The sequence below is a fragment of the Agelaius tricolor genome, unplaced genomic scaffold, assembly GCF_023055355.1.
Source record: "Agelaius tricolor isolate 1412-34295 unplaced genomic scaffold, bAgeTri1.0.p SCAF_66, whole genome shotgun sequence".
Taxonomy (NCBI): domain Eukaryota; kingdom Metazoa; phylum Chordata; class Aves; order Passeriformes; family Icteridae; genus Agelaius; species Agelaius tricolor.
The window spans coordinates 478,912-613,489 of NW_027269326.1; the positions used below are offsets into that span (position 1 = coordinate 478,912).

Genomic DNA, 134,578 nt, shown 5'->3' on the forward strand with positions numbered 1-134,578 from the left:
GGTCCCCACACCACCCTCCACCCCTGTCACCGTGGGTGCCTCTCCAGTCGTGTCGCCGCGGGTCCCCTGGAGCCCCCTCACCGTGTCCCGGCCGGTCCCACACATCCCACATCCACTCGTGTCCCCGTGGGTCCCCGCATCCCCCTCGCAGTGTCACAGCGGGTCCCCCATATCCCACATCCCCATATCCCATATCCCACATCCACTCGTGTCCCAGTGGGTCCCCGCATCCCCCTCGCAGTGTCACAGCGGGTCCCCCATATCCCACATCCCACATCCCACATCCACTCGTGTCCCCGCGGGTCCCCGCATCCCCCTCGCAGTGTCACAGCGGGTCCCCCATATCCCACATCCCCCATATCCCACATCCACTCGTGTCCCGGCGGGTCCCCGCATCCCCCTCGCAGTGTCACAGCGGGTCCCCCATATCCCACATCCCACATCCCACATCCACTCGTGTCCCCGCGGGTCCCCGCATCCCCCTCGCAGTGCCACAGCGGGTCCCCCACATCCCCATATCCCGTATCCCACATCCACTCGTGTCCCCGCGGGTCCCCGCATCCCCCTCGCAGTGTCACAGCGGGTCTCCCTCCCCACGCCGCCGGTCCCCGCCGCCCCGGTGGCCGCCGCCGCGGGCGGGGGTGTGCCGCCACCGGACTACATCCCCCATCAGCCCGCGGGCCGGGCCGCTCCCGCAGCGCCCAGCCGCCTTCAAACAAAAGAGTTTCCCCCCGCGGGGCCGCGCTCCGCTCCGCGCCCCCCGCACCCCCCGCACCCCCCGGCGGCGGCGGCCGGGGGCGGGGGCGTCGGCGGGGGGACCGCGGTGGAGGCGGCGGGCGCGGGGCTCGGGTTACACGGGAAAGGGGCTTGGCCAGGCGGGGGGCGGGGGGCGGAGGGTCCTTTTCTCTCTCTCGTTCTCTCTCTCTGCCTTTTTTTTTCCCTTCTCCCTCCCGAGCTCTTTGTGTCCCCCCCCTCCCCTCCTCTCGCCCCCCCCCCCCCCCCCCCAGCCCCCAGCCCCCTCCCAAGCCTTTGTTAGCCATGCCTAGCCTGGTAGTCCCAGGGATAATGGAAAGGAACGGGGGTTTCGGCGATTTAGGCTGTTTCGGTGGGAGCGGCAAAGACAGAGCGCTGCTTGAGGATGACCGGGCGCTGCAGCTCGCCCTGGACCAGCTCTGCCTGCTGGGGCTAGGCGAGCCTTCCTCCTCCTCCTCCTCCTCGGCCGTGGTGCTGGTGGAGGACAGCAACAACAACAACAATAACCCGCCGCCGCCGCCGCCGCAGCAGCCCCCGCCGCCGCCGCCGCCGCCGCAGCAGCCGCCGCCGCCGCCGCCGCCGCCGCCCCCGGCGGCCCCGAAGGGCTCGGCGGCGCCCAGCGCCGGGGCGGCGGAGCCCAAGTTGTGCGCGCTCTACAAGGAGGCCGAGCTGCGGCTCAAGAGCAGCTCCAACACCACCGAGTGCGTCCCGGTGCCCAGCTCCGAGCACGTGGCCGAGATCGTGGGACGGCAAGGTGAGCGCCGGGCCCCCGGTACCCCCCGATGTGCCCCGGTGTCGCCGCTCGCCGGTGCCGGGACACTCCCCCCGCGGCCGGGGGGCCCCGCCGCCGCCCCCGCCGCTCCCTCCCGCCCCATTGTTCGGGGCCGGGGCCGCTCGGCCCCGCCGGGGACAAAGCCCGGGGCTCCCGGGCCGTGGGCGGGCGGCCGCGCTCCCGGCACGGCGGTTCTGGGGAAGGCTGGGATGGGGGCTCTGCGGGAATGCAGCGGGGGCTTGTCCGGCACCGGAGCCCCGCGCGCCGCTCCCCGGTTCTGCCAAAGAGCCCATCTCGACCGCGCTCTCCTTAAGGAAAAAAAAAAAACACCAAAAACCCACAAAAACCTGGGAATAAGGCGGGGGAAGGGCGGGGGGTGCAGGCTGAGCCCGGCCCCGCGCCTCCGAGCCCCCCTTTGTTGGCCGGGCGGAGGGGGTGTGGTGGTGCCGCCGGGCTCGGTCCGAGCGGCCGGTGAGCGGGTGGGAGCCGAGCTCCTCCCGCCGGCCCCCGGGAACGGAACGGGGGGGACACCTCGGAGCGAGGGGACCCCGGAGCGGGAGCCGCCGTCCCGCGTGGGCCCCCCGCAGCCGCTGCCCGCGCGCCGCCACAGTGATGCTTTTGTTCTCACGGCTCCGTTCGGAGCGAGGTGGAATGGAGGAGGGCTTTAAAAAAAATTACATATATATATCTCTGTGTGTGTATATATATATATATATTTATATATATATATATATCCCCATACCACACCCACTCTTAAGTCACCCCTCGCCCACCCCCACCACTCCCGGGTGTGCGGTGCGGGGCCCCGCGCCTCCCGTGGGCACTGCGGGAGTCGGGGCACGGCGCTGCCGAGAGAAGTTTTGTGTCGCTACAGAGAAAAAAAAAATAATAATAGTGAGGCTAAGTGTTGGGCTTTTTTTTTTTTTTTCTTTCTTTCTTTTTCTTTCTTTCTCTGAACAAGTAACTTGACGCTCTGGAAGTGCGATGGGCAGAGCCTGCGCGGCTCCGTGGGCAGATGCTCCCCTGTGGGTTGGGATGGAAGGGCCCTGAGCAGGGGTTTTGTGGTGGGAGCCGGGGGGTGCTGACCCCCAGTGCCCCGAGAAGGGCTGAGGTGGGCAAGGGGAAGCCACGGGAGAGGGACACAAATGGCTCCTTGCTGGACATCTCTGACGCTAGGGCGTGCGGTTGGAACAATGGGGCCTGCGGAGGCTCTGCTTGCTCCCAGCCCTGCAGCCAGGGTCCGGGTCCACGGAGCGGCCCCGGCTCTCCGGGATGGAGAGCGGGCAGCGATCCGGGGGTGCTGAGCTCCCCAAAACTCGGGGCGTCTGCAGCCGAGGGAGCAGCTCTTGCTGTGCTGCTCACACCGGGATGGGGGCCCCTCACTGGGCAGGAAGGGGTGAAGGTCTGGCCCGGGAGATCCCACTGGCCCCGATCCTGATCCTGATCCTGATCCTCCCTTCACATTGCAGGCACGGTGGGGCTCAGCACCAGCTCTGCGCTGCTGTGTGTGTGTGAGGCCATGGAGAATCAGGCCCCCTTTGTTTAATAAAGTTGGGAAAGAGGATTCGGCAGGCGGAACCAAGGGGAAATGTGCCAGGGCTGTTTTGTTGCAGGATCTCGGCGCTGCCCCAGACTCCTGAGAAGGGGGTGTGTGCTCAGAACGCAGCACGTGCCTCTTGTGTCCAGAGCCATGGAGAGGAACGTGGAGACCTGGATTTTTTCCACCATTTTTTTTTGTGTGTGTGTGTGTGTGTGAGTGAGTGAGGGCTTTCCCACATCTGGGAAGCTGAAATGTCAGTGTGCTGGAGCTGTGGGGATGCAGCTGTGGCTGTGCTCCTGTGGCTGGTGGGGCAGATGGTGCAGCCTGTGCCCCACCATGGAGGTGGGTGGGATGGATGCTGTGCTGGGCATTCCTTCAGCACCGTCCCTGGAGCTCTGGCTCTTCACTCCAGCACAGATCATGGCCCACACTTGTTTCTAAAGGCCTGCAGGAATGTCTCCACTGTCTCCTGTGCCTTGTTTTTGTGTAGAAGGCTGGATTAAGAGGGTCTGGAGCTGGGTGTGGGGCTCCCAGGGGAATTGATTCCTGGACTCCCATGGATGCTTGACCAGAATCCCAGAATGCCAGATTGTCATCCCTCAGTAGTACTGCGCCTGCTGCAGATGGTTTTCTAGGAAAACAATTGTTTTTATGGGTACCTTTGAACAGGGTGACAAACATCTTGAAAAAGGGGGAGGGGAAAAAAAGTAATAATGAAATAAAAAATTATTTCACAGCTTTACTTGGTAACAGGGTTTAGCTTTTTCTTCACCTTATTATTTTCTGAAGAAACACACTATCCCTTCAGATTATTTTATAATAATACCAACCATCTATTAAAGTGTTCCTCACAGGCAGGTGAGGCATGAGAGGCCTGCATCTGGGCACAGGGGCCCTGGCCACAGGAATTCCACCTGCTATCAGGCCACCTCTCACTTTGCCAAAGCACTGCAAAGGCACTTAAGTGTAAATAATGCTCAAGCCCGATGTGTTTTTATTGGAATGCCTGTTGGGGTGGTTTGTGGAGAGGTGTAATCGTGGCAGAGGGGGTGGCTTCACTCCAAGCAAGGATGTTGCAGGAACTCAACCTGAGCTTGGCAGCTCCTGCTTTCCCCAGGAGCTGTGAACGTGCCCTGGAGGAGCCAATGGCCTGCTGGAAGCCCTGCTCCAGTTTGTGCTGGGGCTGCTTTGTGCTCTGAATCTGAGCCACCAGCTGGCTGGGGTGAGGTGGTGGTGGCTGTGGAAAGGGGCATTGGTGGGAGCTGCCCAGGCTGGCTCCTCCACTGTGCCCCAGGGTCCGTGGTAAAGAGCTGGGTGGCTGGTGGGATGTGCCAAGGGCTGCTTTGCAAGCTGGGAAAGGAAGAATGAGGGGATGAAGTCACAGGAATCCCTTTGACTGGGCATAGTTGGTGGTGACACCCCTTCCCTGGCTGGAGGAGGAGCCGTGACCTCCACTCCTGTCCTTCTGTGGGGTGAGTCTGCCTGAGTCAGGGCTCCTGCAGGTCATCCCTCCTTCCCCTGGCATGTGTGTGAGCTCCAGCTGTGCTGAGTTTGGGTGACCAAACCTCCTGGTGTGTGCCACGGCACGGCCAGTGCTCCCTGGGGCCTGCCAGGCCCATCAGGGTGCTTGGTGGCTCTTGTATTCCTCCTGCCACCTCTCGTTGTGGGTGTCCTGCCTTCAACAGCCTGTCCCTGGATGTGCTGGCTCTCACAGCCACGCCGGTGAAATTGTAAAGACAAAGCACTGGAGGGGTTTGCAGCAGGGTTTTTAGGAGACAGGTGGGACATCAAGGGATGTGGGTTGACATGGGGTTGTGGGTGCTGGGAGGAATGCAGAGTGTCTGAAGGGCACCGTGTTTTGGTTGTGCAGCCTGTGAAATGAGGAAGGGGCAGAAATCGTCAGGCGCTGCAGTTCTTCCCTAGAAGCGGCCCGAGGTGGGTGTGGATTAGCCAGATCAAGATTTGTATCCAACTTTTCTGCCTGCTCCCGCAGCCAAGCTGGGCTGCTGTCGCTGGAGCCTGGGGACAGGCTGAAGGGCACGTTTAAGGCCAGATGTTGTGGTTGGGGAGACACGGTGCTGGTTCTTTGTGTGCCTGCTGTGTGCAGGTGTCGGCAGAAGCTGTGGGGTTGCTTTGGCTTCGTGCTGCGCCCACTCCCAGATACGACTTTCCCTGTAAGGATTTTTGGACTCTCTGAGGATTTTTTGGTTCCTTCTAAGGGTTCTTGGTCTCATCACAGTAATAGCATCCATTGTCACCTGTACTCACAGACACCCTTTGATGCAGCATCTCCCAGCCTGCTCCAACCAGCCTGTTGTCACCAGGAATGAGATTATGCGAGAGAGGATCTTAACATGAATCGCTCTTTCTTGGCAAGGTGAAGTCAAATAACAAGAGGCTCCACTAAACCCAGGTGATTGGGTTCTTTGTGTAGCTCCAAACATGCTCCAATGCTTTCAGCATTTAAAAATAGTCCGAGGAAGCCTTTTCCATTGAGGAAGTCTGATGATGGCAGCTCCCCCACCCACCCTGTGGAGGTGGATGTATGTACAGCATCCGAGGAGCAGCGAGGGGGGCAGCTCTTCTTGTCTCCTTGTTTCACGGAAATCTTGGCTCGAAACCCACCCGATCTGCTGGGCTCCAGCAGCTCGGGATGGGCCCGGAAAGGGAGAAAGACATTGCAGTGGGTATCGGCTTGTTACAAAGTGTTAACGAGAATTACTCCGAATTTACACCGGGGGAAAAAGTGCGGAGCGGCATCGACTTTGCGCCGTTTGAACCGGAGGTGGGAGGAGAGAACGGCTCTGGGAGAGAGAGAGAGAAAGAGAGAGAGAGAGAGAGAGAGACAAAGGGAATTTTCTCCGAGGGAGCCACGCGCGCTCCCCGCGCAGCGCTCGGGCGGCCGGTGCGGCGCTGACCGAGTGAACCGCAGCGCAGCCGCCCGGAATCTAGGGCAGTGGGAAAGAAAGCAGTGCTGGCGTTGGGTGGGGGCCCCCGCCTTTGTCTGGCAGCCCCCTCCCTCCCTCCCCGCGTCCCCCTGCGCTCGCCATGCCCCGCTTCCCCCGCTCTGCCCGGCCCTGGCTCGGCTGGAGCCGTGCGGGACCGAGCCGTGCCACGGGCACACCCACTCCGCACCGGGGGCTTCGCTTCCCAACTTTCCTCCGTCGCACAAGGATTGTCCGTGCCTCTAGGCTTGATGCTGTTTGGTGGGTTTGTTGTTTTTTTTTTTTTTCCTTTTTCTTTGTGGGTTTTTTTTTTTTGTTTGTTTGTTTCATAAACAACTTTCATCACAATGTGAAAAAGCGTAAAATCGCCGCGCTGGAATGAAGCAGTCGCTGGTTTTCCTGGCGTGGTGCGTTGGGTGGTGTTTTTTTTCCCCTTCTTGTAAACACAACTTGCATCATCAGGACAATAAACCGTCCGTGCAAAGAGATTTAGTTGGTTGGTTGTGGTCCTTTTGTGTGCGTTCGTGTTTTTTGACACCGCTTTCATCAGGTTTTTTCAATGCAGCAAAACCTTACCCCACAGGCCGTCAGGAGGGTTTATTTGTGAAGTTCTTTGTGTGCTTGTCTTTTAACAAGGCTTTCATGTTAACGGGGAAAAGAATGCCCCACCTTACCCGAGGTAGCTGGGGGTTGTTTATTTTATGATCCTCTTCAATTTTATGACTACAATAGAAAAAAAGACCAAGTTCTAATTTGCCCTTAGACCCACTTGCACCCCACTAGCAGTGCCAGAAGGGCCTGCATGGGGCATTTGCAGGTGTAATTTGTATCTGTGCAGTGTAACGGCACCTTGCCAGAAATGAGAAGAGGGCTTAAAAAAGCTTTTGTCTGTAGAGATTACTTTGTATCTGGTGAAACCAAGAAATATCAGGACCCGGAGTGATTTGTGGGGTGTGTTTTCCAAAATAAAACCACAACGCAGTCAATCGAACAAAAAGATCCAGCTTGGGGTTGGCTCTGGAGCTGTTTGCTGTGGCTGGTACAGCTCCTCTGGTGCTCCCAGGGTCAGGGTCGTGCTCCTGGGCTGGAGGTGCCAGTTGGTGCCAGGTGGGAGCCTCCAGTAGCAGAATATACCTGTGCAGGACCTGGCCTTGTCCCAGCACCGAGGAGAAGGTCACCAGCAGGTGTAACTCTGAATTTACACCAAAGCGAAATTATTTGAGGGGTCTGCTCCACAGGCAGGCACAGCTGCTTGTGCCACTGCACTGCCCTGGTGGCATTGTCACCGTGGTGCTGTGCTGGGCACTTCCCTTCCATGCACTGATCATCCTCTGCCCAAGGATGGGGCAGCACCTTGGGGCCTTGGGGTAAACCCTGCTGAGGTCCTGTGAAAACACCACTGATTTGGGGCTGCTCAGAGTGAGAACATTTGGGATGGGTTCATGCCAAGGAAACGACAGCTAGATCAGATGCATCCAGCACCCTGGTGTCCCTTGTGAGCAGCTGTCTTTGCTGGAGAGGTGGACCAAGCTCCTGGAGCCTTTTCTGTTAATTTTGATGGATTCGTTGCCCTGATGCAGGGGAAGGAGAGAGAGAAGGTGGCTGTGCATCCAGATCTCCCCCTGACCCCCACCACCCATCTTGGCAATGTCTAGACTCAATTTATTTCTGTGTTTTCAGCCAGAGATGGCTGCTCTGCGGATTAATTCCAGTTAGCTGACTGGTCTGGGCACCAGAGGCTCTCCACTCCTCCAGGGTTTGGTCCTGTGTGGGAATGTTTGTGATGTACTCAGGTAATTTGCAAACACGTTTACTTTGAGTCAATTGGCAATCAGTGAAATTAAAGAGAAAAAAGGGTGAGGGGAGGAACTGAGCTTATAGCCTCCTTCATGGAATGCTTTGGGATCTGCATTATTGACAAAACCCAGGATAATAGAAGGTGGGCTGTGGAAACACAATGAGAAAGGGCTTAATTTTCTGTTTAATATAAAAATCCAAGTGGCAGAGGTCTGCCAGGGATCGACATGCTGATGTCTGTGTGCTGCCACAACGAGGAGAACATAGACCAAGTTATGTTCCATGGGTCCCTTTCTTCCCTTAGCTTCATTTTGACACCTCCTGCAAGGCAATCCCCTCCCTTCCACCTCCCTCCCCTTTGAATAATCCCCTGAGTAAAATGCTTTGTTGCACGGTGTTTTCAAATTTCAGTTATGCACGAAGGGAAAGTGTCAAAAACCACCCCATGCACGACAAATTTTGTTTGGAATAAGCACATCGGGGTGTGCTGCCCATCTGGCTGGGATGTCACGGGCCACATCCTGATCCAGCTGTGCTCCATCAGAGCAGGGGGACCTCAAAGGAGGCTCAGCCCCTTTTTAGTGTGCAAAGCAATCAGGGATGGGGCTGAGATGGGCCTGTAGCCTTGGCACTCAGTGAGTAAATCACGTTTAAGCCCAGCCTGGTTTTAGCTGATGTGAAAAAGCAGTGCAGCACCCCTGGAAGTTGAGGAGTTCTCTGCATTTGGGCTGCTGATGGTTTGGCCATTGTCTGTGCCAGTTCAGAGCTGCTGGAGGTCAGGGCTGCTGAGCCCTCTGGACTTGCTGGAGTTGGTCTCATTTCCTAGGAGGTGATTTTCTCCTGTTTTTAAGCACAGGATCCCCATCTGTCTGTCTCCACAAAGCTGGCTTTCCCGTCTGCAGGCCTGCACAGAGACCCTCCCTCCTCCCCCCCTTCTCACACCACCGACTGCACCACGCGTCCTTTTGTCCGTTCCACATCCTCCTTCCCCTCCCTCTCGCCGTGCTCTCTCCTTGCCCACCTTCCTTTTGCCCTTTTGGGGCGTCCTGGCTTTGCTCCCACACACCTCATTCTCCTCCTCCCCTTGGAGGCATCAGGGTGTGCCTCTCCCTCAATTTCCACCACCTTTGCTCCATCCCCAACTCCCTCCCACTCCTCCAGCTCGCGTAACGTGCTTACATTTGCCCTCATTCATGTGGATTCCTTGCCACTGCTCCCTTCCATCTGTCCCCAGCATGGAGCCCTGGTCCTTTGTCACAGCTCTGCCTGCCTGACCCTCCCTGTCGGCTCCGTGATTGTTTCCTGTCCTGCCGGGCTCAGATCCCTGTCCCCCACACACCAGCATTGTCCCACAGCTGAGAACAGCACGGAGCCCACTCTCAGCCCCACTCTCAGCCCCACTCTCAGCCCCAATGCCAGCCCCAATCCCAGCTGTGCCACACGCCTGCCCGAGGTCTTTTCTGCACAGGAGAGCGAGCCTGGCTCTAGAGGCAGAGCTCGGGTCACTGCGGAATTCCACGGAGCTCCTGCAGCCCGGGGTGATGCACAGGGAGGCATTTTCAGCTTGATGCTTGCTGTGAACACCCCCTGTCTTTTCCATGTGATGCTCTGGTGATATCCCTGGGGAAATGGTGGCATCTCGGTTAATCTTCCTAAGATGGAATCTCCCTCTTTGGAGAGGGAGGGAGCAGCACAGGAGAGGGGCAGGGAAATGTCTGCCAGCAGTGGGTCAGGGACAGCCCACCCTGCCAGGGCTGCCAGAGGGCATGGGTGACCTCTCAGGGATTTATCCAGCTCTCCTTGGGATGAATCTTTATTATTTATTATTATTTATGCTATAGTTGAGTTGTGCCTGGCTCCATGAGGTCCTGTCCTTTGAGTTTCCTGGAGCTGGTAGCACACCACAGGGTGACCACTGGTCCACACAGGCTGTTTGGAAACTTTACTCAACAAAGCATCACAAATGCATCACCTCACGGTGCAAATTCCGGGGAGTAACCCACGGGCTACAATGGACTTGGCAGAGGATGGATTTGGTTTGAATTTGGGGATTTTCCCAGATCCTTCTTTGTGGCATTTCCATTCCCCAGGAACACGGAATTCCTGTTTCAGGGATGGTTTGAGTGCGACAGCGCTGTGATGTGGAGCGCTGAGAGGAGATTTTGCGGGAGCACAAGGCAGCGATTCCTGCTCCTGAAATGGGAAACGAGGCTCTGGGAGCTGAGGTGGCTCTGAGGGGTTAAAAATCACAGCAGGAGTTGACAGTGAAGTTCTGATTTACCAGCGTGTGTCGCGTGCTGCTGCCAAGACCCTGCGAGGGGCAGTGGGCTCATGGCTGTGCCAGGGGCTGTGTGGGGCTGTGGTTGGCCAGGGCTGTGCCCAGTGCTTGTGTGGAGCCATGCCCATGCTGTGCTGTGCCATGCCTGGTGTCCATGCAGTGCCATGCCTGTGCCATGCTGTGCCCAGTGCCTGTGTGGAGCCATGCCCATGCTGTGCTGTGCCATGCCTGGTGTCCATGCAGTGCCATGCCTGTGCCATGCTGTGCCTGGTGCCTGTGTGGTGCCATGCCCATGCTGTGCTGTGCCATGCCTGGTGTCCATGCAGTGCCATGCCTGTGCCATGCTGTGCCCGGTGCCTGTGTGGTGCCATTCTTGGTGCCCCTGTGGTGCTGTGCCTGTGCCATGCCCTGTGCCCATGCAGTGCCGTGCCCCATGCCCCTGCAGTGCTGTGCCTGTGCCGTGCCATGCTTGGTGCCCATGTGGTGTCGTGCTTATGCCATGCCATGCCTGGTGCCCACACAGTGCCGTGCCCCATGCCCCTGCAGTGCTGTGCCCCTGCTGTGCCATGCCTGGTGCCCATGTGGTGCCATGCTCACGCCGTGCTGTGCCCAGTGCCCCTGCAATGCTGTGCCCCTGCTGTGCCATGCCTGGTGCCCATGTGGTGCCATGCTCACGCTGTGCTGTGCCCAGTGCCCCTGCAGTGCTGTGCCCCTGCTGTGCCATGCCTGGTGCCCATGTGGTGCCATGCTCACGCTGTGCTGTGCCCAGTGCCCCTGTGGTGCTGTGCCCATGCTGTGCCATGCCTGGTGCCCATGTGGTGCCATGCTCATGCCATGCCCGGTACCCACGTGGTGCCATTCCCGGTGCCCATGTGGTGCCATGCCCGGTGCCCCTGTGGTGCCATTCCCGGTGCCCATGTGGTGCCATGCCCGGTGCCCCTGTGGTGCCATTCCCGGTGCCCCTGTGGTGCCCTGCCCAGTGCCCACATGGTGCCAGCACTGTGAGCGCAGCTGGCCAGGCTGAGCGCCCTCCCTGCCAGGCACTGCTGGATGCAGCGGCTGCCCTGGCACCTGGGAGCCCAGGGAGCTGTTTGTGCCAGCTCTCGTGGCACCAGGCTGTTCCAGTGCCACAGGTGTGGGTTCATTTCTTGCCAACGATACGGGGTGCTGGCATTCTGGGGGGCACCCCGATGTCACCAGGCTGTGTCTCACCAGAGGGGCTGTGCATGAGTGGCAGCCCTCAGCTGCCAGCCTGAGAGGTGCTGTTATTTATCAGGATCTGTATAAATAATAAAATCCCAGCCCAGGAGCTGAGGAATCTGCGTTCGGTGGTTGCAGGGGCATCGTTTGCAGGTCTTTGTGTGTTGAAGTGTGGTGTCAGTGGAGTGTGAGGAGGAAAAGCTGCTGGTGTAGGGTAGTCAGAGGAAAATGATCTTTTCTGGGGCGGGAAGGTGGGGTGGGAGGTGCTGGGGGATCTCACAGAAGTCCCAGTGCTGTGTCCTCATCCTCTGGTTCTGTCAGACACCCAAATCCTTGGGAAACCTCAGCAAAGTGCTCACCTCACTTCATCTGCACTGGAGAATCACAGGTTTTAACTTTCCTTTGAGATCTGAGCTCAGAGCACACCTCCTGCAGAGGAACCCCCAGCCTGCACTGGAGCTTGGTGCCAGAAATGCCTTGGGGCACCAAGTGAGGCTTTTTGAGGGGCAGGACGGCAGCAAGGAGGGCTCCAGGAGTAGTTTAGAGAATTGTGCCACATCTGTAAAAACTCTTAGTTGCTTGATGTCATCCTGGTGTCATCTGGGAATCTGAAGCCAATCAGCTGGATCAAGACCCTCCAAAAGATCATTTGGAAGCCAAAACACACTGGAAAGTCTTTTGTCCTTTTTGGGAAAGCAGAAGGCTGTTTTCTGAGCCGTGAGGAGCTGGGGGAATGGGCTTGGTCAGTTCTGGGATTTGGGGAATGGGCTCAGTGTGCTCTGGGATGTGGATACTGGTACACAAAAGCACCACTTGGCCAGTGATCTCAGGAGAGGGTCTGAGCACCTGGAGCAGGAGTCTTTGCACAGCCCTGCCCCATTTCTTGCTGTTTCAGCCCCAAAGCAAATCCTGGCCTCCTGCTACCCCTGGCCATCTAGCTCTGCTGGCATTTGCAGTCCTGCCCTATCTGCAGTGGGGAGGCCCAAACTGCTGCATCTCTGCAACTCCCCTCCAAACTTGCCCCCCTGAAATTCATGGTATTCACCCCAAAACCTCCTCAGTAGTACCAAAATCCTCTGGAGTCATGGCAGGTGACTCCCCTTGGGAGGTGGCACAGGGTGGCCAAGGGGCTGCACATTGGCAATCCAGGCTGTGGGACCAGCATCCCTCTGTTCTCCTGTGGCCTCCAGGCTGCCCCATCTGTCCCCAGAGCCCAGGGATGACCATTGTCTCTGGGGAGCCACTCTGGGGCTCTGGGGACAGGCCTTGTCACAGAGACCTCTGACACCTGGGGTGGATTCCCCGTTGCCCCGTGGTGTTGGGGTGGGTGGAAGGGAGATCTTGGGGATGACTGCTGAGGGAACGCAGTTGGGGGGGATGGTGTGGTGGGCTGCAGCACACAAAATGGTGACCCCCGTTTTGGGGGCTGGGGTAGCATGGCAATGCTGAGGGAGGGAGTCTCTGGGAATGGTGAGGGTTGAACCTCCCTGTGGTGTTTCCCATCAGGGTTAGGGAATGGGGCCTTTCCCTTGTTCCATGTCCTGCACAGCGGCTGCCAGGTGGCGCAGGAGATGGTGGCCCGGTGTCCTGCAGAGCAGGGCGAGCAGTGGGGCAGCCTCATTAACTGCTGCGCCTTCTTCTTTCTCTCTCTTCCCAAGGCTGCAAGATCAAAGCCCTGCGGGCCAAGACCAACACCTACATCAAGACCCCGGTGCGGGGGGAGGAGCCAGTCTTCATGGTGACAGGGCGGCGGGAGGACGTGGCCATGGCCCGGCGGGAGATCATCTCGGCGGCCGAGCACTTCTCCATGATCAGGGCCTCGCGCAACAAGGCGGGCACCACCTTCGGCAGCGCGCCCACCCTGCCGGGGCAGGTCACCATCCGCGTGCGCGTGCCCTACCGCGTGGTGGGGCTGGTGGTGGGCCCCAAGGGAGCCACCATCAAGAGGATCCAGCAGCAGACCAACACCTACATCATCACGCCCAGCCGGGACCGGGACCCCGTCTTCGAGATCACTGGCGCGCCGGGCAACGTGGAGCGAGCCCGCGAGGAGATCGAGACGCACATCGCGGTGAGGACGGGCAAGATTCTGGAGTACAACAACGAGAACGACTTCCTGTCCAGCAGCCCCGACTCCGGCATGGAAAACCGCTACTCGGAGGCTTGGCGGGTGCACACGCCGGCGCCGGGCTGCAAGCCCCTCTCCACCTTCCGCCAGAACAGCCTGGGCTGCATCGGCGACTGCTCCGTTGACCCCGTCTATGAGACCCCGCGGCTGAACGACCAAAACGACTTCAATTACGGTTACCTCTTCCCCAACTACGGTGTGAACAAGCAGGATTTGTACTACGGGGTACCGGAGTCGGGGGCCCCGATGTGGGCCGGGCAGGAGAACACCAACCCCGTCTCGGTGCTCTTCTCGAAGCAGCAGCGCTCCAGCAGCACCGGCGCCATCCATCCCAACTCGCACCGCTCGCCCTCCTCCTCCATCCCCGAGCCCGGCCTGTCGGGGCTGCCGCGGCGGTCGCAGGGGGAGCCGCTGCAGGGCTTCTCCAAGCTGGGCACGCCCGCCGCTGCCCGGACGTCGGTGGGCAGCAGCCGCGAGTGCATGGTGTGCTTCGAGAGCGAGGTGACGGCCGCGCTGGTGCCCTGCGGCCACAACCTCTTCTGCATGGAGTGTGCCGTGAGGATCTGCGAGAGGACTGATCCCGAGTGCCCCGTCTGCCACGCGGCAGCCACTCAGGCCATTAGAATATTTTCCTAAAGAGACAGAGCAGGGTGTTGTTGGGGAGGTGGGGGTAGGAAGGGAGAGAGTGGGGAAAGGGGGGCGGGTGGGTGTCCGTGAGAGAAAAATGATGGTGATAATAATAATAATAATGATAATAATAATAATAATAATAATGATGACATCTGAAGAACAAAAAAAAAAAAAGAATGAAAGAATAAATTAATTTAAAGAAGAAGAAGAAGAAGAAAAAAAAGAAGAAAAGAAAAGAAATTATTTTACAAGCAATGTATGTTATTTTTTAAAAAAATAATAAGTGAATAATAAAATTAAAATGAATAGCAAAGCCAGAAATTTTGAAGGGCGAACAATGCTCCAGCCTGCAATGTCTTTTGTAAACCAAGTACTCAGAACGCACACTCGGATCTCGCAAGCAAAGCAGTTCAGTTCAGTTTTTTTTGGTGGTGAGATTGGGACTTCTTGGCGATGACCAAGCCAGGCCACCTGGATCGACCGGGGAGGGAGCAGGGATGCAGGGAGGGCCCTGCCAGCCTTTCTCCAGCCACCTTCAACCTTTGTCTTGGCTTGAAGCCCCCACTCTCCTCCCCGCAGGGTTGTCGGCCCAACTGGGAGCTCAGAAAGAAACAACAGAAAGAAAGGAAAACGGATGACAGGGATTTGGAAGAACAAGAAAGAAACCATCAACCTCTGGGAACCTGTTAGAACGAGGGCACAACTGTATTACCTCAAAGATTTAAACAAAAAAAAAAAAAAATCACAGCTAAAGAACTTTTATTGTTTTCCTTTTTTTCTAAAAAAAACCCAAACAAAAAACACAAAAAAAAGAAAATCAAAAAAAGAAGGTGAAGAAATAAAAACGACGCCAGTGAAACTGAAGAAGGTTTGGAAGAACCTACTGGGATCACACCAGGCGACGAGCATTTATTTTGTTATTCTGAGCCACCGTGGAGTCTGGAACTTTGTTCTTTTTTCCTTATCCAAGCAGGGATTTGTTCATCAGTCCAATCAGGAGTCACTAACAGGGTATTTCTAAAGCACTCCCGAGTTCCCGTCCATGGGGGGAGTGCATCGACTTCCACGTTTCCGTAGGTCACTCTTCATTCTTTCCTCCAAGTGATGCCAGCTGCAGCTACACACACCACACACACACACACACACACAGAGAACATTGTGCTTTTCTTTTCTTAAAAAAAACATACCTATTGCACCAAAACCTAAGAGAGACGATCATGCAATACAGGCAAATGAGCCCATATGAAACCAACATGCATCCCAACAGAGAGCAAAAAAAAAAACCCTGAGTTTATAGAGATAATTTTGTTGTCGTCGTTTTTAAACTGGACCAAAACTTTTGTTACCCAAACCAAGTAGGGGAAAAAAAAAAAAAAAAAAAAAACAAAAAAGAAGAAAAAGTATTTCTTTATGGACCAAAACCTCTTCAGCTGTCCTTTTCCTGGATCTTCCTGAGGTTGGCCACTTTTATATATTATATTTTTTTCAGAACGAAACAAAACAGAAAAAAAATTGCCTTGTTGAACATCCTTTAATCATTTCAAGACTCCTGGTTTTGTTAAATGAGATACTTTAAAACCATTGGGAAGTGGGAGAGGATGGGCTTCAGATCTGGCTCCCGTGCCAACGCATGCAAGGTGCAGGCCAGCACCTTCACTCCATCAGGTTTGTTCAGCTGGTCTGTGGATGCCAAAATGCTGTGATGTTAAAAATGTGTTGGATTGACCTACTGAGTACCAGTACACCCAGCTATAAATATATGTGTGTATATATATATATAGGCACTTAATTAATCAAGCACCTATATATATATATATGTGTGTATATAAACCCATATATATAATTTTTCTCCCACTACCACCACTTCCCCATTTCCTACCCCTCAACTTCTGCTCACAGATCCTGGACTCTGATTTAGAACTGAACCAACAAGTTTCACAACTTGGCACAGACAGTTCTAACATCAAAAAAAAAAAAAAAAACAAAAAAACCCAAACCCAAACAAACAAGCAAAAAAAAATCACCTGAGATTTTTTTTTTATTCCCTTCAGTTACAGGAGACTTTCTTTTCATCGTGGTAATGTTCCTGGGAACATCCTCCCTTCTGCTTGGTTTGCTGCCTGTGCCCTGGCACAGCGGGCTCAGGGGCACAGTCACTGAAGGGCTGAGCTCGCTGTGCTGGGGCAGGTGCTGCTGGTGCTCTGTGCTGATAAAAATCCACTTTTGATCTTCAGATACCAGTTAGAGGGTTGGAAATGATGGTGGGATGATGGGATGCCTCCACTGGTTTTTTGCATCGACAGTAACGTATTCCGTAGGGGCAGATTGGAGGGGTGGGCAATGTTCCCAGGCTGTAGTAGATGCTGATGTTTTGGAAACAGTAAAGACAAAAGTTAAAATGCTGTGGTAATGGGACACTGTCAGGCAGGATTGGTACTCCCCTCCTCCCCAAAGCTTTAGGAAATCCCTGGCCAGGCAGTTGTCCCAGCCCTGCAGCCCAGCCTTTCACACCAGGAGCGGGTTGGGATGCGAGCCCTTCCTGGGGGAAGGCGCCGCGTTTTGCACCCTCTGCTGTGGGGCCTGTGGGGTGATGGGGGGCTGGGGTGCTCTGGATGAACCCCCAGAGCCCCCACATCCCGAATTTTCCTGGGGCACAGCCCATCCTCAGCAAAGGAGCCCTGGCCAGCAGTGGCCACATCCTTCTTAAAACTGCCCCGTTCTCATTCAAAATCTGGCCTCAGTTCGGTCCCACTTAAGGGAAGGGAAGGGAAGGGCAGGGAGAGGGGGGCATTGCCGTTCTCGGGGAACCTCTCCCCTCCCCAGTGCCACCTCCTCCATCCCGTCCTGCCCTCCCCACCCCAGGGCTGTATTTTATCCGTTCATGGCGCAGAATTCTCCCGCTGGCGTAGAGAGAGTGGTGGAAGCACGAGCTGGGGGGCGGGGGGTGGGCAGGGGGGTGGGCAGGGGGACCAGCCACCCCTCAGAGGGGCGTTCAGAAACGTTGGTGTTGGTGCTGGAGGGGCTGAGCTGGGGGCTCGGCCGCTGTGTTAGTGAGTGAGTAGTCGTTCTTGGCTGAGTGGAGTCTGTTCGTGGTAATGTGAGCAAGTTCTTGATCAATGTCTTTATTTGATGCCAGGTTGTGAAGAGGTGGGGTGGGAGTGGGGAGGGGGGAAGGAGACCCCTGAGTTGGGGACCTGGGGTGGGGGGAACCTGTTCTAGCACTGACTGTAGGGGGTGGGGAATGGGGAAGGTACAGGGGGCTCACCTCTGCTCCTTGCACCTCCTCCCTCACCTTAACAAGCGAAAACGATGTAAAAGCCTCCTGCATGCTGAAAAAAAATGTTAGAGAAAAAGACAAAACCCCTTTCTTTAAAAAAATTAAAAAAAAAAAAAGAAAAAAGAAGGGAAAAAAAAAAAAGAAGAATCATGACCCAAACAAACGTCCAATGCTTGCTGTTGGGAACCAGAGTGGGGCTGTCCTGGGGGGGCTGCCCCTCTCTGCAGATGAGGTTCCTACTCAAGTCTCCAAGTTGGCCTTTAATAAAATCTTCAGTTCCAATAACCTTTATATATATATATATATATACACATATATATATACATATACATATATATTAAAAAAAAAAAAGCTTGATGTAGCAGTTCTAGTTTAAAAATAAATAGAAGTATTTCGGCCCCTGTTTTATTTTGATTTTTTTTCCCTGTCCCCCTGCTTCCCGCTGTACCCCCCACCGACTCCATATTTTGATGTAGCAACTTTGGAAGAAAGAAAAAACAGGCGCTGTAAATGCACCGAGAGCTACCTCTGCCTCGAGTGGGGGCTGCAGGGAACTCGGGGGGCTCGGGCCTCTCCCTGGCCCCCCTGGGGCACCCAGAGAGGGGCAGCCCGGGCCCTGCCTGTTGGCATCCATGGGGAGCCCGGTTGCGGGGCTTAAACAACAAAAAAATTTGCGTAATTTTTTTTTTTCCTCTTTTTAAATATATGTATATATATAAAAATCTTTAAAAAAAAAATAATAAAAACAAAAAACAAGAAAAATGCCCATGACCTTAACTATTTGCTCTGACTTGTATCTTCCTTGATAGGTGACTAAAAATGGCTTGTTGGTCTAATTCACCAGCAATAATGATAACTAAATACAGCCCCCTCCTCCTGCACCCATCCCTTTTCTGCAGCACCCACCGAGCCAGGTCCTTGCACTTCTCCCCTTCCCTCCTACCACGAGGATGCCCTTGGTGACCCCTTCTTGCAGTGTGAACCAACTGGCCTGAACCTCGCTGGCTTCAGCTGCCCCACGGTCCCTCCCAGGCTTTTGGGATACCCCCCTTGGGGTATTGAAGCCATGGGGGCTGGAGGGAGGCAGGTGGAACTGGGACCCCCATACACCAAACTGGGTCTTCCTCCCTCTGGAGTAGGAGCAGCAAGACCCTTGTGGGAAGCCTGGTCCCTGAGACCATCCTGCAAAATCACATCCCAGCAAAGCAGGGTGGGCTCCTGGGAGTGATGATGGGGAGATCCCTGGGGTTTGCATTTGGAGCTGGGGTGGGGACCAAGGTGACTCGTGCCATGCTGTGCTGTGAGTGTGGTGGTGGTGGTGGTGGTGATCTTTGAGAGGCAGTGACACGAGGGCACAAGCAGTGGCACCGAGGGCAGGTGCCCAAAACCCAGGGCTGGGAGCAGAGAGGGCAGAGCTGCGCTGGAAGGCGCTGAGCTGCTGGCAGGACGTGGCCAGGTGTGGGCAGGAGGTGTCCAGGTTTGTACAGGACATGTCCAGGTGTGGGCAGGACGTGTCCAGGTGTGGGCAGGAGGTGTCCAGGTTTGTACAGGACATGTCCAGGTTTGTACAGGACATGTCCAGGTGTGGACAGATGTCCAGGTCCAGGCAGGAAGTGTCCAGCTTTGTTCAGGACGTGTCCAGGTGTGAGCAGAACATGTCCAGGTTTGTTCAGGACATTTCCAGGTGTGGGCAGGATGTGTCCAGCTTTGTTCAGGACGTGTCCAGCTTTGTTCAGAATGTGTCCAGCTTTGTTCAGGACGTGTCCAGCTTTGTTCAGAACATGTCCAACTTTGTTCAGAACGTGTCCAGGTTTGTTCAGAACGTGTCCAGCTTTGTTCAGGACATGCCCAGCTTTGTTCAGGACGTGTCCAGCTTTGTTCAGGACGTGTCCAGCTTTGTTCAGGACGTGTCCAGGTCCAGGCAGGCTCAGCCCCAAGGGAGGGCAGAGGGGCTGTAGTGAGGTGCCCACCCAGTTCAGCACTGGGATTTCCATTCATGCTTTGCCAAACTGCCGCCGAGTTCAGCACTGGCTGCAAATAAAGAGTGGGGGCTTGGGGCTGTGCTGGGTTTGGGACTCATCCTGTGACTTTTCCTCCTGGGTGGAAGTGAGCTGTGACAGGGCTGTGGGAGCTCCCCACTCCTGTGTCAGGGTCCTGCCATGTCCCCAAACTCTGTTTTGGGGCGGTGTTTGAGAGCTGCCATGGCGGGGACAGCACCTGCTGGACAAGGGACGGTGCAGGGGAGCAGGTGACACAACATAACAAAGGGAAATGGAGGGATAAAGTAATATCATGCTGTGATGTCATCCTCATCGACATAAATTATATAGAGAATAGTGTGTATTATAATGCATAACAAAAGAAAGAAAAAAAGAACCAAAATTGGATTTATAGTTAATGAGGAGATACTATAAAAATATCTTGTCCTAGCTCCCATTTGCAAAAGTATTTTTCAGCTGGAGGGATATCTATTATTTTTTTCTCTTTTCTTTCTTTCTTAAAAAAAATAATAATCTTCATACATACAAAGGCTCAGACTGTTAATATTGTTAACCTCTGAAATCAAAATACTCCAACCTGTTTTGTTTGGTGTTTGAAGGGTTTATTTTGATGCATTTCCTGGTGTTTTTTAAAGAGAGAGAGAGGAGGGAAAAAAAGATTAAGATTTTAAAATTAGAACATTTCTTTATAATTTAATATTCTATTTTAATAAATGCATTTATTACATGTAAATGTAGCAAGGAACTGGGCTAATAAAAATACTTTTTATTAGGTAATTTATTATAAGAAAAAAGGATATTTTATTTTATGATAAAGTGATCCTTAAAAGTTTAGAAGGTTTAGAATATATGTAGGTTAAAAAATACATTTGTATCCAGAGTATTGCTTAAAAAGTGTTTTTAATATATGTTTCATTTTTCGTGTGTGCGTGTGTGTATGTAAAGGTGATAGTTATGGTGCAGATAGCCCTTTCCACAAATAAGAAATTAACACAGTTGGATGTATTTAAGCAAAAAAAAAAAGATTAAAAAAAAAAGGTGATTAAAAACAGAGAAGTAGAAGAGAAAAAAAACCACTATAAACCCAAGCCTGTGCCCCCATCCTGTGGCTGCTCCATCTGGGAACCCCCTTGGAAAGGGCTGAGGTGTGGGTGGACCTCAGGGCTGGCTCTGGGGCAGTCCTTGGGTGGCATCACCCCACACTGGCCCTGCTGTGGCACAGAGGAGGCTGTGGCACAGCCCTTGCTGGGCACCCTGAGCATCCATGCCAGGCTCCCACCCCACCCCGTCCACCTGCCAGGCCTGGGAGCAGCCTTGGCTCCTGCTCTGCTTCCCTGGGGCTTGTGGAGAGCCAGGGAAGGGATCCTGCCCCCTGTGCTGCTCGCAGGGCAAAGCTGGCACTGCCAGCTCCCACCCTCCTCCTCCTCCTCCTCCTCCTCCTTGTTGCCAGCACTGCCAGCCTGGTCCCATCCCGGGGAGCCAGAGGAGTTTTGGAACTCTGGGCTCTCTCGCTCTGGTTGCAGAGAGCCCAGGGTAATGCCAGGATTCGTGGTCCTTTCCACAGCCTTGCAGCCAGGACTGATGGACACTGCTGGCACAGACACCCCCTGGACGCGCTCCTGGGGGCTCTGGGTGCTCTCTGGTGCCCCCCTTTAGGCTTTGGCTCTGTCTCTTCCTGTGCTGGGTGGGCTGCAGGGACAGGAGGGTTCGGTGCCGGCGTTCAGGCCGGGCAGGATCTGAGAAGATCCGCGGTCATTCCCTTGGAGCTTGTGCCACACCAGAGCCCTGCACTCGTCCTGGTGCTCTGACCAGCCAGGGCTGGGCTCACACAGAGCTCCTGGCCAGCTCCAGCCCATCCTAGGTGGGAACAGGTCCCATCTGCTCCCCAAGGCAGTGTGGGCACAGCTGGACACCCATGGCAGGGGCACCCTGGCTGGGTTCTGAGCTTCCATGAGTCCAGGAGAGCACCTCAGCGTGGCCCCAGCACATCCTGAAGTGTCTCACAGGATCTTGTCTGCTTTAGGGATGTGCTGAGCAGCCACCACCTCCCTGTGGGCTGGAGAAGGGGGGAATTCTGTCCCACTCACACCCCAAATCCAGCCCCTGCCCTGCAGCAGGATGATGGGGTGATGTTTCTGCTCTGTTGCCTTTCAAAGAAGCATTTTAAAATAAGATTTTTTTTTTCTGTTTGTTTGTTTTTAACCAAAAATGAGAAGAAAAAAAAAAAAGGTTTGCTTTGATGGGTATTAAAAAAAATGTTAATAATAATAAACACTCAAATTTATTTCATATAATCCTAGAGTAAAGATTAAAAAAAAAAATTAACTAGTTCAAATAGTAGATGCTATCCATATTGTTTAATCTATAGTAGATCCAAGTGATCCCAGACAGAGCAGAATGTAAAATAAACTTGTGAACACGATAATTGTTAACTTCCCCAGGAATTCCATCTTTTTTTGGTACTATTTTTCTGAAGCAAACAAATAAATGACCGAAAGCCTAACAAAATAACAACCACCAACTGGTACCTTCTGTCAATCAAAGTCCTGAAGTTATTTTTATAGAGGGGAAAAAAAAGACAAAAAGAGGGATCTAATAATATGTATTTTTTTAAAAAGATACGTTTGGGGGTTTATGTTGCTTTTTTAATAAAAAATAGACAGATTTGGCTAGTCATGGAACAAAATAAGGAAGTTTTAGGCCATTAATTTTTGCCTTATTCTGACTTCCAGCCTTGGGCTTGGAGCAGGAAATTGCAGAAAAATGTTCAAAGTTGCTGTTACTTTCCTTGGGCTGTTCTTGGTTTTTGAACTTCTCCAAGCACCAAAGGTGTGGGAAGCTCCTGGGCTGGGCAGGTGGGGCCATCCCAGGTGGGAAGGAGAAGGAAAGGAAGATTGGGTGATCTCCCCTCTGTAAGGTGACAGACAGAGCTCGAAGGCAGCGAGGTGCCAGGAGGAGGCTCTGCCCTTGCACTGGGCGGTGCCAGGGCATTAGGGTTGGTTTGTTCCCTCTTTGTTTTCTTTCTTTTTCTTGGTTCTCTCTCACCCCGGTGCTGTGCACCTCGAGATGAGCTCATTGCTTCACACGTGGCATCTTCCAGGAGATTTGGTTTGTTGGGTGTTTCTTTGCCTCCAAACATCAGCTTTGAGCATCGGAGCTGCTGTGAGATGTGTGGAAAAGCTCCTGCTGGCCTTCTCACAGCCCTGAGGGGCCACCACAGCCCTGATCCCACAGCTTTGCTTCCTGGCAGCTGCCCTGGCACTGTCCTGCTCAGGGCACAGTGGCACTCGTGGCACCTGCCTGGTTTTGGCTGCAGGAGCACAGAGGAGGCTGAAGGCTGTTCTTAGCCAGCACAGCACGTTGGCTGTGGATGGATCTGAGTCCCTGCAGTGCTGAGGGCAGGAGCAAGGGCTCCTGCAGCTGGCAGCAGGCAGGGGGTGACGCGATGGCAGATGGGTTCAGATGCTGAACCCCTGGCACCAGCACTGGGGCAGGACGTGGCCCATACCCCTGCCAGCTGCTCCATTCACTCCACAGAGAGGCCAGCACTTCTCTCTGGAGCACTGGTGATGCTTTTCACTGCACCAAAATCTCTGCTTGAAGGAGAGAACTCAGAAAGGAAACATCCACGAGGCAACGTTGTCATGAGCAAAGAAAACCCCCTTGGAAGTTGCTTCCCTCTGGGTTTAGCCTTTGCCTCCTCTCCTCTGAGCTGTGGCTCAGCTGTAGCAAACCCACGGATCTCCTGCAGCTTGGGAGCATCCACACAGATGCCTTGAGAAGCACGGTGGCCTCCCCTTGCCCCCTGCCTGCCTCGGGGGGCTGGGGGGGCCTTTACCAGCATTCATCACTCAGCAAAGCCATGCAATAGGTCAGGACAGGAATGAAGACAGTTCTCATTCGGTTTCTGAGTATAAATAGCACTGTGAATCTGAGATATCCCTCCCCTGGGACCCTCCTTGGTGCTGGGGTGTTTTGGGAGGCAGGGCAGGATGGCTCCTGCACTTCTGGGGGGTTCACGCTCGGTGAATCAAGCGCCTGGTCCTTCCCTGCCCGGGTGGCGAGGCAGCCTGTTTGCTCTTTCAGTTTGGTTTTACCTCATTTTTTGTTGGTTTTTTTTTTAATTTGATACTTGAAGAAGCGTCAGTGATGGACATTGTGCAGTGGTGCCCTGGGCTGGAGAGTGGATGCACTTTATTGTCACTTGTGTGCCACAGTGGCTCCATCCCACCCGTGCGAGCCCCAGCCAGGTGCCCTTGGTGGCAGCAGAGCCAGCACAGGCTGGTTCTTCCAAAACCCTTTCTAGGATGTTAGGGAGCAATCTCTGTGTTTTAGTGTGGGTTTTTCACATCCTGTAGAAACTTGAAGTCATGTTCTGCTGTCAGTTGACCCAGTGGAAAATTCAGCTGGGCAGATTTTGGTTTGCCCGTGCCAGAGGTTGGGCAGCTCCTGCCTCCCTCCCCCTGTGACTCCCCTGTTCCAGTGGGTTACTCTGCTGGAATCTGGAGTCTCTGCAGCCCTGGCAGGCTGCAGCATCCCTGCTGGATCTGCTCCAGCATCGCTTCAGGGCTGCTAATGGAGCAAATTGAAAGTCACCCCCAGTAAAGTGACACTAATGTAAAATCTGGAGTAGTTCCACTACTCTGTGTGAAAATGAAGTCCCCCTCCAATGGTGGCACCGGGTTGCTGACAGCAGGATGTGCTTTCTGGGCTTATGATGATGCTTTTGGAACAACTTGCAGAGAAAAGGAGCAGTGAGAGGTAGCAGTGTGGTGTGGCCACTGAGATCTGCTCCAGGCTCCCAGGAGCTGGGGCTCAAGATGTGGTCACAAGCTGTTCTTGCTTATCTGTGAAACCATCAGCATTCCTTTTTTCCTTTTTCTTTATGAATCTTGTTCAAGATAATCATAAAAAAAAAAGGTGAAAACAAAAGACCAGGGGCTGGATCCTGTTTTGCAGTATGGGATTTGCTCCTGAGTTAGAAAGCAGTGTTTAAGCAAACATGAAAGGCAATGGGCACGAGGGCTGGCAGCTCTGGCAGAGCCAGCTCTGATCCCAGCCCCAGGCAAGCCAAGGAAATCCCCAGGGATGCCCAGAGCATCCCTGTGCTGCTGCAGAGGGCTTCCCCTGGCTCTGCCCTGGTATCAAAGACCCCCAGGCTGCAGCTGCTGCCCTGGGACTGTGGCAGAGCAGCTCCTGTGGGATTCCCCACTCAAATGAGCCCCAGGCCACGGGGTCCCTGCAGAGCTGATCTCCCCCACGCCCTGCCCAGCCCTTCATGGCTTTGCTTGCACAGCACCACGTTGGCTTCCTCTCCCCAGGCTGATGATGCACAAGTGGGTGTGTGCCCGCTCTCCCTGGGCTCTGGGGCTGGCACAGCTCCTGCCCCACGCTTCTCCCACCTCATGCTGAGCCAGCTGGGCACGGAGCCCCCTGGCACTGCCAGCTCCGTGCCCCTTCCATTCAAAGTCCATTCCCTAGTATTTTTATTTTGTGTTTGCTTTTTTTTTTGTTTTGGTTTGGTTTTTTTTTTTTTTGGTTTTTTTTTTTTTTTTTTTTTTTTGGTTTTTTTTCCTCTTTTCTTTTAACATCATAGGAAACCTGTAGTCGGGATTGTTACTATTGGAAACCGATCACATGTTCCATCCAGGTATTTTCATCTCTCTGGCAAAAATAAAGGCCTGAGAGAGAGAGATATAACCGAACATAGAAGTAGAGTTAGGCTTGTTGTCTGAGTTTTGAGGCATATAGTATAATGGGAGAAGGAAAAAAAAAAAATTAAAATAAAATAAAATTAAAATAATGATGTTGCACAACTTGTAGAAAACAAAGAAGGGAAAGGGTTAATGTATTAAATGTGCTAAATTACATTAAGAACTTAATTTTATTAAAGTATTATTACTTAAGAAACTTGGTGTCTGCCCTTGATTTGTGTCTGTTCACGCTTTAGGAAGGGCCAGGAGCAGTGGTTGGGAACAAGGCCCTGCTGGGCTGAGCTCCAGGGCGGTGGGGCTGGACCTCCCTCTGCCACCCCTCCTGCATCTCCCACCAGTCCCCTGCTTTTGGCAGCACTTCTTGGGGTTCATTAGAGCACCTGTGAGATGATGAGGCAGCTGCTTCTCCCAGAGCTGGGGCTAGCAGGCCCCACATCTGTGAGCCACCCCTGTGCCACATTTCACCCTTCCCACTTCTTCATCCCAGCAGAAAACACCCCAAAACTGCAAAGCCTGGAACAAAACTGAGTTGCTGAACCCAAAAGTGCCTCTATGAGTCCATAAATGAACTCAGCAGCCCTGTGTCCCTGCCAGTGCCTGGCTGATGGCACATCTCATGACAGTGGGGCCCGAGGGACACTTGGCACAGCCCTGTCCCTTTGTGGAGCAGCATCCCTGCCCCCTGTGCCCACCTCTCCAGGCCCTGGGGCTGACATCACCTCTTGGCACTGTGCTTTGCTGTGGGCAGATGGTGTGGGAGGAGGTGGTGCTTGGCACTTTTTTTCCACTTTTCCTGCACGTTTCCAAGGCTTTTTCCAGCTGAGGTGGGCATGGGGTTAAAGCACAGGCACCATCCAAGCTGGGGCCAGGGTTTTACAGCAGAGCCAGCCCAGGGATGAGGCTGCCTCTGGAGGGGCAGTGTGCCATGGTGCAGGGACAGTGCCAGGGCTGGAGCCAAGGTGAAGGTGCTGCCAGGGCTGGGGTGGCTGCACTGGGTGGATAAAAAGGGGCACCCCTATGGTGGGGCTGCTTCTGCACCCCATTTTGTGCATCCCTGTGCTGGCAGCAGGATCCAACCTGTTTTAATCCTGAATTTCAAGCTCTTCCCCCTCTGGCCTCCCAGCAGGACACAGCCATATCTTCCTCCCAGCCCTCCTCATCCTCCATTGCCTGGGGATGTTTCCCAGCTGCCCCATGTGGGGCTGGCACTGCTCTTGCCTCAAGGAGACGCCTGGCAGAGAGAGAAAAGGTTTCAACAGCAGCTTTATTTGGGGATTTTGCCTCAATTTCTGTTTCATTGACAATTCATGCCCCAAGGGGAATCCTGTGGCCTGGATCCAAGTGAGGTGCAGAGACTGGGGGCAGCTGTGGAGGGAAAGATGCCCCAAAACGCCCCTGACAGGGGCCACACTCCCAGTACTGGCTCAATGGGCAGCCTTCCTACATGCACCCCTTTGACTGACACCTGCCAATCACCCTGACAGCAGCACGGGGCTCAGCAGGGCCTGTCCCAGTGCCCTGGGGGATGCCCACGCTGGGGGATTGCTGCTGTCCCCCAGGCAGGGGACAATGCCACTGCCACCTGCTGCTGCAGCAGGCACCCCATGCGGTGGTGGCACGTCCCCAGGCTGGGCCATGCAGCCACCAGCCACACCCTGGAGCAGGGAAGGGCCCAGCCATGCCAGGGGGACCTCAAGGGGGTCCCCAGTGCTGGCCCTGGCTCCCCCACAGGGAGTGGTGCAGAGGGACCATGTGCCTGCCCTCACCCCCAAATCCCTGGTGTTCCCTCCCTGGGACTTCCCAAAGGCCAGATCCCCCCCCAGCCCCTGCTCCCATCTCTTTCCATGGAAGAGTCACAGCTTTTCCCTTTGCTGGGGGTTTATCCTTCTCTGCAAGAGCAGCATGAGCTGGAGTTGCTGGCACAGGGAAGGGCACAGGAGCAGGGAAGGGCCCAGGGACACCTTGAGGGGGTCCCCAGTGCAGACCCTGGCTCCCAGCCCACAGGGAGCTGTGCAGAGGGACCATGTGCCTGCCCTCAGCACCTCATCCCTGCCCTCACCCCCAAATCCCTGCTGTCCCCTCCCTGGGACTTCCCAAAGGCCAGATCCCCCCCCAGCCCCTGCTCCCATCCCTTTCCATGGAGGAGCCACAGCTTTTCCCTTTGCCCACAGCCCTCCCTGGCTGGCCCCAGCAGCAGCACCCAGAGGCACTCCCAGCTCTCAGGGATGCAGGGCTGGGCACTGCAGGACTCATCACTGCTGGCTTCAGCAGGCAGGAGAAGGGTGCAGCCAGTGTCCGCTCCATACCCATCCCTGCCCACACCCCCAAATCCCTGCTGTCCCCTCCTTGGGGCTTCCCAAAGGCCAGAGCCCCCCCAGCCCCTGCTCCCATCTCTTTCTGTGGAGAGGCCACAGCTTTTCCCTCTGCTGGGGGGGAAAATCACTCTCAGGGATGCAGGGACAGGGCACTAGAGGACACATCACTGCTGGCTTCAGCAGGCAGGAGAAGGATGGACCCAGTGTCCCCTCCACACCCAGGGTGTCACCAAACAGGGACTCACCAAGTTTGGGCTCGTTCAGTGCCACCCAGTGAGTGTGCCTGCAGGGCTAACAGGAGCAGGGACACAGGGGCTGGCATGGAGAGAGGGGAAACACCCTGCTGCTTTGCCTCCCTCTGTTTTGGTGGGTCCTACACAAACACAGGCAGAGCAGCACAAGGGCAGGGGGACAGTGCCCACAGCAGCAGGCAGAGCTCAGTGCCCTGCCCAGGGCTGCAGGCTGGCTGGGACACGATGCCCCCTTGTGCTGGGGGGGCACGCTGGGGGCAGCCCAGGGGCTCAGATGTTCTGGCAGCACGGGGCCTGCCTGCCCTCCTGCTGCGTGGGCAGCACCTGGATGGGCTCGATGGAGGTGGAGGGGCCAAACTCAGACTCGGGCTGTCCTGTGATCTGCCTCTGCGACACGATGTGGTAGATCTCTGCCAGAGAGAGAGAGGGGAAGGGGAAAAAGCTCTTTAAATAAGTATTTCAGTAGGGGATCTGCTCCCTCCCGTCACAGGCATCTTTTATGGAAAATCCTTTCCTTAGGATTTTTCCTCCTGAGAAGCTGAGAGGCCTCAGGGACAAAATGTAAACATTGATTATCTGCAGCTGTGGAATGCAACAGGTGATTGGGCTCATGTGGTTGTTGCTAATTAATGGCCAATCACAGCCCAGCTGGCTCAGACAGAGAGTCCAAGCCACAAGCTTTTGTTATCATTCTTCTTTCTTTTTCTATTCTTAGCCAGCCTTCTGGTGAAATCCTTTCTTCTATTCTTTTAGTATAGTTTTAATGTAATATATATCATAAAATAATAAATCAAGCCTTCTGAAACATGGAGTCAGATCCTCATCTCTTCCCTCATCCTAGGACCCCTGTGAACACCATCACACCCTCCACAAACACACAGCTCCCACCTCTCCCCAAGAAGGGGAGCAGGATTCCAACCCAGACCCCACCCAGGCCCCCAGGGGCTGTCCTGAGAGGACACAAGGACCAAAGCCATCCCTGCTCCTGTCCCTCCCTTTCCTGGCTGCCCCTTACCCGAGAGGATGTTGTGGAAAGCTGTCTCCACGTTGGTGGAATCCAGAGCGGACGTCTCAAGGAAGGACAGCCCGTGCTTCTCTGCAAGAACAGCGTGAGCTCAGCTGGGTGCCAGGCTCTCCAGCCAGATGGGAATGGAGCGAGGAAGGGCCAAGGGGAAGGGCCAGTCTGTCCCAGTGCCCTGGGGGATGCCCACCCTGGGGGATTGCTGCTGTCCCCCAGGCAGGGGACAATGCCACTGTCACCTGCTGCTGCAGCAGGCACCCCATGCAGTGGTGGCACGTCCCCAGGCTGGGCCATGCAGCCACCAGCCACACACTGGAGCAGGGAAGGGCCCAGCCATGCCAGGGGCACCTCGAGGGGGTCCCCAGTGCTGGCCCTGGCTCCCACCTACCCTCAGCACCTCATCCCTGCCCTCACCCCCAAATCTCTGGTGTCCCCTGTCCCCTCCTTGAGGCTTCCCAAAGGCCAGAGCTCCCCCAGCCCCTGCTCCCATCTCTTTCCATGGAGGAGGCACAGCTTTTCCCTTTGCTGGCGGGTTACAAGGAGGGGCTGCACAGGATGGGGAAAGATGTAGGGGGATAGAACATAAGGAAATAAAGGGAGTATAGAAAGCAAATAAAGGTAGTTAGAAAGCACATAAAGGTAGGATAGAAAGCAATCTTACCCCCTAAAGAGTTGCAGCTGGGTTAATTATTAAAGATTAGAGCAGGCCTGATTTTAACAGGCTACACCTGTAGCCAATAAGAAGAGTGTTATAAAAGAGTGGAGTGGTTGGTTGAGAGGACTGGAGTCAGTTGGCTAGTGAGAATGAGGGAAAGTCAGTGCCTAGAGGAGCTGCCTACAAGAAACATGAAGGAGGTACAAAACTCTATCAATATGGAACCCTTGGAATATAATGACAACAGGAAAATACCCGCAAAGCTCCTGGCCTCATCGGTGGGCACGGCCCTCAGGTGCCTCAGGTCACTCTTGTTGCCCACCAGCATGATGACAATGTTGGCATCAGCGTGGTCCTGCAGCTCCTTCAGCCAGCGCTCTGCGTTCTCGTACGTCAGGTACTTGGCAATGTCATAGACCAGCAGAGCTCCCACCGCCCCTCGGTAGTACCTGGGTGTCACAAACATCTTTGATCAAAAATCCTTTCCTTAGGATTGTTCCTCCTGAGAAGCTGAGAGGCCTCAGGAGCAAAATGTAACCAATGGTTACCTGCTGCTGTGGAATGCAGCAGGTGGATCTGGGATTGGGCTCATGTGGTTGTTTCTAATTAATGGCCAATCACAGCCCAGCTGGCTCAGACTCTCTGTCCGAGCCACAAGCCTTTGTTATCATTCTGTCTTTTTCTATTCTTAGCCAGCCTTCTGACGGAATCCTTTCTTCTATTCTTTTAGTATGTATTTAATATAATATATATCATAAAATAATAAATCAAGCCTTCTGAAACATGGAGTCAGATCCTCATCTCTTCCCTCATGCTCGGACCCCTGTGAACACAGTCACACCTGGGCACAGGGAGGGCACAGGGTCACAGCAGAGCCCCAGGCAAGGGCTCAGGGGATGGAGAAGGAGACTCACGCGGAGGTGATGGCGCGGTAACGCTCCTGCCCGGCCGTGTCCCAGATCTGAGCCTTCACTGTCTTGTTGTCCACCTAGGTCACAGACACGTTTCATGAAAAATCCTTTCCTGAGGGTTTTTTCCTCCTGAGAAGCTGAGAGGCCTCAGGAACAAAACGTAACCAATGGTTATCTGCTGCTGTGGAATGCAATAGGTGGATCTGGGATTGGTCTCATGTGGTTGTTTCTAATTAATGGCCAATCACAGCCCAGCTGGCTCAGACTCTCTGTCTGAGCCACAAGCCTTTGTTATTCATTTTTCTTTTTCTATTCTTAACTAGATTTCTGATGAAATCTTTTCTTCTATTCTTTTAGTATAGTTTTAATATAATATATATATAATAAAATTATATAATATATATAAAGGATATAATAGATATAATATATAATATTATAATATATAGTATATGAAAATAAAATATAAAATAAAATATATATAATATATATTATATAATACTATATATAGATTTATAGTATATTATATAATATACTATAAATCTATATATAGTATTATATATCATATTATATTATATAATAATATGGATATAATATATATAATATAATATTATATATTATATAATACTATATATATTTATAGCATATTATATAATATATATTTTATATATTATATATAATTATATATAATTATATATAATATAGATATATTGTTATATAATATATATTATATAATAATATATATTATAGAATATATATAAAGTACATATATACTTTATATATAATAAAATTATATAATTATATTAAAACAATACTAAAAGAATATATCAATAAATAGAATATATAAATAAGAATACACAGAATATAAAAATACATATAAATAAGAATACATATCAATAAATCAAGCCTTCTGAAACACGGAGTCAACATTCTCATCTCTTCCCTCATCCCAAGACCCCTGCAAACACCACCACACACCTGGATGCTCCTGGTGGCAAATTCCACCCCGATGGTGCTCTTGCTCTCCAGGTTGAACTCGTTGCGGGTGAAGCGGGACAGCAGGTTGCTCTTGCCCACCCCTGAGTCCCCGATGAGCACAACTGGGTGGGCACAAGCACAGTGTCAGCTCTGCCAGGAAAGGGGAATCCACATCCCACAGCCTGGCAGGGATGGGAATGCCCCCCGTCTATCCCCTCACCTCCATCTCACCCAGGAGGAGCTGCCTCCAGTCCTGCCAGCAGCATCACTGCTGCCTGTAAATCCCCCTTGAGAAAATCCCCCTTGAGAAAATCCCTGCCATCGCTGGCAAGTTACCACCACAAGTGGAGGGCTTAGATGCACCCCCCCCCCCCAAAAAAAACCACAAAACACAACCCTAAAAATAAAACAAATTCTATCATAAATTCCTCTCTCCGAGATCTACGACCTGAAAAAGCATTGTTACAAAATTTAACTCCAGGAATGCCTAACTCTACCCTCCTTTCCCTCCCCCTCTGGGATGGGAAAGCACTGAGGATATGCACTGATGTACCCAAAATGGGCAGAAAAGCAGGGTCAGGACTGTGCAGGGAGAGCCAGGCAGAGCTGGGGCCCTTCTTGCCAACCCTGAGGGGACACTGCAGGACTTGGAGACGTGGTTTGAAAGGGAGCATCCTCCTCTGCTGCTGCTCCAGCCCATGAGCTGGGGAGTCCCTGGGTGTGGGTTAAATTCATTTTGTGCCTGTCCCAGATCAGGCTTGGTTCCTGTAAAACCTGGTGAAACAGGCTTTGGGGAGCTTTATCACACACCTCCCCAGTCAAGTTTGTTCAGTTTATGACTCAACAGGTTTTGGGTTTATTTTTTAAGTTCTTTTTAATTCCTTTACTGCCTATGCTGCTCATTGCCCATGTGCACTCAGAGCTGGTGCTCCCAGGGTCCAGCAGCTCTGCAAGCCAGCCTCCCCCAGCTTCCAAAGCAGGAGCAAAGTCAAATGGAAATGTAATGTCCAGGGGCTTGGAGCTGGGCTAGTGCTCCCAGGGTCCAGCAGAGAAAAGGCAGAAAAGGGAGATTGTCACAGCTGGAAGCAGCATGAAATCCCCAGTTGCACTGAAATGGGAGCATCAGCAAAGCACAATGCACATTGCAGCTGTGCAAGGTCCCTTCCTGTGCTGCTGGAGGGTGGCTGAGGAGCAGCTCTGGCCATGGCTGCTCCTCACACCCTTCCTTGCAGCCCTATGAGGAGCCTCAGGCTGTTTCCATCCCTGCAGGGAGGACACAAAGTGCCAAATGCTTTTGTGCCTGGGCTAGAGGGTGCTGCTCCAGCTCCTGAAGCCATCCAAGCTCGGGGACAGGGGGCTCATCACCCCCACAGGCTGCAGCACCCACCCTGCATGCCTGGTGTGGCCCCAAGCCCTCTGGAGCCTGCCTTGGAGCTTGGTGGCACTGCCAGGATGGGCCCTGTGGCAGCTGGGCTGGGGAAGCAGCAGCTCCATGGCCTGGATAACTCCTTCCCCCAGCTCCAGCTCGTAGCTGTGGCTCCCCTGCATGGTGCAAAGCCTCCACCAGTGCAGCTGACAAAACCCTCAGGCTGGTGCCAGGAAACCCAGCAGGAACTGGAGCAGCTCTGTGGGAGCACTGCAGTGTGCCAGGACAGCCAGAGAAGGAGCCAGGGGCAGCCCCTCCACTGCAGCACAGAATGCTTGGGGTGGGTGGGACAGTAAACCCCACCTTGTTCCACCCCTTGGTTCACCATCCCAGGTTGCTCCAAGCCATGTCCAGCCTGACCATGGACATTTCCTCAGCTTCTCTGTGCCAGGGCCTCCCCACCCTCCCAGCCAAGAATTCCCTCCCAAAATCCCATCCATCCCTGCCCTCTGGCAGCAGGAAGGATTCCCCCTTGTCCTATCACTCCATCCCTTATCCAAAGTCCCTCTCCAGCTCCCTTGGAGCCTGTTTAGGCTCTGGAAGGGGCTCTGAGGCATTCCCAGAGCCTTTTCTCCTGCAGGTTGAATATCCCCAGCTCCCCCAGCCTGGCTCCAGCCCTTGGAGCATCTCTGTGGCCTCCTCAACTTCTTCAAGGAGCTCCACACCTTTCCTGTGCTGGGACACGTCACCAGAGTGGAGCAGAATCTCCCCCTCACCCTTTTCCCAGCTGCTGGGGACAATTCTCAGCTGCTGCCCACTGCAGGGAGGTCTGAGAGGACCATGGCAACCTGGATTACCCTGGAGAAGGCAGCAGGAAACGCAGGCCAGGTTCGTTAGCACTTTCCCTGCCTCGAAGTTTTGATGTGAGCTCGGTTTTTTACCGACAGGAAATTGCTGCTTCCCCAGCCCAACTGCCACAGGGCCCATCCTGGCAGTGCCACCAAGCTCCAAGGCAGGCTCCAGAGGGCTTGGGGCCACACCAGGCATGCAGGGTGGGTGCTGCAGCCTGTGGGGGTGATGAGCCCCCTGTCCCCGAGCTTGGATGGCTTCAGGAGCTGGAGCAGCACCCCCTAGCCCAGGCACAAGAGCATTTGGCACTTTGTGTCCTCCCTGCAGGGATGGAAACAGCCTGGAGCTCCTCACAGGGCTGCAAGGAAGGGTGTGAGGAGCAGCCATGGCCAGAGCTGCTCCTCAGCCACCCTCCAGCAGCACAGGAAGGGACCTTGCACAGCTGCAATGTGCATTGTGCTTTGCTGATGCTCCCATTTCAGTGCAACTGGGGATTTCATGCTGCTTCCAGCTGTGCCAATCTCCCTTTTCTCATGGGGGAGAGCTGCTGGACCCTGGGAGCACTAGCCCAGCTCCAAGCCCCTGGACATTGCATTTCCATTTGACTTTGCTCCTGCTTTGGAAGGGATGAGCTGCCCTTATGCTGAAAACTGAGTTCTCCTTTTCTTTTAAGGGCTCCAGAGACCACCCTGAGACCCAGGAGGGGCACGAAGAGCCTGTGGTGAGCTGCTCCCAGGGGAAGAACAACAGGGGATGCACAGACACAGGAGCAGCATGTGCTGAAGGCCCCTCAGAGCCACGCAGCTGGCACAGCACCGGCTGGGAAACGCAGAACAAAGCAGCTGGGAGAGCTCCTGCCTGGGCATCCCACTCCAGGCACCACTCAGCATCAGAGCTTCCCCCAAGCAGGTGCCAGAGTAACTCCAGGCAGGAGGATTTTCCTGGGCAGCAGCCAGGGGAGGTGTGCAGGGAGCCAGGGGCTGGAATTACGTCCTGGCGCTGGCTGGAATTACTCAGGGCCTTGCAGGCAGGCCCGTGTGGGTAGGCTGACTCACAGGTGAGCTCACACCCTGGGTTTTACAGCTCAGGAGGCTGTGGCATTGCCAAGATGTCCCTTTGCTCCCCCAGCACTGCTTTGGCCCCAGCAGAGCGCATGGCATGCACAGGATGGGGGTGCCAGGCAGAAATGCCAGTGTGGTGTCTCCAAGAGCCTGTCCCTGTCCCCAACCTCCCTGGGCACAGCAGAGAGGTCAGAGCATGACCAGCACCAGGAAGGATCCCTGGGTGCTCTCCCTGCTCTCTGCAGCTGGGGTTCCTCTCCTGGGGGAGAGCACTCAGCTCTAAGCTGTACTCCCTTCACCCAGCGCCACAGAGCAGAGCACCCATGGGTGCTCAGGGGGTGACACAGCACCCACAGAGCCCCACGGAGCAGCCCTCCCCAGCACCCTGTCACAGCCACAGTCACAGCCACCCTGCCATGGTCACGGCCACCCTGCCATGGTTACCCTGCCCTGGCCACAGCCACCCTGCCATGGTCACAGCCATGGCCACAGCCACCCTGCCATGGTCACAGCCCTGGCCACAGCCACCCTGCCATGGTCACAGCCATGGCCACAGCCACCCTGCCATGGTCACAGCCCTGGCCACAGCCACCCTGCCACAGTCACAGCCACCCTGCCATGGCCACGGCCACCCTGCCATGGTTACCCTGCCCTGGCCACAGCCACCCTGCCACAGTCACAGCCACCCTGCCACGGTCACAGCCACCCTGCCACGGTCACAGCCACCCTGCCACGGCCATGGCCACCCTGCCATGGTTACCCTGCCCTGGCCACAGCCACCCTGCCATGGTCACAGCCACCCCACCACGGCCACCCTGCCATGGTCACAGCCACCCTGCCACCACCACAGCCACCCTGCCATGGCCACACCTCAGCCTCACCAGCACCCACTCTCCTTCACAGCTCACTGGAACACCACAACAAACCCCCCCCATCCCATCCTGTGAACTGGGTGCTGAGTGTTCTATCCCAGTCCAAGCCCCCCTCTATGAACTGGGAGCTGAGTGCTCTATCCCAGTCCAAGCCTCACCATGAACTGGGAGCTGAGTGCTCTATCCCAGTCCAAGCCCCCCTCTATGAACTGGGAATTGAGTGTTTTATCCCAGTCCAAGCCCCCACCATGAACTGGGAGCTGAGTGCTCTATCCCAGTCCAAGCCCCACCATGAACTGGGAGCTGAGTGCCCTATCCCAGTCCAAGCCCCCACCATGAACTGGGAGCTGAGTGCTCTATCCCAGTCCAAGCCCCCCTCTATGAACTGGGAATTGAGTGCTCTATCCCAGTCCAAGCCCCCACCATGAACTGGGAGCTGAGTGCTCTATCCCAGTCCAAGCCCCCCTCTATGAACTGGGAATTGAGTGCTCTATCCCAGTCCAAGCCCCCACCATGAACTGGGAGCTGAGTGCTCTATCCCAGTCCAAGCCCCTTTCTATGAACTGGGAGCTGAGTGCTCTATCCCAGTCCAAGCCTCACCATGAACTGGGAGCTGAGTGCTCTATCCCAGTCCAAGCCCCCCTCTATGAACTGGGAGCTGAGTGCTCTATCCCAGTCCAAGCCTCACCATGAACTGGGAGCTGAGTGCCCTATCCCAGTCCAAGCCCCACCATGAACTGGGAGCTGAGTGCTCTATCCCAGTCCAAGCCCCTTTCTATGAACTGGGAGCTGAGTGCTCTATCCCAGTCCAAGCCCCCTCCCATCCCATGAACTGGGAATTGAGTGTTTTATCCCAGTCCAAGCCCCTTTCTATGAACTGGGAGCTGAGTGCTCTATCCCAGTCCAAGCCCCAGCTCCTGTCCCACGCCGGGGGCTCAGACCGGGCACGGGCACGGCGGGCACGGGCAGCAGACCCACCTTTGAAGAGATAATCGTACTCATCGTCCTTGCCCCGCATCTCTCCCAGCACCGCAGCCCCGCTCCCACTGGGCCAACTGGGATTTCCGGCCCTTTCCAGCCCTGCCAGGGGCTGTCCCCAGGCACCCATTGGTGGCCACAGCCTTTCCTGCTCCGCACCCATTGGCGGCCGGGGCTGCCCGTCACACTCAGGTGTGCTCACCTGGGCAGGTGAGGGGGGCAGGGCCACGCCAGCACCTGTGTGCGCTCCTGATGGGGACAGGGCGCCCCGCACAGAGCCGTGCGTGGGACACGGAGCGGGGCTGGTGCAAAGGGAAATCGAGGGAAGGAAGACGCGAGAATCCAGCGGGAATTATCCCGATTCCGAGGGGTTTCAGATAACCGGCAGAGGCTGCGTCATCGTCTGAACTGATAAAGATCAAACAGGGCACCCAAACCGGGAAAGGCTGCGTGGAGAGGGGGCACAGGGGGCACGGCTTTAGGGTGGGAAGGGGCAAAGAGGCATGGCTTTAGGGTGGGAAGGGGCACAGGATGAGCCCAGCTTTAGGGTGGGAGGGGGCACAGGGGGCACGGCTTTAGGGTGGGAAGGGGCACAGGATGAGCCCAGCTTTAGGGTGGAAGGGGGCACAGGATGAGCCCAGCTTTAGAGTGGGAAGGGGCACAGGATGAGCCCAGCTTTAGGGTGGGAGGGGGCACAGGATGAGCCCAGCTTTAGGGTGGGAGGGGGTACAGGATGAGCCCAGCTTTAGAGTGGGAAGGGGCACAGGATGAGCCCGGCTTTAGGGTGGGAAGGGGCACAGGATGAGCCCAGCTTTAGGGTGGGAGGGGGCAAAGAGGCATGGCTTTAGGGTGGGAGGGGGCACAGGATAAGCCCAGCTTTAGGGTGGGAAGGGGCACAGGATGAGCCCAGCTTTAGGGTGGGAGGGGGCACAGGATGAGCCCAGCTTTAGGGTGGGAGGGGGCAAAGAGGCATGGCTTTAGGGTGGGAGGGGGCACAGGATAAGCCCAGCTTTAGGGTGGGAAGGGGCACAGGATGAGCCCAGCTTTAGGGTGGGAGGGGGCACAGGATAAGCCCAGCTTTAGGGTGGGAAGGGGCACAGGATGAGCCCAGCTTTAGGGCGGGAGGGGGCACAGGATGAGCCCAGCTTTAGGGTGGGAAGGGGCACAGGATGAGCCCAGCTTTAGGGTGGGAGGGGGCACAGGGGGCCATGGCATCGGGGTAGGAGGGGGTACAAGGGAGCCTTGGCATCCAGCTGGGCAGCTTTGGAGGCCACGATCTTCAGCACATTATGAAGGTGGGGAGACCCAGGGCGTCGACCACAAACACGCAGGAATTCCAGCTCAGTAAAGCTGCATTTCACAAGTCCTTTAATGATTGCGTCACGCCCCTGCTGGACACAGAGCTGCTCCCTGCCCCGTGGCACCGGGCCCTGCTGGGACAGCCAAGGGCTGAGTGCTGCCACTTCACACCCCAGGGCAGTCGCTGGTGGGACAGACACCTGTAGGTCAGCCTCATCCTCAGTGCAGGGCACAGGGTGGCCCTACAGGAGCACCCCCAGGGCCACAGGTAATCAGAGAGGCTCCTGTTGCTGGCATGATCCTGCCCAGAACCTACTGGCTTCTTCCCCAGAGGGTGACCTGGTCATTTTGCCCCTGCAGGTCCAGAAGGGCTGGAACGGAGCGTGACAGTGGTGATGCTAATCAGGGCCCAGCAAAAATGCAACAGAGAGAGAAGAGCTCCTGGAACTGGTGCTTCTCACTGTTTATGGCACAATTCGACCCCTGTCCAGGCTGCTGGACCCCACTGCACCAGGACAGGGGTGGCACTGCAGGCAGGGTGACACCAGCTGGTGCTGGTGGCCACTGGGGTGTCCCGGGGTTGTGGGGGTCCCTGGGGACATCCTGGGGTGCTCAGAGGGCCACGCAGCACGGGCGCCTCTCTGCCTGTGCTGGGGCTGTGCTTGCAGGGTTCTCACTTGCAAGTGACACCGTGTTGCTTTGGCTGCTCCTCTGCTTCTGCTTCTGCACTTTGTGGAAGATTTCTGCAAAAGAAGAAGTGCTGGTGGGGAGGTCTGTGTGTCAGGCAAAGCCCCCTGGGGATGCAGGGACAGCTTCAAGCCTGCTCGGTGTGCTGGTGGCTCTCCTTCACCTCTACACAGCACAGGGGTGACAAGATGTGGAGGGATAGAATGTAAGAGAACAGTGCAGAAGGCAATCTCACCTCTGAGGAGTTGTAGCTGTACTAATTACCAAAGATTAGGAACAGGCCTGCTCTTAATAGGCCACAGAAAGCATGAGTGCTATAAAAGAGTGGGTTAGATGGTCAAGAAGACAGCTGGAGTTTGTTGGCTGTGCTGTGAGGAAGAAGGAGTCAGTGCTGTGAGGAGTTGCCCATGAGCAATCACCAAGAGTGTATGGAACTTTTGCAATAAGATAAAAACAACAAGGGACGAGGCCTGCATCCCTGCAGCGCTTGGGGAACACCCTGTGCTTGGGCCATTTCCTCTTGCCCAACCTGGGATTAGTGCTTCACTGGGCCAGGCTGGCTCAGCACAGCACAGCATGGCATGGAATAGCACTGCATGGCTTGGCACGGCTCAGCACGGCACGGCACACCTCGCTGCCTGGATGCTGCTGGCTGCCATTCCTGGAGAGCTGCTCTTGCACTCCATCCCTGGCCCCCCAGGTCCCCACAGCTGGTTTGGCAGGATGCTGGAGACACCAAGTCATGAGCCCAGGACAACAGGAAGGAGACTGGAGATTATGGGGGAGAAGCAGCCCCTGGGGCTTCAGGGATGCCCAGGGGCTGTGAGAACAAAGCTTCGGGTGTGGGGAGTGAAACGCCCAGCACCAAAGGCTGAAAACCAAAGCAGACAGAAAGGCAACACCAAAAGACCTCATGAAAATAGCCCCAAATAGCTCAAGTGGAGCAGGGAGAGAAGTGCTGCACATCATCTGCCCAGCCCTGCACCCCTGGGAAAGGGACCCTGCAATGCCCTGGGACCTGCTGCATCACAGCACCAGTGCCTGTACCCTTCAGGATGGTCTCAAATGCCTCCTCAACATTGGTGGAGTCCAGCGCCGAGGTCTCAACAAACAGCAGCCCGTTGTTGTCTGCAAGGACAGGAGACCCCTGAGATGATGCAGACCCCATGGCTCCAATCTGGAGCACCTTTAGAGGTGTTCAGGTGCCTGCACTGGTGCAGGTCCACGCTGCTGGGGAGCTTCTCAAGCCCCCAGCCCTTTGGGGGGTGCCAGCCTGTACCTGCAAACATTTTGGCCTCCTCCATGGGCACCTCTCGAGACTGTGCAAGGTCAGTCTTGTTCCCCACCAGCATGACAACGATGCTGGCCTCAGCATGGTCGTAGAGCTCCTTCAGCCAGCGATCCACCACATCGTATGTCTGGTGCTTGGTGATATCAAACACCACCAGAGCGCCCACAGCCCCCCGGTAATACCTGAGAGAGAACCCCAGCATCATTCCCTGCTCCCACCCTCACCCGTGGGGCTGCAGCCAAGCCCCAGCAGAGCAGGCTCTGAGGTCCTTACGCGGAGGTGATGGCGCGGTAGCGCTCCAGCCCGGCCGTGTCCCAGATCTGAGCCTTCACCGCGGCGTCTCCCACCAGGATGGTGCGCGTGGAGAACTCCACGCCGATGGTGGTGCGGCTGTCGTGGTTGAACTCGTTGCGGGTGAAACGAGACAGCAGGTTTGTTTTTCCCACCCCAGACTCCCCGATCAGCACAACTGTGGGAGGAAGGAAGGAAGGGAGGAAGGAAGGGAGGGAAGGAAGGAAGGGAGGGAAGGAAGGAAGGGAGGGAAGGAAGGAAGGGAAGGAAGGGAAGAAAGAAAGGAAAGGAAGAAAGAAAGGAAGGAAGAAAGAAAGGAAAGGAAGAAAGAAAGGAAGGAAGAAAGAAAGGAAAGGAAGAAAGAAAGGAAGGAAGAAAGAAAGGAAAGGAAGAAAGAAAGGAAGGAAGAAAGAAAGGAAAGGAAGAAAGAAAGGAAGGAAGAAAGAAAGGAAAGGAAGAAAGAAAGGAAAGGAAGAAAGAAAGGAAGGAAGAAAGAAAGGAAAGGAAGAAAGAAAGGAAGGAAGAAAGAAAGGAAAGGAAGAAAGGAAGGAAGGAAAGAAGGAGGAAAGGAAGGAAAGAAGGAAGGAAGAAAGGAAGGAAGAAAGAAAGGAAAGGAAGAAAGGAAGGAAGGAAAGAAGGAAGGAAGAAAGGAAGAAAGAAAGGAAGAAAGAAAGAAGAGAAAGGAAAGAAAGGAAGGAGGAAAGGAAGGAAGAAAGAAAGAAATCAATCAATCAATCAATCAATCTCACTGCGCTGCCCCAGCTACCAGCACGGGTTGCACAGGCATCACTGGCTTTGTCTGGTGCCCCAAACTGGGCAGCTGTGTGGGCTTAACCCCTGGTGAGGTCACCCCTTCAGCAAACAGGGTCCCCGTGGGAGCCCAGCTGTGCTCCCTAGTGCTGGTCAGGGGGGGTCATGGCTGCTGGGTCACCCTGCTGCAGTGGGCACCCAGGACAGGTGCCACACCAGAGCCTGTCTGTCCCCACTCACCCAAAGGGAGCACTGAGCCCCAGCAGAGTCCAGCCAGTAGCACCTGGCAGTGACCAGGTAGGCCCAAGGAGCTCAGCATGGGAAGGGTGAGGCTGCGCCCCCATTTCTCCAGCTCAGCTTTGACCCCCATGCCCTCTGCATGTGCCACTGCCCAGGTCACTGCAGCAAATGACTTTTCAATGCCCACTCTTCTCAGGGCTTACAGGCTCTCATCTCACACACTCAGCCCCAGCTTTCACAGCCCCTCCTATCCCATAACAGCAATTTGCCTGGCACTGCACACCTCCAGCCTTGGGGTGAGTGTGGATCCCCCCGGGTCTCTGTGGACCTTGCTGCCTCTCACCAGCCCTGGCTGGCCTCACTGCTGTCAGCAGAGCGTGCCTGCCCCCCAGTGCCCTGACCCTCCGTAGCTGCCGGTGCCCACCACAGCAGCAGGGCAGCTCAGGGCACAGCCGCCTTGGGGAAAGGGCACCCTGGTTCCCTCCCCGCAGCCCCTGGATTTCTGCTCCCCTCCTTTTGGGGAAGGGAGGGTCGCACCGAGCGCAGCACTCACCCTTGAAGACAAAGTTATAATCCTCCTCGGCGCTGCCCATGTCGCCCCGGCCGCCGCCGCCCTGCAGGGCCGCCCTGCCTTTGCCTTTCCTCCTTCCCGCTGCCGAGCCTCGAGCACCCGGCGGGGCGGGCCGGGCTCCCGGCGCCGCCGAGGGAGGGCACGGAGCGACCGACGGTTCCTCTGTGCCGGGAGCGAGGGGGGTCCGGGGCAGCGGAGGGTCCGGGACAGCGGGGACGGAGAGGCCGAGCTGGCGACAGCGCGGCCGCTTGACTCAAGGGGTGGGACCGGGTGTCGCAGCGCAGGTTGGGCAGGTAATGTCACCCCTGGGACCGTCACGGGGCGGCTGGAGGAGGAGCCAGGGCACGATCCCGAGTGCGGGCAGGCTGGGGCAGCGAGGGCAGCACCGGCAGAACGGGCAGCGAGGGCAGCACCGACAGCGCGGGCAGTGAGGGCATGGAGGGTGCGAGGGCAACACCAGTAGCACGGGCAGGCTGGGACAGCACCGACAGCACGGGCACCGTGGGCACGGAGGGTGCGAGGGCAGCACGGGCAGCGCGCACAGGACACGAGGGGCATCACGGGCAGCGCGGCAGGGAGGGTGTTGCCCTGATTTTTTAAGCGTTTCCAAGCCTTCTGATGTTTACATTCTTGTAACGAAGTTTCTCACACGCTTTCTGTAATTTCGCATTCTTTTCTGGAGGAGGAGAAATCTGACGGACTGTTGCATTGTCCAGTGTCATTGGAGAGGTGGCACTGTCACCCTCCAATCCACTGTCACTTTTGGAAATCTGTAAATGTTGGAGTCAGAAAATAAACGTCTCTTTTTTGCCTTGAGAACAGCAGTGTGTGCGTGTCGTGTTATTTCGTGTGCTGTAGGGACAAGGAGAGTGCGAGGGCAGGACGTGGGGGCATCACAGGGAGGGTGGCACGGCCGGGAGGGCAGCACGGCGAGGGGACGGGTGCGATGGCAGCGAGGGCAGCTGTGCCAGGAGCAGAACCCCCGCTCAGCCCGGCTCCCACCGCTCTCGATGTTCCCTCGCCTCTGCTGCCATCGTGTGAAAGCCAGGAAAATAAGGATGGGAAGGAGCCCCCAGCACCCCCAGCTATCCCAGTGTGACCAGCAGGGCTGTGCTGGGGCTCGGCTCGGTTGAAACCTCTCTCCTTTGACAACAGCCCCTTGCAACTTCTTATCTTTCCTCAGCGCAATGGGCACCTCCCAAACACTGCCCAGTGTCCTGGATTGTCAAGCGAATTGTATTCTATTTACCATAAGTATGGCAGTTGTCTTCTGTTAAGTGGGCAGTTTTCCTTATCTCTTCCACAACTGGGGAGACATCTGCTGATAACAGGCTACTGAATATCACTGCATGACCGATAAGAACTACAGCATCCCCGTGTGAGATGCTCCACCCAGAGGGGAGAGCCAAGCATTCTACCCCGATATAATCTGGAGATTCTGGAACACCAGCACGGCTTTTCTCTACTGGATTTCCCAGAGGAACAGCTGCTCTCTTCCCCTGGATCATCAGAAGAAGAGTGCACCTTTTCTACAGGATCCCTGCTCCACCAGAACCACCCCTGACATTCCAGGAGGGCTGTAGCCACAATTCCAATGGGACTGCTACCAACACACTGACCAAGAGGGTGTCAGGTTGTGTTCTGACTCTGTCAGTGTTGTTTAAGTTTATTGCAATGTTTATCTTTTTATTTTCTTCCCTATTAAAGAACTGTTATTCCCTGCTCCCATATTTTTTTTTTGCCTGAGAGCCCCTTAATTTAAAATTTATAGCAATTTGGAAAAAGGCAGGGGGAAGGTTACATTTTCCATTTCAGAAGAAGCTCCTGCCTTCCATTAGCAAACACCTGTCTTTTGAAACCAAGACACCCAGGCACCTCCAGCCCAGTCTGGCTGTGTTACCCCTCAGCTCCCCCAACAACAGACACAATGGACACAAGCATCAAACACTTTTATTCACCCCACATTCTGGATTCCTGCCACCTTATTTTTCAGACCACACTGGAGCTCTGGGATGCCTGTGGGGCCACTCCTGCCCAGCCCACGGTGGTGATGGTGATGCTGTCAGGGCCCTCCACTGCCTGCTCACGATGCAGCCACCTGCGTGAGTGGCTCCTCCAGGTACTGCACCAGTGCCTGTGCCTGCAAGCAGAGAATGGCATGAGCCACGCTCAGGTGGGTTTGGCAACACGTGTGCCCACTGCCCGCTTATTTATTGTCATTTATATTTCAGTTTAGAACCCTAAAAAGGTGTCATAAAAGGTGTCAGGGCAGGCACAGGGGGGACGGAGGAGTCTCTGCAAGGTGCAAAGGGTGGCCCAGGCACGGCAGCTTCCTCCAGCCCTTCCACCCCAATGCTCTTCAACAGCTCCTCCCCACACCAGAGCAGGGATGCAGCCCTGCAGCCTCCCCAGCCCTTACCTTGGCTTTCAGCATCCCAAATCCGACCGTCTCCTTGGCGTACATGCAGAGCAGCAGGTTTGCCACCCGTGTGATGGCCACTCGCCCCTCCTGCCCAGGGAGAAACAGCACCCATTGCACCCCAGCTTGGCCTGGAGCCCCAGCAGGGTCCTGGCACCTCGGGCACGTCCCCAGGGAGGGCAGGGCAGGCTCCAGCCCCACATACCATGCAGTCCATCAGGATGAATTTGAGGTTGTCCTCATTGAACGCCTGGTGCCCGTTTTTGTCATAGGCCACCCAGATGTTGCTGGCGATGGCTGCAGTGACCCTGGCATCAGTGTCCCCATAGCCAGAGTAGGCAAGCAAGGAGCCCTCGTTGTTCAGCAGCCTGGCAAGGACACAGCAGGGCAAACTGATGCCTCTAACACCAGAGGAAGAACAAACTTCTCCCCCTCTCAGCACCAGGGGAAGAACAACCCCCCCACCAGTCCCAAGCACTGTTCTCAACACAATCCCAATCTGCAGGGCTTTGGCAGGGGGTGGGGGGGCTTCAAAGCCAGAAAGCTCTGCAGTGTCCCCAGGCCCGAGCAGGGCAGTGCAGGATCTGTCTGTTGAAGCAGTAGGACCTGCCACAGGCTGGGCATGAGCCTGGGGGACAAACACTGTGCAAAACCCCAGCTCTGTGCATGGCCCTTGCACTGTGCACGAGGCATCCCAGCACCAGGCATCAGGAGCCCCACACACTGTGCACAGTGCCAGTACCATCTGTAGCCCAGCTCCATGTGCGTGGTGTCAGCCCCATGCCTGCCCCTGGAAGGGCCCGGCCCCTCTCCTTCCCCAGGCAGACACAGGGAGCATCCCTGGGAAGGGGCAGGAGCAGGGGCAGGAGCAAGGGCAAGGAGCATCCCTGGGCAGGGGCAGGGGCAAGGAGCATCCCTGGGCAGGGGCAGGGAGCATTCCTGGGAAGGGGCAAGAGCAAGGGCAAGGAGCATCCCTGGGAAGGGGCAAAAGCAAGGGCAAGCAGCATCCCCAGGCAGGGGCAGGAGCAGGAGCAGGAGCAGGGGCTGGGGAATGGCAGGAGCATCCTTGAGCAGGGGCAGCATTCCCAGGGCAGGAGCGGGGAGCATCCCCCGGTGCAGGGACAGGGGCAGCATGACCGAGGCAGGTTCAGGGACAGGGACGGGGGAATGTCAGGCAGCATCTCCGGGCAGGGGCAGCATCCCCTAGGGCAGTGACAGCGGGCGTATCTGCCGGGGTCGGTACGAGGGAAACATTCCCGGGCAGGGAAAGCATCTCCCCTCAGTGGCGTCACCCCGCATCACGGAGCGCCCGGTGCCCGCGGTGCCCGCTCGGGGAAAGGCGCCCCCCGCCCGGCTCCCCGCACTCACAGCGTGCTCTGGACGCCGCCGGTGTTGGCCTGGCTGAGCACCTGCGTCAGGGCCTTGGGCCGCAGCATGGCCGCCGCCGGCACCGCGGGGCGGGGGTGCGGCCGCGCCGGGCCGCGCCGTCACGGGCCCGCGCCGGGCCCGAAGCATTCTGGGGGCTGTAGTCCCGCCCGGGCCCCGCCGCTGTCCTCGTGGACACCGGGACTCCAGAGGGGCCTCGGCAGCAGAAGGGAGCGCGGGGCAGGTGACCGCGGGGAGCGGGGATGGGGCCGGTGAAAGGGGGGTCGGTAGGGGCACCGGCGGCACCCCCGCCCCAGGCTCCGGCCGCCTCTTTCCGCTCCCGTTCCGCCTCCGCGCCCCGCGCTGCCGCTGTTCCTCCGCGCCGCAGGGAGGCGCTGTCCCGGGCCGAGGCGGTGCTGTGGCGCCGCTCCCGGCTCTCTGTGGTGGCGGTGGCCCGGGCTGGCGGCGGGCGGCGAAGATGGCGGAGCCGAGTGGCGGCGGCGGCGGCGGCGGCCCCGGCCCCGGGTCTGGCGGGGAGGGCCAGGCGGGGCCCGGCGGGGCGCTCATCCGCGTAACCGTGAAGACCCCCAAGGACAAGGAGGAGATCGTCATCGCGGATGGCGCCTCCGTGCGCGAGGTGGGGGCGGCGGCAGGCCGGGGAGGCGGAGAGGCCTGGGGGGCGCTGCCGCGGGTGCTTAGGGGCGGGGGCGGCTGCTCCGCGGGGGCTGAGGGATCCAGGGGTGCCGTAAAGGGTTTTTGGGAACGGACCTGAGTTTTGGGGCCGGGAAGGAATTTCGGGCGCGCATGAGGAGCGGGGGAAGGGTGCTGTGGGCTGGGGGGCGGTCAGAGGGTCCGGGGGACCTCTTGAAGACCCGGATCAGGGCTGGGGCTGCGTTCGGGGGCTTTTCGGGGCAGCCCCGGCCTTTGGGCCTTGCTGGAGCCAGGGTGGGAGGGAGCGGGGAGATCTGAAGGAGGGCAGGTGCTGGAGGCCTTTGGAGGGGTCTGGGGGGGCTCACCTGTGGGAGGGGTCGTAGGTGTCGAAACCACAATAGTTGAGGGGCTCGGAGAGCGGCCTGGGGGTGGTGGCAGTGGGAAGGACCGGGTGGGGTCTGGGGGCTCGGCCCGTGGGCTGGGCTGCGGGGGAGAGCGTTCCCTGGGCGGAGGGGTGGGAAAGGTGCTGGGCTTGTGGGCAGAGGCGCTTGGGTGCGTGGGGGGCTGCCGGGGGGATATCTGGGGGTCCTGGCGTGCGTCTGGACTTCTCTGGAGGGAAATTCGCCGGGCGAGGGGCGAGGAGCCGGGCAGATGTTTGGGGCCAGCGTTGCATGAGGTGGAGGAAAGCAAACATCGGGTGGGCTGGGGGGGGGCCGTGCACCTGCTAGGGAGCGGGAGAGGGCTGGGATTGCCAAGAGCTGCGCTTAGCAAAGGCTGCGATTGGCAGGGGCGGGCTCAAGGGCTGGTCCTGGCGTTGAGGAAGTGGCGATGCCCACTGGGACAAGGTGTCATGGGCTCTGCCTTGGGCTGGCTGGCGCTTTGGTCGGGCGTAGGGCACGAGGTCGGCGTGTGAAGGGCCTGGCAGGGATCTCTGGGCAGCAGTTCATGCTGCGAGCAGGAGCTGTGCACGTGTGGCCCTCCTGATCCTTTCCCTCGGGGGGAGCCCCTTGGTAAGGGGGTGTGGAGAGGGGGCTTTGTGCAGGGAGGGCATGGAGCTGGGTGGGGAGAGACACAGACAGGGTGATCTGGGGCCAGGGCTGTGCTGTGCCCAGCCTTGATTTTAGAGTTCTGCTGGGAAGGCTGAGAGCTCTGTAACCAGCGTGTGTTTCACTCTCCATCCTGGCCTTCCCCTCTGAATTCCCTTTAGTTTGTGTTTTCATCAAATTCCCTTCCCCTCTATAACCAGCGTGTGTTTCACTCTCCATCCCAGCCTTCCCCTCTGAATTCCCTTTAGTTTGTGTTTTCCAAGTGCAAGGCTTTATTTCCTCCAAATCAATCTGGGGATGCCCTGGCAGGGCCAGTAGTGAGAGCCTTGCTTGCAGGTGTAAATCCCAGCACACAGTAAGGATGAGGTGTCCATGCTCCATGGCATGCTCACAGGGAATTCAGTTGCAGAAATAGGAATTGGAGAAGACCTAGTTTATTTCCATTGGCTGATAAAGGATTATTGCCTTTTCCATAGAGCTCTGTCCTGTATTAAATCAGAGCTTGGCTTTCCTTAGGAAAAAAAAAAAAAAAAACAACCAAAACTCAAATGAGCAGATGAAACCAGTTCAGTCATTCAGCATAGAAGGTGTGTTTGGGTTAGGCCTGAAGCACAACTGGTCTGGCTTTGGAAGCCTTCAGGGAATTCCTTCAGCCTCTTCTGAGGGAATGGCTCTGGTTTTTCCTGAGATTTCCTCCACAGTTTGTGATTTCAGAGCTTGTCTTTGCTTTGGTTTGGTTTTCATTAACACCTCATCATCATCAACAACTGGTGACTGTGTGGTACCTTCATGGGCTCTGAGGGCTGCTCAGTTCCTTGGGCTCTTCCTAGACTACAAATCAGCCCTGGAGCTTTATGTTCCTGCTACCAATCCTTTGCCTGAAAAATGCTGTTTGTTTTTCAGTTCAAAGAAGAGATTTCTAGACGGTTTAAAGCCAAACAGGATCAGCTGGTTCTGATCTTTGCTGGGAAGATCCTGAAGGATGGAGACACGTTGAATCAACATGGGATCAAAGATGGGCTCACTGTTCACTTGGTCATTAAGACTCCGCAGAAGTAAGAGCTTGGTTTTGGGGGGTCTGGGGTCAAATGGGGGTGGGAATTACTGATTGTGGTGATTTTTACCTGCCCCAGCTGTGGGGTTTGTCACTAACCTGCCCATGGATGACACAGCTGTGATGGTGTATGGCAGGTACCTGGTGGGGCTGGTCCTTTAACATTACTCGTGTGTGTTTGTGTGTGTCTTGGAAGAACCCATCAGAAATGGATACTGGTTCTAGCAAACCAGCAAAAGTTCTAGGAAAAGTTGCTGATAAAAGAAATTACTTTCCCAGTGAATTTGTGTTAATACCTGGGTTTTCTGGCACCTCTCTGAGGTGCCCTGTGTGGGCCCTGCAGGCACAGCTGCTCAGGCTGGTGCAGGCAGTGGATGCTGTGCAGCCACAGGGCACTGTGGGCTTCACTCATGTGGCTGCCCCATGGCAGTTCCCTGTGGGGATGTGGCTCAGGAGCACCACAGAGCTCAGACTGAGAACAGGACACAGGGCTGACCTCAGGGTCCTGCAGGTTTGGCTCTTCCCAGCACTTTCCAGAGGGGTGGTGGGCATGGAAGGGTTTTGGGAACAGCTGCTGTGCTTTAGTTGCAGCCACATTTCATTGATCTTGGAAGGCCCTTCACAGCCATGCCTCAGGCTCTGGCCACAGTGAGCCCCAGCTCCCAGGAGCTCCAGGGCTGTGTCTCTGTGCAGGTCTTCTATCCCCTGGGGGAGCTGCATTAATCAAGATGGGCTTTTTCCCTTTGTTTTTGTTTTTTTTTTTATTCCACCTGTTCTTTTACAAAGACAAGGAAGTTTGCTGCCAGGTTCTGCAGCCTCTCCTTGGATTCTGCCTCTCCAGGCAGCCTGAGAGCCTGGTGCTGTTTCTGCTGTCTCCACTATAAATGTGGTATTGGTGAGCCATTTCAAAGAGGGAATCAGAGCTGTCCTGGGCTGCTCATTTTTCTCCTGCTAATAGTTCTAGAAAAGTCCTTACTGAAGACATTACAGCCTCTTCCTGTGAGAAGAGGCTGAGAGAAACCAAGTGCCCTTTCTCTGGCTTCCTTCTTCCTTTCTTACTCAGCTTCCCATTTGCTTTGTTTTCCCACTCTTTGCCTCTCTCAGTGGCCACTGGTTTTCAGCAGCACTCAGGTTAGTCTGGACGGTGGACAGGGACCTTCAGGGTTGATTTTTTCAAGTTTTAGAAGAGTGAAAAAGGAAAGGGAGATAAAAAAAATGAATAATTCTTGGTTTGGGGGAAAAAAACCAACAGGAATTAATTGTTCTTATTGTCAGAGGCATAACAGCATTATTGAGGTGAGTAAAGTGAATTTTGTGGTCTAATTTAATGAAAGCTCTTCAGCACTAGTCCAAGGCTCACTGTTGTGACTGCACAGGCTTCAGAAAATCTTTAAATGTTCTCTTCCAAATTCCTGTAACACTCTTGAAGATAACTGTGGTAAGAAGGTGCTAACCTGGGTTGGTGTATTCAGCAAAGCTGATGTCCAGCACCTGCTGTGTGGTGGCTTACAGCACAGTGTCTGTGTGGGTGGGTTAAAAGAAGCTCCAGACAATTTGTGTTGGAGCAGGAGCCTTGCATCAAGGTGCAGCCAGTGGCAGAGCTGGGAATTTGGAGCCCAGCTGGCCAGAAAGGTTCCATGGCTTTGTGAGACAGGTGCTGGCTGCCTCGTGCCTCAGTTTCCCTCTTTGTACAGTAATGCTGATGCTTCTTTTTGCCCCAGAAGCACTGATAGGAATATTCAGAAGTGAACATTGTTGTTTACCCCATGCACTAGCCCTGCTGTAACCTCCTGTGGTTTCTGTGGGAGCAGCAGAAGGATTTTGCTGTTTGAAGCACACTCATTGCTCAAGGATATGGCTGCAGTAAATAGTTCAGTGGGATTCAAGGAAGAGCTGGAGACAACTCAGGGTAAGACCCATCCAGGAGCTCTGCGTGGGCCAGGACATGTCAGGGGCTGCAGTGCTGCAGGATGGAGGCAGATTGCAGCAGATGGAAGCATCTGGGAGCACAGCTGTGCATCAGTGCAGGCAGACACGGGGTAGAAGCTGGGCTGGCTGCTGTGCTGGGAGCCTGCTCACCGTGTAGAGGACTCCCCTTGCTCTTCCCCACTACCAGGAGTTTAATGCTTTTTATCCTTTACAGGGTCCAAGATTCAACATCTGCTGCTTCTGCCCCTAATGCTGCTTCTGCCCCCACTGCAAGCCCTTCTTCTCCTGCTGCCCCATCTCAGCCCTCCACATCCAGCAGTGCTGGTCCGGACGCAGGGAGCGGCAGCAGACGGAGCAGCGGGTCAGGGAGCGTGGGAGGCCCTGGAGATGGAGGCCCCAACAGTGCTGCATCCATCCTGTGTAAGTGGGCACTTAGAAGGAAGAATTTTCTGGGATTAGACCAAGGACTTGGGGTTCTTGACCCCTGTTGTTGTCTGTGCTTGCCATGGGTTTTGCCTGAGTCACTCCCATGGCACAGCTCTGTGTCCCTGCTCAAGGTAGTGCCACTTGGTGAGGTGTGTGTGTGTGTAGGGATGTCCTTACTCAGAGCTGGCTGCTGTAGGAATACAGGATAGCCCTGGCTTTGTGGGGATGCAGTGCTGTGCCTGGCCTCTCTGACAGTTACTGACTCATGCCTCTCTTCCCATGTGTTGTTCCCTCTCCAGCTGGCTTCGGTGGCATCACTGGGCTGGGCAACCTCGGCATGGGCTCTGCCAACTTCATGGAGCTCCAGCAGCAGATGCAGCGGCAGCTGATGTCCAACCCAGAGATGCTTTCCCAGATCATGGAGAATCCCTTGGTGCAGAACATGATGTCTAACCCTGACCTCATGAGGCAGATGATCATGGCCAATCCCCAGATGCAGCAGCTCATGGAGCGAAATCCAGAGATAAGCCACATGCTCAATAACCCAGAGCTCATGAGGCAGGTGAGTCACACCAGGGCTCAGTAAAGACTGTTGAGGAGAGTCTTTGTGGACCAACATCAGTGTCTGCACTGCAGAGGAGGAGTGGGAATGCCAGGGCAGTGGTTTTTGGAGATCTCTTCCTTCCTGCTGTGAGCTCCCCACAAACAGATGGTGGTCTTGAGTTATGTGAATACTAAATGCTCAACCCACATCCTTGCAACTCTTTTCTTCCTTCCAGAGCTATTGAATTCATGGTGTATTGGGAAAAAAAAGAGATGCTGGGATTTTCCTTGCAAGGCTACTGTGGTGTGATTCAGGAATGGGAGTAAAAACAGTGCTAGAGAAGTGAAGCTACTGCAAAAGCTCTTTGTTTCTCTCTAGTTCTCTTGACAGATTATGTAGAGACTCTAGAGCTGTACAGTGAATGTTTCACTACCTGTATCAGTGAGGAGCATTAGTGTAGGCTGGGATCCTAGAGGGCTGTAATTTTTCCCCTGTTTCCCCTTCCAGACTGACTGTCTGGAAGACCAAAGGTTCATTGCAAGGGAATCCTAAGGGATCACTGAGAATCAGGGTGTTAATAGCCATTAACAGGACTCTGCTGTTTACTGGGAAGGCTTGTGAACAGGGTTGTGCTGAACAGGCCTCATTTCCATCTGCTTCTCAGTCATTCTGCTTTCAGCTGTGTTGACTATACATGAAATTCCAGAGCTGCAGGACTAAATTGTGAATAATCTGTACTTGAACAGTTCCTCAAATGAGACCTGGATATTTTTTTGTGCAGGGGAGACTCATCAAAAGTCTGGAGAGGGTGGAAGGATCCATCTTCCCAGTTGTTGTATGTAGTCCATCCAGTCTGAGTGGGAACATATGGGTGTTGGGATGTCCTGATACTGCTTAGGAACAGAACAGTCTCATGGAGCTGAACTGAGGCTGAGAAGGAAGAGAGCTGAGCAAGGCTGGGGAGGAGCCTGGATCCCTGGTCTCTCTCTGCTTGGATAAATGATCTCTCTGCTCTCTGCCTGTGAATTGGGTTTAATTATCTCCTCTCTCTCCTGGGAGAGGAGCTTGAGCTTTCCACCTTTTCCTCCTTCTCCCAGACGATGGAGTTGGCTCGTAACCCTGCCATGATGCAGGAGATGATGCGGAACCAGGACCGTGCTTTGAGTAACCTCGAGAGCATTCCAGGAGGATACAACGCCCTGCGCCGGATGTACACGGACATCCAGGAGCCCATGTTCAGTGCAGCCAGGGAGCAGGTATGGCTGTGCTCTGTCAGTGGGGTGTAGTGTGGGAAGGGGGTCTTTAGGGGGTGTTTTTCCCTGTCCCCTCTGCTGAGGGGGCAATTTTCCTACAGCGTGGCTCCACTCCAGGCAGGCACTGGCTGGAGAACATGGTGCAGTGCCTCTTGTGACATGGCTTGAGGTGTCAGAGGAAAGACCTGCTCTGGCTCCTGCAGTTCCCCAGCAGGCTGGATGCCAGCCCTGACTGATAGGCAGGCCCTGTCACTGTTAGCCCAGCCCTCTGCTCCCTGGATTAGCTGGAGCCTGATGCCTTCAGTACCGAGCTGGCTCAGATCCAGCTGGCTGGTAGTGCAGGAGGAGGGAGCACAGGCCTGGCTGCAGAGGGCTGTGCAGACACACTCCAGTCCAGCATTACCTACTGCTACGTCTGGGTGCTGGTTTTACAAGGGCATTTTGAAGCCCTGCATTTGGGAGCTGAATCTGAGGCTGTGGCCACTCCTGAGCCCGGTTTTTTCTGAGTGAGGTGTGTTGTGGATTGCAGATTTCTCAGGAGGCGGATCATGGCACATGTTTAGCAAATTCTGGACTTGGCTGAATATGATCGGCTGTTCCCTGGCTCGCTCAGTGCTGGGGTTGGGGTTGCTCTGCTGGGACTAACTGATTCCATCTGTTCCTTTTTTTTTCTTCTCCCTAGTTTGGCAGCAATCCTTTCTCTTCCTTGACGGGGAATTCTGACAGCTCGAGCTCTCAGCCTTTGCGGACGGAGAACAGAGAGCCATTGCCAAACCCCTGGAGCCCCACACCCCCTGCTTCCCAGAGTCAGGCACCCAGCAGTGAAGGGAGCACGGGCTCAGCAACCACCCAGGGCACCCCAACCGTGTCCAACCCCTTTGGGCTGAATGCTGCCAGCATCGGTGCTGGTACGTAAGGGAGGAGCTGGAGGGTGCAGGTCACCCAGGCTTCCTTGGAGGGCTGGTTCCTCTGGCATTTAAGCCCCGTTTGTGGCTGTTATTCAGAGGAATGGGTCTAGCCTACTTGCAGAAACCAATGAGTTACTCTGATGCATTTGTTGGATGGTTCCTTTGGGAGCTCTGCTGTCCCTGAAGCTCTCAGGAGCAGGAGGGTGGCCAGCAGGGCACTGCCATGGCTGTCCACAGCCCTGTTTGCTGCTGGCTGGGGGATGGAGTACAGGCAGTGCTGTCACCTGTCACATTGTGTTTTGTCTTCCCTTCCCCTTGCAGGCATGTTCAACAGCCCAGAGATGCAAGGACTCCTGCAGCAGATTTCTGAAAACCCTCAATTGATGCAGAATATGATCTCTGCCCCCTACATGCGGAGCATGATGCAAACTCTTGCCCAGAACCCGGACTTTGCGGCACAGGTAAAAGTGTTGCAGGTGTCTGCTGTTGCCAGGCAGGCCATGAGCTCAGTGTGAGGTGTCAGTCTGCTTCTGGGGTCAGACTGGTTCCTCCTGCAGACACTGGAGCAGAGTGAATACACAGTCTGGTTGTGTTTCTCAATAGCCAGAAGGCAGCCCCAGCTCTGAGCCCAGTGTGTTTTGCAGAGCCCCTAACACAAGAGGTGGCTCTCAGAGGGACATGGGAATGGCCCTTCTCTTTGCCTGTGGCCAAGTGGCCCCTGTCCAGCACTGCTGTCAGGAATTGAGCTGTCCCATTTTGATTCCCCCATAGCAGGGCAGCATGTTGAAAGCCCAGGGAGGGAGTCAGGGGCCCCAGGAGTGACCTGTTCTTCATGGCTTAGTTGCATAGGGTTTAACAGCAAGTGGCAGCAACCCTCTGACCCTACCTACATGTGCTGTCTCTTGCTAGATCATGGTAAATGTCCCCCTCTTTGCTGGGAATCCACAGCTTCAAGAACAGCTCCGCCTTCAGCTCCCTGTCTTCTTGCAGCAGGTAAAGGCCTCTGGCTGGCCCTGTGCTGCCCTCAGCCCCTGGCTCCAGAGCTTCTCCCCCACTGTGGCACAGGCAGGATCTCAGCTGCGTGTTGAGTGCACTAGGAGGAAGCATGTGGGCTTGGGGGGCCGGGCTGAGCGAGGAAGGGGGTTGCACAGGGGAGACAAAGAGGAAGAACATGGTTAGAAAAGGTGCTCTGAATTAACTCATCTGAATTATTGAAAGGTGGACTCCAGATTAGGCTTGTTAAGCTACTTGGAACCCCTGTGTTGAGTTTGATGTTGTTGAGTTTACACAAATGACACAGTTCATTGTGCTAGAGCAGCTGTTCTCAGGTAAATCAGAATCCAAAGGCATGTGTCCCCAGTTCTAATCTGATTCACCCAGTTCATTTAGGAAACTGATGTGAGCTCTGTGAGTGTCCCTGCAGGTGAGCCCTGCAGTCTGGAGCCCCTGGCTCCAGAGCTTCTCCCCCACTGTGGCACAGGCAGGATCTCAGCTGCTGGTTGAGTGCACTGGAGGAAGCATGTGGGCTTGGGGGGCCGGGCTGAGCGAGGAAGGGGGTTGCACAGGAGGAAGAACATGGTTAGACAAGGTGGTCTGAATTAACTCATCTCAATTACTGAAAGGTGGACTCCGGTTCAGGCTTGTTAAGCTACTTGGAACCCTATGTAAACACTCTCTCACTGTGTTGAGTTTACAAAAATGAGGCAGTTCATTGTGCTAGAGCAGCTGTTCTCAGGTAAATCAGAATCCAAAGGCATGTGTCCCCACTTCTAATCTGATTCACCCAGTTCCTTTAGGAAACTGATGTGAGCTCTGTGAGTGTCCCTGCAGGTGAGCCCTGCAGTCTGGAGCCTTGGAGGAGGATCCAGGCACGAAGGGCAGCCCTGGCTGCGGGCAGGAGGTGCAGCTTGGCGCCGGCCCAGGTGTGGCAGTGCTGCAGCACTGGCTGCCTGAGCTCTCGCTGGTTGGTACCGTGTGTGTCTCTGCCTTGCTCCCCAGATGCAGAACCCGGACTCGCTGTCCATCCTCACCAACCCCCGCGCCATGCAGGCCCTGCTCCAGATCCAGCAGGGGCTCCAGACGCTGCAGACGGAGGCCCCCGGATTAGTGCCAAGGTACAGAGCACTCCAGAGCAGAACTGCTGTGCCCAGAGACCAGCAGGCAGAGCTGGCTCTGCATTCATCCAGGGGATCTGCTTAGGGCAGTCTGTCATGGGCACTTGTGCTGGCCCCTCTGAGCAAGCTCATTAGCACTTGCTGCTTGCTTGTCCTTCACTAGGAAGTCCTTGACCCTTTGTTTTTGGAGAAAAGGTTTGGAATGCACTTGGTCCTTCCCCCATCCTTTGTTTGCTGCATTTAGTGTGGACTGAACTCAAGAGTTCTATCTCTGGAGAGCAGTATGAGATGGACAGACACAGACACAAGGCTGGGTGGCTGTGCTGGGGCAGGCTGATCTATTGGCAGTCCTCAGCTCTCTGCTTACTGTCACCACGGTCCTGCTCCATCACAGCCGTTCTCTGCAGGCTTCTGCTCACTCCCAGTTCCAGGTGTGACCAGAACATGGATGCAGCTGGTTCAGTTTGCAGAGCTGCCCTATAGCAGGGCCTTCAGTGAGGGCCAGCCTGGTTGTTCCTGCTGGCTGCCCCGCTCTGGGGAGGTGCCCAATGCCAGTGTCACCCTGAGCATGCCCTGCCTTCCTCTGCAGCCTTGGCTCCTTCGGCATGCCCCGGATGCCCCCGTCCTCCACAGGAGGAAGCACAATCCCGGAGAACCCCGTTCCCTCTGCTTCGACGCCGGCCAGTGCCTCTCCAGCTGGGGGTGGTAACCCTCAACAGCAGCTCATGCAGCAGATGATCCAGCTGCTGGCCGGAGGAAGCTCTCAAGTACGTAACCCCCAGGGGGTGCTGGCATGGGCAGGGAGCTCTCCAGGGGGGTCCTCACCTCACCCCACTCAGGGGATGTGGTCCCCAACAGTCTCTTGTGGCTGTGGTGCTCTAGGCCAGGTTTGGTGTTGGGGTCTGGCTGATCCTTTGGGGTGTTGAACTTTTAAGAGGTTTAAGCTCAGCGTGCTGGGGATCCTTCTGCCTGCACTGCTGCCTCTGTCAGTACAGAACCAGACTCTGGTGTGGCTGCTGTGCCACATCCCAGGGGGACATGGAGACTGTCCCCACATGACCCTGAAGCTGAGCTTGGGGTTCCTGCATGGGCTGCTGGCAGTGCCCGTGTTGGGATGCTGCATGTGCTCTGTGACTGCAGGGTTCATGTGTGCTCTGTGTGTGCTCTGACTCCAGGCTCTGTGTGTGCTCTGTGAGTGCAGGATTCATGTGTGCTCTGTGTGTGCTCTGTGACTCCAGGCTCTGTGTGTGCTCTGTGTGTGCTCTCTGACTACTCCAGGCTCTGAGTGTGCTCTGTGTGTGCTCTGTGACTGCAGGGTCCATGTGGGTCCGTGTGTGCTCTGTGTGTGCTCTAACTCCAGGCTCTGTGTGTGCTCTGTGACTGCAGGGTTCATGTGTGCTCTGTGTGTGCTCTGTGACCCCAGGCTCTATGTGTGCTCTGTGTGTTCTCTGTGACTCCAGGTCTGTGTGCTCTGTGTGTGCTCTGTGTGTGCTGTCTGACCCCAGGCTCTGTGTGCGCTCTCTGACCCCAGGCTCTGTGTGTGCTCTGTGTGTGCTCTGTGTGTGCTCTCTGACCCCAGGCTCTGTGTGTGCTCTCTGATCCCAGGCTCTGTGTGTGCTCTGTGTGTGCTCTGTGTGTGCTCCGTGTGTGCTCTGTGTATGCTCTCTGACCCCAGGCTCTGTGTATGCTCTGTGTGTGCTCTGTGTGTGCTGTCTGACCCCAGGCTCTGTGTGTGCTCTGTGTGTGCTCTGTGTGTGCTCTGTGTGTGCTCTGTGTGTGCTCTCTGACCCCAGGCTCTGTGTATGCTCTGTGTGTGCTCTGTGTGTGCTGTCTGACCCCAGGCTCTGTGTGTGCTCTGTGTGTGCTCTCTCTGTGCTCTGTGTGTGCTCTGTGTGTGCTCTGTGTGTGCTCTCTGACCCCAGGCTCTGTGTGTGCTCTGTGTGTGCTCTCTCTGTGCTCTGTGTGTGCTCTGTGTGTGCTCTGTGTGTGCTCTGTGTGTGCTCTGTGTGTGCTCTCTGATCCCAGGCTCTGTGTGCTCTGTGTATGCTCTGTGTGTGCTCTCTGACCCCAGGCTCTGTGTGTGCTCTCTCTGTGCTCTCTGTGTGCTCTGTGTGTGCTCTCTGACCCCAGGCTCTGTGTGTGCTCTGTGTGTGCTCTGTGTGTGCTCTCTGACCCCAGGCTCTGTGTGTGCTCTCTCTGTGCTCTGTGTGTGCTCTGTGTGTGCTGTCTGACTCCAGGCTCTGTGTGCGCTCTCTGACCCCAGGCTCTGTGTGTGCTCTCTCTGTGCTCTGTGTGTGCTCTGTGACCCCAGGCTCCGTGTCCTTCCCCTCGCAGGCGCAGAGTCCCGAAGTGCGATTCCAACAGCAGCTGGAGCAGCTCAATGCCATGGGCTTCATCAACCGTGAGGCCAATCTGCAGGCGCTCATCGCCACCGGTGGGGACATCAACGCAGCTATCGAGAGACTGCTGGGCTCTCAGCCTTCCTAAACTCTGTCCTGCTGCCCCACAGACGTCAGCACATGCATCCATACACATGCACAGGGGATCTTTCCGGAAAGCCCGCCATCATTTTCATATCTGACAGCTGTCCATGTATTTAAAACAAAAAGATACAGCTTAACCCTGACCTTCCTACTAAGTTAAGATTTCATGTTGAAATGCTCTTTAACTGGCTTGTATGTGGATTCCAGTTCTCATCGTGGCCACAGAGACTTCAGATGTGTATTTTTTCCTAAATATGCCCTGTCTCAGACACTCTTCTCTCTCTCTCTAGATGGTAGAGGCGATACTTCTAGTTACTTACCTGAATGATTGTGTTTTGAGTAGCTTGATTTTAACTGTACATGATTCCTTCCCCTAGCCCTCCTTTCAGGCAAATATTTAAAAAATTGAGCCAAGTTTGGGGATTGGTTATTTCTCTCAGTGTCTTATTGGGAATGGATCAAAAGAAAAAATTGAAATTACCTGAGAATTTCTGATGTCATTTGTCTTAATGTTTCCTGGGATGAACTGAGCCCATGTCCCTCACTCACAGGTGCCTCCAATCTCCTGGCAGAGGGTTAATGGGTGAGAAACCTGCATTTGAAGTGTGGCCTCTTTACACCTTGGGGGTGGTGTAATGGAACCCAGGGGTGTGCAGTGACCAGGTGTGCTGTTCTTGAGCTTGAGTTGAAGGTGCTGTGCAGAGGAAGGTGTTTGGAAGGTGTGTTTCTGCCCAAGTCGTGTGGTTCCTGGTCAGAGGTGTCCAGGGGCATTGACTCCTGTGCTCAGTGGGTTCATTTGTACAAGTGTGAAAACTAAAAAGGAAATGGAAAAATAAGCTAACGGTCTTTTCGCTTCACTGGAAAATGTTGGAAGTTCATGTTCTTCCCAGTTTAGATCCATCCTCCACCCCCCCTTCCATTCTGGTGTGTTTGAATGTTCAGACTGTCCAAGAGCCTCCCTAGGACCAGCAGGGTGGTATTTCCCAGGAGCCTCCATGGCTGTGTAATTTGCATACACCATTTTTATCAAAGGAAAATAAATGCGCACAACCATCTGTCTCCCTGCATCCCTGTCTCATCCTTGCCTGCCTTGGCTCAGCTGGGCCACTTCCCAGTTACTTGGGATTAATCTGTGCTGTCCTGTTCCCCTCCCCGAGCTCAGCTCAGTGCAGGCACGGGGGTATCACCCCCTCCCTCCTGGCCAGGAAACCTCTGACACTTGAGGAATGCTGCTGTAGCTTCCCAAACACTGCCCCTAAAGTGCCGGCTCAGAAGCTCCCTTTGAAGCAGAATTGGCAATTAGCAGCCGTTGAGAGCTGGGAGTCAGTGTTATTTGAGAGTTTAGAGTTTCTCTCAGTGTGGGAGGATTGGGCAGAGAGGGAACAGGAGGTTTGCTGCATACCTGTAAAACCTGCTGCACCCAGCTGGAACCGGGAGCATCCATGGGTGTTGGTGTTGCTGAGAGTGTAGGTGGTGCTGGTGGTGGAGACAACACGGGGCTGGAAACGCTCCTGCCTCTGTGTGTGCATCCTAATGAGACTGCAATCCCTTGGAGGAGGATTTAGAAAGCAGCTTTAGCCTCTTCTGGAGGCTGTGCACAAATGTGTGCAGTGCTTTGTGCAGCCTCTCCTCAGACGTGGGAAGTTTGCACAGAGCTGTGTAAGGATGGGACTGGAGATCCCGATTGGCACTGGCAGGGTCAGAGCTCTTCCCAAATGTTCCTGACTGGCCTCTTTTCAGCTCAAAACAGGCTCCTGAGAGTGCCTGTGTGAGCCTTGAGAGCTCTTCAGGGCCCCTTGATGGCACTAAAATCTGCACGGGCCAGCTCTTGTAAGGAATGTGCTTGTGGGAGGAGAGGATGGATGGATGGATGGATGGATGGATGGATGGATGGATGGATGGATGGATGGATGGATGGATGGATGGATGGATGGATGGAGCAAGCAGGGAAGGGAGGGTGCACAGGGTCACAGGGAGTGGGGACATAGCCCCGTGGCGAGTTTAAAATCCCTGAGGAGCAAAATGAATGCCAGCAATGTTGTTTCTGGCCGGGCAGGAATTCTCCTTGCACCCCTTCAACGTGTCAGCAAGGTGTGACTGTCAGTCACACAGTGCAAGGGCTCTGTGTGTGTGCTGGAACAGGGCCTTGGAGGTATGGAGCAGGTTGGTCACTCCAGAGCTGGCTGGAAATTTGTCCCTGCAAGGTGGAGGGATCCTGCTGCAGATGGCTGTGAAGCACTGAGGGGAGTCCACAGGAGTCTGAGAATCCCAGAAAGGTTTGGGTGGGAAGAGCCCTCATTGCTCATCTCACCCCACCCCTGCCATGGGGACACCTTCCACTATCCCAGGTTGCTCCAAGCCCTGTCCAACCTGGCCTTGGGCACTGCCAGGAATGGGGCAGCCACAGCTTCTCTGTGCCAGGGCCTGCCCACCCTTGCAGGGAACAATTTCTTCCCAATATCCAGTGTAAATCTTCCCTCTTTTGCTTTAAAACCATTTCTCCTTGATTCATCATTATCTGTCCATGTAAAAAGAGTTTGTCCATAATTTTAACAAGTTCTCTTTAACTCCTGAAAGGCCATGTCCTGGTTTAGGGAATGTCACCCTAGGACAGGCCATGATGAGCTCTCAAAGGCCATCCAGTCCTTGGTTAAGTGGCAAAAACAAATTTCTCCTGTCTCTCCACATTGTAGCATCTGCTCTTGTGCCTCTTTGGGCTCATTCCTGCCCTGCTGCCAGCCCAGCAGCCAAGGTGCTGAAACAGAGACCCAGGGCAGGCTGCAGCCTCTGGTGCCCACCCAGTGCCACCTCCCCCAGCAGAGCTGCCCGTGCCACGCCGCTCCCAGGGGCTTTGCTGCACTGCTCTGTACAGGAAGGAGAGTGGGAATCCCAAACCTTTCAGGGATTCTCAAACCTTTCTGGGCCTGCAGCCTCCTCAGGGGTGGAACAGCGAGCCTGGGATGGCTGGGACAGGCCTGGGAGGTGGATGCAGCTGGGTCTGCTCTTTGGTACCCATGGGGGTGCAGATCCTTCCCAGGCTCTGGAGGAAAAGGAGCTTTGAAGGCTGGTGGGAAGGAGCCTTTGAGTGAAATCTTAATCCCCTCCAGAGCTTTCCCTAATCCCTGGTAATGTGCTGTTCAAAGGCCCACTTCCAAAGGAACCACTGCACTTTCTCACTCCCATATCCATCCTTCCCCAAGGAACTGCCCAAAGGTGTTCTCACTGACTGTTTCCTCTCATTTTCCTCTGGTAAATAGAATTAATTATTTTATTTTAAAGCATAATAAATGAAGCAATTTCTGCAGCAGGTAGTGGTAAATCCAGCTGGTTGATTGGGAGAGATTTCTGCTGTCAGGGATATATTTGTACTTCACTCCTCCCCCTTTCTGCAGCCTTTCCCCCCAATGTCCCAGTGCAACACTTCAACTTTGAAATCAAACCTCAAAAATGTCGGTGTGTGTGTATATGTCTGTCTGTCTGTCTGTGTACAGGTCAGCTCTGTGTGTGTGTGTACAGGGCAGCTTTGTGCGTCTGTCTGTCTGTCAGTGTGTACAGGTCAGCTCTGTGTGTATGTGTGTGTACAGGGCAGCTTTGTGTGTCTGTCTGTCTGTCTGTCTGTCTGTGTACAGGTCAGCTCTGTGTGTGTACAGGTCAGCTCTGTGTGTGTGTACAGGGCAGCTTTGTGCGTCTGTCTGTCTGTCTGTCTGTGTACAGGTCAGCTCTGTGTGTGTGTGCCTGTGTGCCCACGTTCCTGTGTGTGACACGGCTGCAGCTGTGGGTCGGGCTCTGTGTGCACACTCTGTGTGTGCATGGTTTTGTTTGTGTGAGCACACCCGTGTCTGTGTCCCCATGCCCGTGTATCCCACACCTCCATGTTCACGTCTCATGTCGCCATGTCCCCTAAGTCCCCGTGTCCGTGCAACCCCGTCCCCATGTCCCTATCCTTGTCCCTATGTGCATGCACCCCCCGTCCCCATGTCCCTTTCCCTGCTCCCATGTCCGTGTATCCCCCCATCCCGCTGTCCCTATCCCTGTCCCCATGTCCTCATCCCTGTCCCCACATCCCTGTCCCTCTGTCCCCATATCCCCACGTCCCTGTCCCCATGTCCCTATCTCTATCCCTGTCCCCATGTCCATGTCTCTGTCCCCGTCCCCATGTCCCTGTCCCCCTGTCCCCGTCCCTGTGCCCGTGTCCGTGCCTGTGCCCGTGCCCCGCCCCACTCTCGGCGCATTCTCTGCCCCGCCCCTCGCGCATGCGCGCAGCCCTTTCCGGGCGGTGCGGCCGTGACTCCGCCCCGGCCTCGTGCGGCGGTGCCGGGACCCACCGGGACCCTCCCCGGGACCCTCACCAGGACCCTCCAGGACCCCAGGGACCCTCCGGGCCATGAGCGCCGCGGAGCCGCCGGGCCGCGGGATGCTGTTCGCCGAGACCCAGCTGAGGCGGCACGGCTGGCGCCGAGGTGGGGCCGGGCGGGGGTCCCCGCACCGCGGTCCCGGCCTGTCCCGCCCTGCCCCGGCCCCCTGAGCGCCCCCGGCTCCCCCAGACTCCGATCCCCCCCAAACCCCATCTCCCCCAGCTCCCTCCAGGCCCCAGCTACCCCCGAGCCCCCGGCACCCTGCAGCCCCCGGCAGCCCCCGGTGCCCACCCCAGACCCCAATGCTCTGCTCCCCAAGTCCAGGGACCCTGCAGCCCCCCGATCCCCACCCCAGACCCCAGTCCCGTCCCCAGAGCCCCAGGACCTTGCAGACCCCGGCAGACCCCGGTCCCCATCCCAGACCCCACGCCCGTCCCCAGAGCCCCCAGACCCTGCAGCCCCCCGGTCCCCACCCCAGGGCCCGGCACCCGGCAGCCCCCGGTTCCCCCCCATACCCCAGTGGTTCTCCAAGCCCCGGGACCCTTCAGCCCCCCCGGTCCCCACCCCAGGGCCCGGGACCCTGCAGACCCCGGCAGACCCCGGTCCCGTCCCCAGAGACCCGGACCCTGCAGCCCCTCCCGGTCCCCATCCCAGACCCCAATGGTCCCAGAGCCCGGGACCCTGCAGCCCCCGGCAGCCCCTGGTCCCCACCCCAGACCCCAATGGTCCCCCAAGCCCCGGGACCCTTCAGACCTCCCCGGTTCCTACCCCAGACCCCAGTGGTCCCAGAGCCCGCCCCCCGCCTCCTCCGTCCTGCAGGACCCGGTCTGGACCTCTCCCCAGCCCCCGGTGTCCCCGGTGTCCCGGGCCGTGCAGGGGTGACGCTCGCTGCCTTGTGTGCAGGGCAGGGGCTGGGCAGGCGGGAGGACGGCATCGCCGAGGCCATCCGGGTGAAGGTGAAATGCGACACGGCCGGGGTGAGTCCCGATCCCCGCCCGGGCCCGGCCCGGTGCCGCTGCCCGGTGCAGCCATCCCAGCAGCTCTCTGCACCCCGCAGGTGGGACACGACGCGGCGGAGCCCTTCACCTTCCACTGGTGGGACCACGTCTTCAACAAGGCGGCTGCCAACATCGCTGTGGAGGCCGGGCAGGTTGGAGGGCTGGGGGACAGGGACGGCGTTGAAGGCAGGGGAGGGTGTTTGGGTTCTTCCTTCGGTGACTCCTGTAGTGCCACCGTATCCCCCCAGGCCCTGTCAGGAAGCAGCACCTTGCACAGGGGATGTGGTGGTGGAAAGGTGTCGGAACTCAGGACATTCCTCTGGGTGTCCAGAGTTGCTGGGACCCCTGCCAGGGGGGCTCAGAGACCCTGGCACACAGCCCAGAACACCTGTGGGTTTGATGATGACCCGTGGAGCAAATTACCAGCTTTGTATGAAGACCTGAAAGCCACAGAAGTTTAAGTAGTGTAATAATAAAATTATCACTAGGTGAAAAAGTAGATTTTGGGGTTTTTAGAATAGGGGTTCAGGGGACAAGATGGAGGGACTTGGGTGTGCCCAGCCTTTCTTCTTCTCTACTTCATCTTCTGCTGTGATGTTGGCATTTTTGGATTGGTTTAGAGTAGAAACTCACTGTTTAACACAGGTGATAGGTATTGGAAAGTAATTGTAAATATTGTACACGTAGTTTTTAGTATAAAGACATAACCCTGCCCTGGGGGCAGGCAGAGTGCCTGGAATTGTCCTGCTGGATGGGCCTCGGCAGGGCAGGAGAAAAATTTTTATAGATAAGACACAATGAACAACTCTGAGACCGAGAACTGAAGAGCTCCAACTCATTCATTGAACGTGTGGGCAGAAACAGAGACTTTTCACCTCTCTCGGGGCTGCAATAAACTGCAACCTTCCAAGAGAAAGGTGCTGCTTGGAGGGATCATTTCCAACCAAGCCTTTGCCTTTTCTCTCCCAGGATGGCATCTCTGTGAAGGCACTTTCTGAGCAGGGAGGCAGCATCAGCAATAAGAAGCCACGCAAGGCTGGCAGCAGCGGGAGCCTGCTGTACGGCCGCTTTGTGAAGGTGACTGGCCCCAGGAGCCTGGGGGCTGCCTGGCCCCCTGAACCCCGTTTTCCTTGTCCCCCTTTCTCACAGTCCCCGTGTCTCTGTGCTGCAGTCAGCCACGCTCACAGCCTGTGGGGAGGAGTCTGTGACAGCCAGCTCTGAGAGCAGTCAGGAGGAGGAGGAGAAGCTGGACCTCTCTTCGGTCAGGAGGTGAGGCTGGGCCCCATCCCTTGATAGGGAGGGACAAGGGCTGAAAGGTGGAGCCGTGTTCCCCCATGGATGCTGGGGTGACAGGTCCTGTCTGTGTCCCCAGGCTGACGGACGAGGAGCTGGTGCAGGCGTGCGGGGGCCGCACAGCACACAAGTGAGTGCCTGGGGAGTCAGGGCTGCCCCCTCCTCGCAGGATGGGCTGGGGAACCAGTGCCAGTCCTCGCTGCCTGTGGTCGTTGCAGGGGTGCCCGGCACGGCCTGACCATGAGTGCCAAGCTGGCGCGCCTGGAGGAGCAGGAACGAGCCTTCCTGGCCACGTACCGGCAACGGGAGCAGCAGCAGGAGCCCCCAGAGAGCAGCCAGGGCAAAAAGAAGAAAAGGAAACGGTCCAGGGATGGAGCTGAGGTGCCACAGAGCCAGGAAGCAAACACAGAACAGGAGGAGGTGTTGGAAGAAGAAAAGGTTGTGAAGAAGAAGAAGAAAAAGAAGCAGGGGCCAAGCAGAGAAGAGGAGGTGACAGGAGAGGAGGAGGTCATGAGGAAGAAGAAGAAGAAGGTGATCATGGAGCCATATGGAGAAGAGGTATCAGGAGCGGAGGGGAAGGTCATGAAAAGGAGGAAGAAGCCAGAGCTAAGCGCAGAAGAGGAGGTGGTGGAAGAGGATGGGAAGGCTGCGAAGAGGAGAAAGAAGAAAAAGAAGAAGAAGCAGGAAGAGGAGGATGAAGAAGAGCCAGCTGAAACAGACGTACCTCTACAAGATACAGATGAGCCAAACTTGGGACACAGCCCTACAAAGAAGAGGAAGAAGAAGAGGAAGAGGGAGGCAGAGTGAGCAAGTGACAGGGCTGCCATGCTGTGCAGCTGCCAGTCCCACCTGGCTGTAAGGTCCTGATCCTGGTGGGTGCTGTGGGCTGCTCTGAGCTCGTTCCAGATGGAGCCCAGCACTGTGGCCCAGCTGCCTGGGGATGCTGAGCTAGGACAAGTTGGTCTGGAGCTGTATCAAGCTTTACTTCACCACCTGAACTTTCAGGAGTGACCCTGGTTCCCCCCAGGCCCTGGGGCAGGGACCCATTTACCATGGGCCTGTCACAGAAGGACACAAGGACACACCCTGCAGAGTACTAAAGTATTTTTTCAAGGGCACGAATAAATCTTTATTGTGATCAGATTATCCCAAAGTGTGAGTGGTGCCGTGAGTGGCAGAACCCCAGATCACCTTACACCTTTAGCATTTGCATTAGGCAGCAGCCCCAAAGAGAGCAGCCCCTCACCACTCCCACCTCCTGGGCCTTTCCATCTTGCAGGCTCCCACCAGAGCCCAGTGAGGCGCTGAGGACCCTCCTGGCAGAGCCTTGGGCAGAATTTGGCCCAGGTGTGCAGTGCTGAAGCCGAGCCTGGCCCCCCAGCCCCTCTGGCCCCAGCTCTAGGTGAGCTGCAGGACGCAGTCTGTGCCAGGGTACTCTGGCAGGTTCAGGCTGTATTTCTCCTGGAGCGCAGGGGGCACAAACCTGCCCCCAAGGAAGTGGTAGCGGCCCGTGAAATGCATCGCTGCCTTCTTGGGCGCCGTCAGGGAGATGAGCATGTCGGGCTGGAGGCCGTCTGCCTTCCCCTTCTCCACGTCCCAGCCTGAAACGAGCGAGCCATGGCCAGGCTGGAGCTGGGAGCACCCTGGCCGGGCACCTTCCTGCAGCAGGTGCAGCCACAACTCACCTGAGGGGATGTCAATGCTGGCAATGGGCACCGTGACACGCTCCAGAGTGCTGAGGATGCTGCCAAAGGGCTCCCGCACCGCTCCCGTGAAGCTGAAGCCGAAAATGGCATCCACCACCAGGCCGTAGAGCTCATCAATAAACTCAGCCTGCGGTGGAGATGGTGGCAGGTGAAGGGCAGTCCTGGCCACAGCTCCAGGAACAGGTGCTGCCAAGCTGAGGGCTGTTCCTCACCTCAGCTGGGAACTCGGGGAGAAAGGGAATATCCATCTTCTTGCACTGGGTGGTCAAACCTTCAAAGAGGGGCTTGCTGGAGCGCTTGGGGTAATACACAGTTGGCTGGTAGCCCTGCAAGAGCAGAAGGAACCTGAACTAATCCCCCTCTGGCACCAGCAGCAGCCAGAGGAGCGGGATCCTGGAGCCCACAGGACCAGCACCCTCATAGGGACCCTGTGCTGCCTGTGCAAGACTCACAAACATCTTCAGGTGCCGGGCACAGACCAGCCCATCACCGCCGTTGTTCCCTGGCCCGCAGACCACCAGCACAGCGGGCTGGCTCGTGGTGAAGGAGCTGGGTGGGTAGGCCTGATGGGGGGCAAGAGGCACAGGGTTATGATGGGGAAGTGGACCCACACCATGGGACCAGGATTTGCAAGACCCTCAACTTTGGACTGGCATGCCCATGGGGCTGGGACGATTCCCAGGACCACCATCTGCCTCCCTGGTGCCCACTTTGGTGGTGGCACAGCTCTAATGCTAGAACCCCCAGGACCCTCCCTGGGCTCTGAGGGCCCCCAGCTTGTCCATGTAGTGCTGGAACTCTCCCCCAGGACCTCCACCCACCTCCTGGGCACCCACCCTGGCAGTGGCACAGCTCAGCCCATGATGTCAGCACCCCCACCTTGCTGCTGGCAGTGGCACAGCTCATCCCATAGTGCCAGGATCCCCTTCTGCCCCCCAGGACCCCCACCTTGGCAGTGGCAATAGCACAGCTCAGCCCACAGTGCCAGAACCCCCACCTTGGCAATGGCAGTGGCACAGCTCAGCCCCGCCAGCTCCATCAGCTGATCCACGCTGAACTTGTACTCAGTGAAGAGCTCCTGGTCGATAGCCTGGGCCTCCTCCTGCCTGGGGTGGGACACGGCACCGCTGGGTACCCCAAAACCCGGCCAGGCCCAGCCTGGGGGCTGTGATCCCCTCGACTTTGCATGAGCCGGGCGGGGGGGACACACAGAGCCGAGCCCCCGTGTACACCTGCACCCCACCCCGACCCCTCCGCACCCCGGCCCGGTGCCCCCTCCGCCCCGCCTGCCTCCTCTCCCGCCTCCCTCCTTCCTCCTACCCGAGGAAGCGGAGCCCCGTCGGACCGGCCCCCGGGCTGGGGACGTGCATGGCGCGGCGGGGAAGGCACCGGCCCCGCTCCCGGCCCCAGCCCAAACCCCAGCTCCAGCCGCGATCCCGGCACCGCCCGCCCGCCCGCGCCGCCGCCACCAGCAGCCCCAGGCCCAGCAGCGCCCGCGGGCCCGGCATGCGGCGGGCACGGCCTGGTACGGCCCCGGTACGGCACCGGAGCGGGCACGGCCCGGTACGGCAGCCGGAGCTCCACGGAGCAGGCGCGGGGCCACCCCGGGGCGGAGCGCCCTTCACCGCCCGGGGAGGAGCCGCTGAGAGGCCGCGGGCCCTGCAGGCCCTGCCGGGATTTCGCGGTTCTGTCCGGCCCCGCCGTCTCTCCGCCGTTCCTCCAGCCCCGCTGGCTCTCCACCGTTCCTCCAGCCCCTGTTGGTTCTCCCCGATCCCCCAGGCCCCGCCGTCTCTCCGCCGTTCCCCCAGCCCCCGTTGGCTCTCCCCGATCCCCAGCCCCTTCCTTTCCTCCCCGGGAGCCCGACATACAAAGGACGGCAGAAACGGAACGGGGTCAGAACCGTGTTGGCTGAACGGCCCACCCCGCCTCCGGTTTGGGCCTGCACAGCCCCGCGAGAAGCGGCGTTTCCCCGGTGTCCTCCCGCTCACACGAGGCTGCAGACGAGGGACAGAGTCCTGGTGCCCGTGCGGGGTCCCCGGCGGGACCAGCAGCCGGCAGTGGGGTCATTGTCACGGCTGCAAGGTCACGGAGGCGTCACGGGGAGTGAGGGTGTCCAGCAGGATGCAAAATGGAATCATCAAATCACGGAGTCACTGACTGGGAAGGGATCTTTAAGCCCATCTCATCCCACCCCCTGCCATAGGCAGGGGCACCTTCTGCTATCCCAGGTTGCTCCAAGCCCTGTCCAACCTGGCCTTGGACACTGTCAGGGATGGGGCAGCCACAGCTGCTCTGGGCACCTGTGCCAGGGCCTCCCCACCCTCACAGCCAAGAATTCCTTCCCAAAATCCCATCTAACCCTGCCCTCTGGCAGTGGGAAGCCATCTCCCTTGTCCTGTCCCTCCAGGCCCTTGTCCAAAGTCCCTCTCCAGCTCTGTTGGAGCCCCTTTAGGCAGGAACGGGCAAGAGGTTCATACCAGGGGACTGGAAGCCACCCTTAGATCTGCTGTCCCATCCATAGGGCATGGATTTGGTGTTGGCTTGAGGTACCAAAATTCCCAGCCCCTGTGACTTCTGGCTTGGGGTCGTGTCCATTCCACGAAACAGCCCTGCTGGGGTCTCCACTCGTGAACCCTCCCCTCAGAGGACACTCTGGAGCCCAAACCTCCCTTGCCCACTCCCCCAAGGTATCACCTACCTCTCTGGAGGCCTCTGATGGAGGTTTTGGTGGTTTTGGTGCCCTGTGGGATGCAGTGTGAGACCCTCAGGCCTGGGCTCACTGCAGAAGCGATGTTCTGGTGGTCTGTGGTACTTACACAGCTGGAGGCTGGCATGGGGCGGCTTGGCCTGGGGCAGGGGGCTGGTGGTCCTCGTGCTGAGAGACAAGTGAACCTCGTGTGGGGCTTCTGGACAGCTCTCCTGTCACACCATGACTGGACCCTCCCTGAGATCCAGCTGGAATGACCCCAAACGCACTCCCAGAATTATGTATCTTTAAAAAACTCTGGATTTTTACTGTTCAACAGGACAGGTCCCTTGTGCTGCAGAGGTATTTGGTGCCAGGGGCTGTACTGAGGTGCCTCCCCCTTGCCCACCCACCTGTTAGCCTGGGGCTCACTGTGATACCCTGGAGCTGAGCTGGGACCATCGTCATCCTCCTCAGAGGTGCCCAGGAGCCCACTTGGGTTGCAAGGCTCCAGTGAGAGACCACCAGTCAGGGTCATTCTTGTGCCTCCAGGACAAACAGACAAGAACACAGTATCAGACTGTGCTAAAGATTCAGCTCCACCAGGAATTGCCTGATGGCTCAACCCCACGTTTAGTTTGCAGCCTCTCACCTGAATACCCGGGATGTGCTCCTGGTGTACACCAACACAGCTTGTCCTCAGCCTGGGCTTTCCCCCTGAAGGACATGGAGTGAAGGAAGGCTTGTCTCCTGTTTCATCTGGAAACTCATTCCAGAGGAAGAAGAGAGAGGATGGCAGCTTTGCTACTCACACCTTGCTCTCCTGGAGCTGTGTCCTACTGGCACGGGGCAGCGTGGAGCAAAACTGCAGCTGGCTGGGCTCCTGATGGGGTTAACACGTGTTAATCTGCCCAGCAAACCCTACTGGGGTCCCAGTTCCCAGCCCTGCAGAGTGTGCCATGCCCTGGGTGATGCTCACCAGGCCTGGGCTGGGTGCCCAGCCCTGCTGGTAGGAGAGGTGGCTGAGGTGGAGCCGGTGCTGGATGGCATCTGTGAGCTTGTGCACCACCCGTTTGTGGGCAGCTCTGGGGCTGTCCTGTGGTGGAGAGAACCCCTATGTGTGAAGGGCTAAGTGGGTGCACCCCTGGGCTCAGGCCAGTGCCCCATCATGCCTCACCTGACAGCGGGAAAGCAAAATCAGGGCCTCCTGATAGTGCCCGATGGCTTTCTGGGGGTCTCCCAGGTGCAAGCACGCTGCCCCCAGCCCCTCGCATGCTTGCCACTGCCCCTGCAAGTCCCCTGGGAGGCAAAGGGCTGCGTTAATCCCTGCCCTGCTCAGCCGAGATCCCCGGCAGGCGGCATTACCCAACCTGAGCCCGCCTGGCTGCGGGATGTGCCTCTCCTCACCCGAGTCCCTGAAGGCTTGCAGGGCGTGCAGGTAGCTCTCGGCGGCATCCCCGTGCTTCCCGAGCTGGCTGCAGGCGAACGCCAGGTTCCCAAAGCTCTGGCCCTGAGCCCTGCGGTTCCCCAGAGCACCTGGAATTGGGAACTCCATGCCGAGCTGGCCCATGCGGCCCAGCCAAGGGCAGGGACAGCGGTTCGGGGTACCGGTGTGGGGTACTGGTGTGCGGTACCGGTGTGGGGTATGGTGTGAGGTACCAGTGTGCGGTACCGGTGTGAGGTATGGTGTGGGGTACCGGTGTGCAGTACCGGTGTGCGGTACCGGTGTGTGTGAGGTACCGGTGTGCAGTACTGGTGTGTGTGCAGTACCGGTGTGCAGTACCGGTGTGTGTGGGGTACCGGTGTGCAGTACCGGTGTTCAGTACCGGTGTGTGTGCAGTACCGGTGTGCAGTACCGGTGTGTGTGCGGTACTGGTGTGCAGTACCGGTGTGTGTGGGGTATTGGTGTGCGGTACCGGTGTGTGTGAGGTACCGGTGTGCGGTACCGGTGTGTGTGAGGTACCGTGCAGCGCAGCCGCTCGCCGGTGCCAGCCCAGCGCGGTGCTGAAGCTGCTCAGGGCGTTGAGGGCAGCGCCCAGGTTCTGCAGCAGCGCCGCCTCCCGCTGCCGGTCCCGCTCCCCACCGCACAGCCCCAGCGCCCGCTCGAAGCTCTCGGCAGCCAGGGAGAAGATGTGCAGCTGCGAGTAGCCGAGGCCGATGTCGTTGTAGAGTTTCCCTGAGGGCAGAGAGGAAAAGCAGGCGTGGGAGCTGCGGCGCAGGGCCCTGAGAGGGGAGGGCGCGGCGTTACCTCGCAGGGCGGGGTCGGGGATGGATTCACAGAGCGAGCGGCACCGGGCGAGGACCCCGGCGATCTCCGCGGCCCGGAACCGCCGGCTCTGCAGCATGGAGCCGCTCGCCCTGCTCAGAGCCACGGCCGCGGCCCCGGGGCTCTCCGCCGCCGCGTAGGCCTGCGCCGCGTCCAGGAAGCACCGCGCGGCCCGCGCCGGCTCCCGCATGCCCAGGTAGCAGCAGCCCATCTGCACGCAGGTGCCCGCTCGGCTGCCGGCCTGAGCAGCGCCAGCGTGCCCGGAAACTTTCTCAAAACACTCCAGAGCCTTTGGAAAATCCTGGAGCCCTTCGTGAGCCGCCCCGACGCTGAAATAAAGGCTCTCCGAGCGGTCCCCGCTCTCCGCCTCTGAGGGCTGGGACTGGAGGAGGAACTCAAAGCCCTTTCTGGGCTTCCCAGTCTCCACGTAGGCAGCCCCCAGGTTGAAGGCACAAGCCCTGTGGAGCTGGGGGCTCACTGTGTCCCTGGAGAGGAGCAGGGCCTTCCTGAAGCACCCCACTGCCTCCCGCCCGGCGCCCAGGGCCAGCGCCCGGTGTCCGGCCCGTGTGAGGCCCTCGATGGCACCCACCCGCCCTGCTGCCTCATCCCCTCCCTCCTGAGCAGCTGCCCTGGCCTCAGCCTTCTTCTTCTTCTGGCTCTTCTTGCAGCTGGTGGGGGCTGCGGGGGTGGTGGGGATGGTGGGGGCAGAGGGGGGAGTGGGGGCAGTGGGGTGTGTGGGGACAGAGGGGGCAGAGGGGACAGAGGGGACAGTGGGGTGTGTGGGGGCTGTGGGGTGTATGGGGCTGGTGGGGGCAGAGGGGGCAATGGGGGCAGTGGGGACAGAGGGGGCAGCAGGGTGTGTAGGGGCTGTGGGGACAGAGGGGACTGTGGGGTGTGTAGGGGCAGTGGGGTGTATGGGGGCTGTGGGGACAGAGGAGACTGTGGGGTGTATGGGGGCTGAGGGGGCAGTGGGGTGTGTAGGGGCTGTGGGGACAGAGGGGACTGTAGGGTGTATGGGGGTGGTGAGCTGCACTCCCAGCTCAGCAGCCTCTTCTGAATCCATGGGCAGGAGCAGCAGCCTGCCTGCAAGACAGAGAGGTGCTTAGGCAGCCAAGCCAGCATAGTCCAGCACTTCAAACGAGCAGCATTATTTTACATTATTTATGAAAATTAGGGATGGCTTGTAGGCTGTTTGCTATTAAGTTTCAGGAAGGAAAAAGGCCTTTCCATGGAGGACCCCATGGTGGCCATGAGAGAGGAAAGAGGTCACTGGGGGAGGAGGAGGGACACCACAGCATGGAGTGGGATGTTGCTGGGGTGCCTTGTTGGGAGGCAGAATAATGGGTTGCACACACTTACTGTTTTCTCTTCAGGTGCAAAGGGTGCTGAGAGCAGGGAGCAGAGAGACAAGGCATCCCCGCCGCTGCAGCTGCACTGCTGCCACAAGCCAGGGCTCTCTGCTGCAGGGATGGAGGATGTCTGAAGCACCTCCGAGCTTGGGCTGCCTGGAAAAGTGCCTGGAGCAGGTCACAGCTCTGAGACAGGAGCGTGGCAGGCGATGGCACAGGCTGGGACAAAGCCAGGCCTGTTCCTGGGAAAGCACATCCCACAATGGCACCGCTGGCTCCGGTTTCAGCCCTGTCACCAGGGTGGTGTGCAGTGCCATGGCAACTCGGTGCAGCAGTGCCAGTGTGAGCCCTGTGAGGGATGGACGGATGGGAAAACTGTGTGGTGGATGTGGTGGTGTTTGGAGGGGTCCCAAGACCAGGGAAGAGACGAGAATCTGACTCCATGTTCCAGAAGGCTTGATTTATTATTTTATGATATATATATATATATTATATTAAAACTATACTAAAAGAATAGAAGAAAGGATTTCATCAGAGGGCTAGCTAAGAACAGAAAAAGAATGATAACAAAGGCTTGTGACTGACCGAGACAGTCTGGATAGCTGGACTGTGATTGGCCACTAATTAGAAATGACTCAGACACGCTGCTCTTTTCAAGGTAAAAAGGGATTTTTTTATTTCTGACTCCAACATTTATAGGTTCACAAAAGTGACAGCGGATTGGAGGGTGACAGTGCCACCTCTCCAATGACACAGGACAATGCAACAGTCCGTCAGATTTCTTCTCCTCCAGAAAAGAATGCAAAACAATAAGCTATTTACAGAAAGTGTGTGAGAAAGTTCGTTACAAGAATGTAAACATCAGAAGGCTTAGAAAATGTTAAAAAATCAGGGTGACGCCAGTGTCCCCGTGCCCCACTGTCACAGTGCCACCATTCCCCAGTGTCCTGCGGTCCCCGTGTCCCACTTTCCCCGGGGTTCGGGGTCCCAGTGCCGCTGTTCCCTGGTGTCCTGCCTTCCCAGGGTCCCGCTTTCTCGGGGTTCAGGGTCCAGGGGTCCCTGTGCCCTGCTCTCCCGGTATCTCGGGGTCCCAGTGCCGCCGTTCCCCGGTGTCCCGGTACCCCGTTTTGCCGAGGTTCGGGGTCCCGGGGTCCCCGTGTCCTGCTTTCCCGGTGTCCCGCTTTCCCAAGGTCTCGCTGTCCCGGGGTTCGGGGTCCCGGTGTCCCGCTGCCCCAGATTTAGGGGTTGGGTTGTGGCTGTCAGTCCTGAGCCTATGCTGGGAGCTCTGGGAAGGGTTTGGGTTCCCCCTCAGGAATTCCCACATTTTCCCCCTCAGGAATTCCAACATTTTCCCCCTTAGGAATTCCCACATTTCCCCCTCAGGAATTCCCACATTTTGCCCCTCAGGAATCCTATGTTTTCTCCTCGGGAATTCCTTGTTTTTCCCCTCAGGTCTGTCATATTCCAGCCTCCCCCTCCTTGTTGCCCGGTTTGTGTGCACGGATGCGTCTGTGCGGACGAATCGTGACACAAAGTAGTCCCACTTGGTGCTAGGAGAGCGGAAGGCGAAAACGCAGAGGGATATCAGGTGTCGGTTGTGCACGGTCGCGCGCGCTGCGGAGGGGGGGTGGGGGGGGGGGGGGGGATCTCTCGGCGATGCGGCCGAGAGAGGTCCGGCAGAGCGAGAGACGCGGAAGGATACACGCACGGCGCTGCAGTTTTCGCCTGCTCTGATGCCCTGTACGGACCCGGTGGCGGCGGAAGCCCCGTTCCAGCGCACAGGGATGCCGGCTGTGTCCGGACAGCGGCACGCAGCGGCTCGGAACCGGGACTGCGCTGTACCAAAGCGGCAGCCAAAGCAGTGGGGGGTGGCGGCGGCGCGCCGTGCAAATAGAACTGCGCATGCGTGCGGCTGATCCCGGAAGCTGCGCTGTGGTTGGATGAGTCGGCGCGGAGTGATATCGCTGGTGCGGGGGGTTGTAGCAACTGCGCATGCGTGGATTACGTTACTAGGGCAGTGGGGGACAGCCCTGATGGCGCTGGCGGCGGCGGGCGGGCCGGGGTGTGCGGGAGGCGGCGGCGCTGCGGAAACGGGAGCCGGGGCTGCGACTGCGGCCGCGGCCGTGGCAAGGAACGCCGGGACGTCCATGGTTGCAGGAGGCGGCGGAGCCACGCTATCCAGCAACTCTGAAGCGGGAGGCTGCGCTGGGGAAGGCGCGGCTCGGCCCGCCATGGAGCGGCGGCGGCAGGAGCGAGAAAGCGACCACGGGCGGCGGCGGGGCGGCCTCGTCAGCGGGAGATGATCCCGGGTGGCGGCGGGAGGAGCGGCGTGGAGGCGGCGGGGGGGCCGCAGCGTGCAGCCGCTGGGGACTGGGGTGGCTGCTGGTCCGGCGGGCAGGGGCGGCGCGGACGGGAGGCTGGGCTGGAGCGGCGGCAGGCACGGCAGAGGCGGGGCTGGAGCGGCGGCAGGCACGGCAGAGGCTGCAGCCACCGGTGCGGACGCCGCGGCGCCGGCACGGGGGGGCTGGGCGGGCTGGGGCGCTCCGGTCCCAGCGCAAGCGGTGTCGTGCCGGGGCCGGGGGATTGCGCCGGAACGCTGGCAGGGACGGGGTCAGCCGGGGGCGTTTGCACTGCCACGGGGCCCGTGGGCAGCTCGGGGTGTGCGGCGTGCACTGGAACGCGAGGGTGGGGGGGCAGAGCTTCCCGCGGCAACGTCCGCAGGGGGCGCAGCGCGGCCGCACCAGGAGCGCTCGGCACCGCAGATCCGGGAGCCGCAGGGAACTGCAGAGACGCAGCAGCAGCGACGGGACCTGGGCCAGCACCGGCCCCGCTGTGTCGGCAAAGGGGGCGAGGGGGACGTGGGGGGGGCGGGAGCGGCCGCACTCGCGGGGAACGGGGGGGGGGGGGGGGGGGAGCGGCGGCGGCAGGAGGGGGCGGGGCCGTGTGACGCCGGTGGGCGGGATTGAGGGGCGGGGCCCGGGACAGCCGGGACCGACGGGATGGCAAAGGCGGGGAAGGCGGCAGCTGTGGGAGGGGCCAGGGGTTGGCCGGGGCCGGGGGGGCGGGGGGCGGGACCGCGAGGGCGGGGGGCGGGGCGGCAGGGGCGGGCAGGACCGCGGGTACCGGAGCGGCGGCGTCCGACGGGGAAATGGGGGGTGTGTCCAGCTGGAGACTCGCGGCGGCGAGGGGCGGAGCCGCAGGAGGGGCGGAGCTCGGCGTGGCAGCTGCGGGGGGCACCCCCCGTGCAGCAAACACAGCTCAAGCAGCGCCCGGCAAGCTGGGAGCAGCTCCCCGGCAGCCAAATACCGGCGGGAGATGCTATTAAAGTGCTTTATACAAACTGTGTCCAAAGGTCTGGTAAACACAGCTGAACTGTCAGCATTGGAAAAATTCAATAAAGTTCATTCTAAGAGGATTTTTGGCTCCTGTTTCGGTAACTGACTTGGCATGGAACTTTAGAAAGGCTTTAGTTGCTTATAGAGGTCTCTGTCGTGGGCAGAGTGAGTTTGTCCCATCATTACACGGGTGTGTCACCAGCCTCGATGCTGCAGAAGCAGCGTCCTCGACCAGAGCCTTACAGCACTGCTGTTTACCACGGTCGCGCTTTACAGCCCCTTTTGCGACAGTCGCGCTTTACGACAGTTTTACGACAGTCGCGCTTTACGACCCCTTTTGCGACAGTCGCGCTTTACGGCCCCTTTTGCGACAGTCGCGCTTTACGACACCCTTTATGGCAGTCGCGCTTTACGGCCCCTTTTGCGACAGTCGCGCTTTACGGCAGTTTTACGACAGTCGCGCTTTACGGCCCCTTTTGCGACAGTCGCCCTTTACGACACCCTTTACGACAGTCGCGCTTTACGGCCCCTTTTGCGACAGTCGCGCTTTACGGCAGTTTTACGACAGTCGGGCTTTACGGCCCCTTTTGCGACAGTCGCGCTTTACGGCAGTTTTACGACAGTCGCGCTTTACGGCAGTTTTACGACAGTCGCGCTTTACGGCCCCTTTTGCGACAGTCGCGCTTTACGACACCCTTTACGACAGTCGCGCTTTACGACCCCTTTTGCGACAGTCGCGCTTTACGGCAGTTTTACGACAGTCGCGCTTTACGGCCCCTTTTGCGACAGTCGCGCTTTACGCCCCCTTTTGCGACAGTCGCGCTTTACGGCAGTTTTACGACGGTCGCGCTTTACGGCCCCTTTTGCGACAGTCGCGCTTTACGGCACCTTTTACGACAGTCGCGCTTTATGGCAGTTTTGCGACAGTCGCGCTTTACGGCACCCTTTACGACAGTCGCGCTTTACGGCCCCTTTTGCGACAGTCGCGCTTTACGACACCCTTTACGACAGTCGCGCTTTACGGCCCCTTTTGCGACAGTCGCGCTTTACGGCCCCTTTTGCGACAGTCGCGCTTTACGGCACCCTTTACGACAGTCGCGCTTTACGGCCCCTTTTGCGACAGTCGCGCTTTACGGCAGTTTTACGACAGTCGCGCTTTACGGCACCTTTTACGACAGTCGCGCTTTACGGCCCCTTTTGCGACAGTCGCGCTTTACGGCCCCTTTTGCGACAGTCGCGCTTTACGACACCCTTTACGACAGTCGCGCTTTACGGCAGTTTTACGACAGTCGCGCTTTACGGCCCCTTTTGCGACAGTCGCGCTTCACGGCAGTTTTACGGCAGTCGTGCATTTCGGCAGTACCTTTTATGGAACTGTTACAGTACTTCACAGCACTTACGGTGTTTATTTTGCTTTTCATTAATTATTAATTAATTTTTTAATTTTATTTTTTATTTTTAGTTTTTATTTTTCTATTTTTACAGCCTTTTTAAAATTTTTTTCAATTTAATTTTTAAATTTTTTTTAAAGCTTTTATTTAATTTTTTTAATTTTATTTTTTAATTAATTTTTATTTTTAATTTATCTAGTTTTAAAGCTTTTCATTTTATTTTTTAATTTTATTTTTTAATTTTTCTAGTTTTAAAGCTTTTCATTTTATTTTTTAATTTTATTTTTTATTTAGCTTTTATTTTTAATTTTTCTAGTTTTAAAGCTTTTTAGTTTATTTTTTAATTTTATTTTTTATTTAGCTTTTATTTTTAATTTTTCTATTTTTAAAGCTTTTATTTTTTAATTTTATTTTTTATTTATTTTTATTTTTAATTTTTCTATTTCTAATGCTTTTATTTTTTTAATTTTATTTTTTAAATAATTTTTATTTTTAATTTTTCTATTTTTAAAGCATTTTTTAATTTTTTTAATTTTATTTTTTATTTAATTTTGTTTTTTATTTTTCTATTTTTAGAGCATTTATTTTATTTTTGTAATTTTATTTTTTATTTATTTTTATTTTTAATTTTTCTATTTTTAACGCTTTTAGTTTTTTTAATTTTATTTTTTAATGAATTTTTATTTTTAATTTTTCTATTGTAAAAGCATTTATTTTATTTTTTTAATTTGAGTTTTTATTTAATTTTGTTTTTTATTTTTCTATTTTTAGAGCATTTATTTTATTTTTTTAATTTTAGTTTTTATTTTATTTTTATTTTTAATTTTTTTATTTTTTAAGCTTTTTTTTTAATTTAATTTTTATTTTTAAATTTTTCTATTTTTAAAGCATTTGTTTTATAATTTTTTTTTATTTAATTTTTATTTTTACTTTTTCTATTTTAACGCTTTTGGGTTTTTTAAATGTTATTTTTTAATTAATTTTTTTTATTTTTCTATTTCTAAAGCATTTATTTAATTTTTTAAAATTTATTTTTTATTTAATTTTTATTTTTAATTTTTCTATTTTTAAAGCTTTTTAAAAATATTTTTTCAAATTATTTTTTATTTTTCTTTTTTTTAAAGCATTTATTTTATTTTTTTAATTTTATTTTTTGTGTAATTTTTATTTTTAATTTTTCTATTTTTAAAGCTTTTTTAAAATATTTTTTCAAGTTAATTTTTATTTTTTATTTTTCTTTTTTTAAAGCATTTATTTTATTTTTTTAATTTGATTTTTTGTGTAATTTTTATTTTTAATTTTTTTATTTTTGAAGCATTTATTTTTTTAATTTTATTTTTTATTTAATTTTTATTTTTAATTTTTCTATTTTTAAAGCTTTTTAATTTAATTTTTATTTTTAATTTTTTTTATTTTTAAAGCTTTTTATTTTCTTTCATTTGGTGCTGCCCAGACCAACTCAAGCTGGTGATTGTGGTGGTGTTTGAGGGTCTTGCATTACAGCACTACCTTTTATGGAACTTTTACGGCACTTTACAGTTTTTATTTTGTCTTTCATTTATTTTAAATTAATTTTGTTATTTTATTTTTTATTTAATTTTTATTTTTAATTTTTCCATTTTTAAAGCTTTTTATTTTATTTTTTAATTTTATTTTTTAATTTTTCTATTCTTAAAGCTTTTGGGTTTTTTTAATTTTATTTTTTAATTAATTTTGTTTTTTATTTTTCTATTTTTAAAGCTTTTAATTTTATTTTTTCATTTTTAAAATTTAATTTTTATTTTTAGTTTTTCTATTTTAAAAGCATTTATTTTATTTCTTAATTTTTTTTAATTTTTGTTTTTCATTTTTCTATTTTTAAAGCATTTATTTTATTTCTTAAATTTTATTTTTTATTTAATTTTTTATTTAATTTTTCTATTTTTAAAGCTTTTAATTTTATTTCATTTGGTGCTGCCCAGACCCACTCAAGCCAGTGATTTTGGTGGTGTTTGAGGGTCCCCAGGACGAGAGAAAAGACGAGAATCTTGACTCCACCTTTCAGAAGGCTGAAATATTATTTTATGATCTCTATTATATTAAAAGAAAATGAGATAGTAGAACTGTCACCCTGGGTTTTTAAGATTTTCTAAGCCTTCTGATGTTGACATTCTTGTAGTGAATTTTCTCACACACTTTCTGTAAATAACTCATTGTTTTGCATTCCTTTATGGAGGAGGAGAGAGTTGATGGATTGTTGGTTTAACCAGTGGCATTGGAGAGGTGCCACTGTCACCCTCCAATCCACTGTCACTTTTGGAAAACTATAAATGTTGGAGTCAGAAAATAAACGGCCTTTTTTTTCTCTTTCACCTTGAGAACGGTGTGAGCGTGTGTTCTTTTGTGTCCTATAGTGACAGTAGAACTATACTAAAAGAGCAAGGAGACATCAGAAAGCTGGAAAGGAATGAATAATAAAAACCTGGGACTGCTCACAGCCCCGACACCGCTGGACCATGATTGGTCATCAAGTAGAAACAATGCACAGGAGACCAATCCAAGATGCCCCTGTTGCTAAACCATCTCCAGCCCACACTCCACAGCCAGCAGGTCATTATTGGTTCCATTTCTGTTCTGAGGCTTCTCAGGAGAAAAATCCCAGCGAAAGGATTTTCATCAAACACGTCAGTGCCAGGTGATGGCACAGGCAGCATGGGCTGGCCGAGGTCACTGTGTCATCCCTGCCAGCCCAGGTGTCACAGCAAGGAGGAGAGAGTTCACCTTTAATGTGTGTGTGGTGTTGTATTGCTCTGTATTGCTCTGGATTGCTCAGCCTGTGCTCACCCTGCAATACAGAGCAATACAACACAACACACATATTAACACAAGGCGATAACCTTGTTCTATTTTCATTACATGTTGGTTTATTGTTACAGGAAACCCAAAACAACAAAAGCACACAGAAAACAACACTCATCTGTGGGGAAATATCGCGAGGTCTTGAGATATCGCGAGATCACGCAGAACCCCTCCCCTTTTACTGTTACTGACCGTTACCCCCTGTTATAAAAGACCCTGACCAACCATTAGTAAGGGCCAGTTACTGTCCACCACATTGGTGTATGCATGTGCTTGGCCCGTGTGGCAGAGGCGCCGCCACAGAACCGTCCTCGACCCGGGACGCCACGCCCCAAGTGGCGGCAACAAGTGGTGCCGAAACCCGGGAACAATCCAGGAAGCGGGAATCGCCTGGGCGAGTGGACGGCGGCCAGAACAGCAGGACTGTCTCCGGCGGGGAGGACGTTCCCAGAGGACCAGCACAAGGGAAGGGTCTCCTGCTGGCATTCGGCGAAGGAGGAGGGCTCGCACCAGGAGTGGTGAAGGAGGAAGGCTCGCGCCAGAAAATTGGTGAAGGAGGAGGGCTCGCGTCGCAGCTGGCGGAAGAGGAGGTCTCGCGTTGCGACTCGGCGAAGGAGGAAGTCTTGCGCCAGGACCTGGTGAAGGAGGAAGTCTCGCGTCGGTAGCCAGCAGTGGAGAGGATGGAGCCCCATGCTAAAGTCATTTTTAAAATTCACAGAGACTGGGGCATAGATTGTGAGCCAGGTGATTTTGTCCTCACAGTGTCGAGGCTCCTGCACCCTGGGGTAATCAGGCATCCGGAGGATATCTTCCGCCCGGAGGTATGGGATAATTGTACTGGGGCCCTAGCGGAGGAGGCTATGTCCTCAGGCTCGGGGCAGAGTCTAAAATCATGGGGCAGGGTCATGCACTGAAAAAAGCTCAGCCAGTCCAGCAGGAGCAGGGAAAGTGGAAGGCCACCCAGGACTGCTTGTGGGAGGGGCCCCAGCAGGGTGCGGATGATCGTGGGTCCGCTGAGTGTGGGGATTCGCAGCCGTGGGAGCGCTCTTCGCAGCTCCCGAGCCCAGGCACCCCATCTACAGGGAAAAAGCTGTCATTTTGGGACGGGCTGCTAAAGGAAGCGCGGGGTGCGGCCGTTGGTTCAGAGGTGCAGAGCGTGGCCGTTGGTTCAGAGGCGTGGGGTGCGGCCGTTGGTTCAGAGGTGCAGAGCGCGGCCATTGGTTCAGAGGCGCGGGGTGCGGCCGTTGGTTCAGAGGCACAGAGCGCGGCCGTTGGTTCAGAGGCATGGGGGCCCACCGTTATCTCGGGGCCGCAGGGCCCCGCCGTTAGCTGGGAGTCGGGGGGTGCTGCCATTGATTCAGACTCCGAGGGAGCCTGGACGGGGCCTCCGCCTTACGCACCGCAGGGTGACGAGCCCCAGAGGGAGGGGGTCACCATGGCGACCCGCAGCCGGCGGGGCTGTCAAGGCGGCGCGCCGGGGGTTGAGCTGCCGGGCTCCCAACTGGCCGCGGCCAACAGCTGCCGCCTCCGGCGGCCGGGCTCACACAGAGCTGGCGGGCAGCCTGGGCGGCGTGGGGCGGCCGGACCCTTCCGTGGGCTGGTGGCGAGCGGAGCCAGGCAGCGCGGTACTGACGTCGGGGCGATGCATCGCACCGGAGAGAAGAGCCGTGCGGGGCGGCGGGAGTCCTGCCCCGCCGCCCTCCGCAGCAGCGGCGGCTGGGCCATGCTGGGGGTGCTGACAGAGAACGGGCAGCAGCAGCAGTGGCCCGGCAGCCAGGATGCTGCTGTTATCAAGCGCTTTTCTGGCTTTGAAAACACCATCACTTCATGTAGAAAAGATGAAGTGCCCAACTGCATCATCAGTGCTGCATCAAAGCAAGGTTTTGCTGTCTACATAGATGATTCAGAAGATAAAGAAAACTACAGCTGCCAAGTGTCTGAAGAGCTGGAATTAAGCCACTGTGAACTGGATAAACTTCGGACAGAGACTTTGTACTTGGCAGTGAACTTCCTGGAGAGGTTTCTTTCCTGCATGTCTGCTCTCAGAGGGAAGTTACAGCTTGTGGCAACAGCAGCAATTCTTCTGGCTGCAAAGTATGAAGAAATCTACCCACCAGATGTGGATGGATTTGTCTATATAACAGATGATACCTACACAAAGAAGCAGCTGCTAAGAACGAACACTTGCTTCTCAAAGTGCTGGGTTTTGACCTAACAGCCCCAACCGTCAGCCAGTTCCTCCTTCAGTATATTCAGAGACGCGGAATTTGTATGAGGACAGAGAACTTTGCAAGGTATCTTGCAGAGCTGAGTCTCCTTCAAGTTGATCCTCTTCTGGAGTACCTTCCTTCATAAATTGCTGCAGCAGCCTACTGTTTAGCAAACTATACAGTGAACAGATCTTTCTGGCCAGAAGGACACCTTAACATCGTGACACTGGGCCACCCGAGCACTTGAGGAAGGCTCACAGGTCATAATTAAAAATGAACTAGGGGAATGGGAACAGGGTTGGAGACTGGTACTCACAGGGCGAGGGTACGCAGCCGTTAAGAAAAATAATAAGATCAAATGGTGCCCACTTAAGTCGATAAAACCAGACCTTCAGGGTAAAAACTAATGAAATTTATGAAGTTTGTTTTGCAGGACTGAATCCTCAGACACCCCCGTGACCTGTATGCCCTGCTTCCTAAAGGCTGCGATGAATCATCAAGCAGCCCGATGGCAGACCATACCAGGGTTGTGAAAGAACTCAATGACCAAACTAAAGGAGTGGCCGGCACAGAGAAGGACAGGGGGGGAAAAAACAGCTCAGCAAAAATGTAAAGAGGTATCCAGCAAGTAGAGTTCGAGCTCTGGCCAGGTTCTGGCTCTACTCGGATGGAATGCCAGGTAACCCAGAATTCTTCCCTGTGTCAAAGGATCAAAGGGTGATTTGGAGGGAACATAAGTCCGGACATGGACTCTCCAAATCCTCTCTAATTTAAGATCAAACAGGTCGCAGACTCTGGGAAAAATAATTCGGTCCTAGGAGGTCAACTAAAACAAAAAAAAAAAAACAACAACAAAACAAACTGAGGAGGTCCTACAAAGATATTCAAAGTATTCAAAGATAGGGTTCAGTCAGCACCCAGCACCATGACTTGTCACCTTACATTTTAAACAAGTTTGTGTCGGTATTAAAAAAAAAAAAAACAAAAAACAAAACAAACAAACAAACAAAAAAAACCACCAAAAAACAAACCAAACAAACCAGTTAGAGATAGTTAGCTTTCCGTTTGTTACAAGTTTATTGCAGTTGTGTTATATTGTTCAAGTTAGTTGCATCTTGCCAGTTACACGTTTCCTACTTGTCAGTTTTGCTTTATGTTTTTAACTGGTCATAAAAGGGGGGGGGGAAATGTGGGGAAATATCGCGAGGTCTTGAGATATCGCGACATCACGCAGAACCCCTCCCCTTTTACTGTTACTGACCGTCACCCCCTGTTATAAAAGACCCTGACCAACCATTAATAAGGGCCAGTTACTGTCCCCCACATTGGTGTATGCGTGTGCTTGGCCCGTGTGGCAGAGGCGCCGCCACAGAACCGTCCTCGACCCGGGACGCCATGCCCCAAGTGGCGGCAACACCCGGTGTCCCGCTGTCCCGCTCCCCGCTGTCTCCCCCTGTCGCGGTGTCCCGCTGTCCCTCTGTCCCGGTGTTCCGCTGTCCCCCTGTTCCGCTGTCCCTCTGTTCCGGTGTCCCGCTGTCCCTCTGTCCCCCTGTCCCGCTGTCCCCCTGTCCCGCTGTCCCCCTGTTCCGCTGTCCCGCTGTCCCCCTGTCCCTCTGTCCCGGTGTTCCGCTGTCCCGGTGTCCCCCTGTCCCTCTGTTCCGCCGTTCCGCTGTCCCGGTGTCCCGCTGTCCCCCTGTCCCTCTGTCCCGGTGTTCCGCTGTCCCCCTGTTCCGCTGTCCCGCCCGGCAGCCCCCGCGCGGAATCACGTGGGCGGCGGGAGATTCAAACCTCGGGCGGAGCCACCGGAGCCACCGCGGCCATGGAGGGAGCGGGGCCGGGGCGCTGTGAGTGACCGGCACCGGGGGGCACAAGGATGAAGGGAGCAGGAATGTCCGGGGTGCAGGGGACGGGAGGGGGACGAGTCTGGGGTGCAGCGAGCTGGGGGAGGACAGGTAAGGCTGGGGGGGGCAAGGGAATGTGGGGACAGGTAAGGCTGGGGGGACAGGGGATGGGGACAGGTAAGGCTGGGGAGGCAGAGGATGGGGGAACAGACGGGTTTGGGGTGCAGGGGAATGTGAGGGGACAGGTAAGGCTGGGGGGCAAGGCAATGTGGGGACAGGTAAGGCTGGGGGGCAGAGGATGGGGGAACAGACGGGTTTGGGGTGCAAGGGAATGTGAGGGGACAAGTAAGGCTGGGGGGACAGGGGAATGTGAGGGGACAGGTAAGGCTGGGGGCCAGGGGATGGGTGAACAGACAGGTTTGGGGTGCAGGGGAATGTGAGGGGACAGGTAAGGCTGGGGGCCAGGGGATGGGTGAACAGACAGGTTTGGGGTGCAGGGGAATGTGAGGGGACAGGTAAGGCTGGGGGGGCAAGGGAATGTGGGGACAGGTGTGGGGTGCACATGGGGACAGGGGCTCCGGCTGTGCAGAGGGATGGGGGCAGCAGTCGGATTTAGGGGTGCAGGGGGAACAGGCAGGTCTGCATGTGGGTAGAGGGATGGCAGTGGCAAGGTGCCAGGCCCTTGGGGACAAACTGGGGGGGACATATTTTGAGGGATGGTTTGTTGGGAGGCAGCCGGGTGTCCCCCAGAAGTCATGGGTGCCTCCAGCACCAGCAGCAGTGTAAAAGGACCCCAAACCTGTAGCTGTGTTCCCCTGAATGCTTGCTCTGTGCCCTCCCCCACTCCAGTGCCAGCTCTGATGGCCGTTATTTGGGAAAAAGGGAAATTGGAAACTTTCCTTCCGCTGCCACAAGGGCTGCGAACTGTGACGTTGGTGCCACTCCCACGACGGCTGTGGGAGGCTACTGCACCCGAAACCTGGCTGCCTTTCTCAAATCTTAGTTTCAGTGGCCTTGGGGGCTTCAAAAAGCCTCCCTGAGCAGGGGGCTCTGATGGGAGACCTCCTTTGTGCCCAGGTGAGCGCCTGACTGCCGATGAGATGGACGAACAGAGGAGGCAGAACGTTGCCTACCAGTACCTGTGTCACCTGGAGGAAGCCAAGCGGTGGGGCTGCACTTGGGGAGATCCTCGAGCTCACATCTTGGGGGGAAAGGGGGTGGTAAGGGGAAGGACAGAGGGAAGGGGTGGGGAGTGGCTTAGCTTTTAAAAAGCAGAGATTTCTTAGGGGAGTTTTTAGGGAGCAGCTGAGGGAAGTTGTTCCTTTTCAAGGCAGGATTTAGGGTTATGTTGAATTTTAGGGCTGTTCTGAGATCCTGAGCGAGCCCAGTGGGTTTTGGGTGATGAAGCTCAGTGAGGTGTGATGGGATTATCAAGGAATCCTGTCCTGGGGCTTATCCTGCAGAACGCTGCTTGGATCCTGTGCCTTTATGGCTCCTCAAAGCTGGCTGGGGGGGTTGTGTGTTTTGGTGGGGGGATACTCAACCCTCCACCCAAACTAAAAACCACCCAGCAGCAAGGGCCTGAAGGCTGAGCTCTCCTGCCAGGGAGGATTTAACAGAATTTGTCTGGAGGGGGGACATCCTTTGGGGTTTGTGACGTGCCCTGTCCCTGCCCTGCCAGCTGGATGGAAGCCTGTCTGGGTGAGGGGCTGCCCCCACCCACGGAGCTGGAGGAGACCCTGCGCAATGGGGTCCTCCTGGCCAAGCTGGGCCACTGCTTTGCCCCTGCTGTTGTCCCACTGAAGAAGATCTACGACCCTGAACAGACACGGTACAAGGTAAGGCTGTGGCACCAGAGGAAGGTGTAGTACCCCTTAGGGTGTAGCCCCAACCCTTTCCCTTGCTGGTGAGTGCAGAGTGAGGAAGGACTCATTGACAGCTGTGACAGAGTTCACAGGGGTCCAGGGATGAGGGAAGAGATGAGGATCTGACTCCATGTTTCAGAAGGCTTAATTTATTATTTTATGATATATATTACATTAAAACTATCCTAAAAGAATAGAAGAAAGGATTTCATCAGATGGCTGGCTAAGAATAGAATAGAAAGGAATGATAACAAAGGTTTGTGGCTTGGGCTCTCTGTCTGAGCCAGCTGGGCTGTGATTGGCCATTAATTAGAAACAACCACATGAGACCAATCCCAGATGCACCTGTTGCATTCCACAGCAGCAGATAATCAATGTTTACATGTTGTTCCTGAGGCCTCTCAGTTTCTCAGGAGGAAAAAACCCTAAGGAAAGGATTTTTCATAAAAGATGTCTGTGACAGACAGCAGTCACTGGGGACTGCTCTGTAAGGGGGGCTGCAATGGGTTCCCTGAGCTGGAGATCACAGGCATTGCCTCTGTCTTTGGCCTCCTGCTTTGGCTGGGTTGCTCTGGGGGCTAGGGGGACCCCAGGCCTGGAGAAGTTGGTGTTCAGCCTGACCTCAGCTCCTCTCTTCCAGACAGCTGGGCTTCACTTTCGGCACACGGATAACATCAACTACTGGCGCGATGCCATGAGCCACGTGGGGCTTCCCTCGGTAACACCTCCCCTCTTCCCTCCCCAGCCACTGGCACACTGCCCTTTGCCTTGTGGCACTGCTGGGGGGTGCTGGTATGGCAGGGGGGCTTTGTCTTTGCCCCTGATGTGTTTGTGTCTTGGTGGCAGATCTTCCACCCAGAGACCACTGACATCTATGACAAGAAGAACATGCCCCGGGTGGTCTACTGCATCCATGCCCTCAGGTGGGTGCCCTGGCCTGGCTCTCATGGGATGTCACCATCAAGTGTCAGGAGGGGTGTCACCCATGTGGGTTTGTATTTCAGCTTCTACCTCTTCAAGCTGGGGCTGGCTCCTCCGATCCAGGACTTGTATGGGAAAGTGAACTTCACAGGTATGTGCAGGGAGACCTGGGCTGGGCCTTGCCAAGGGGGGTTTGCCACCAGTGCTCTGGGGTCCTGTGGTAGGAGGGGATGTGTGGAGTGAAAGTCTTGGATGTGTTTTGCCAAAATGGCCTCGGTTTTGGCAAAACCCCCATTGTGGGGGTTTTCTGCACCACTCTTAGTCTGGCAGGGGAGTGGGGGCTCTGCTGGCTGCCCCTGCTCCAGTACTGGGCTATGAGGCTGGTGCTGAGCAGTGCTGCCTCTGCTCTGCTCCAGAGGAGGAGATCAACAACATGAAGCGGGAGCTGGAGAAGTATGGGCTGCAGCTGCCTGCCTTCAGCAAGATTGGAGGCATTTTGGCCAACGAGCTCTCAGTGGATGAAGCAGCAGGTGATGGGTGCCTGGTGGGGGGAGCAGGGCTGGGTGTCAGCCTGTAGCAGGATTTTGGCTCAATTACCAAATCTTGTATTTGTGGGGTTCCCAGATGAAGGAAGGAATGATGAATCTGACTCCGTGTTCTTAGAAGGCTAATTTGATGATACTATGATACTATATTGTATTAAAGAATACTATATTAAACTATACTAAAGAATACAGAAAGGATGCTTACAGAAGGCTAAAAAGATAATAATGAAAACTCGTGACTCATTCCAGAGCCTCAACACAGCTTGACAGTAATTGGTCATTAATTCAAAACAATTCACATGAAACCAATAAAACAAGCACCTGTTGGATAAACAATCTCCAATCCCATTCCAAAGCAGCAAAACACAAGGGAAGCAAATTAGATAATATTTTCCTTTTTCTCTGAGGCTTCTCAGCTTCCCAGGAGAAGAATCCTGGGCAAGGGGATTTTTCCAGAAAATATAACAGTGACAACCGAATGCCAAATTTGGGGCCAGCAAACTGGGAGGGGGTGCCCTGGGAGGTGATGGTGGTTTGGGATGCAGTGGGAGGCACCTGGTTGTTGTCTTTGAGCCTGGCACAAGGCTGCAGGGGCTGGCACAGCCATTGCTAGGCAGCAGCAGCAGCTGGGGTTCTGGATTCCCTGGCTTGCTGTGAGACTTCCCAGGTGCTGGGAACTGCAGCAAGGCCTGAACAGGGCAGGTTCCCACCATTGCCCGTGGAATGTCTCATCCCACTGCATGCAGGGATAAAGCAGATGGTCCATCCTGCCCCTCTGTGTCCCACCTCACCCTCTGTGTCCCTCCCTGCCTCCCCTGCAGTCCACGCCGCCGTGCTGGCCATCAACGAGGCGGTGGAGCGAGGAGTGGTGGCCCAGACCATGGAGACCCTGCAGAACCCCCACGCCATGCTGCTGGGACTGCGCCACGAGCTGGCAGGTGCCTACCAGGAGGTGCTGCACCAGGCCAAGCTGGAGAAGGGCAGCAGTGCTAGAAACAGGGTGAGGAGGGCACAGGGTGCTCTGGGGTGGATGGGAGAGGAGCAGCTCCTTTGCTGATGGGGAGGTGGAGGGGTCCCTTGGCCAGAGACCATATGGGAACCCTTGTGCTGAGCAGAATCATCTCAGCAGGAGATGATTCCTCTTTGGGGGCTCACCCAGGGGTTGGAGCTGGGAAATGAGCCCAGGCATCTGCAGGGGACCCTGCTGTGCATAGTGGGGTGTGCTTGGGCAGAAAGCTCAAGCTGGGGAGTCCTTGTCCAGTGCCCACAGGTGATCCCTGAAGGAGAGGACGTCTACGACTGGTGTCTGACCCAGGCTGAAATCCAAGGGAACATCAACAAAGTGAATGGTGAGCAAAGCTGGGGGTTCTCCAGGGCCTATGGTGAGACCATGGTAGCCCTGGACATGGGGAGAGTGGTGGGCATAGCAGAAAGAAGTCTGCTCAGGCCAGCCTCAGACCTAGTGGGAAGAAGGGCTGGGTGTGCATTTCCAAGGAGAAATTAAAGCGATGGGTGTGCAGGCTTTAGCCATAGCTACCTTTGATTTACCTGCTCACCTCTGGGGTGAACTGGCCTCTTGTAGTGCGTGGAGCCCTGGAAGAGGTGGACAATGCCCTGGAGAGACAGGATGTGCTGGCACTGCACTGTGCACTGCAGGACCCCAGCCTGGCCCTGCGCTGTGTCCAGCGTGACAACCTCGAGCTCTACTTGGAGCAGCTCAGCACGGACCGGGAGGAGAAGGCGCTGGTAGGGGCTGGCAGGAGCCTGGGGTGCAGGGTGCTGGGGGGCAGCCCATGGTCCCCAGGAAGAGGGGGTTCCATAGGCTGGGGAGTCCCCAGCTTTCTGCCAGGCAGCCCATGGTCCCCAGGAAGAGGAGGTTCCACAGGCTGGGGAGTCCCCAGCTTTCTGCCAGGGCTCTGAGCACGGCTGCTCTGTCAGCACAAGCATGGTGAGCTGTGAGACCTGACAGCCCTCTGTGCCTGTGGCAGGAACTGGGCTACCTGGAGCTGCTGGAGCAGGAGGAGGTGCAGGCAGGGATCCTCACAGCAAACCAGAGGGACGAGAAGGAGCAAGCCAGTGAGTGCCTGGGTGAACTCTTATTGCAGCTTCTGCTGCCCAGGAGCTGCTGGGCATGCTGGCAGCCTGGCCCTGAGCCAGGGCACAGCCCCCCTGTGCCAGCCCCCTGTCTGTCCCTCAGTGCTGCAGGCTGTCGGCCGGATCAACGCCGCTGTCCGCCAAGGGGTGCCAGCCAAAACCTTGGAAGCTCTGATGGACCCTGCAGCCCAACTGCCTGATGTGCACGCCCCTGCTGCCCCCCTGTACCAGCAGCAGCTGGCCCTGCTGCAGAGCCAGCACCCACAGGTGAGACACCCCAGGTGTCACAGGGGTATCAGGATGAGGGAAGAGATGAGGATCTGACTCCATGTTTCAGAAGGCTTGAAATTATAAAATTTATTATTTTATGATATATATTACATTAAAACTATACTAAAAGAATAGGAGAAAGGAGGCTGGCTAAGAATAGAAAAAGAAAGAATGATAACAAAGGCTTGTGGCTCAGACTCTCTGTCTGAACTAGCTCACTGTGATTGGCCATTAATTAGAAACAACCACATGAGCCCAATCCCAGATGCACCTGTTGCATTCCACAGCAGCAGATAACCATTGGTTACATTTTGTTCCTGAGGCCTCTCAGTTTCTCAGGAGGAAAAAATCCTAAGGAAAGGATTTTTCATAAAAGATGTCTGTGACCCCCAGGGATGGGCCATGGGTGCCCTGGACAGTGGGTGGGGTGGTCCCTTGCTGGGTCTGGGGTGCTTCCTTTGCTGCTGCTCCCCTGGGGAAGCTGGGCCTGGAGGAGGAGGAGGAGGTTATGGGGGTTCAGTGTCTCTGCCTGCTCCGTGCAGGGCGAGTTGGCACAGGAGGAGTTGTTTGTAGCTGTGGAGATGCTCTCGGCTGTGGCACTGGTTAACCAAGCCCTGGATGCCAGGAACCCCAGCAGGCTCTGGAGCAGCCTGGTCAGCCCTGCCCTGGGCCTCTCAGGAGTTGAAGATGCAAATGCACAGCGGTGAGTTGGGCTCTGTGTTAGGGGTTGGGGTGAAGAAATCTTGTGGAAAGGGCTGGTCACAGGGCCTGGGCTTTTTGTGGGCTTGTTCCAGCAGCCTCCCTGTCCTGTGCCTTGCCTCTCCCCTCTGAAGGATCTGCTCAGAATGCACCTAGCCCTCCTTGGAATGCACTGAGCTCTGCTTGGAATGCTTCAGGTCATTGCCTTGTTTCTCTCCTGCAGGTACTTTGATGACTTGCTGCAGCTGAAAGTCCAATCAAGGAAAGCAGGAGCTGAGTTCCTGAGCTGGAATGACATTCAGGACAGCATCAACAACACCAACTCATCCGTGCAGGATGAAAACGACCGTGAGTCCTGCCCACACGAGTCTGGGCATGCAGGGGGGTCGCAGATATCCTGGGAGGGAGGGATTCCAGCCCCGATGAGACACCGGGAGAATCTCACACCGCCCTGGGCTGTGACTCGCTTGGTGCCTGGAGATCGGAGGGGCTGGAGGGCGGAGATCGGAGGGGCTGAAGGGCGGAGATCGGAGGGGCTGAAGGGCGGAGATCGGAGGGGCTGAAGGGCGGAGATCGGAGGGGGTTGGAGGGCGGAGGTCGGAGGGGCTGAAGGGCGGAGGTCGGAGGGGTTGGAGGGCGGAGGTCGGAGGGGCTGGAGGGCGCAGATCGGAGGGGCTGGAGGGCGGAGGTCGGAGGGGTTGAAAGCGGAGGTCGGAGGGGTTGAAAGCGGAGATCAGAAGGGTTGAAAGCGGAGGTCGGAGGGGTTGAAAGCGGAGATCAGAAGGGTTGAAAGCGGAGGTCGGAGGGGTTGCAGGGCGCGTTCTCCCTTCCCTCCCCGCAGGAGCCCGTGCGCTCCGGCTGCTGAACGAGGCGCTGCTGCAGGAGGACCCTGAGGTGACGCTGTCGGCGCTGCTGCTGCTGGCACCTGCCCTGCCCGACATCGCCCTTCCCACGGCCCCGCGCTACCACAGCGTCCTGGCCCGGGCACGGAGGCGGAAAGCCCAGGTGGGGTGGGGGGCATCAGCTGTGGAGGCCCTCCCTGGCAGCGTGGCATCCCCCCTGGTACCCTGCCTTGCTCACAAGACTGTGAAATAAATAACCCCCCCTGGGGGTTATTGTTGTTGTTATTATTGTTATATTATTGTTGTTATTATATATATATTATATATATATTATTATATATATTTACTTTCATTATTATATATTTATTCTTATATTTATATATTATTTCTTATTATATTTATATATTAATTATTATTATAGTTATTATATTACATAATTATATTTTATTATTATTATATTTTATTTTATTATTTTTGTTATATTATTATATTGCATTATTATGCTTTATTTTATTATTATTATTGTTATTATTATATTTACTTTTATCATTATGTATAATTTATATATATTTTTATTATTATAGAAAATAATATATATTATTTTATTATATTTCTATATTAGTTATTATAGTTATCATATTACATTATTATATTTTATTATTTTTGTTATATTATTATTTTTATTATTATTGTCATTGTTGTTATTATTGTTAGCAAAGCAGGAGGTGCCCAGCTCACTAGAGCCCATCTCCCCCATCTCCCAGGCCACACAGGACAATGGAGCTGTTCTTTGCTGGGAAGAAATCCAGGAAGGGGTCTGCCAGGCCAACCAGGACACAGTGGCAGCCAGGAGGAGTGAGTGCTGTCCCCATGTGGGTGCTGCTGGAGGCTGGGGGACAAGAAGGGGCTGATGTGAGCCCCTCTGCTCCCGCAGTGGCTCTGGGCATAGCTGCCATCAACCAGGCCATCAAGGAAGGGAAGGCATCACAGACACTGAGGGTGCTATGCAACCCTGATGTGGCCCTGCATGGGGTGGTGAATGCCTGTGCTGACACCTACCAGGAGCAGCTGGCGGCTCTGATGGCCACCAAGAGACCAACAGGTAAAACCTTGGGGGCTGCAAAACCTCCCCTGCCCTGGGAGCCTGTGGTGCCCCCCTGGCCAGGGTGTTCATGGGGAGCAGCACCCTGCAGCAGCTCCCATCCATCCTGGCATGCAGGGAGCACAAAGCCATGCTGGGTCAGGCACAGGCTGCTGGATGGGGCCGAGTTCTACCTGAACCTGCAGACCTTGGAGGGCAGCTGGCAGTGCCCACGCCACGGCAGCTTCAACAGCACACACCTGAGCCAGGAGGAGATGCAGGTATGGGCTGGGTGGGTGTGATGGTGTTTGCAGGGGTCTTAGGGTGAGGGAAGAGACGAGAATGTTGACTCCATGTTTCAGAAGGCTTGATTTATTATTTTATGATATATATTATACTAAAAGAATAGAAGAAAGGGTTTCATCAGAAGGCTGGCTAAGAATAGAAAAAGAATGATAACAAAGGCTTGTGACTGACCGAGACAGTCCAGACAGCTGGGCTGTGATTGGCCATTAATTAGGAACAACCACATGAGACCAATCCCAGATGCACCTGTTGCATTCCACAGCAGCAGATAACCATTGTTTGCATTGTTCCTGAGGCCTTTCAGCTTCTCAGGACGAAAAATCCTCAGGAAAGGACTTTTCAGAAAATATCCTGGCTACAGGTGGGCACGGCTGGCACTGAGCTGGTGCTGCCTGGTGTCCTTGCAGTCTGTCATCACCCGAGTGACGCTGGCCCACGAGCGGGAGCGCCTGTGGGCATCCAGGGTGGCCCTGGTGGTGAAGCTGCAGGCGCGGCTCCGCGGGTTCCTCGTCCGCCGGCAGCTCGCGGCACGGCGCCACGTCCTGCAGGAGCAGAGGCCAGCTGCCATCAGGATCCAGGTGACACAGCCAGGGCCTGTCCCTGCTCTGAGCACAGCCACACAAACCATGGGCAGCTCCTCCCAGCACCTTCTGGCAGGCCCTGGGAGGTGCCAGTGCTTGCTGCTCTCTGGTTTTACTGCCAGGACCCCTGAGATGCTGCAGAGAGCAGTGAGGGGCTTGTTCCTCTCACAGTGGCTGCTTTGGGTGCTGGTTTCCCCTTTCCCCATGCTCTGTTATTCTCTTTCTTCATGTGCACCCTGAAAAACCAATGGAGTCACAGTGACCTCACTCAGGTCTCTCTACGTGGTGTAGAGAGGGGCCAGCGCTTGCTGCTCTCTGTTTTTACTGCCAGGACCCCTGAGATGCTGCAGAGAGCAGTGAGGGGCTTGTTCCTCTCACAGTGGCTGCTTTGGGTGCTGGTTTCCCCTTTCCCCGTGCTCTGTTCTTCTCTTTCTTCATGTGCACCCTGAAAAACCAGTGGAGTCACAGTGACCTCACTCAGGTCTCTCTACGTGGTGTAGAGAGGGGCCAGCGCTTGCTGCTCTCTGTTTTTACTGCCAGGACCCCGAGGTGCTGCAGAGAGCAGTGAGGGGCTTGTTTCTCTCACAGTGGCTGCTTTGGGTGGTGGTTTCCTCTTTCCCCGTGCTCTGTTATTCTCTTTCTTCATGTGCACCCTGAAAAACCAATGGAGTCACAGTGGCCTCACTCAGGTCTCTCTACCTGGTGTCTTCTTGTGCCCAGGCTTGCTGGAGGGGGTACAGGCAGCGCAGAGCTTACCTGGACAGGCTGCACTACCTGAAATCCAACACAGAGGCTGCAATCAAGGTTTGGAGGATTCTTTCTTCAGCCTTTGTTCTCGTGTTGGGCACTGTCACCTGCTTGTTCGGCTTGTGAGGGTGGCATCTACTCCTGCCCAGTGCAGAGGAGCCAGGGGGGATTGTGGCAGCTGGGCCAGGGCAGTGTGTGAGTGGACAGGGGAGAAAAAAATCATAGAATAGAATTGTTACCATGGGCTCAATGAGGCTGGAAAAGCCCTTGAAGATCACTGAGTCCATCTCAGCACTGCCAAGGCCACCACTAACCATGTTCCCAAGTGCCACATCCCTATGGGTGTTAAATCCCTCCCAGGATGGTGAACCCACCCCATTGCTGGGCAGTCTGTGCCAATGCCTGACCACCCTTTCCATGCAGAAATTTTCCTTAATTTCCAACCTAAACCTCCCCTGGAAGTCCTCATGATTTTTTCCCCTCCACCCATTCCTTTTGGCCAAGCAAGTCCTTCCAGAATCCAAATGTTTGAACATCTCTCCCAGATCCAGGCAGCTGTGAGGATGTGGCAGGCACAGAGGAAGTACCAGGAGAGGCTGCGCTACTTCAGGCAGAATGTAAGGGATGGGATGGGATGGGATGGGATGGGATGGGTGTCAAACAGCTCCTGGGAATGTGTTGGTGGGGATGTAGAGGGGGTGATCTGGAGCAGTTGGATTCCTGTCCCTGAGTGCTCACAGTGCAGCTGGAAGAATTGATTCATCCTGGCATGGGGACAGATGGGAAGGAATAGGTACCTGGTGGGTCTGGAAGCCAAACTCTCAGGTTTTGTGAAGTGTGAGGAGAGCAAAACCACTCCTGTTCCATCAAAAAACAACAATGACTTCAAGATGTCCATTAAAAGGGAAGGGATTTTTGGGGGAGAAAAGGGGAGGGTGTCAGCTGTGGGAAGTGAAGTTGCGCCCCCAGAGTTGCTGCAGCTTCTGATATACAGTGAGTGGAGGGGAATGACCACTGAGAAGGGCAGAATCCCAAAATCTCTCCTGTTTTGTAGAGATCCTCATCCCAGGCCTTAATACATTCCTGGCAGTGGGACCAGGCAGTGATGTGCTTGTCCAGCACTCCTTCACTCCCCATGTGTGTTAGGGACACCATGGAAAAGCATCTCCCACCCCCTTGTTTGTCTTGGCAGGTTAAAGCCGTAATTAAAATCCAGGCTTTTGTGCGAGCCAACAAGGCCCGTGGGGATTACAGGATGCTGGGTAAGTGCCTGCTCACTGCTGCTCTGAAGTGAGATGGCTCATTAGCAAGGGGACTCTGCCTCTCCCCTTGCTGGCCCTGCACAGTGGGGAGCAGTGATGAGCAGGCTGCTGGTGGCCCCTTGGCAAGGACAGGAGTGACAGAGCCTTGGTGGTCCTTGGTCATCAGCCTTGGTGCTGCCCCTCTGCCCCCAAAAGCTTCCTGGAGGTTTTTGCACAGTGTGGCTGTGTGCTGTCCCATGCCCTGATGCTGCAAGAAGATCAAGAAGATGCTTTTTGGAGAGGAGGAAGGGGTGTCTGAGGGGTCTGCAGTGGGGGAAATGATTCACGGCCTTACTGTGCATTGCTGCAGTCCACACCAAGAGTCCGCCCCTGGGCATCGTCCGGCGCTTCATCCACCTGCTGGAGCAGAGCCAGCACGACTTCTGGGAGGAGTCAGAGGTGCTGAGGCTGCAGGAGGAGGTGGTGAAGAGGATCCGTGCCAGCCGGCAGCTGGAGAGCGACCTGGACCTCATGGACATCAAGATTGGGCTGCTGGTCAAGAACAGGATCACTCTGCAGGTAGAGAGAGAGGGGGAGGATTTGTCTGCCTCATGCCATCCTGCTCTCCATGGTATCACAGCTTGGACTTTGCTTAATTTTTTAAGCAGCTGGAGGGGTTGGGGAGCACTAGGGTGTTGTTATCTTATTGCAAAAGTTCCACATCTTCTTAGTGATTTCTCATGGGCAGCTCCTTGCAGCACTGACTCCTTCTTCCTCACATCACAACCAACAAACACCAACTCCCTTCTCAACCAGCTACTGCACTCTTTTGTAGCACTTTTCTTCTTATTGGACACAGTTGTGGCCTATTAAGGGCAGGCCTGTTCCTAATCTTTGGTGATTAGTACATCAAGATTGGGCTGCTGGTCAAGAACAGGATCACTCTGCAGGTAGAGGGAGAGGGGGAGGATTTGTCTGCCTCATGCCATCCTGCTCTCCATGGTATCACAGCTTGGACTTGTCTCTGCTTAATTTTTTAAGCAGTTGGAGGGGTTGGGGAGCACTAGGGTGTTGTTATCTTATTGCAAAAGTTCCACATCTTCTTGGTGATTTCTCATGGGCAGCTCCTTGCAGCACTGACTCCTTCTTCCTCATATCACAACCAACAAACACCAACTCCCTTCTCAACCAGCTACTCCACTCTTTTGTGGCACTTTTATTCTTATTGGACACAGTTGTGGCCTATTAAGGGCAGGCCTGTTCCTAATCTTTGGTGATTAGTACAGCTGCAACTCCTCAGGTTTCAGAATCTCTGCTGGCCACAGTAACTCTGAGATGTGTACAAGTCTCTTTTCCCAGCCCAGCTGTCAAAGAAGGAGTCAGGATTCTTTTGTTCTTGTTCTCAAAGTTGTTTATTGGTTCTTATCTATAAAATTCTTTCTCTGGCCTGCTGAGGTCTGTTCAGCAGGTCACACAGAGGCACACTGGTGTTATCTTTTTATACTAAAAACTACATGTACATTATTTACAATAATTTCCCAATACCTATCACCCATGTTAGACAGTGAGTTTCTATGTCAAACCAACTTAAAAGTGCCACCATCACAGCAGAAGATGGAGGCCAAGAAGAAAAAGGACTGGACATGCCCAGATTCCTCCATCTTGCTCCCTGAGCCCCCATTCTAAAAACCCCAAAAATCTATTTTTCACCCTGTGATAAACTAACTATTATTCTCCTTAAACTCTCTTGACTTGTAATTCTTCATATAAGGTTGGTAATTTTTTCTGTGGGTCAAGATCAAAGGCACAGGGGTCTTGGGCTCTGTGCCAAGGTCTCTGAGCCCCCTGGCAGGGGTTTGAGCCATCCAGGGCAGCCAGAGGAATTTCCTGTGTTCTCACTCAGGGGTGAGATTGCCTTCTGCACTATTCTCTTACATTCTATCCCTCCACACTAGGGTGCCTCTGGCTCTCCCAGAAATTGGTCAGAATTCCAGACCCTTAGGCAGACCCCAGTGCTTCTCTCCCACCACAGGAGGTGGTGTCCCACTGCAAGAAGCTGACCAAGAAGAACAAGGAGCAGCTCTCAGAGATGATGTCCATGGACAAGCAGAAGGGGCTCAAGACTCTCAGCAAGGAGAAGAGGCAGAAGCTGGAGGCCTATCAGCACCTCTTCTACCTGCTGCAGGTGGGGCTGGGGTGTGGTGGTGTTCACAGGGGTCTTAGGATGAGGGAGGAGGATCTGACTCCATGTTTCAGAAGGCTTGATTTATTATTTTATGATATATATTATACTAAAACTATACTAAGAGAATAGAAGAAAGGATTTCATCAGAAGGCTGGCTAAGAATAGAAAAAAAAAAGAAAGAATGATAACAAAGATTTGTGGCTCAGACTCTCTGTCTGAGCCAGCTGGGCTGTGATTGGCCATTAATTAGAAACAACCACATGAGCCCAATCCCAGATCCACCTGTTGCATTCCACAGCAGCAGATAACCATTGTTTGCATTTTGTTCCTGAGGCCTCTCAGCTTCTCAGGAAAAAAATCCTAAGGAAAGGATTTTCCATAAAATACCCTGGCTACACTGGGGGGCTCTGCTGTGTCCCCCACAGCTGGAGGGGCAGTGCAGGGACCTGGCCCCTGGCTACCCCACCTGGGCTACCTTGGTGTCCCTCCTCCCTGCAGACACAGCCAGTGTACTTGGCCAGGCTGATCTTCCAGATGCCCCAGAACAAATCCACCAAATTCATGGAGTCGGTGATCTTTACTCTTTACAACTACGCTTCCAGCCCACGGGAGGCTTATCTGCTGCTGCAGCTCTTCAAAGTGGCACTGCAGGAGGAGATCAGGTGGGTGTCATGTCCAAGGAACAGGGAAAGGCAGGAGGAGATCAGGTGTGTGTCCTGCCCAGGGAAAGGCAGGAGGAGATCAGGTGGGTGTCCTGCTCTGGGAAAGGCAGGAGGAGATCAGGTGTGTGTCCTGTCCAAGGAAAGGCAGGAGGAGATCAGGTGAGTGTCCTGCCCAGGGAACAGGGAAAGGCAGGAGGAGATCAGGTGTGTGTCCTGCCCAGGGAAAGGCAGGAGGAGATCAGGTGTGTGTCCTGTCCAAGGAAAGGCAGGAGGAGATCAGGTGGGTGTCCTGCCCAGGGAAAGGCAGGAGGAGATCAGGTGTGTGTCCTGCTCTGGGAAAGGCTGAACTGCATCAGTTTGGATGCTGTCCTCTCTGCTGCCTCCTGCTTGGAGCACACACAAACACTGCTCCATGCCCTGATCCCATCTGCCCCATCTCTGTCCCCAGGTCCAAGGTGGACCACGTTCATGACATCCTGACGGGCAATGCCACGGTGATCCGGCTCCTGGTCGGCTTCTACCGCAACATGCCTGGCCAGAGCGCCCTGAGGCACATCCTGGCTGGCCCCGTGCAGGAGGTGCTGCAGGACAGGACCCTCAGCATCAACACAGACCCCGTGGACATCTACAAGGCCTGGATCAACCAGACTGAGTCACAGAGTGGGCACAGAAGGTCAGAGCCTGGGGAAGGAGGCTTGGCTCGGCCACAGGGTGCTGGGCATTGAGATGGTGATGGGGTCCTGTGCTCCCTTCACAGCAAGCTGCCCTATGAGGTGAGCCCTGAGCAGGCTCTCAGCCACCCCGAGGTCCAAAGGAGGCTGGACATTTCCATCCGCAATCTCCTGGCAGTAACAGACAAGTTTGTCTCTGCCATCACCTCTTCTGTGGACAAGATCCCGTGAGTGTCCCCATGGTTTCTGTGCACACCCCAGGAGTGCTCTGGGCTCTCAGGTGTCTCCAGCAAGGCCTTAGAAAGGAGGTTGGATTATGGGGGGGCTTCCTGGCCCCTTTGCTGCTGCAGGACTGAGTTACTGCACTGTCAGCATGGGGAACCCCAAATATCAGCAGCACCTCATGGGTTGGCTGGTTTTTCTGCTCTGTTTCTGGGCAGTTTACTGCTGACATTGAGATGCATGCCAGCTTTGTGGTCATCTCAGAGGATGAAGGCCTCCTCCAGAGATGCCTGGGTTGGCAGCAGGGAGGGGGGAAGGAGCTGAGGGATGCTGTAGCTGCCAATCCTGCCTGTGGGCTTCTCCATCACCCCAGGGCTGGGGGTTTGCTGCTCCTTGGATGATGGGTTGTAGGACTGGGTCATCAGGGTGGACTCACATGCTGATGGTCCTCTCCCCACCTCTCCTCAGCTATGGGATGCGCTACATGGCCAAAATCCTGAGGATGTCCTTGGTTGAGAAATTCCCCAAGGCCCCAGCAGAGGAGGTTGATAAGGTACTGTGGGGCTGGGGCACCTGCATGGTTTGGTGGGGTTCAGCTATGTCTGCACGTGAAGGGCCACAAAGGGTCCTCCTAACTTAAAAACACCTCCAAGTCAACATTTTCCTTGAGCCCCTAAGGAAATGCCAAGGGTGGGCTTTTCCCCTGCACTGCATCTCTTCCAGGAGGGTCCTACCATGCAGAGCAAGGATGAACCATCCTTCCCTGCTGAGGTGTCACCTCCTCGGGCCCTAACCCAAATGCTCCCCAGCCTGTCTCACGCCCTAGATCGTGGGGAACCTGCTCTACTACCGCTTCATGAACCCAGCAGTGGTGGCCCCCGATGGCTTTGACATCGTGGCCATGTCGGCCGGGGTGGCCCTGCGGCCCGAGCAGCGCCGCAGCCTGGGCTCCATCGCCAAGGTGCTGCAGCACGCCGCCGCCCACAAGGCCTTCCAGGGGGACAGTGCCCACCTCTGCGGGCTCAACCGCTACCTGGAGCACACCCACAGCAAGTTCAGGTGATGGTGGTGGGCTGGGAGGGTGGCTTGGAGCCCGTGGCAGGGGTTTGGGGCTGAGCAAAGGGGTCACACCCTGCAGGAGGTTCATCTCTGCTGCCTGCTGTGTCCCTGAGCCTGAGGAGAGGTTTGACATGGATGAATACTCAGAGATGGTGGCAGTGGCCAAACCAGTCATCTACATCACCGTGGGGGAGCTCATCAACACGCACAAGGTCAGGGCATAAAGCTCATGGCAAGCTTTGTTTCCTTTGCTCCCACCCCCTGGGCTTTCTGCTGAGTTTCTTCTGTATTCCACCCCTGGCACAGCTTCCCTCTTCCTGACCCCTTATTTTCTCTTCTAAGCAAGGAAATAACCTAAATTCTGCAGGTTTGTCCTTCTGCAAACCTCAGATCTTCTCCATTCCCTCTTGGGTGTGAAGGGTGACCCTCCCTCACTCTCCATTTGCATCCCCCTTGCCACTGATTCATCCCTTGCACTGTCCAGCTCCTGCTTGAGCACCGGGACTCCATCACATCACACCCCAGTGACCCCCTGCACGAGCTCCTGGAGGATCTTGATGAGCTTCCTACAGTCCAGTCCCTGCTTGGTAGGTTGGATTCTGGGACCAGAAGGGAAGAGGGTGGACGTGGATACACTTTCCTTGCACAGAGCTTGAGCTGGATTGCTTTGGGCATGGAAAGGCAGCCCTCTGGAGCACAACAGAGCTAGAAGGGCTCTCTGTGCCCTCACAGGGGAGAGTGTTGCCAGCCTGGGAGACAGCAGTGCTGAGCAGCTCTCCCAGCTCAGCAGAACAGAGATCTCCCTCACCCTCACCAACAAGCTGGTGCCAGTGGCCAGCAGCGAGGAGAGTGACACGAGGAGCCTGCTGCTGAGGTGAGTCTGGGCTCTGTGGGCATCAGGAGGGGGCTGGGATGCTCAAGGAGGGCAAGAAACCCTTGGGAGGCAACTGAATATTGTGTGGAGTGTGATAGTGTGGAGCGGATGCCTGACATCTCCCTCTGGTCTCTAGCACCAAGCAGATGCTGGTGGATTTGATCCAGTGCCAAGCAGGAGATTCCCTCCCAGACATCCTGTGGACACCAGCCTCAGAGCATGAGGTGGGACGTGTGAGGCTGCTGCTAGGGATGAACTGAAAAACTTGGTGGGCAAAGGGTGAAAAAGTTCTCAGCAAAAAGCTGCCCTGCTCCTCTCAGAGGTTTGGCCACTGATCTTGTGATCCAGCAGTGCCTGGACTCTGGTTTTCAGAAAAATTACCTGTCCTGGGCCACATCAAAGAGTGGGTGAAGGAGTTCTATAGTAAATTCAAGGCGACCCCTTTGGCAGGGAGAAATGATTAATCTGACTCCATGATATCAGAAGGCTAATTAATCACTTTATTATACTGTATTATTCTATCCTGTATTGCAATACACCTGAGCTGAAACTGCACAAGCACTCAACTGCACAAAATGTTGTGTCTGTCTGCTGACCGACCCTCAGGACACAGTTTGCAGAGGTTGGTCAAGGAAACAAAACACCACCACTTTGGGTAAACAATCTCCATATTGCATTCCACTTTGGCACAGCACAGGTGCAGCAAATGAGATCAGCATTGTTTTGATCATTCTTTTCTCTGCTTCTCTCAGGTGCACAGAATGTGAATCCCACAGAGTTCGGTTGTTCCGTCTCTGTTTCCCATTCCAGCTGTGCTCCAGGCTGACTCCTTCTCATCCCTAGGAAGCTGCCCATGAGCACCTCGTGTGCCAGCGAGCTCTGTGGGATGCCCAGCCCTCTGCCCAGCAGCTGAAGCGCCACCCCTCCCTGGCTGCCAACAGCCAGCTCTCCATGGAGGAGAAGAAGCGCAAGGTCACCCGCAACCTGCGGCGCTTGGAGAGCCTGGGGCTGGTGCGCTCTGCCAGCCACTACCAGGAGCTCGTTGATGAGCTGGCCAAGGTGAGTTGGGGGGTGTTGAGTTGGGAATCACCCCTAAACCCCCAGGGGTCCTGCTCTGGCAAAGCTCCTGATGACAAACGTTGGTTTTCTGGCGCTGCTGTTTCCTCCAGGACATCCGGAACCAGCGGCGGCACCGGCAGCAGCGCCGCAGGGAGCTCCTGAAGCTGAGGCAGACCCTGGAGGGCCTCGATGCCAAGACTCAGTTTTATGAGGAGCAAATTGATTATTACAATCAGTACATCAAAACCTGCCTTGACAACTTGGCAGCCAGCAACAAGTGCGGTTCCTTACCAAAAATCAGTAATTTTTTAAAAAAAACCTGTTCCTTGTTCTCATTGCTCTCTGGTTGTTGTGAGTCCTGGAGGTGTTGGGAATCCAAGGGATCCAGGTGGCCAGAGATGAGCTCTCAGCATGTGGTTCCTTCTCTTCCAGGGGCAGTGGGAAGAGCAAGAAGCTGCCATGTCTGCACTACACAGCAGCCCAGCTGTGGGAGAAGGGGGTGCTGCTGGAGATCCAGGACCTGCCCCCCAGCCAGTGAGTGACCCTGCTCCAGGGGAGGAGCTCCTGCTTGGGGTTATCCAGTGCAAGGCCAGCAGTTGGACTCGATGCCCTCAGAGATCCTTGTGGGTCCCTTCTGATCCAGGGTATTCCATGATTCTATGAAAACTTGGGCAGGTAGAGGAAAATAACAGAAGAGGAGGAGGCATGTGGGCCACTGTTGTCCTGCCGTGTGGGGCAAGTTGTTTTGTGTAGGAGAATGCAGGAAAGTTGGGATTTGCAGTGGGGTTTGGGCTGTGGGTCTGGCTGCTGTGCTGAGGGGGTGCCCTGGGTGGGTCAGCTGCTCCCTGGCTGTGTTAAAACTTTTGGGAGTGAGTGGCTCTGTCTCCCTCAGGCTCAAGAACGTGGTTTTTGACATCATCCCCTGTGAGGAATCGGGGAGGTTCCAGGTGAAAGCCAAATTCATGGGCATTGACATGGAGGACTTCCAGCTGCACTACCAGGTGGGGAGCCTGTCCTGCAGCTCTCAGAGTTTCTGTGCTTGAGATGACCCCAAGGTGTCAGAAAATCTCTTTTTCCCAGCCCTGAGATGGAAGAAGGAGTCAGGATTCTTTGGCTGTGCTTTTCAAGGTTGTTTATTCTCTGTTATATGTAACATTCTTTTTCTGACCTGCTGAGGTCTGTCCAGCAAGTCAGTCCATGGCACACTGACTGCCCCAGAGGTGATGTTATCTTTTTCTACTTAAAACTACGTGTACATGATAAAAAATCAGGGGCTAGGGTTTAGTTGGGGCATACCCTTAAGGAGGGGGGGAGCCTTCCTTCTTTAGCTTAAAGGGCTAATGCTGGTTCATAGCTCCTGAATGATTAGGGGTCCTTAATGATTAGGATGGATGATTAATGATTAGGGCTCCTTAATGATTAGGATGATATTAGAGAGGATCAGCTTTCAAAGCTGGCGAGTGGGGTGGATTCTACTACAATTGCTATGAAGCTGTGGTTGGCTCACAATAATTTCCCAATAATTCACAATAATTTCCCAATACCTATCACCTGTGTTAGACCCTATGTGTTTCTACTCTAAACCAATCCAAAAGTGCCACCATCACCCAAAAGATGGAGGCCAAGAAGAAGAAAGAAGAAGGACAAGGCACGCCCAAATCCCTCCATCTTGGCTTCTGAACCCCCATTCTAAAAACCCCAAAGTTTTACTTTTTCACCCCATAACAAACTAACTATCACTCTACTTAAACTCTCGTGCCTTCACATAAAGTTGGCCATTTTCTCCATGGGTTCAAATCAAAGGCACAGGTGTTTTTGACTCGGTGCCAGGGTCTCTGAGCCCCCTGGCAGGGGCTGGAGCCCTCCAGGGCAGCCAGAGGGGTGTCCTGGGTTCTGACCCAAACCCAGCTCCCTGGCTGGGCACAGTGGCAGTGAGAGTCCCCTCTCCCACAGGACCTGCTGCAGCTGCAGTACGAGGGCGTAGCAGTCATGAAGATGTTCCACAAGGCCAAGGTCAACGTCAACCTGCTCATCTTCCTCCTCAACAAGAAGTTCTTCAAGAAGTGACAGGGTCAGGGGTGGGGCCAGAGGGAAGGGGAGCAATAAGAACCTGCCAGAGCCATCAGGGCTGGTGGTGCCAGGGCAGGGGAGCTGCTGCTGGCCATGGAGCTTTCCTGACTGGGGAACACAGGCCCAGCCCTGGGCACCCTGAGCTTGGTACTAAACCAGTGCCCAACCTCCCTGCAGGAGGATGCAGCTGCCAAAGCTTTTGCAGCATGTGTTGCTTTTAAAATCTATTTTATCTGGGTGTTTTGGCTGTTTAATTCCTGTGTTGCCAACAGCCAGCTGCCCACTCTGTATTTCTGGACACTACACAGCTTTTACTGATATAATAAAGATATCTTATTTATCTATATATCTAATTTATCTATCTATCTATCTATCTATCTATCTATCTATCTCTCTTTATATCTCTCTATATATCTATATAGATATATAGATATCTATATATTGATATATATAAATATGTATATTGATGTATTGAAATATATCAATATATATTTTATATATATTGATATAAATATCAATATATATATAAAAATCTATCTCTCTATATATATCTATATATTGATATATATAGATATATCAATATATATATTGATATATTGAAATATTAATAGATATCTATATTTATATATATCTATCCATATCTCTATGTATATAGATATGGATAGATATATATAAATATAGATATATATATTTTTTACATGAATATATTTCTTCCTCACACTAAGGCTTGGGAAATGTCAGAATCAGTCTTTAGATGGAGGGGTAGTGAGAGGCCAGAGCAGAGAGGCAATAACTGCTTGTGAAGACACCTGTGAGTACATTGAGGTGCAATAGAAAAATTTTAATTTAATGCAGAGGTTTACACATGGGAAGTGTTGGTTTGTAAAATGCTGTGGGTCTCCCTCCCTGCTCAGTAACTTCCATGGGACCTTGAGGCAGCTCAGGGTCCCTGATCTATTGGCATCCAAGCTCTGTCTTGTCTTTGGAAAGTGATATTTGTTTGTGAGGTTTTTATGTGCTTTTCATTCCCTCCTCTCATAGAAATGCCTCAAACTGTGCTTATTCTGTCCCCATCCATGCTGGATTGCTGCTGTGCTGCCTCTGCTTGTAAAGATGTAAATAAAGACGGATCAGAAATTAAAATAAAGACGGATCAGAAATTAAAATAAAGACATATCAGCAAATGCAGAATTTTTTCTGGATGATCATTTCCCTGTGCTCCTCACCTGCCTCCCCCTTTGTTTCCCAGGCTGTTTGAGGCTGCTGCCATTTCCTACAGCCCCCTCAGCTGCTGGCCAGGGAGCAGCTCCTCTCAGCAGCGCAGAGTCAGGTGCTGAGGCACCAGCTCAGCTCCTGCACGGGGAATTTAGGCCACTTTCAGACACTCTTAATTCTTAAATAAATACTATGATTACATCTCCTAAAGACTATGATTATATCTCTACAGGAATGAAGTGGGATCAAGTTGCAGCACTTTTCTGTGTTTAAAATAGGACCAGGCTGCCATTAACCTGTTGGATGCTGCACCATCTGCAGGGACAGGATCCTGTGAAGTTGCTGCTGCACAATACCCGTTACCACGTGGGTTTTTATCTTCTGCTCACCATATTTGTTTATTTTTTTCCCTGCTTGCCTTTAGAGGAGGATCCAGCATGTCTCTGGCTGTGCTTTGCTGCAGCCAAGCAGCCACTGGCTCTGCACCAGCAGCATTTGGCAAGCTGAAACCCCTTGTTTTGGGGTGCTTTGGGGATGGAGGAGAAGCCTGAGGTAAAGAACTCCACCTAATAACGCCAGTCCCAGCTATTCACTAAGCACAGTTGCAGCAGGGGCTGCAGGGGACTCGGGGTTGCTGTGGAAAACGTGATTTATGTTTTGTTTTTGCCTCCTGGGAAGTCGTGCTGTGGCCAGCCATGACTCAGAATCAGGGTGCCACCTCTTGCCTGCTGCCCACACGCTTTGGAGAGGAGCTGGGAGGGGGAAATGAATCCCTGGGAGTGCTGGAGGAAGCCTGGCTGGCTGAGCTCCACTAGGTGTCATTGCAAGCTGCGGAGAAGCACAGCCCTGCCCAGGGCTCCTCGGCGGCTGCAGAGGCTCGGGGTGGCTCAAGCTCCAAGGATGGATCCCCCAGGGCAATCCCAGCACGTCCCAGGGCTGAGGGTTGGAGGTGCAGGAGCTCCAGCACAGCCTCTGCTGAGCCCTGGGCTGCTGCACACAAAGGGAGCTCGAGGAAAAGCAGCTCCTGCCCCAAGCTGGCACCATCTGAGGGCTGTCATTAGGGAAGGGGAGAAAAGGAGAGAATTTGGCTCCCTCTGGGGTTTGTATTTCATCCCAGAGAATCCCACAATGGTTTGGTTCAAAGGGACCTTGAAGCCCATCCAGTCCCACCCCTGCCCAGGGCAGGGACACCTCCCACCATCCCAGGGTGCTCCAAACCCCATCCAACCTGGCCTTGGGCACTGCCAAGGATGCCACAGCTGTGCCAGGGCCTCCCCACCCTCCCAGGGAAGAATTTCCTCCCAATATCCCATCCAACCCTGCCCTCTGGCAGTGGGAAGCCATTCCCCGTGTTCTGTCACTCTGTGGGCACAGGGAGGTTTTGCTTCACCTTGCCCAGCCCCAGCACATCCTATCCAGCACCCAGGCACCACCAGCACTCCCTGCAGGGCAAAGGGCATCCCTGTGCTTGAATTAATCCCCCAAAGGGCATCCCTGTGCTTGCACCAATCCCCCCAAAGGGCATCCCTGTGCTTGCACCAATCCCCCTGCACACCCAGCTGTGGTACAGCATCCCCAGGGCTGGGCTGAAGGTGCCACCTCCCCAGATCCCTCAGCAACTCAAGCCTTGCTCCTGCTCCCTCCTCACTCACTGCCAGAATTGCCTCCAGGAGCACAAAGGAGCTGCCAGATGGGTGGACTTTGGGGAAAAAAAATAAAGTTAAAAAACCAAAAGGAATGAGGGAGTGTGACCGTGTTCACAGGGGTCTGAGGATGAGGGAAGAGACGAGGATCTGACTCCATGTTTCAGAAGGCTTGATTTATTATTTTATGATATATATTATAATAAAACTATACCAAAAGAATAGTAGAAAGGATTTCATCAGAAGGCTGGCTAAGAATAGAAAAGGCAAAATGAATAACAAAGGCTTGTGGCTCGGACAGAGAGTCCAAGCCAGCTGGGCTGTGATTGGCCATTAATTAGAAACAACCACATGAGCCCAATCCCAGATGCACCTGTTGCATTCCACAGCAGCAGATAACCATTGTTTGCATGTTGTTCCTGAGGCCTCTCAGCTTCTCAGGAGGAAAAATCCCAAGGAAAGGATTTTCCATAAAAGATGTGTGTGACAGAGGGAGGGCTAAGAAACCCCTGTGTGTGAGTGGGTGCATGTGAGGAGATGTGCGAGAGGGAGAGGAAATTTCCTGCACCGGGGTACAGCAAAGGCATTCAGCTCTTCACATCTCACCAGGCTGGTTTGGTTGGAGTCCTGCAGCCCCAGGGTGTCCCTGCAAACCCCAGAGTGTCCCTACAAGCCCCAGGGTGTCCCTACAAACCTCAGGGTGTCCCTGCAAACCCCAGGGTGTCCCTGCAAACCCCAGAGTGTCCTGCAAACCCCAGGGTGTCCCTGCAAACCCCAGAGTGTCCTGCAAACCCCAGAGTGTCCCTGCAAACCTCAGGGTGTCCCTACAAGCCTCAGGGTGTCCCTGCAAACCTCAGAGTGTCCCTGCAAACCTCAGGGTGTCCCTACAAACCCCAGGGTGTCCCTACAAGCCTCAGAGTGTCCCTGCAAGCCTCAGGGTGTCCCTGCAAACCCCAGTGCCCCTACAAATCCCAGTGTCCCTACAAGCCTCAGGGTGTCCCTACAAGCCTCAGAGTGTCCTACAAACCCCAGAGTGTCCCTGCAAACTCCAGAGTGTCCCTACAAACCTCAGAGTGTCCCTACAAACCCCAGAGTGTCCCTGCAAACCTCAGGGTGTCCTACAAACCCCAGAGTGTCCCTACAAACCTCAGAGTGTCCCTACAAACCCCAGAGTGTCCCTACAAGCCTCAGGGTGTCCTACAAGCCTCAGGGTGTCCCTACAAACCCCAGAGTGTCCCTACAAGCCTCAGGGTGTCCTACAAACCCCAGAGTGTCCCTACAAACCCCAGGGTGTCCCTGCAAACCCCAGAGTGTCCAGGGGCTCTGCCCCCCAGCTCCTGCTGGGATGGCACAGGAATCACACCCTGCTGTTCCCTTCTGATTGCAGCAGCTTCCTTGTGGGAGAGGGGGAAAAAGCACAAAGCAAAGCAGGGAGAAAATAAGAGGGGAATGTTTGCCGACTGTCTGCTGTGTGTTGTTGCTGTTTGTTGTGTTTCTGTGGTTGCTGTGGCAACGCTGGGAAGGGATGCCAGGCTGCAGCATGGTGGGTACCAGCACAGCATGGTGAGGAGCTGGGCATGGAGTGCTGGGTGAGGCTGGGCACGGCATTTATGGGGTCACATTTGGGGCCCAGCTCAGCTCCTGCCCTCCTGGCAAACCTGGGGTGGGCTCTGGTTCATATCCCAGGGTCTGGGGTGGGCTCTGGTTCATATCCCTGAGCCTGGGGTGGGTTCTGGTTCTCATCCCTGAGCCTGGGGTGGGTTCTGGTTCATATCCCAGAGCCTGGGGTGGGTTCTGGTTCATATCCCAGAGCCTGGGGTGGGTTCTGGTTCATATCCCAGGGTCTGGGGTGGGTTCTGGTTCATATCCCAGGGTCTGGGGTGGGTTCTGGTTCTCATCCCTGAGCCTGGAGTGGGTTCTGGTTCATATCCCAGGGCCTGGGGTGGGTTCTGGTTCCCATCCCTGAGCCTGGGGTGGGTTCTGGTTCCCATTCCTCTCCCTGGGGTGGGTTCTGGTTCATATCCCAGAGTCTGGGGTGGGTTCTGGTTCATATCCCAGAGCCTGGGGTGGGTTCTGGTTCTCATCCCTGAGCCTGGGGTGGGTTCTGGTTCCCATCCCATTCCCTGGGGTGGGTTCTGGTTCATATCCCTGAGCCTGGGGTGGGTTCTGGTTCATATCCCATTCCCTGGGGTGGGTTCTGGTTCTTATCCCATTCCCTGGGGTGGGTTCTGGTTCTCATCCCTCAGCCTGGGGTGGGTTCTGGTTCCCATCCCATTCCCTGGGGTGGGTTCTGGTTCCCATCCCATTCCCTGGGGTGGGTTCTGGTTCATATCCCATTCCCTGGGGTGGGTTCTGGTTCATATCCCATTCCCTGGGGTGGGTTCTGGTTCCCATCCCATTCCCTGGGGTGGGTTCTGGTTTCATACTGAAATCCAGGAATATTGAAACATAGGATTATTGAAATATAGGAATATTGAAGTATAGGAATACAGGACTGTTATGATGTAGGAATATTGGAATATTGAACATAGGAATCCGGGGCTGTTGGAATATTGGAATACAGGAACATTGGAATATAGGAATGCTGAAATCCCAGAGTGGGATTTGGCCTAAAATCCCAAAACCTGGGGCTTGGGATGCAACGTGAGGAGTTTGGGATCTCTCAGTGTCCCATGGGAAGCATCCCTGATCCCAAATCCCACGTTTTGGGGCTGTGGATGGAACATGGGAAGTTTGGGATCTCTCTGCATTCCATGGGAAGGAGCCTAGAACTTAAATCCCAAGATTTTGGGCTTTGCATGGAAAATGGGGAGTTTGGGACCTCTCAGTGTCTCGTGGGAAGCATCCATGACCCTGAATCCCAAGATTTGGGATTCCTGAGGCCCTGGAACGCCGGGATCAGCTGAGGGCAGGGGAGGGGACACCAGGGCAGCTCTGGGGACACCAGGGCAGCTCTGGGGAGGACGGGGGTGCTCCCAAAGTCCCTCTGTGGGCATTGCCATCCACACAGAGCCTGCAGATCCTGGGGTTTGGGGAGACATTTCAGTGGTTTGGGGGCTCTGCTGCTTCCCATCCCACCTGGCATGGAAAGGTTTCAGGCTTTCACCAGTCAGAAGTGCCAGTTTAATTGAATTGTTCGATTGCTGCATCTCCAAGTGGTGATTTTTTAAACAGAGAGGCCTGATGAGGAATCCTGCCCTGAACTGGAAGCTGACTCATTCTCCTCCAAGTCCTGGGGTCATTGTTATATTGCAAATAAACACAGATTCCCACTGCTGGCTTCTGGGAACGTGCTCCTGGCCCTGCATGCAGGCCAGGGACCCAGGAAGGGGCTGGTGCTGCCTTCCTCCCACTGCATCCTCCCACTGCATCCTCCCACTGCATCCTCCCACCCTCGGGGCAGGCTCTGCTGGCACCTGGGGCTGTCTGGGCTGGGGGTTTAAAGTTAAACCCAACTTTAACCCTGATGGGGGCTGGAAAATGCCAAAGTGCAGAGATTTGCTGTTTCCTCTTTGAAAAGGCAAGGGCAAGAATCAGGGCCCAGCTGTCTCCTCCCAATTCCCATTTCTTCGCTTGCAGCATCCTCTGGGTGCAGCTTCAGCCCCGATCTTGGGAGCAAAGGGAAAACTGAAGAGCTCAGGGCTGGGGCTTGAATGCACATCCCAGCGTGGGGAGGTGAGGGGAGGGCAGCGTTTTCCACCCCAAAAACCTCTCCACAGAAGCTGGAGCCAGGGTGAGTCACCCCGAGCAGCTGCTGCCAAGGCAGGAGCGACCTTGTGCTGCTGAGCCAGCGTGGGCTGAGCCACGGGAAGGGGAAGCTTTTGCTCAGGCCGGATGCTCCAGGGGAAAGAATGAGCTCTGGGGCTGAAAGTGCTGCCCAAAAAGGGCCAGAGCCACGGTCTGGGGTCTGCCCCTTCCCTGCGGGGAGAACCAGGGTTTGGGCACTCCCAAAATTCCAGGGTTTGGCGAGCGATGTCTGCGAGCACCCGGGGATGGGACTCACTCTCCATGAAAGTTCAGGGAAAATCAGATGAAATCAGATAAATCTCCCCTCTGCTCTTTGCCACCCTGCCCTCAGCCTTGGTTTCCTTCCAGGCTGGCACTGCTGGATGTTTTCCCCTCTCAGTTTCTCTCTCCTGAATCAGCGGACGTGACTCACAGGGAGGGAGGGAGGGAGGGAGGAGAGGGCTCGGGGACAGCTCTGTCCCTGCAGGAGCCACCGGGGGAGCAGCATCCTGAGCCCCCTCCCTGCCAGCACCGGGCTCAGGGCTGACATTCCCCTTGTCCTGGGCTGTCCCTCCCTGTGCCCAGCCCAGTGGGTGCAGCAGAGGGGGAACTGGTTGGGCTGGTGCACCCTGTCCCAGCAGAAAGGGGACATTCCTGCAGGGCAGGGGTGGCGGCAGGGATGACCTGGGGGCCTTTGTCACCAGAGTGCCACCACACCCTGACTGCTGGGGACACCCTTCACCCTTGCCAAAGAAGCCCCTCCACGGTGGCTCCGAGCTCGGTGGGGTGGGTGGAAGGTGGGGAAAAGGGCTGGGAGGTCTCAGAGCTTTCTGGGCAATTTTGGTGGGGAAAATCAGCTCTGGGCAGGGAGAGACGGGACTGGAGGCACTGGGTCAGGGGAGCAGAGCCAGGGTGCCCAATCTTGGCTGGATTATTTAAAGAGATTAAAAACGGAGGGATTAGGGAGCCAAGAGAGCTGCAGGGGAGGGAACCAGCCGGGATGGGAGAGGTGTGCAAGGCCTGGGCTTTGGAGCAATTAGATAAGTGAATCAGGGCCTCGGAGCGATTAGAGAAAGAAATCAGGTTTTCCACCAATTAGGTAAAGTCCCCAGGCGATTAGACACAGAGGTGGCTGCGAAAGGAGGGCTCCCAGCAGTCCCTGGAACTGATAGGGCTGGGCATTGATTAAAGGAGCATCAGAGGCCGAAGCAATTTGATAAGAAAACAAAACAGTGCATCAATTAGCCTGGGAAAAAGGAGTGATAATGGGAATGGGGAAGTGGGGCCAGTCCAAACAACCCCAACAGCTCAGAGTGTGGTGCAGGGAAAGGGTGGAAAGAGGGAAAATGGTCCCAGCTGGAGCCTCCAAGGGCCACGGGATGAGATTGGTGTATTTTAGTTTGGCCTCAGTGAATTACACCCGGCCTAAAGATGGGTTTGTTGTTGGTGGTGGCTTGTGGGCTGCACTGCAGCATCACCAGGCAGCTGAGGGAAGCAGAGAGTTCTGCATTTCACAGAATCTCAGAATCATGGGGTGCTTTGGCTTGGAAGGGACCTTCGAGCTCATTTACTTCCAATGGCCCTGCTATGGGCAGGGACACCTTCCACTATCCCAGTGGATCCCATTATCCCAACCTGGCCTGGAACCCTCCAAGGATGGGGCAGCCACAGGTGCTCTGGGCAACCTGAGCAAGTCAATTAAAAAAAAAAAATTAAAAAATTTAAAAAAAATTTTTTTAATTTTATTTTTTTTCCAGCAGGTTTTTTTATTTTTATTTGGAAAAAATATTATTTTTTTAATTTTTTTTTTTTAAATAAAAAAAAAATTTTTTTCCAGGTTTTGCTCTGTGCTCACACTGTCACACACCTGGAGCGATTTTATCCACTGGGAAGGCAGTGAGAGCAGGAAAACTCAGCCCTGTGCCCTGTCTCAGATGCTCTGGGAGTTTCCAGATCCGGGTGCCAGACGAATGAGCAATTAAGTAACTCAACGGAGCCCAGAAATAATTAGACCAAGGAATGCAGCTCCAGCAGATGAGTTTAGTGAAGAAATGGGAGTATTGGAGAGATGGAGATGAGAAGGGTGATCAGGTCTCAGCACAATTATCTAGAGAAAGTCTGCTCCAGACTGATTAGAGGAAGGGAAAAGAGCTTTCTGGGCAATTAGGTGAGGGAAATCAACTCTGGGCAGGAAGAAAATAGACTGTGAAAGAGATTGGGGTGGGAGATGCTGAGTTTTCTCTGCCCCTGACTTAGATAAGGGCCCTTAGATAAGGCCCCCTTCCCGAGGCAGAGGCAGGAGTGAGGATGAGGAGGATTAAGGAGCAGAGGTGGGTGTGCAGCACATGCCTGGGGCTGGGGAAGGGGCAGTGAGGAGACACTGAGCCCTGCCCCAGGAGGGCCAAAATCTGGGGATCAGAGCCAACAAACAGAATAAACCAGGGTAAACCAGAGCAAAGCAGAGCAGGGAAGGGAGCTGGGCGCTGTTTCCAGCCCAGCACGTGGCAGGATCCTTCCTTAATCTGTAAAACAGGATTAGTCCCTCGTGCCCAGCAAAGTTGAGAGCCAGCAGAGCCTTTCTGCACGAGTGACTTTGAGTTCAGGGCAGAGGAAGCTGCAGGGTGGGAGCGTGACCAGGGATGAGCGTGGGCTGGCAGCGCCTGGGACGTGCCCTGGGGCACCCGGGAGCCCCTGCCTGAGCCTGGGGTGGCCACAGCAGGGGCATTTACCCGGGTTTTGGGCTGAGAGGGGCGACCATGGCCAGCTGCAGCCCAAGGTTGCACCCTGGGTCAGCAGCAGCTGCAGCTGGGGAGTGCTGGATCCTTTGGGAATGGCTTCATTTGCTCTCTAATTGGCCTTGACGGCTGCTGGAGCAGATTCTGCTGCTCCTTTCCTCTCTGAGGCTGGCCCTGGCTTGAAGTGGCAGGGTTCAGTGAGGTCAGGCTCCTTTTCCCTTCTTTGCCATTCTCCTTCCTTCCCTCCCTGCAGAGCGGCATCACTGAGGCACATGATGCTGACTCTGGTCCTGGGGGAAGGGGAAGGTGTGGTTTGGCTGCCAGGGCACAGTTTGGCCTCTGGAAATGACCCTCTTGGAAAGGGAAGCAGGGTCTGTCTTGCTCAGCAGCCCCCCAGGAAATGTGGCAGCACTGCTGAGGGGTGGCTGGAGAGGCACTGAGGGACCTCAGCAGCAGCCAAGGGCAGTGGGAAACAACCCCAGCTTAAACCGAGCACCTGTGGAGGCCATGGAGGGTTTCCACATTTTAAAATTCTCCTTTGAACGATTTCTTTCCATGTTTAGCTGAGTGCTTTTCTCCACAGCTGCTGGTGAGTGACAGAGAGCAGCGCCGGGGCCACCCAGGGCAGCTCCCACGGACACTCATCCCTCCTGGGCATCCCAGCCCTGCTTTTCCCAGCAGGAGGGTGGCTCTGCCGTATCTCCTTCACCCCCTGGCCTCTGCTGAGCCTGCTTTCTGTGGCCTGACAGCGTTATCTGGGACACAGGCAGAGCCAGGCTCCACTTTGGTCCCTGCTCCTTGGCTGCTGTGGATGTCCCCGGGAGATAGCACAGCCAGCTGTCCCCTGGGACCCCATGTGCTTCTCCTGCTCCATCACAGCATGGAAAAGGGGATTTACAGGGCACCAGAGCCCAGCAAAGCCCCAGAGGCAGATGGATCCATCCCTGGGGTCCATAGGTGTATCCTCCTCCCAATGCTCAGACACTGCTTTTGTTCAAGCCCTATTGTGGATTTCAGTGTTTTCATGGCTTTTAAAATTTTTTTTTTTTCCTCCTTTCCAATTCTGATGCAAAAAAAAAATGTATTTGGGGAAAATAGAAATATTTAGACATTTCCCTGACAGGCAGCAGAGCTGGAAGAGCTGTGGCACAGCACTGCTCACGTGTGCTGGTGGAAAGCTCAGCACAAAGAATCAGCCTGGGGAATACAGCAGGAGACCCACAGGGTGAAGGGTCAGTGCCCACCCCTCTTTGCCAGCAGCCCAGCACCAAGCTGCCTTCAAAATCTGCATAAGAAGAGGGGTTTGAGCTGGTTTTGGGGAGGTTTTTAATGTGTGTATATCTATATATCTCTCTATATATCTATATATCTCTATATATCTCTCTATATATCTATATAGAGAGATATATACCTATATATCTCTGTATATATCTATATTTATCTATATTTATCTATATATATCTATATATCTCTCTATATATCTCTATATATCTATATATATATCTATATTTATCTATATTTATCTATATTTATCTAATATATATCTATATTTATCTATATTTATCTATATATATATCTATATATCTGGTTTTGGGGAGGTTTTTAATGTGTGTATATCTATATATCTCTCTATATATCTATATATATCTATATATCTCTCTATATATCTATATATATCTATATATACCTATATATCTCTATATATATCTATATTTATCTATATTAATCTAATATATATCTATATTTATCTATATTTATCTATATATATATCTATATATCTACAGATAGATATCTACATATACACATAAATCTCGTGTACACAAAAATATATGTACCACATTAAAATATACTGTATAGCATATCAAACCTCACCACAGTAGGAGTTTTGCATTAAATAAGTAGCAGTAAATGGATTACAAACATGTATTTTGTGTTACATATATTACAAATATGTTATGCAGGGGGTTCCCCATTCCAGGGGGTTCAGAGCCTCCTTCAGGCTTCCCCTCATTCTCTGCCCCATTCTAAGAGGGTTCAGAGCCTCCTTCAGGCTTCTCCCATGGCTCTGCCCCATTCCAGAGGGTTCAGAGCCTCCTTCAGGCTTCTCCCATTGCTCTGCCTCATTCCAAGGAGGTTCAGAGCCTCCTTCAGGCTTCCCCTCATTCTCTGCCCCATTCCAGAGGGTTCAGAGCCTCCTTCAGGCTTCTCCCATTGCTCTGCCCCTTTCCAGGGGGTTCAGAGCCTCCTTCAGGCTTCTCCCCATTCTCTGCCCAAATCCAAGGAGGTTCAGAGCCTCCTTCAGGCTTCTCCCCATTCTCTGCCCCATTCCAAGGAGGTTCAGAGCCTCCTTCAGGCTTCTCCCATGGCTCTGCCTCATTCCAGGGTGTTCAGAGCCTCCTTCAGGCTTCCCCTCATTCTCTGCCCCATTCCAAGGAGGTTCAGAGCCTCCTTCAGGCTTCTCCCCATTCTCTGCCCCATTCCAGGGGGTTCAGAGCCTCCTCCCACCCACTCCCATCAGGGCTGTGCCTGCCCAGGCTGGTCCCTGAGCCCCCTCTCCCTGCTGGATCCCCACTGCAGGAGCTCCCTGGATGTGTTGTCCTTGTTGAGATGGTCACAGAGCAACACTCTCCATTTTCAGAAGGCTTCAAACCCGGTTTTATTCTCTTAAATAAAATGGGAACAAATTTTAGAAATTCTTTTTATAAATTCTTGCAAAACTCTGAAGTTTACATTCGCTCATTGGTCAGGAAAGACAAACAAAGTGCTCACAGTTGCAGGTTTCTCTTATTTATCCTTCTTCCTTTCTTGGTTTCTATGTCAACAACCTTGGTAGAAAATTCTTTCAGGGGTACATCTTCTCAAACTGCTCTCAGAAGTTGCTGTAAAAGCTCTCCCACAGGGACTGGAGGCCACAAACTCACAGAATCATGGAATGGTTTTGCCTTGGAAGGCCCTTAAATCTCCTCTCATTCACTGTCCCAGGCTGCTCCCAGCCCTGTCCAACCTGGCCTTGGACACCTCCAGGGACAGGGCAGCTGCACCACCCTCACTGTCAAACACCTCTCCCTTAAATCAATCCTAAATCAACCTCTTTTAGTTTAAAAATGCTCCCCTTGTCCCATCCATCCTTCTGCTTGGGGAAGCTCAAGGCCCCAGTGCCCAGAGATCCTGCAAAGTCATTTTCCTGCTTGAATTTTGGGGAGTTTCCCTGCACATCTGTTTGGTTGCCCTCTCCCTTCCCTCTCTTTTCTCACTTGGTGCTGGTGTGAGGGGAAATAAATGCCCTTAAAGAGTTTTGTGGCTGCAAAACCTCTGGATTTCACACAGCTGGAGAAATGCTGGGGTGGGGCAGCAGCAATGCCATGAGCTGCCTCCAAAGCACTTGATTTCAAACCACCTGAAAAGCACCTTGGTGTCCTCGTGTCCCTCTGGGACATGTCCTGATGTGCCTTTGGGAGAGGTGATGCAGGAGGTGCCGTTTTTATCCCACGTTTTTTGTCCGTTCTGCCTGAGCCACCCTTGGTTTGGGTGGCGAGGGGAAGGACCAGAGACCCAGAGAGGGACAGAGGGGATGGGAAAGTTGGAGAGGGGAGTGATGAACCCATGGCCTGGGTTCTGTGTTCAGTGGTGGAGGGACCAGAGACCCAGAGAGGGACAGAGGGGCTGGGAAAGTTGGAGAAGGGAGTGACAGGGACTGGAGGCCATAAACTCATAGAATCATGGAGCCTCCTTCAGGCTTCTGAACCCATGGGCTGGGTTCTGTGTTCACTGATGGAGAGAGGGACCCAGAGACCCAGAGAGAGCCAGAAGGGGTGGAAAAGTTGGAGAGGGGAGTGATGAACCCATGGCCTGGGTTCTGTGTTCAGAGGGAGGGACCAGAGACCCAGAGAGAGCCAGAGGAGATGGAAAATTTGCAGAGGGCAGTGATGAACCCATGGCCTGGGTTCTGTGTTCAGAGGGAAGGACCAGAGACCCAGAGAGAGCCAGCTGGGTCCCAGCTCCCAAAATCCAGTGCAATCCCAGCAGCAGCTTCCATTAGGAGTGAATGTGGCCCAGAACTCACCATTTTTATTTTTAACTGAACCGGGGAAGGGATAGTTGCTGGACCCATGGGCTGGGCTCTGTGTTCACTGATGGAGGGACCAGAGACCCAGAGAGAGCCAGAGATGGGAAAGTTGTAGAAGGGAGTGATGAACCCATGGACTGGGCTCTGTGTTCACTGATGGAGGGAGAGACCCAGAGAGAGCCAGAGGGGATGGGGAAGTTGCAGAGGGCAGTGCTGGACCCATGGGCTGGGTTCTGTGTTCAGTGGTGGAGAGGGACCAGAGACCCAGAGAGAGCCAGAGGGGTTGGGAAAGTTGGAGAAGGGAGTGACAGGGACTGGAGGCCATAAACTCATAGAATCATGGAGCCTCCTTCAGGCTTCTGAACCCATGGGCTGGGCTCTGTGTTCACTGGTGGAGACAGGGACACAGAGAGAGCCAGAGGGGATGGGAAAGTTTTAGAAGGGAGTGATGAACCCATCCCATGGACTGGGCTCTGTGTTCAGAGGGAGGGACCAGAGACCCAGAGAGAGCCAGAGGGGGTGGGAAGGCTGCAGAGGGGAGTGACAGGGACTGGAGGCCATAAACTCATAGAATCATGGAGCCTCCTTCAGGCTTCTAAACCCATGGGCTGGGCTCTGTGTTCACTGGTGGAGAGAGGGACCCAGAGACCCAGAGAGAGCCAGAGATGGGAAAGTTGGAGAAGGGAGTGATGAATCCACGGACTGGGTTCTATGTTCAGTGGTGGAGAGAGGGACCCAGAGAGAGCCAGAGGGGTGGGAAGGCTGCAGAGGGGAGTGATGAACCCACGGGCTGGGCTCTGTGTTCACTGGTGGAGAGAGGGACCCAGAGAGAGCTAGAGGGGTGGGAAGGCTGCAGAGGGCAGTGCTGGAGCCACGGGCTGGGCTCTGTGAGCTGTGCCCTGAGTGAGAGCCAGGCTGGCACGGAGCTCTCTCCCAGGGCTGCGGGCAGTGCCAGGGAAGCAGTGGTGCCTCTGCCACCTCTCAGGGCTGCTCTGGGGGCTGGGGCTGGCTGCCTCTTCCCACAGCCCCCACACATCCTGGCTCCATCGTCAGCCTGACCCCTGATTCCACTCCTCGGGCTCTGCATCGCTGCCGTTGCCCCAGCAACGTGTCGTCGCCACAGCAACCGTGACAACCTTCTGCTCATTAATTTCAAAAGGTTCGCAGTGTAACAAATGAAATAGTTATAAGCTTGTCAGGGTGTTAAGGAGCAGGGGCTGACAACTTGCCCCCCTTGCCTGTGCTGCCAGAGCAGCCCGGCTCTGCCACGAGGTCCCCAGCCCAGAGCTGCCTCCATCCCATCCCCTCTGAGCGCAGCAATTCCTTCAGGGCAGTCCTTGGAGCGGTGGCATCGCTTGGTGACCACCCCAGGGGACAGATGCAGGTGAGGGATGTAGCAGAGGTGGCTTTGGGGGGTTTGAACCACTTCTGCTGGGCCATTCCTGATGTCCTGCCACTCCATCCTGATGTCTGGGATGCAGATTTACCCCAGGGTCTGTCCTGGAGGAGAATAATTTTTGTGCAACATGTAGCACCTCTGTATCTGCACCATTAAAATTAATATCTTTACCTTTGTACCTGATAGGATTGAGAGGGGGGGAGGATGAACAGATCAAACACTTTCTATACACACATTTATTCCTTAGGAAGCCTGGACACATCACAGATACCCTGGATATCCCCAGCTGGGGGAAGTTAATCCCAGCTGGCTAAGCCTGGCAGCTGAGGTAAATCAATGTTTCCCTTGAAGTCCTGGGCCAGGTTGCTGACAGGTACAAAGAGGTATTGGAAAGCTGAAGCTGCTGAAGCCAGGGCAAAGGACACCAGTTGAGGATTTGGCTCTTGCTTCATTATATACCATTTTGCTGAAATCTCAGCGGATTTCAAGTTGACCAAACCCCTTTAATCTCAAATAAAGGCCATTCTCTGGCTTTTTGTAAGTGGAAACACGAAAGGAACTGGTTTAAAAAAAATAAAAAATCCTGCCATTGCAAATTCTGCTTGGCAAGCTGAGAATAAGGTCATTTTTCAGCAAGAAAAGTGTCCGTTCAGTTAAAAATAAAAATGGTGAGTTCTGGGCCACATTCATTCCTAATGGAAGCTGGTGCTGGCATTTCACTGGATTTTGGGAGCTGGGACCCAGCTCTGACACAGCCCCTTGTGCCAGACAGGTGTTGCTTTGGGAGCAGGGTTTGCCCCTTGTTTCGGCTCTGGAGCCTCTCTCCTCCTGATCATCCAGGGGTTCCAAAGCCCAGACCTGCTGCCTCCATCCCTGCCTCCATCCCTGCATCCATCCCTGCCTTCATCCCTGCCTCCATCCCTGCATCCATCCCTGCATCCATCCCTGCATCCATCCCTGCCTCCATCCCTGCATCCATCCATCCATCCATCCATCCCTGTATCCATTTTTCCATCCATCCCTGCATCCATTTTTCCATCCATCCCTGCCTCCATCCCTCCAGGCTGGAGCTGCTCTCAGGCTCCTGTGCCCAAGGGGAGCTGCAGCTGCTCCATCCCTGCTCTCTGCCCCAAGCTTCAGGAAGGGAAATCCAGTGAGTGCTCCAGGGCCTTGTTTCCTTGCCTTCAAGAGATCCTTCAAAACCTTTCTCAATAATTAAACAAGCAAGGCCTAAAAATAGCCCCAATATCTATTATATGTGGCAGAATAATTGAAGGGGAGAGCAGGGAAGAAAGTGTCCTCAATGTCCCAAACTTCCCCCCAGCCCAGGCTCAGTGGGTTCTGAGGGCTGCAGGGAGGCTGCTGGATGGTGACTGGGATGATTCCTTCCAAAGCAGCCAGATTTGGGGATGGTTCATTCCCTGGAAGAAGTTTTTTGGCAGTTTTTAATGCCATGCTGGGTTTTGGAAGGGCACAGCAGCTGCAGCAAGGAAGGCCTGGCACTTACACCCATGGCTGGAAGCATCTTGCCCATCCTGGGCACCCTAAATCTACCCCAAATTAAGCTGCTGGCACAGCTGGCTCTTGGAAATTGGGCTGCTCCCACCCAGCACGTGGTGCAAATGCCATTGTGAGTGGCAGCCCAGGAACAGCATCCCTGGAAGTGACAGCTGGAGCCTTAAATCTGCACTCTCCTGAGCTCTTGCTTATCTCCAAAGCTCCCAGCACTGGAGTGGGGCTGTGGTGGAGCAGATAAAGCCTTGGCTTGGAGGGGGCTGCTGGAGCCTTGGCTCCAGGGAAGGGCAGTGAGGGGAGGCCCTGCCCTGGGGGTGCTGAATTTGGGGCTGTGCCTCGTGGTCCTGGGAGGGGTCACAGTGCTCTGAATCCTGTGGAGAATCAAGAGGAGACTCAGTGCCAGCAGCACCATGGCACTGCAGAGTGAAATGGCACTGCCCCACTGAGAAATGGCACTGCCACTCTGTGAAATGGCACTGCCACACTGAAATGGCACTGCCACACTGAAATGGCACTGCCACTCTGTGAAATGGCACTGCAGTGTGACATGGCACTGCCACTCTGTGAAATGGCACTGCCACACTGAAATGGCACTGTCACACTGAAATGGCACTGTCACACTGAAATGGCACTGCCACACTGGAATGGCACTGCCACATTGAAATGGCACTGCAGAGTGAAATGGCACTGCAGAGTGAAATGGCACTGCCACTCTGTGAAATGGCACTGCCACTCTGTGAAATGGCACTGCCACACTGAAATGGCACTGCCACTCTGTGGAATGGCACTGCAGTGTGACATGGCACTGCCACACTGTGAAATGGCACTGCCACACTCTGAAATGGCACTGCCACACTGAGGTGGGTGAGGATCCCAGCTGGGAGCTGGCAGGGGCCAACTGGGATGGCAGAATTAGCCAGGATGGTGTGCCAGGGGTAGCCAGGATGCCATGGCAGGGTTTACTAGGATGCTGCTGCAGGGTTCACTGGGATGCTGTGGCAGGGCTCACTGGGATGCAGGATTCACTGGGATGCAGGATTCACTGGGATCTGTGTCAGGATTCACTGGGATCTGTATCAGGATTCACTGGGATGCAGGATTCACTGGGATGCTGTGGTAGGGTTTACCAGGATGCTGTGCCAGGGCTCACTGGGATGCAGGATTCACTGGGATGCTGTGCCAGGGCTCACTGGGATGCTGTGGCAGGGCTCACTGGGATGCAGGATTCACTGGGATGCAGGATTCACTGGGATGCTGTGCCAGGGCTCACTGGGATGCAGGATTCACTGGGATCTATGGCAATACTCACTGGGATGCTTTGGCAGGGTTTACCAGGATGCTGTGATAGGGCTCACTGGGATGCAGGATTCACTGGGATGCTTTGGCAGGGTTTACCAGGATGCTGTGGCAGGATTCACTGGGATGCTGTGGCAGGATTCACTGGGATGCAGGATTCACTGGGATCTGTGTCAGGATTCACTGGGATGCAGGGCTCACTGGGATGCTGTGGTAGGGTTTACCAGGATGCTGTGCCAGGGCTCACTGGGATGCAGGATTCACTGGGATGCTGTGCCAGGGCTCACTGGGATGCAGGATTCACTGGGATGCTGTGCCAGGGCTCACTGGGATGCAGGATTCACTGGGATGCTGTGCCAGGGCTCACTGGGATGCAGGATTCACTGGGATGCTGTGCCAGGGCTCACTGGGATGCTGTGCCAGGCACACCGTGAGCTTGAGGAAAGCTCTTCTTGCAGCATGGAGAGGCCATGTGGAAAGGGAGCAGGGCTGAACCCTGGGGGATACCTGGGAGAAGGAGAATGCATTAGGAACGGGACAACAGCCCCGGGGGCAGAGAGAGGAGGGGAACCAGCGTGCAGCTCCTCCATCCCCATGCGGGCATCCCAGGACCTGCCCATTGCCCGGACAGGGGAGCCAGCCCAGCCTCCCAAAACTCCTCCCGGAGAAAGGCAAACAGCTCAGCCGTGCGTTGCATAACCAGGAAAAAAGGCGTCCTCGTCCTCGGAGCCGAGTGGCTGCCGGCCAACTCTGGCATTAAAGTGGAGCAGAGGATACCGGGAGGGGAGCGGGATTAGGCGGGGAGGAGACGGGATCAAGTGAGCAGCAGCGAGGGCAGCCTGGCCGCAGCCTCAGCGAGGGTCACGGTGCCCAGGAGGGATCCAGGATCCCTTCCCTGGGCTGTGCAGGGCCCCGGGGACAGGAGGGATCCAGACAGGGGAGATCCAGCCAGGAGGGATCCAACCTCCCTTCCCTGTGCTGTGCAGAGCCCCAGGGCCAGGAGAGATCCAGGCTCCCTTCAGAGCCCAGGGACCAGGAGGGATCCGGCCAGGAGGGATCCGGGCTCCCTTCCCTGGGCTGTGCAGAGCTCTGGGAAGAGGAGGGATCCAGCCAGGAGAGATCCAGGCTCCCTTCCCTTCCCTTCCCTTCCCTTCCCTTCCCTTCCCTTCCCTTCCCTTCCCTTCCCTTCCCTTCCCTTCCCTGTGCACAGCCCCAGGGCCAGGGGGGATCCAGCCTGGAGGATCCAGCCAGGAGGGATCCAGCCTCTCTTCCCTTCCCTGTGCACAGCCCCAAGACCAGGAGGGATCCAGCCAGGGGGGATCCAGCCAGGAAGATCCAGCCAGGAGGGATCCAGCCAGGAGGGATCCAAGCTCCCTTCCCTTCCCTGTGCACAGCCCCGGGCAGGTCCCACCCGTGCCAAGGAGGGGTCGGACCCGCAGCAGCCACAGAGGCTGCCCTGACTCACTGGAGATAAGAACTCACCCAGGAGAGGCTTTTTGTGTGCGATGGGCTCAGTTTGTGCAGGTTGAACTGGCTGGGCAATGGGGAGGCACCGGGCCCTTTCATTAGGGCCAGGTGTGCGTGCAGGAATCACAGAGAGCATCTGGAGGAGGAGGGGATGAGATACTCGTGCTCAGCACCGAGGCTGTGGCTGCAGAGACCCGGAGCTTTGCTTTCTCTGAGCTGCTGAGCGTGGAGCTGCTCTGGATCTCGCACTGATTCAGCAAGATGTGAAGGCTTGTAACTTTTGGGAGTTCTTGGAAATTGTGCTGCTCCCAGTCAGCAGCTACTCCTACACACAGAGGAGATACACTTGCTTGGGGAGCTTCTGGAGCTCTACCCGCTGGCTGCCTGCACCAGAATGGGGCTGCAGCTTTTATGCTGGGAAGAAAAAGGAGACATTGAGTGAATTTAAAATCGCAAGGTGCTTCAAAGTCTCCATTAGCTGATAAGCGTTGTGCTGGGCTTAAGCCTCCGGGGTGCTAAAAGACACTGACCTAGCTGATAAACCCTCAGCAGCAGAGATGGGGGTTCTGCTGTGCCTGCTCTGCCCCAGGAGCTGCTGCTGTCCCAGCTGGGAAGGTCCAACACAGCCCAGCAAAGCTGCTGCCAGCTTGGGCTGAGCTAAACCCCAGCTGGGTTTGCTGCCTGCAGAATCACAGAATTACAGCTCTGGAAGGGTCCTTAAAGCTCATCTCGTTCGACCCCTCTGCCATGGGCAGGGACACCTCCCACTGTCCCAGGTTGCTCCAAGCCCCTCCATGCTGGGCAGCCACAGCTTCTCTGGGTAACCTGTGCCTCATCAACCTCCACAGAGAAGAATTTCCTTCTAATATCTCATCCTCTGGACTCGCTCCAGCAGCTCCATGTCCTTCCTGTGCTGGGGCCCGCGGAGCTGGAGGCAGCTCTGCAGGTGGGGTCTCACCAGAGCCCAGCAGAGGAGCAGAATCCCCCCCTTTGGGTGATTCTGCCCACGCTGTGGGATGAGCCCCACACAGGTGGGACAGCATTGCTTGTATTGGCTGCCAGTTTGTATTTCCAGGTCACATCGAGCTTCTCATTCCCCAGCAGCCCCATGTCCTTCTCTTTAGGACATTTCCCAGCAGGGTTTGGCCCTGGTGGTTACCCCACAGTGCCAGCCCTGGTGAGCAGATCCCACACCCTGCAGCAGGGTGAAGGATCACCATTAGCAGTGGATGAGTGTGTTGGGGTTGTTGATAAACAATCCTGACCAGTGGCCAGGCCAAGGCAGTGGGGTCCTGCCCCACCTCCTTGAATTTATCAGGTGTTCTCCACACCCAGCAGCCAAGGCAGCCCAGCTCAGGACTGCTAAGTGTCCCCTTGGCTTTGTGCCCTGAGTGCGTGCCAGGGAGGATGAGGATGGTCCCCAGTGAGGGTGCTGCTGGCCTGGGGATGCTCTGCCTGTTGCCTGCAAGGGGTGACCCTCACTCAGGGTGCCTTTCTGCAACACGAGTTATTTTAATTTTCCCCCCTCTCTCGCGGTGGCTCCTGTTTGAGGGCTCACCACGATGGCTCCCACTCACCCATCTGTCTGAGCTGAGCATTCCACAGCCCGTGGCACTGCCGGGAGCTGCTGGAGGCTGGGGATGCTCGAGGGGAGGAGATTCAGGGCTGCTCCGCGGGGAGCTGAAGGGCAGAGCGTGTTTGCTCTCAGCTTTGCATCAAAACCCAGGGTCAGAGCCAGGAATCTCTGTCCCCCAAGAGCCTTGCAGTGCCAGCGCCCATGGCACGCTGCCCAGGCTTTCTGGCCTTGGGTCCAGGATCAGGGCGAATCCCGTTTTAAGGCAAAAGGTTATGGGCGGGAAGGAAGCAATCACAAAGCAAACACCACAGCCTTCTCCAACCGCACACGGCTCCGGCACAAGAAATAGAAGGGAAGGGACAAAAATAGCCCCCGGTGTCGCAGCGTGGACACGGCGAGGAAGCGGGGCTGTGCTCAGGGGGGGCAGCGCGTCCTCCTGCCCACCCCGACACCGCCAAGGGGGCGTCCTGCAGCGCTGCGGCTGCCAGGCAATGTCCCGGAGCAGAAATGATGAGTGGGCTTCAGGGCAAGTACCTGAGCCCTTGGGAAAGTCACCGCACCCCGCAGCTGAGTCCTTGCAAAACTCGCTGCATCCCACGGCCGGGCAGAGCTGCGGCTCTTTCCCTGCGGGCAGAGGCTGCTCCCAGCCCCCAGGAGCCGCACCGTAACTCGGGCAAAGCCCAGATGTGGAGGCACAGGGACCGGCTGGGGGCCCGGCATCGGGAAAACCCCACTGCGGGTCTGGCTCTGGCTTTGGGAGCCAATGCAAGCTGCCTTTCCTGGCCAACAGAACTACCCGTCCCCATTGGGGTGGGTTTGGAGCACGGCAGGGAGGATGCAAAATGTTCAGGGTCCCGTGTAAGCCTTGTGAGGGGCGAGGAAAAGCCTCATCTTGCCCCAGCCCGCGCTGGTTCCCGGCGGGGCGAGGCGGGAAACACCGGGTCCCGTTTGGGTGGGGGGCTCGGGGGAGCCGGGCAGAGCTGCGGTCTTCCCCTGCGGGCAGAGGCTGCTCCCAGCCCCCAGGAGCCGCCCCGTAACTCGGGCAGAGGCAAAGCCCAGATGTGGAGGCACAGGGACCGGCTGGGGGCCCGGCATCGGGAAAACCCCACTGCGGGTCTGGCTCTGGCTTTGGGAGCCAATGCAAGCCGCCTTCCCCGGCCAACAGAACTGCCCGTCCCCATTTGGGGTGGGCTTGGAGCACGGCAGGGAGGATGCGAAATGTTCACGGTGCCGTCCGTGTAAGCTTTGCGAGAGGCGAACCAAAGCCTCATCTTGCCCCAGCCCGCGCTGCTTTGCCCAGGAAGCACCGCCCGGCGGCTCCGGGAGCGGGTCCCGTTTGGGTGGGGGGCTCGGGGGCAGCCCCTCCCCAGGCGGCCCCGCTGCTGGGGGTGCGCAGCTGGAGCCCTCCCAGGGCCCTGCCGCTTTAACCTGCCTCTCCCACGTGCTGTCTGGTTGTGCTGGAGACGGTGACGCAGGCAGGACGTCAATGGACGCTGTGGGAGAATTTAGACTTGGAGAGGAAAGGGGGGGGCAGGGAGGAAGGCAGCGCTTGCAGGGGCGGGGGGTGCACGGCCGGGGCAGGAGGGACCCCGCACGCAGCCCGGAGCATCGCCCCGGAGCAGCGCTGGCAGTCCGTGCCACCCTGCGCACCCCCTGCCCGGCACAGGCTGGGAGCAGGGCCAGCTGCCAGGGCAATAATCCGCCTGCCTTGCCCAAGCCCCCCCAGGGGCCACGTGAAGGCGTCGCTTCCTCCCTGCCCGCTGTCCCGTCCCCCCCCCCCCCCCGCATTGTCACCACACGTGTGCCACTCTTGTCCCCGCGCGGCTCGGGCACGCAGCGACCGTGCCGTGCTGTGCCCTGGGCGTGCCAGCCCGGCTCAGGCAGGAGGGGACGGGTGGGCCAGGGACGGGGCTGGCAGGGACCCTGGTGGTCACTGGGGCTGTCCCTGGGTTTGGGAGCTGGGAATGACCCCAGTCACGAGTGGGTGAGGAATGGGGCTGGCAGGGAGCCTGGTGGTCACCGGGGCTGTCCCTGGGCTTGGGAGCTGGGAATGACCCCAGTTACGGGTGCCCAAGGAATGGGGCTGGCAGGGACCCTGGTGGTCACCGAGCTGTGCCTCGGCTCCAGGTGGGGAGCTGGGAATGACCCCAGTCACGGGTGGGCAAGGAATGGGGGTGGCAGAGACCCTGGTGGTCACTGAGCTGTCCCTGGGTTTGGGAATGACCCCGGTCATGGGTGCTCCAGGAACGGGGGTGGCAGGGACCCTGGTGGTCACCAGGGCTGTCCCTGGGTTTGGGAGCTGGGAATGACCCCAGTCATGGGTGCTCCAGGAACGGGGGTGGCAGGGACCCTGGTGGTCATCAGGGCTGTCCCTGGGTTTGGGAATGACCCCGGTCATGGGTGCTCCAGGAATTGGGGTGGCAGGGACCCTGGTGGTCACCGGGGCTGTCCCCTGGCTCAGGAGCTGGCAATGACCCCATGAGGGCCCCTCCATGCCCGGCTCTGCTCCTCTCCCCATCCCGAGATGGGCTGTGGGGGCATCATCCCAAGGGCATCCCCCCATCCCGGGCCAGGGTCCAGCTGATGTGGCAAGGCAGGACCCCCATCGCCCTCCCTCTTCCAGAGCTTTCAAAGCTCTTCCAGAGCTTCCAGCTCTGCATACCCACAGCCCCAGCACTGCCAGGGACAAGCTGGAGCAGCCCTTCCAATCCAGGGAGGGATGAGATGAGCCACAAACTGTGATTCCTCCCTGCATCCAACCCCAATCTTTAGGAGCTACACTGGTCTCCCCAAAACTTGCATGGAACTCTGCTCCCACTTGGTTCAGAGGGAGGAACACTGAGAGAGAGACAAAAAGTCATGGCAAAGAGGCTAGAGATGCTGCTCTGCAGTACAAGACTCTGCTCTGGGCCTCTTGGCTTTGCCCCCAGCCCTCACCCCACTCCCCTCCCTGAGCTGTGTGCAGGAGAGGAACAAATATCTTTCCCACTTTAGGTTTTTGGGTGCATTTTTTTGTTTTGTTTTTGTTTTAATAGCCTGAGGGTGTAGGTGGCTGCATATCTTGGAGGACCCAGGAGTCCTGCCTCCTTCCTGCTGGCATAGGGCAAGGGAAAGCAGTTTCCACTGTCAAGAGGCTGCACACCAGCTGTACAAAGCAGCAGCCTGGTGTGGGAAGGGAGTTACTCAGCATTTGGTTCCCAAGAGACAAAAAAAAAAAAAGCAAAAAAAAAAAAAGGCAGAAAAAAAAAAAAAAAAAGCAGCTCAAACTGACTTTCCAAAATACTTTGAGGTTCATAGTAATGTTCTCGTCTTTGTCTCATAAATATCCTGGGTTGGATCCTTCCCTCGTTTTCATCCTGTAACTCACAGAGAGGCACCAGAGCGCGGCTGCTGCATGTTATTCTGACTATTTTTATTTTTTATATCTTTGGATACATGATCTCAGTTGATTGGAAAACAAACCCCAGAGAATCCTTGAGGAGAGACTGCAAACAGCTCTTGGTGAGATGACTAATCCCATCTCTATCTAAACCAACAGCATCCTAAAAATAGCCTTATTTCTAACAATAAATATAATAAAATAACTAACTGACAACAAACAGCCCCAAAAAGCCAAACACATTGAAAAGTCCACTGGAAATACATATTGGGATGGGGGAAGGAGCCAGCAGGAAACTGTGTCACTGAGTCAGAGGGGTGGCCATGCCACCAGTGCTGCTCAGTCAGATCCGGCCTCTCTCTTGAGACCACGGTGGCCTCTTGCCCTTGTGCCTTTGCTGTCCTTGTCCCAGATCAGTGTGAGGAAGGCACCAGACCCAGGGGACGCTGATCCCAGAGTCACCAGCACCCGCTGAAAGCCTGGAGTGGGACCCCCTGCCCCAGCTCGGGGTGTGGGTCCTTCAGCCCAATGCTGCTCTGTGCCCACCAGGCCCTGAGCTCACCACACACCTTGGATCATTTGGATAATTTGCCACCTACTTTCCACACACCAGGAGCCTCCCACACCCAGCGTGTTGCAAAACACCCCCCTCAGCTGAGTCACTGGCATCGGGGAACTTCTCCCTGCCCTCCTGGCCTGGGATGGGGCTCAGGGCAGAGCCGGCCCTGACCAACAGCTGTGATGGGAGCACAGCCCAGACCCACTCCAGGCCTTTGGGGAGGAAATTGGGTGTTTTGGGCTTGTGCAGTGCCCTGTGTTGTGGAGGCCAGTGCATGGGGACCACGTGCTGCTGCATTAATGGCTCTGGGCATCATCTGGGTGAAAACACAGTGACTCTGTCCCCGTGCCTGGCAGCTCCCCTGTGACACTGGGAGCACTCGTATTCTCAGTGCTCCAGCTGAATGTGACCCAACAGGGCTGGCACATCCCTGTCACTGCCCCCTCGAGCTGGGACAGTGGCTTTGTACGTGACAGAGCCATCGCTCAGTGTTTTTATGGAGCACTGGAGCTGCACCAGACTCGTGCTGGCTCCGTGTCACCAGTATGGAAGGTGGGCTGCATTCTGCCCGTCAGGGGAACCCATGAAACATCTACTGTGGAGGCTCTGACCCCTGGCACCCGTCTTTTTCTGCCAGAAGCAGTCCCACACCAGCTTGATTTTTATTTTTACTGCTTCGTGTGGCACGTGGGAGCCTGCCCAGGCCCGCCGTGCCTGGGAAAGGACAGCCTGTGCCCCACGCCGACCCCCAGCCCTGCCATATGGCACTGCTCCAGCATTCCCAGTGGTGGGAGAGCTCGTCCAGTGGGATCACCAGCTCCCACCAGTGCAGACCTGGGGTGAAGCTGGGTGGTCTGCGTCCCCCCAGCCCCAAGGATGCTTGTGCCCACCACCGACCTTGCTCTGAGGCTGTGGATAAGCAGCACTGGACATGGTGGCGAGACAGGAACAGAACTAGTTACCCAACCCCCTAAAAACCAGATTCCTGCCCAAATTCACAGCCCCAAACTGTCCTGGCACAGAGGGGGGAGTCTCTGTTCGACCTGTTGGATTTTTTACGGGTAGCACAGAGTGGTTTATCCGTCTTGCAGCTACTTTAGGAGCTGGGGATGGAGTTGGAGCAGGGTCTGGGCTGCCGAGGAGCACAGTGCCGGTGCCATGTGCTCTGTCACTGCAGGAAAGGCCGGGCGAGGGCTGGGAGAAGGGGTGAGGGCTGGGAGAAGGGGTGAGGGCTGGGAGAAGCCCAGTGCAGCGAGGATACCAGAGGCAGGAGCAGCCCTGGGCTGTGTCCGGGCACACCGGACAGCATCGTACCCATGAGGGCTCAGTGCTGGACACACAACTGGGACGTTCCACTGCATCTGAGTGCTGTATCCAGCATGCTGGCAGCACATCTGGCACCTTCGGGGGCAGCTGATGGCACCGGTGCAGCTTTAGGGACACCTGGACCTCACTGACCTGCTGTTCTGAGCCCGATCCCCCATGGGAGCCGGGCAGAGCCCACCATGCCCCCATCACCCCGGGCAGCCGCTGTGGCCTCGGGGCTCGGCCGGACACTCCTGCCCAGCCCGGGGAACACGAGTGGGACCCGGCCAGCCCCTGAGGGCGGCCGAGAGGAGCTCCGGGCCCAGCACACCCCGCCGCCGGCTGCCATTCCCCGTGCCCGGCTCAGCGAACCATTCGGGCCTGGCTCGGCCCCGGCCCGGCCCCGCTAGGCCTCGGTTCCCCGTGCCCGGCTCAGCCCCCCTTGGCCCCGGTCCCACCCCGTCCCCCCCGGCCCCGCTCGCTCCCCCCCGCCGCGGCCATTGGCCGCCCGCGCCGCCGCCGCCGCCCCTGACGCTGGGCCGGGCCCGGCCATGGTCGCTCCCCGCCGGCTCCGCCGCAGCCCCGGCAGCGGCCGGTCCGCGCCCCGCTCAGGTGGGTCCCTCCCGCTCCTCTCGCGCTTCTTCGCCGTCGGCTTTTTTTTTCCGCCCCCCCCCCCCCCTTCTAATTGTTATTTTTAATTATTTTGGATTTCTTTTCACGTTTCGCGATTTCTGGCGCTTACTTCCGAGAACGGCACCCCCCCCCCCCCCCCCTTCCTTCCCCGGGCGGCCTTGGGGGGGCGCGGAGCCCCGCTCCGCCCGGCGCTGTTTGGGGTGGGGGGAGCGGAGCGGAGGGACCCCCCCCCCCGCCGACCCCCGGAGCCGCACGGAGCCGCCCCGAGGCGCGGGGATGGGCGGGGGCGGGAGCAGCGGCGGCGGCGGCGGCGGCGGCGGCGGCGGCGGCAGCGGCACATCCTTCCCCCGCGCCCCCCTCCTCCCTCCTCCTCCTCCCCCCTCGGCTTCAAAACAAACCGTCACCAAAATGGTGCAGAGGTGAAGGAGGGAGCGGGAGGAAGGGGAAGAGGTGGCGGCTCGGCCTGGGCGCTGCGGGGACAGGTGAGGGCGGCGCGGGACGCGGAGGGACGCGGGACGCGGAGGGGGTGCGGGACAGCGAGGGGATGATGCGGGACGCGGGGGGATGCGGGTGCCGGGTGCGGCACACGGGGATGGTCCCGCTGGGTGCTGCCGGTGCGGTGGGGGCAGCACTGGAGGTGCCCACCCCGCTGCGGGGCGCTGGGCAATGTCCCCGTGGGACCCCCGTGGTGACGGAGCACGAACCCACCGCGACACTGCGCCCACCCCGAGCGGGACCCGCTGCGGCCTGGCGGGACGCAGGGAGAAGCAGGGCCCGGCGGATTTCGGGGGTTGCGGGGTGCCCTCCCTGGCAGGACACGGGGTGATGACATGGGGGACCCGCCGGCTCGGCTCCGGGTGCCGCTGGGGGCTGCGGTTTGATTGGCAAGAGCAGATTTTGGGTAAATCGAATCCTGGAGCTTCCATGCCTTGGCCGTGCGCCGGCTCCGGAGCCGACAGCTGGGATTGTTTGTCCGGGGGGGGCTCAGCGCCTCGGCTCCATCCCACAGCGGCCGGAGCACGGTGTCGTGTGGGGCCGAACCGCGTCACTGCTGCCGCGGCCTCCCCGCGGTGCCGAGCGCTTCCTTGGCCGGAGGGACCGGCGATGCTGAGCGGGGATGCGCTGACAGAGAGCCCGGCATCTGCGGCTCTTCGGCATCTGTGACGCCCGTTGGACCGCAGCTTATCCCTTCCCTGCAGCTCCCAAACCCCTTCGGCTTTGTCGTTGGTTTTTATTCTTTTATTTATTTGCCTTTTCTCTCCTCGCGCACAAGAGCAGTACAGTCAGTTGTGCCACACACTCAGCTCTTACCCCTGCACCGCGGTACCCCATGGTACCCCCAGCTCTGCACAGCCACCAGCTGGGCTGTCCCCTCCTCCTAATCCTCCACAAGTGTCGGAGCTGCCACGCGGTTTTGGCTAGTGACTCCCTCTTTGCTGTGGGCAGGGGTCTGGGCAGGGACAGGGACACCTGTGCTGCTGCAAATTCCTCTGGCACTTCAGCTCAGCGCCTCTGCCTGCCCCCACCCCGGGAAGGCCTGATCCTGTCCCTCCAAAGCCCCTTCTCCCACTGTGCGTGGCTCTGTATGGGTTTTTGGGCTGGCGTTGCTTTGCCAAGGTGGATGTTCTCAAACCACTGTCCCAGGACAGCCAACCTGAAGTCCTGCTGCTGATGGAGAAGGGGCTGTGCCGGCCTCGGTGTGACAGGGACGCTCATCAGGCCAGGGGTGCAGGTTTTGGGTTGTAGGTAAGGATTATTCTCATTATGTTCTTTCCTTCCCTGAGCTGATTCAGTGCAGGTGGCCCTGGCGTGGGAGCGCTGAGCTGCCCCTGTTTTCTTTGGAGCTCCAAAGCAAGCTGCTCGCCTTGCCCTCAGGATCACTGGAACGGGCTCCTGAAGGTCACAGACCTGTGGATGGGCCTCATGGATCCTCCTTTCCACTCCCACCTTGCCCTTCAGCCCCTGCAGTTGTCGAGCTGAGGCATCTGCACTTGTGCTGGCTTCGAGCAGGTGGCCGATGTCCCCGCAGCAGCAGCAGCAGCAGCAGCAGCAGCGGGGGCCACTGCTCGGGTTTCGCTGGTGCCTCTGCCACAGCAGGGATTTAACGAGCTCATGTTGAAGGGACATCAGCTCCCGTGTCAGGTGGCTCGGGGGTTTCCATTCCTGCCCAGGCTCTCCCCCAGCACAAACCGGCTCGGGGGGCTCCTCGTGCTGAGTGGTCGCGTCCCTGAGTGTGCTCAGTCCTGCTGGGGGGCTCTTGGCACCTTGGGAAGTGCTGGCTTTGGCAATAGGTGACCTTGGGCACGTCCCTTTGCTTCCCCGTGTTTTGGTGGTGTTCTCGGAATGGGGGAGGTGGTTAATGTGTTTAATCCCCCCCCTCCTCACTGGTATGGGGCTGCTGGCTCCTCTTGGGAAGTGCAACTGCAGAGCTGGAAAGGGCTGTTGCTATTTTGTGCTGTCCCCGAGCGGGCAGGGCGGAGGCATGGACGGTGCTGGAGTCACCCGGGGTGGATTTTTCCCAGGCTGCCAAGTGAAACAAGTGGGGTCTGAGTCTCATTTAATGCCTGCAGCCCGTTACTGTGACTCTGGCAACATAAAGGAGCCTAAATATGGTCATAAACTGCATCCACTTCAAGGTCCCTTCGTGCTGCCAGGGCAGCCTCACGGCGGCTTTGTGAGAGGGAGAACAAAGCCCAAAGTGTCGGACGAAAAGTACAGGAGTGCGACCCAGCTGCCGTGTGCCGGGAGCTGCCTGGCACGGAGGTGTCACTGCTGGTGCAGGCCCTGGCTCACGAGGGAAGGATGGGTGTGAGGGTAGGGGGAGATGCTGCCTGGCACATCCTGAAGGAGCAGGAGGGCTTCAGCTAGGTGTGGAGAGCTCTGCGTCTAACACCCTGGGCGAGTCATTTGAAGCTAAAAAAGCCTCTGTGGTGAGGGGCAGAAATTGCTTTTCCCTCTTTTTTTTTTCCCCAAGCCAGAGTGCTTGCCAGGGTCAGGTTGGCATCGCCTGGAGCGTGCTGGGAGGAACCCGCCATGGGGTGCTGCGTGGCATCTCCTCTGTGATGGATTGCAGGCATGTGGCCTTTTTGGGAGTGAAGACGAAAGAGGCAGCGGGGTGTGGGCTGCTGACATTCACTCCGCTCCCCTGGACCACCACTGCCCCACTGGGTTGCCCCCAGCAGTGGTGGTGAGATGCCGTGTGGAGCTGTGATGGTGTGAGCTGGCCTGGAAGGTGGTGCCTGAGGCTCAGGAAGTGAGCAGGCAGCATCCCATTAAATCCTGTTAATACCCGGGAGCGCACATGGAGGTGACCCAAGGCACGGTGAGCTGCACAGGCGGCGCTGGGGCTGCCGTGTCGATGCTGTCCCGGACTTCCCCATCTGCAAGCAGAGCTAAAAATATCCCCCTGCCTCACCCTGCCGCCGTCCCATCTGTTCCGAGGGTGAACTCCTCAGGCCAGGGGCTCTTTCTTATTTTTATCGCTATTTTGGCAGTTCCTGGCAGCTGAGCCGTGCCGGGTTCAGAGGTGACTCTATTGTAGATGACAGTCCTGCTCCCGGGAAGGTTCAGCTCTGCTGCTGAGCCCGCCGTGGTGAGCAGGGAGTGAGTGAGGAGGAGGAAGGGGAGGAGGAGGAGGAAGGCAACGTGTGGCACTGGGTGCCCTTGGCTGTGCTTGCCCTCTCCTTGTGCCAGCAGGACCGTGGGGTGCATCACCCCCTCACCTCCCCCAGCACTGTCTAGGACTTCGCCACTCTCAGGGCTTTAGTTTTGGTTTTTTTTCCTTTCCTTTTTTTTTTTTTTTTGCCTCTAATTAGAAAAGCTTTCAATAAAAAGCTGAGATTTGTTAATCACTTTGTTTGATCAGAGCTCAGGCAGCGCTGAAGACCTTTAGGTTTTTCCCTCTGCCTGTGTGAGCAGCAGTTTGCTTTTGCTTTCAAGATGGATCTCGCCGTCTGCCTGCCAGCAGCTCTGCCTCCCCGGATCTGTCGGTTTGCATCTTGCACTCCACTTTGCTTTGCTTGTGGTTCTTCTTTAATTTTTCCTTTCCCCTCCACTCTTAGTGTCTCCCTGCTGTAGCTCCCCACTGATTGCAAAACAGACAAGAGCCCACATCCTTTAAAAAAATCCTAAAAAAAGTGCCCATGTGGAGAGCAAAGGTTTGCTAAATACTCCAGTTTGGAGTGATTTATTTT

The 134,578-nt window shown here is 55.4% G+C and overlaps 10 protein-coding genes across 62 annotated transcripts in view; 5 read left to right on the forward strand and 5 right to left on the reverse strand.

Moving 5' to 3' along the window:
• Positions 1–704: 704 nt before the first annotated feature.
• Positions 705–25,230, forward strand: MEX3A (mex-3 RNA binding family member A). 3 transcript variants are annotated; one of them, XM_071456747.1, is made up of 3 exons: positions 705–1,507; positions 12,944–18,902; positions 18,942–25,230. In XM_071456747.1, the coding sequence occupies exons 1-2, from the start codon at positions 1,039–1,041 to the stop codon at positions 14,047–14,049; spliced, it is 1,575 nt and encodes a 524-aa protein (XP_071312848.1). In that variant the 5' UTR covers positions 705–1,038; the 3' UTR covers positions 14,050–18,902; positions 18,942–25,230. The 3 variants fall into 3 exon arrangements, with proteins under 3 accessions (XP_071312848.1, XP_071312850.1, XP_071312849.1); XM_071456749.1 differs by having other exon boundaries at positions 12,944–18,881; positions 18,984–25,230; XM_071456748.1 differs by having other exon boundaries at positions 12,944–18,860.
• Positions 25,231–27,539: 2,309 nt separating this feature from the next.
• LOC139605385 (ras-related protein Rab-11A-like) lies at positions 27,540–32,524 on the reverse strand. Its single transcript, XM_071456737.1, has 6 exons — positions 32,488–32,524; positions 31,163–31,284; positions 30,191–30,264; positions 29,532–29,725; positions 28,616–28,696; positions 27,540–28,010 (listed from the first exon to the last, which is right to left on the reverse strand). Exons 1-6 carry the CDS (start codon positions 32,522–32,524, stop codon positions 27,871–27,873), a joined length of 648 nt encoding a protein of 215 aa, XP_071312838.1. The 3' UTR covers positions 27,540–27,870.
• Positions 32,525–37,639: 5,115 nt separating this feature from the next.
• Positions 37,640–43,244, reverse strand: RAB25 (RAB25, member RAS oncogene family). Its single transcript, XM_071456984.1, has 5 exons — positions 41,400–43,244; positions 39,839–40,034; positions 39,554–39,747; positions 39,322–39,402; positions 37,640–38,330 (listed from the first exon to the last, which is right to left on the reverse strand). Exons 1-5 carry the CDS (start codon positions 41,437–41,439, stop codon positions 38,200–38,202), a joined length of 642 nt encoding a protein of 213 aa, XP_071313085.1. The 5' UTR covers positions 41,440–43,244; the 3' UTR covers positions 37,640–38,199.
• Positions 43,245–43,349: 105 nt separating this feature from the next.
• On the reverse strand, positions 43,350–45,360 carry LAMTOR2 (late endosomal/lysosomal adaptor, MAPK and MTOR activator 2). The gene is made up of 4 exons (XM_071456985.1): positions 45,205–45,360; positions 44,042–44,204; positions 43,837–43,926; positions 43,350–43,557 (listed from the first exon to the last, which is right to left on the reverse strand). Exons 1-4 carry the CDS (start codon positions 45,270–45,272, stop codon positions 43,501–43,503), a joined length of 378 nt encoding a protein of 125 aa, XP_071313086.1. The 5' UTR covers positions 45,273–45,360; the 3' UTR covers positions 43,350–43,500.
• A 270-nt stretch (positions 45,361–45,630) lies between these two features.
• UBQLN4 (ubiquilin 4) lies at positions 45,631–58,668 on the forward strand. 2 transcript variants are annotated; one of them, XM_071456980.1, is made up of 11 exons: positions 45,631–45,838; positions 47,802–47,953; positions 50,096–50,301; positions 50,607–50,869; positions 51,949–52,107; positions 52,787–53,012; positions 53,334–53,473; positions 53,922–54,005; positions 55,011–55,126; positions 55,716–55,893; positions 57,461–58,668. In XM_071456980.1, exons 1-11 carry the CDS (start codon positions 45,680–45,682, stop codon positions 57,611–57,613), a joined length of 1,836 nt encoding a protein of 611 aa, XP_071313081.1. In that variant the 5' UTR covers positions 45,631–45,679; the 3' UTR covers positions 57,614–58,668. The 2 variants fall into 2 exon arrangements, with proteins under 2 accessions (XP_071313081.1, XP_071313082.1); XM_071456981.1 differs by lacking the exon at positions 53,922–54,005.
• Positions 58,669–61,872: 3,204 nt separating this feature from the next.
• LOC139605483 (G patch domain-containing protein 4) lies at positions 61,873–65,401 on the forward strand. The gene is made up of 7 exons (XM_071456982.1): positions 61,873–62,069; positions 62,868–62,941; positions 63,022–63,114; positions 63,932–64,039; positions 64,134–64,231; positions 64,335–64,385; positions 64,474–65,401. The coding sequence occupies exons 1-7, from the start codon at positions 61,994–61,996 to the stop codon at positions 65,060–65,062; spliced, it is 1,089 nt and encodes a 362-aa protein (XP_071313083.1). The 5' UTR covers positions 61,873–61,993; the 3' UTR covers positions 65,063–65,401.
• On the reverse strand, positions 65,358–67,563 carry NAXE (NAD(P)HX epimerase). Its single transcript, XM_071456983.1, has 6 exons — positions 67,282–67,563; positions 66,959–67,067; positions 66,414–66,524; positions 66,174–66,287; positions 65,941–66,088; positions 65,358–65,856 (listed from the first exon to the last, which is right to left on the reverse strand). Exons 1-6 carry the CDS (start codon positions 67,467–67,469, stop codon positions 65,654–65,656), a joined length of 873 nt encoding a protein of 290 aa, XP_071313084.1. The 5' UTR covers positions 67,470–67,563; the 3' UTR covers positions 65,358–65,653.
• A 182-nt stretch (positions 67,564–67,745) lies between these two features.
• On the reverse strand, positions 67,746–71,519 carry TTC24 (tetratricopeptide repeat domain 24). The gene is made up of 11 exons (XM_071456704.1): positions 71,503–71,519; positions 70,611–71,398; positions 70,055–70,183; positions 69,825–69,946; positions 69,627–69,743; positions 69,460–69,530; positions 69,300–69,364; positions 69,061–69,193; positions 68,778–68,836; positions 68,660–68,702; positions 67,746–68,036 (listed from the first exon to the last, which is right to left on the reverse strand). The coding sequence occupies exons 1-11, from the start codon at positions 71,517–71,519 to the stop codon at positions 67,946–67,948; spliced, it is 1,635 nt and encodes a 544-aa protein (XP_071312805.1). The 3' UTR covers positions 67,746–67,945.
• A 10,884-nt stretch (positions 71,520–82,403) lies between these two features.
• Positions 82,404–104,241, forward strand: IQGAP3 (IQ motif containing GTPase activating protein 3). Its single transcript, XM_071456798.1, has 38 exons — positions 82,404–83,880; positions 84,955–85,042; positions 85,559–85,715; positions 86,383–86,460; positions 86,589–86,665; positions 86,747–86,814; positions 87,080–87,193; positions 88,030–88,208; positions 88,470–88,557; positions 88,791–88,954; positions 89,197–89,284; positions 89,406–89,569; positions 90,115–90,275; positions 90,495–90,619; positions 91,113–91,276; positions 91,878–91,968; positions 92,048–92,215; positions 92,333–92,475; positions 92,908–93,078; positions 93,802–93,885; positions 94,374–94,445; positions 95,021–95,090; positions 95,440–95,648; positions 97,102–97,254; positions 97,753–97,916; positions 98,365–98,589; positions 98,674–98,814; positions 99,278–99,362; positions 99,636–99,868; positions 99,948–100,080; positions 100,353–100,455; positions 100,601–100,742; positions 100,879–100,966; positions 101,586–101,801; positions 101,912–102,078; positions 102,234–102,335; positions 102,694–102,802; positions 103,755–104,241. The coding sequence occupies exons 1-38, from the start codon at positions 83,856–83,858 to the stop codon at positions 103,866–103,868; spliced, it is 4,923 nt and encodes a 1,640-aa protein (XP_071312899.1). The 5' UTR covers positions 82,404–83,855; the 3' UTR covers positions 103,869–104,241.
• Positions 104,242–130,637: 26,396 nt separating this feature from the next.
• Positions 130,638–134,578, forward strand: part of MEF2D (myocyte enhancer factor 2D) — a 107,437-nt gene continuing 103,496 nt past the window's right edge. For all 50 annotated transcript variants that reach the window (XM_071417050.1, XM_071417053.1, XM_071417051.1 and 47 more), the window contains exon 1: positions 130,638–130,867. The gene's annotated coding sequence lies outside the window, so the exon portion shown is untranslated. The remainder of the gene's footprint in view (positions 130,868–134,578) is intronic.

Coding starts and splice junctions, on each gene's coding strand:
- MEX3A (XM_071456747.1), top strand. CDS start 1,039: ATGCCTAGCCTGGTAGTCCCAGGGATAATGGAAAGGAACGGGGGTTTC. Junction 1,508..12,943: donor CGAGATCGTGGGACGGCAAG/GTGAGCGCCGGG, acceptor TCTCTTCCCAAG/GCTGCAAGATCAAAGCCCTG.
- LOC139605385 (XM_071456737.1), bottom strand. CDS start 32,524: ATGAGCCCCCTGTCCCCGAGCTTGGATGGCTTCAGGA. Junction 31,285..32,487: donor GAGCTTGGATGGCTTCAGGA/GCTGGAGCAGCA, acceptor GTGCCCACCCAG/TTGTGCTCATCGGGGACTCA. Junction 28,697..29,531: donor TGAGGCCAGGAGCTTTGCGG/GTATTTTCCTGT, acceptor CTGTTCTTGCAG/AGAAGCACGGGCTGTCCTTC.
- RAB25 (XM_071456984.1), bottom strand. CDS start 41,439: ATGGGCAGCGCCGAGGAGGATTATAACTTTGTCTTCAAGG. Junction 40,035..41,399: donor TTATAACTTTGTCTTCAAGG/GTGAGTGCTGCG, acceptor TTCCTCCCACAG/TTGTGCTGATCGGGGAGTCT. Junction 38,331..39,321: donor ATTTGAGACCATCCTGAAGG/GTACAGGCACTG, acceptor CTTCTTTTGCAG/AAATCTTCCACAAAGTGCAG.
- LAMTOR2 (XM_071456985.1), bottom strand. CDS start 45,272: ATGCTGCGGCCCAAGGCCCTGACGCAGGTGCTCAGCCAGGCCAACACC. Junction 43,927..44,041: donor TCATCCTGATGGACTGCATG/GTATGTGGGGCT, acceptor CTCCCTGGGCAG/GAGGGGCGAGTGGCCATCAC. Junction 43,558..43,836: donor TTGGGATGCTGAAAGCCAAG/GTAAGGGCTGGG, acceptor CTCTGCTTGCAG/GCACAGGCACTGGTGCAGTA.
- UBQLN4 (XM_071456980.1), top strand. CDS start 45,680: ATGGCGGAGCCGAGTGGCGGCGGCGGCGGCGGCGGCCCCGGCCCCGGG. Junction 53,474..53,921: donor ACCCGGACTTTGCGGCACAG/GTAAAAGTGTTG, acceptor GTCTCTTGCTAG/ATCATGGTAAATGTCCCCCT. Junction 55,127..55,715: donor GCCCCCGGATTAGTGCCAAG/GTACAGAGCACT, acceptor CTTCCTCTGCAG/CCTTGGCTCCTTCGGCATGC.
- LOC139605483 (XM_071456982.1), top strand. CDS start 61,994: ATGAGCGCCGCGGAGCCGCCGGGCCGCGGGATGCTGTTCGCCGAGACC. Junction 64,040..64,133: donor TGTACGGCCGCTTTGTGAAG/GTGACTGGCCCC, acceptor TCTGTGCTGCAG/TCAGCCACGCTCACAGCCTG. Junction 64,386..64,473: donor GGGGGCCGCACAGCACACAA/GTGAGTGCCTGG, acceptor TGGTCGTTGCAG/GGGTGCCCGGCACGGCCTGA.
- NAXE (XM_071456983.1), bottom strand. CDS start 67,469: ATGCCGGGCCCGCGGGCGCTGCTGGGCCTGGGGCTGCTGGTGGCGGCG. Junction 67,068..67,281: donor ACGGGGCTCCGCTTCCTCGG/GTAGGAGGAAGG, acceptor GTCCCACCCCAG/GCAGGAGGAGGCCCAGGCTA. Junction 66,525..66,958: donor GTGCCACTGCCATTGCCAAG/GTGGGGGTTCTG, acceptor GCCCCCCATCAG/GCCTACCCACCCAGCTCCTT.
- TTC24 (XM_071456704.1), bottom strand. Junction 70,184..70,610: donor GCGAGCGGCTGCGCTGCACG/GTACCTCACACA, acceptor TCCCAATTCCAG/GTGCTCTGGGGAACCGCAGG. Junction 68,703..68,777: donor CCATGCCAGCCTCCAGCTGT/GTAAGTACCACA, acceptor TGCATCCCACAG/GGCACCAAAACCACCAAAAC.
- IQGAP3 (XM_071456798.1), top strand. CDS start 83,856: ATGGAGGGAGCGGGGCCGGGGCGCT. Junction 88,955..89,196: donor ACCGGGAGGAGAAGGCGCTG/GTAGGGGCTGGC, acceptor TGCCTGTGGCAG/GAACTGGGCTACCTGGAGCT. Junction 98,590..98,673: donor TCACAGAGTGGGCACAGAAG/GTCAGAGCCTGG, acceptor CTCCCTTCACAG/CAAGCTGCCCTATGAGGTGA.